Source organism: Pleuronectes platessa, chromosome 5, assembly GCF_947347685.1.
Source record: "Pleuronectes platessa chromosome 5, fPlePla1.1, whole genome shotgun sequence".
Lineage (NCBI taxonomy): Eukaryota > Metazoa > Chordata > Actinopteri > Pleuronectiformes > Pleuronectidae > Pleuronectes > Pleuronectes platessa.
The window spans coordinates 9,087,823-9,227,947 of NC_070630.1; the positions used below are offsets into that span (position 1 = coordinate 9,087,823).

The window sequence follows — 140,125 nt, forward strand, 5'->3', positions numbered from 1 at the left end:
CTTTAACAAATCAGCACTCTAGAGGTTGTAATGGCTTTGTCAGGGAACTATATAGTTAGACACATACATATTCAATTCACCAATTGTCATTTGGAGTAGACCTTGATATCCAATTTTATATTGTTCTTACAAATACGTCAGATTCCCAATTAAAATATGACAAAAAGGTTGAGCAGGAGGGCAAAACAATCGAACACACATTTAAGCTGCTTTCAGACATGAACAGAACTCCAGACATTTCCCTGAGATGTTCTGGAAGGGCTTCAAATGTCCATGGCTCTGGACATTATATCCAGGATGAAGAAGAGGTGGCACACACGTTGAATGCCCTGACAAAGACTTGGGAAGATGAGGAGATCCGAGAGCTTTTGGGCGATAAGGGCCAACGCAGGTGTCGATGTGTTGTAAACAAAACGTGATGTGATTCAATGCATCATGTTCTGCCTCCTGCATCTTCTACTCAGATAGCACCCTTCACCTCAATGCTCCGGACTTGTTCCTGTTGTTATGAACGCGTCTCAACCGGATACAGTCTCCTGCTACCCTCTTAATATGTGAAAGGCAAACTCTGGAAAATTTCCCCACCCAATTTCATTCACCCTGTAACTGGGAACAGTCCAGTGTCGAGTTACACCTTCAGAATGTTACATCACAGTTCAATCTCTAATAAGCTTGTTTTCAGCAGGTACATGTTTTTAGTTTAAAGCTTCAGTAAACCCTCCGCACACCAAGTGCCCAGCATCAAACAACAGATAGAGACAGTTAGCAGCTAGCTGTTGATCTGAGTGGATCGTTTAGCAGCTCCAGAGTCAGATATTTCCCTCAGGAGTTGGCGGAAAACAAAACAGAGCTAAAAAAACGAGGGAGGATTGGATTTGAGTTTATAGCATATTTCATTTATAGTCATGAGAAGTCGGCAAACGGGACTCCAAGTGAATCCTAATGTTTTTCCATACACTCACCCGTGGATGTCAACACAACCAGGCTCCTCAGGTGCTCAGTGATGTCATGAAACCTCGTGGGTCCAGTCACATGGGAGCATCTAGGGCATTGTGTGGTTCCACTCTGTGAAACATTCTGGGGTCTGTTTTGTTGTTTGGAATTCGCCAGGAGCTGTGAATGTTGTGCTGCTAAATATATGTCTCACAGTCACTAGAGTCAATATCACTATTCTCCCAAAAAAATCTCAAAATTGCATCTGGTGACATGTTCAACAAAGAGCTGGATTGTAAAGCGAAACGGACCGGTGAGGCCTCAGTGAATGAAAGTGAAAGTTCTCCTACATTTGGATCAAATCCTAACTAATCTTCACACCCAGACCGCAAATGGCACCAGGTGATTCAGCTGTAAAAAAATAAATAAAAAGGTATTCCTCTTTTATATTTGATTACTCTGTCGTCCGTTTGATATTCTTGACATGCCCTTTTCACTCCAATATACATCAGGAGATTGTATCTCACTTCGGCTGGTATCGTCACCTCCTGCTTTATAGATTAACTGGCAAACAGAATGTCAACCTGCTTTCACCACTGTGTTGTCAAAAAAAAAGAGAGAAAATAAAGAGCGAGAAAAAATCAGCAGCGAATGATAGCAGAGCGCAGACAAATTATTTCCGACAACTTCGCCTTTCAAATCCCTCCACGGCGGCGAGAGTTATAACTTTCTTAATTCTAATAGGAGCATTGCTATGACACGACTTATCTTTTGTTTAAGAGTTAATTTCACGGAACATTTGGGGCGTTGTGCGTCATTATGAGAAAGTGGCTGGAGACGAGTTCCCAAAATATGCACTGGCATATTTAAGGAGAGATAACAAGAATCCGCCATGTGTGTTTACTTTGCGTTGTTGTGCAAAGCATCAGCCTGCAGCAGGCGGCCTTTAAGTGCCGCCTATTCCAGTGACAACGAGCCGCCATTATGGCACACCAACAAATAGTTTGAGGCTTAGGTGAGAAATAAACAATACTGACAGCTGACAGATGCCTGAGTTGTAGCAGACCGGCCTACATCTTCATGAATAATTTCTCAGCCTTTCATGTTGTCAATAAATTATGATTTTTTTGTATTCACAACCAGGTAGTGTGGGGGAAAAACAGACTGCAGCAACCAGTGGCCTATAAGCTGCCAGCCTGGGTGGAATATGTCACACATCAACAGCTGCATTCAGAGCACAGGCAGAGAGAGAGGGTGAACGTTTCACCTTTAATACATCTGAACTCCTTTTCCCTTTAGCCTTCGGTGAAATTGATTCTCACTCACAGAAAAGATCCACAGCAGGCTTGGTTGGGTTCTTATCTTTTTCCTCCTCAATCGATCCTAGGGTTACTTGATTGAATGCTGTCAGTTGATCTCTCTGTTTGGTCGGAAGGTATGGAGGCAAAACTGGTTCGTAACCTGACAAATATATGTTATATATGTTAGACACGCATTTTAATGAAATTTTCCACATTTGTCTGTGTGACAATCCAGCAGGAAAATATCCACATAATACTAGTTGGCTTGTTAATGACACATCGGAAATAATTAAAATATGTGAGGATGAAAAGGAGTACACGTGCACGGAGGAGACACTTGGATCGACAACGTGCCTCGGGAGCTTTTGGTGATGAGGGCCAACGCCGGTGACGATTTGCAGTAAACAAAATCACACTGCTCTCCATGACAGAATTCATGCATCATGTCCCGCCTCCTGCATGCTGTAGCCAGGCACCACCCCTTGATTTAATGTTCTGGAACGCTTCCTGTTGTTGTGAATGCCTCTGATCTGGACAATCACCTGCTGCGTTCGTCAGAGGAGAAAGAGGCACTTTGGAAAACGTGTGAACATGGACATTTTCCAGAGTTCGTGCGTGAGAAAAGGTTTATAAGCATACAAGACAGGACATGTCACACATACTTAAAAAATGATTTTGTTTAATCCCTTGTACACATGAGCTGTGTGTAATTTTCTCCCATGTCTTACTGTTTGTTCTCTGTGTTTGGAAAGCGCCATTCTGCAAACACTGACTGCAGTCGCCTCTCTGTAGCATCCTTCCAACAGGTCTTAGGCCTGAGGGAATCAGGTCCTTTCACCGGGCACAATAGTTTCACAGGGAATTTGTCTCGGTAATTTTGTGCAGACATGCAAGACAATACAGGATTAACCGACTCGAGGCAGCGTGAGTAAAAGCCTCACACGTGATGACAAGACAAACTAAAAAGAGACTGAAGTGCAGTTAATACTCGAAACGATGGTGAAATGTGCATGAATAACAAGAGGACAAGTCAACAGGATGTTTATTGATGATTCATGGGATAAGTATTGTGAACTAGATGGCCCGAATGCAGTAGCTTCTTATCTGTGTTATTCAATAGATTTTTATGATTCTACACACAACATTTTGTTTGAATTGCCTGGTTCTGTCACTTTAGTGTTCCTTCATGTTCATTATCAAATTCTCAATGTGTTCAAAAACACATTTCTTGCAAATTAGGGGAACATTAAGTGCGGCTAACCACTTATTTTTTAATGATAGTATCTTCATGTAGTATCATAGCCCTCTCGTCACTGCCATCTATTGTTCTGGTCCCTCTCTTCACACTGCCACTGTTCTGCTATTAATAGATTTGACAACAGAATAATAAGGAGCCATGAAAGACCGAGAAAAGATACAAGGAAGCCGATGACAGTCAGTGGCCTTGAAGCATCCGTCAGTATAGCTGATGTAACACAAAGCCGAATGTATGCCTACACGCTTTCAACTGCATAGGACGCCAGACCTGACAAGAGGCAGCACGGAGGCTGAAAACAATTAAATCTGCTGCAATCAATATTTGTAATATTAACGACGTGAGTAGTGTATATTAACTGTGAGGTCGCTCAATGATAAATTCACAGAGAATCCTCAGCCCCGCTGCAGTTCCCCTCACAGTTTTCAGTTTCCGCTCAGCTCACAGTTTTAATGTGTGATCATTTAGCAGCTAAAGAGCCAGATATTTCCCTTAAGAACTGTTGGAGGCCAAAGCAGAGCTTAAAAGAGAGTGACTTACATTTGTAATGTTTCTCCGTACCTGTTGAATGTGTGATTAAGCAACAGTATGCTAAGACGTTTGCCGTGTTATGGATACTAATATGGCAGTTCTGTGTTTACAGCTTGTTGCACTTTACCTCCAAGTGCCCAATATATCAATTATTGCAAGTGTATCGATCCTGTGTAATAACATGCATGAGAAATTATACATTTTTCCCATCTGGCTTGTCATGACAAATTGGACATTAGTCACTCGTATCTGTCATTAGCTGTTGTACTGAACAGAACTGATCAAATACCATATATTGTACCCTTGCGTGCATGATTAATCTATTTCACACAGATGTGTTTTAAACATTCAGAAATAGAACGACCTGCCCATCATTTAGTTTCCTCATTTGTTTCACATTTGCTTTCAAAAAAGCAGTTGCTACTGACCAGCTCTGATACAAGCGAGGTATGGATACCACAAGGAACTCAAACAAAGAGATCTATTCCAGCTTTTCTTTCGTGTAAATGTGAGGATTAGTTTGGGAGGAGAAAGTTAGGCTGCACAGAGAACAATGAAATCAATAAAAAAAAGACTCCTCACAGAAAGAGAGGTAACTCTGCATCGACGGCCGGCGGCTCACACACTCAATCAGATTAACTAATGAAGCAATTATCGATCCAAAGTGGGGCTGCCGGCCGGCACAGGACTGGCCATTAAGTGGATCTTCCAATTCCCTGGCCAATGCCGAAAATGTCAGGGTCATTGTGTGCGCTGCTTGACACAGTTTACAGAAGCCCGATCTGTGGGAGACTCATCACTCGTCTGCCTTCCAGGAGCGGCTGTGAGGAAGCCGATATCTCCGCGGGATCGGGGAGAAATTAGATTTTTCACATAACCCGGTGAGGAGCCAAATTAACCTGGGCCATATTTGATGCTCCAACCGGGGTGAAGATGAAGGAATGCAAAAGAGATATGACGACTGCAGGGCCACAAATGAGTAGTATCCCGTTAAGTCTGTAACCTTTGCTCTACTGTCAATTCCAGTTATCGTTGTTGTTGTGCGCTTTCTGACAAAGATGAATTTGATTAACTTTATATTTGAAACACACCTATGATAATTAGTGTCGACCTACAGCGGGAGACAGTGTGAGGAACGGAAAAAAAGATTTCCTGTCAGCAGCGTCTCCGAGTGTCAAAAAGATGTACTTTCATTGCCTGAGTCCATAGCAACGGAAGGTTGTTTGTTTCCCTGCTCATAGCAGGCGCGGTGTCACCAGATGTCTCACAAGATGTCAAAATAGGGAATGCTCATTCTTTCATTAAATAAAAGACGGCAGGCGCTGGTACAGTTTCTCACTGTGACATGATATATTGTAATTTGTTATTCTGTGTGTAATCTCTTTCTCCAGTCTTGGGGACTGACTGAAAATGCTCTCTTGTGAATACAAAATCAACCTGAGCTTCAGCTGCTTTCTTTTCAGCAGAAAAGCCAAAGCATATCATATCGTCGTAGCACAACCAGCTCACAGGTTTATCACAGATTCTTTTGGTTATCTATATTTTGTGTTTTTATGTTGTCTTTTCTTCTTTTCTATGCATATTTTTTTTCAATATGTGATCTTTGACCTGCTGAAATCCCAATTCTGACTGAGGTGGTATTGTTTAGTAATTGAACCCCATGCTTCCAGGCTTGGTCATCAGGCGTTCTCATTCACTTTCACCCACACGCTAAAAAAGCAAATACTTCTTTTTTTCTCTCTCGGCGCACTGAGGTGGGAAAAATATTGCTTTGCGGTTAACTTCTAATCAAATTGCATTAGGTTTTCACAGCCTGTGCCCTCACTCCATTTGCACACACCATCACAGACCAACATGAATTTCACACCCAGGGTGAGGAATACTTACTTCTTTTGCCAAAAAGCTCAACACGTACTGTGCACATATGCAGACACACACATTTTTTGATCAGACAAGCATGACCATGCAGTTACAGCTTGCAGTGGTAAATCATTTTATTTTCAGCAAGTGTGGATGTAATGACCTTTTACATGCTCTGATGTTATTTTTATCCACTTCTGAAATGGACTCGCGGAAGTTGTCACTGTTATACCGGTGTTAGAGCGTGGTACTACAGAAACCCACCCCCACAATCTATTTTCCATTACACGAGAAACATGACTTGGAGCCACAACATACTTTGTCACTAAATCGAGACCCGAAAGTTAAAACAAGTAAAAGCTATCTCAGTACCAAAGCAGGCAAATTAATTCTAATTATTATCACAGTAATTACATAGATCATAATAATTGTGGTGTACCTTTTCAATATGCTCTTTGAAATAAGTTAAACGTAAGGATGCATGAGCAAGGACTTTAATAATAATTAAGTAAGGGTCTTATTATAACTACCCTTGGACCCACATCCTATAGGTTGTTTCATCATGAATCTTCTGACTTCTGCCTGCGAGGCACAAAGTGATGCGATGCTCTGTCATTTTTCAGTTTGAAACAGGTCTAAGATTGGGTATGATTGAAAGTATACCTCAGTATGCATGTTCCTGTCAGTGTATTTGAGAGGGCAAGATGGAGGCAGCAGAGGTGGAAAGTAACAAGTATTCAAGAACTGTGCTTAAGTACAATTTCGAGATTCTGGCAGACATCTAGTTTGACTTCATCTGAGATCGATATAATTCCTCCATGGAACGCCCTTCTCAATCCAAACCACTCAGGATATGAGAGCGGCCACTCCACTGTAACCGCTCTGTTATGTGTGACAGAAGCCCTATGGGCAGCTGGAGCTGCAGCTCAGGCCTCAGTTTTTGATCATAGCAGACCTATCGGCATCCTTTGATACAATGGACCACCTCAGCCTGCCATCTGTACTGTCCGATATGCCCATCTCAGGCAGGGGGCTTTCTTGGTTAGAATCTTATCTCACCGGATGCTACCGCAATGTTTCATGGCAAGGACAAACATCCCTATCCCATCCCTCACACATGGGGTGCCCCAGGGCTGAGTGGTGGGGCCCCTTCTCATTGCAATTTGAACTACTTCGTTGGGTCAAATTACCCGTTTGCATGGCATCTCATTTGACTCCTGTTTGACTTACACCCAACCTGTAATTCTCCTTGCATGACCCGACAGCCTTGACCAGAATCTCTGCTTGTTCTTCAGATGTATCTTCCAACCTAGGTCAATATAAACCGGAGTGTGATTTGATGACCAACCATGAATCTCTGGCCACAGTCGGGCCACTTTGCACTATACATCTTAGGAAAATCAGGCCTTACCTGACTGCTTATGATGAGCTCTGGGTAAATGCCATAGTTATCTGGCCTTGAGTAATGCATTGTCCTTCGACGTGCACAGTGAAGCCATTACAGAGGATCAGCCTAAAAGGACATGCACACTGTCAACAAGTCAAAACTGCTCTTGTTTGTGGTTCCCCGGGCTCCCAAACAGTATAAGAGCAGGGCGGTCCCACTCGATCTCCAAGAAACCGTTGAAGATTTATCTCATCTGCGAGCATCTCTTCTCCTAACACCCTAACTTGACCAACTAGCACTAGCTATAGACTTTGAAAACACTTCTTCACCTTATCTCCTACACATTCTCTTGCTGAACAATTCAAGGTCTCCTACTACTTAGGCTTAAGTGTCCTTCAGTTGTAAGTCGTTTTGGATAAAAGCATCTGCAGAATGTGTAAAAGTAATTTCAATTTGTAGTACTGTTTAGTTCTCTGAATGGCGCCTATATAACACGTTCCTTTCAGATGACTGATCGCTGTAATAAGCTCATAAAATGTCACCTTTTCCAATTAAAAAGATATGACAAATTGAAATGTCAAATCTTCAATACAATCAATTGGCCGATATGAAGAAATAAACATTCAAAAATTTCATTAAAATGTTTCTGTTTTGAATTGTTTAGATTACTCATGTATTATTGGTATTTTAACACAGTTTGGAGCTTTGATATAGGTCAGTTGATTGACAGAATATTTATCTGCAACTGATTTCATGTTAGCGGCTTCCAGCTCCTCAAATTTAAGGTTTTGCTGCTGCTCCGATTATCTCCCTTGAATCTTAATTCTTTCATATTTTGTATTCAGTGTGAAAATATGTGATATTTTTCTATTTTCTTACATTTCATTTCAGATCACTTCCTTTCTCCTCACATGTGCTCTTCCACTTCCAAAGCATTTGGCACTTGTTCCTGCTTGTTCCAGCCTTTCTGAATGAAACAAGTGTGATGGGTTTCCCCTGGCATGTGTGAGTGTGAGAAGTGTGTGCATGTGTGTGCATGTAGTGTGTGTTAGTGGGGGGGTTTTGGGGTGTTGGTGGTGAGAGATGAGAGTGGGGGAGAGAGGGAGAGAGAGAGAGAGAGAGAGAGAGAGAGAGAGAGAGAGAGAGAGAGAGAGACGAAGGGGAGTAGGAGGGGGGGGGGGGCGAATTGTGAGACGAGTTTAAAGAAAATGGGCGGGATGGGAGGGGGTGGGGGGTTCCTGTGTGTGTGTGTGTGTGTGTGTGTGTGTGGTTGCTTGTGTGTGTGTGTGTGTGTGTGTGTGTGTGCAGGAAGGGGGGGGGGGGGGGGGGGGGGCGGAGCTGCAGACACCACCCCCCGCCCTCGCTCCTCTCTGTGCCCCTCGCAATTACCTGTTTCACCAGAATTGACGCGAGCGCGAGTTGGAGCACATGCCACGTTGAGAGAAAACTGAACTGAACTGAATCTTTTTTGTTTCCTACACTCGCAAAGGACCGACTCCATTCCGAATCCAGCTCTCAAGTAGAAAGAGAGAGAAAGTCCAGCAGGTGACCAGCGAACCTTTCTGAAGACCAAACAGCAGCCGCCGAGGATCTGAGACACTCCGCGAGGATGCACTTGTTGTCCGCCAGCCGCGTGTGCGCCCTCCTCATCACCGCTCTGCTCCAACGAGGTAAGCACCGTCCTCAGCCCCCGGCCACCGGCCACCGGCCAGCGGTGCGCTCCCGGCCGCTGGAGCCGCGGGCACCCAGGGGGAGGGGGGGGGGGGGGGAAGTCCCATCTGTCGCACGCAGGTGCCTCCATAAAAAAAACTTCGTGCCGGGTTATGGCCACCTCTCTGCGGGAGAAGTGGAGCCGGCGCGTCGCTGTTTTTAACTTATAAGTTAGTGAGCTGAAATATATCGTTTCTACTGTGGGTTTATTTCAAATGTGTGTTTTTATTTTGGCTGAATCACATGAATAGAAATAGAAGCGTCCCTCCCTTTCCTACCCACCCAACCCCCCCCCCCCCCCGCACAAAACCATTAGTTCACGTTTGCCATCTCCTCTTATAAACGATATATTACACATTGCTCACTTTCCCTCCTTGTGTTAAATGATCAAAATCATCTAAACTGAGCGTTGATTCTAAAAAGAAAATCCTCTTAAAGAGAACAATATGTTTCTTATGAGTCCACCAAGCCTCCAAAGGGTTTATTGTTCTATATAATGTGATCAATCCTTGCTCATACCTCAAAAAAAGTGATTTTTCTGTTTATAAACTGCTTTTATGAGACATCAGATTTGGTCCATTGTGCTACCCCCCCCCCCCCCCCCCCCCCTCTCTCTTTTTACCCCTCACAAGATGGGAGAGGCAGTGAGGCATCATCACCCAGTCCTCACATGCGCTCATGCCATGATGTCATCATGATGCCCCTCTTTTTTGTATGTGCCCCCCCCCACACACTGTTAACGCAAGCTGTGGAGCAGAATGATGCTGCTGTGCACATCCTGTCTGATTTATTGTAATTATGGGCTGCCTGTTGGGTGGGGAAAGCGCTCCTGACGGGCTCCCTCTTGTAATTACACATTGGATGGGAGTCATTTTTTTGATGTGGGCAGTTGTAATGGTTCGTAGAAGTGAACGCTTCCAAGTTCCAGCAAAGACCTGTGGTTCCCTGGCTATGATGTGCACAGCAACTTGGCCCCAAGTACTGATTTAAAAATACACTTTGAAAAACAGACGGTGGCTGTCTGAAAAAGTTGAAACAAGAGCAAAGGAGGCTTTTTTCTTATTTTTTTGGGGGGGGTTCTTAATTCTGCTCTTTGTATTTGATGCAGACTAGACTCGAGCCTTTCTGTGGTTTTCCTTTTTGTCTGCTCCCCCTCAGGCCAACAGGTACCAGCGCCATGTGCTCACATCACTCAGCCAGGCCATTAAGCAAAGCTGCACCGGAGCTCAGAGCACTCCCTTGGATAGGAGAGGGGCGGAGAGGTTGATCCCACTGTACTCCCTTCCACCATGTCACACTACAGTGGCGCCTGTTGTTGTAAATTAACACCGTGCAGCACCTCTCAGTCAGGCGCAGGTGGTTTATTTGCGAGGAAACGAATGGCCCTTTTAAGGTGCCTTTTTACGCCGGCGTGCTGCTGCAGTGCCGTGTACTTGAGAGCAGGGGAGAGGGCAGTGTGTTGGTGTTGAGGTCCAGAGTTTATGGTTGCCCTCACTGCTGTTTGTTTAGCAGACATGCTGCCTGAGGTAATGGTCGGAACGTGTGCTCACAACAGATGGTCGGACAATGATGGACGAGAAGTGAACCGTGTGAGGTTGTTCTTGAGTTCCAAGAAATCACTAATATTCCTCGTTCTTTGCCAATTTTCCCCATTATGGAAAAAAAAAGAAATTCCGGACTGAAGGCTTTTTATTGAGTTTTAGATTTGCAATAAAAACTGCATTGATACTCGTAATAAAAACAGGCCTGTGTTTATTATATCTGAACAGATGAAAAAGCAACAGCCCCAGGGGCTCCAGTGTTAAAGGCTGAGCCGCGCGGCCACAACCAGAGAGAACAGAAAAACAGAGGCCTGAACTAGTCTAAGAACAAACAGTCTGGAAAAAAAGATGCCTCTGTTTTTTTGTTCACTCCCTTGTCTCCACCCTTCCCCCACCACCACCACCACCACCACCCACACACCGCCCCCCTCCTGAACAGACTCACGGCGCTCGGTGTCACAGCTGGTATTACTTGTCAAGCAAGTGGGGCTCTCCCTTTTGCTAATGGGCTAATCTCCCGCATGGGTCACCCAATTTCACCTGAGAGAGATTCACCCTCCTCTCTATCATCCTAAACTAGGTTACGTCCAGACTTGCCTCATTAATGCTGTGCGGCTAATGCACAGGAACAAGAAGGAGCCGCTGTAATTGTATGTTGTGGTGATCTTCAAGATTTTGTACAACTGGGTATTTGAGGGCTGGTGCGTGTCCAGTCTCGCTTGAAGCAGGTTTTTCCTCTTGATGTTTGAAGACTGCTGGTGGCTGTTACCTCTTTGAAGAGACATTTCTTTGTGACTTGCACAGTATTGTATCCCTTCATGCAAAATTCAGTTGCAGCCACGAGAAGTATGGCAACTCAACTGAAACATGGCTTTGAATGAAAATGCTGCATCTGTACAAAACTTTGTGCCGTCGCTTTAACACTTTCCCTCAAAGTGTTTGTGCGTTCATCAACTTTAGAAAAACGGCTAGTTTCGCAAACTGTCGAACGCAGTGGGGTTTTTTTTTGTACAAGGGTGAAAACACGAGGAAAGAGGAGAAGCTGCAGTCTTTAAATAATTAAGTTCAACCTCAAAACATATGTTATCTGACTGACAAGGTCTGAAACTGGTGAAATGAACAAACCATGTCCTAATCCACATAGCCCCCCCTGGCTTTTTACAACAGGAATGCCTGAAATGGCCTCAAAGGTGACATCGATGTGTGTCATTATCTTCTGGATGCTCAGCTCAAATTTTGCAGATCATAAAATCTCTGAAAAGGCTCCCTCGGTCCTTTGCGTTGAGCGAAACTATGAAGTGCTTTCTTCTCTAGTATTACACAGATTGTTTCCTTGTGTGTGTGAGAAACGACCTCGGTATTGGGCAGACAGAGAGACAGATGCCATCACTCAACCAGGAATCACATAGCGAGAGGGATGGAAGAAAGAAGCAGATGTTGGGCAAGGAGGATTAAGTTTGCATGTGCTCGTTTGTGTGCATTATCGGCTCCCAGGGCCTCGATTGGAATAACAAGTGAGCGGTAATGTGAGCAGACGGGCCGAGGTGCTGCTGATTGAACGGGAGAAAGGGGGACACTTTTGCCGGCTCCTTAGGCAAAGCGAACCCGCTCAGGCAGCCGAGGTTGTACTGTAAATTAAGTCAGCATTAGGGTGGGGCAGCCCAGTGTCACTTCCCATCAGGGGGTGCAGAATTCCTCCAAGTGCCCCTGGAAGCAGCAGCACTTTAAAGCCTAGATGTCAGCTTCAACTTTAATTAACTACTAACATCAGAATTATAGCTGTAAATTACAACTAAGGGGAAATAGAGAGATGGAACTTGTGGGTGATGTTAAGCGAGGATAAATAAATAACCTTGAGTGATGATAAAATTAAAACATGGCCATTACATAATCTGTTATGCAGCACAAAACGAGAAAAGATAGCGAGTAGTGCAAATCTAGCATTTGGGTAATTTCATACAAGAGTCGATCAGTAACCTGCTTCCCATCTTTACAGTTTCAAAAAAGACAGCAGGCCAATGCATCAGCTTGTCCCCAGAGACATGATGCTTATAACATATGCATATTTATACCATATGGTATGGTGCCTGAAATACACTAGACCTCAAATTAAATCTAGATTAATCAGTCGTCTGACAATATGCAAATAAGGAGCCAGAAGCACTCCATTAAACTGTAATTCTGATCAGTAACTGGGTTTAATATAGATATGCATTACTGGTTTCTTTCTTCTTTTGTCTGCCCTGCATCCATCTCACAGTGGGCTCACCATCCACCCACCCACTACCCCCACCCCTACGTACTCTTCCGGTTTCTCTCCACCCCCGGCAGATCTCTGAACAGGTGGAGGAGTGTTGTTTTTTAGGGCCGTGCAGGGGGGCAAGTGTCTCTTTATGGCTCCTGTTTGTTAGTGCAGTTGTTGTAAGAAAAGCTGTGTGTTCCCATCATTCACATTCAGCTAAATGATCTTTACCTTAACATTTGATTAAAACTTTTAAAAGAGGTTTGTTTGTTTGTTAAGCACCAAAGCAGTTTCTTCCAATGGACTCGCCAATGGACCGCACTCCTTCGATCTAAACTACCTTTAGATTGAATGTAGTGGGACAGCAGTGAAGAAATATGAGCCACCACAGGAACATGCTGAGTTTCCTCCATGTCGGAGGGAGCAATTCCTGTACTGCCGGCTCACTGAGTGGGGAGATGTATGAGTGGCCTCACCTTCAGAAAATGAAAAGGACCTGTATGGCAAAAGTAATCACTCTCAGGCAATGACTCAATGGGAAAATGGTCTTTTGTTTGGCTTTGACGGTTTTACACACAGAATTATCAGTAACATGGCAGCAATTGAATCTTAATTACACTTTAGTGATTGGCTTGTCCCAGTTTTGGACCAAGAGTGTGAGGTATGTTCAGTTTTTATAATCTCTGCTAAAACTAACCCTTCAGCTGTCCATTTAGTTTTTGTCTAATTTGCCCTGCAGGTTGAATTCAGCACTTTAATGACGTCTGGTGCAAGTTGTTCTGCAGTTTATTTAGACTGAGGTGAGACCATTTTAAAGCAGACGTAGGCTTTACACTGTGTTTCCAAACATCTCCCTCGCCTGTTTCTTACTTTCCTCATTTTGCACAGAGGTTCCTCGCTCCGCTGTGCAAAATAATGGTTTATTTGTTATCCAAGGGGGAGGGACCAGAGTGCTATTGTTTCAGCCATAAAGAAAGGCTTAACAACAGGAGAGAGAGATGACTGTGCTATGCAGTCGTGCTCCTTTCTTTATGCAGGAATACCCCCATTGAAATGCATGAAGGTATCCTTGGTTTTGGTGAAAGTCCAACGGCACTCTGAAATTCGGCAGCCCTTGTTTCAGGGACAAAAAAGTGAGGTTGTTTCTGCCTTTTGTCATTGACGCAGCCCCCGGCTTTCACTGCTCTCCTGCGGACTCCCGCCGACTACATTGTGAGGCCGGCTCCTTTTAAACAAATGAATGTATGATAGTGACTTCTTGCTCCTGCTCCTCTCTTTGTCATTAATATGGAACAGCACACGCCCCTTCGGAGGGGGCACGGAGGAGCTGCTGCCGGTCCCCTCACTTCACATGAGCAACTGGAGTGTTGGTGGGGGGGGGGCCTCGCTCCTCCATATGAAAAGCCCGTGGCCACACCCATATTTAACAAGGCCCGGATCTTTGTTCGAATCCTCCATTAGAGACATTGCTCTGTTTTAATGAATTCTCCCCCGTTAACTGTGATGGTAATCATTTCTCCCCAGAGAATATTTAAGGAAAAGCGTGAAGGGGTTACATGTGTATGGAAATCCATTGGTCCTTATGTCCCCTTTGTTTTTGTTAGTTACATTTAACTAACTTCTTTTTCTCATTATAATGTATCTCAAGGACAAAGCAGTAACACTGTTCACACCGCTGACAGCCGAGTGTCTCCGCATGGGAGCAGCAGCACCAGCAGGGGCTCCATCTGACCCTTATAGAGGGTCAGCAGTGAACCTCTGATATTTATGCCTTCACTCCCATAAAGTCATTATTTCTGCGCATTTATGAGAGTCAAGTGGCGAGACAGGAGGTGGCTATTGTATTAAACCTTTGTATTGACTTTGTCGGAGGCTCATAGTTGTCGGCCGGGGTTGACACAGCTTTTATGCAAGAGGGTGAACATTCATTTCCAGCCTCCGGCCACAACAACATGACACAGAGTTTTGTATTTCCCGTTCGTCTCTGAATCAGCCTCTGTTGCATCCGAATCCTTCGCAATACTGAGATGACGCTCTATTCATTCGGCAATTTTTCACTCTTGAAACGTTGCGCTGCTCCCTGTTATGTCTTGTGTTGGGAAATCAACAGAATGGTCCTGTGTCTCCGTTTGACCTCATCTTTCACATTCTTGCCATTTTTAAAGTTGTTTCCTTTGTGTTGTGCTGAAGTCCACCACTCCTCCTTCATGGGCTGCAGCAGCCGGTTGCAGTGCCTCGAGCTATCTTTGATTACATGCTGCTTTGGCTGAACTTGCACAAGACAGTAGTTCTCATTCAGGGAGACTCTCTTTTCACAGGGGATACCAAGAGTATATTTCTGATTGGAATTAAACGCCTGTCAGTCAGTTAGTGTCTAAATAAGAAACAGGATTGATGTTTCCATGGTGGTCCTCCTGCCTCTTAAGGTCATCTATGCTCTCGGGGCTACCCATTAACTTCTCCAGAAGTCTAAAACATGCTCTTGTAAAAACTAAATAGATCTAATTTTTAAATAACAACAGGTAGTTATTTTCTTACCATGTGAGTTATATATTTTAAGTACAAGTCTCCTTTACTTGATTTCAAACTGCTCTATGTATGAGATTCCTAATCAGGGGTTCATCTAAAGTTGCAAGTACGTGGAGAGACTGTGGAGCAGCCCAACTCATTTGAAAAAAGTCCGAAATTATTATTTAACATCTTCACAAATGTGTGCTGAGGAGGAAAATAATTATTCACATCTTATAACAAATTGGTTTGATGCTGCTCTGGGTGACTTGATGAATTGAATTTATTAATATATTTATAAAGAACCAGTAAGTAAAGAGCTACAACAACAGGCGGATGACACAGCTCACACCTCCCACTAACCTGAGTCAGGCTTAACACCCCACTGTCATGTGATAAAGCTACTAATGGATAAATGGTAGGGCTGGGAGATGAGGCAATAAATTATATCAAGACAAAACATTTAATGTAAGCAGATATCGATTAACTAGCACAGTAAATGTCACAAAATCATTATGTTTTTGGTTTAAAGAATAATTTTTGTTCCAGAGTGAAGGTTGAGGTTTTATACTCTTGCTTTCGATAAAAAATGTATTGATACATTTTGATTGTCCAGCCCTGATAACAGGTTTATGTGGAGGGAATTTGTATTTAATTCCCTGGTGAGGTAATAAACCATCAGACTGATCAATTCAATGATATCAAAGTATTTAATTAATGTATCAAGAAACAATTTACAGAGAATAGATTTGAACACAAACAGAGTCACTGACCCAACACTTGGCCAAGTTGGACAGAATCCTCAACACCACTGCAGGTATCAAGGGTCTGACAAAGGGCGAGGGGTGATGTGCCAGCTTTTATGCACGGCTCAAGGGTTCACGTCATCCTTCGATATCGTGCAGGCAGGATGTGTCCAGTGGTCAGACTTTGTCAGAGAAGGGGCAAAATGCCCTCCTCTCTCCTGAGTCTATAGACATTGGGCAGAACATCAAATAGTCACAAGGACATTTAGGCTCAAACTAACTAACGGGTCAATCCAACTGAACTTTGAGCATAGCTGTCAGGACAGGAGGATCTGTTACATTTCAGAAGAGGACAGTGGGATTCAATATTTTCCATGACAGTTTATATAATGAGAGAGGATATATTCTTAAAACAATAAGCACGTGATACAGCTAAAAGTAAATAGTTAAAATGAATGAATTAAAGGTGATAGAAATAGAAAAGCTGAAATATGTCGCTAAAAGCCAACACTTGAAATAGTTAATGAAATATTAGATATAGGGTTTTTTCATCAAACATGTAAAAAGTGTGAGTACTCTCTACTTTCTTGCTTAACACACACATTCTCCTCTTTAGTTACAAAAATCAATAAATCAATATCTCTCACTCCACTTTGAAAGCCAAAGACACTTTCAAGCCCCCGGTCCTTGGACGGGTACGATTTCCATCCTGGCCTCGGGGCATCTTCTTCCTAATGTGCAGCTTCATGGAAAAAAGTTTTTAAAAAACACATGATTAATTGAGAAGACATGTTATCTTCACTACAGATGAAACTGTTACTCAAATCTGTCTAGTTGCGAGCTGAACTTCACCAGCAGCAGCTGCACTGTTTCCTCAGAATCCACCTCAGTACTTATTCAAAGAAGTCAAGCGGTGGCTGCTTGCATGGTGATTACCGCCGCTAGCAGCAATGCTCTGGCTAATGCATGACTTGTGGATGTGTTAGATGTCTCCTGATAAGGCGCTCTGCTTGGCTGTTAAGTATTCCGCTGTCCCTCTGCCAGACTTCACGATGAGGGCGAAGAGATGCTTGTCTGGTAATTGGATGCAATACTTAATTTTCTAATAGGACGTCTTAGGTCAAGTAGCCCCGTGTTCCCGGGGAGAGTTTCTAGGCATTACACATCCCATTGATGCAATTTAAATAACGACTTTTGTTCTGACTTATCCACTTAGTACAAATAGTATGCCTTTTTTTTACTCCGGCTCCACTGCAGTGCGGTTGCATAAGGAAAATAGCAAACTCCCAGGCTGCCTGTCTACCTGATGCCCTTGTCACATCAAACTGTCTGGCCTATAGAGCGAGGACATTATTAAATGAACTTTGCGGTGTTTAATTTTGAGCTATGAAGATGCCATAACCCATTATGGTACCGTTCAGTCCCCCATTTACGCAAGTATTAGATACGGAGGAGAGGACACATCATTTCCTCATATAATGATTATGATTTCATTTGAATGTGCAGGGTCAAGCAGCAAAAAAATGTGACAGTGAAAAATGAGCAGTCATTTCCTCTAGTGAGTGTGAAGGCGGAGACTTTAAGGGTAAAGCTACCTGGATGTTTTGACTCTCTTTCTGAGGAAATCTCAGGATTACCTGACTCATTGTGGAGGGCTTGCCACAGCACGCTTATCTAAACACACCAACACACCAAACTAAGACAAGATCACAGTTTGCCACCATGAGGATATTTGTTCAGACTATAATGTCTCCCTGAGCGTTTTTTCTAATAATTAGACAACTTTGTTACCTTCCCGCTCAGGGTGGCATTTCTTCTCATATCATGCTTGGATGAACATATTTCCTTTTGCTCTCAGTAATGTTTTGTGTTTCTCTCATCTCATTTCATTATATCTATAAATATACATGTTGTTTTAAAAAAACTGGGAACACTGAGTGCAGGTGAGGAAATAGTTCTTTAGAGGTAATTCTTCCCTCCCTGGCTCTGTTTGCAGTCAGTATGTTTGTGAAATTTTGCTGAGAGCTTTTAATGAACCATAAAACAAGACTACGTTTTTTTTTACAGACTGAAACCTGAAATCAGCATATGGCAAACGGCATATTCAGATTGTACCCAGTCTCATCTGAGAAAGTCTGGACAGTGAAAAACCACAAGAAAAGCTATTTCTTACAAATCAGAACCAAACCACATTGGAAGTGCTTTGAAACGTGATTCCACTTCTGACACATCTGATTCTCTGCAGATGCCTCTCAGTCCAGATGCTCTGGCTGTTTGGATTTCAAACTGCTTTTGATGCACTGACAACGAGACTCGGGTCAAATCCAGTTTGACAGTAGCTTCTTAAGCAAACCGTCTATACAACAGCAAATCATACAGATAGGTCGGTGATATCTGGGCACACAAATCCAATCTAATCACAGCTCGCAGTGTGGACGGTCCTCAGCATCTGTTCTGAGAAACAAATCTGATTAAAGCCCTAAGGCTCACTTTTGCATATGGAAAGAGGTACGTCAGTTTCAGACAATGTCACCATCACTGGCTGCCCACACATTTCTGAGTCCTTTAAGTTGGCATGGTTTTTATGTACCTCTTGATAATGGACTTCTTAAGAAAGATGCAGAATCAGGCATGTTGTAAAGTCTGTCCTTGTGCCGAGGTAAAGTAACGTTAGCATCTCCCAAAGTTTCTCCTCCAAAAGTTTTGCCATTTTTGAAATGTCTTCCTCGTGTCCTATGGTCATCTCTGTTTGAGCTATTGGCTACACTGCCCCCCTCGAATTTTGAGGTACTGCTCCATCTTGTCCATTTTTAGACTAAATGCAGAGATACAGAATGAAAGGCTAACATGCTGCTTTTAAGTAAGTGCTCATGTTATTGAGTCTAACTTCAAAGCTTCCTTAGATATAGAACTATCAGTATAGGATAAGGAGCTTCTACCCACACTGCTTCCTGTTTCAGACCTTTCAACATAAGAGTATGTTGCAATATGTTGAAAGTCATCATGATAGCATCATATCTTACATCATCCTGTAGTTGCAAGGACTTTTCACTCTGGACCAAAGTAGTGGACCAACTTCCATCCGCGTCTGTAGGCAAACTGCAAACTTGGCCAAAACTTTAACCGCATTCCATATTTGCAGGTACAATTTCCAATATATGTATTTTTTACATTTTATTTTGGCAGCGGAGGTGCTACAAATCATCAGTGGTGTTTTGTTCTATTGCAATTTATAGCTTTCACCCTCAGGCCCCTGTTTTTCCTTTTGTCTGACCCTGCAGTAGAAGCAGCTCGTCGCTCCAAAAGACTGCGAACACCACACTGACTCATTTTGCTCGAAGCGGGAAAGTATGTGCAGAACATTCCTATGGAGGCTTTTACTCCTGAGCTCTTGAGGCCACATTGTAGATATGGTGTAGATATCTTTCTCCGGTGGAGGAGGCACTGGTGCATTTTTACTTATTGACAGGTTTCTGTGTGTGAAATGGGATGTTTTCTCAGCTGCTCACAGTCGGGTAGATCTGCAGGGCTTCTCCTACTCTTGTTATGCATGTACCACACATGACAAGAAGCAGAGAGGTGGGGGGGGGGGGGGGGGTAGAGATGTGCAGCACAGTGGTGGATGGTTAAAAGCACTTACCCTGATGTATGGCTTCTCCTCATGCCATGATGGAAGAAAGGAAAATGTAATAGCCACTACTAATGAAATTATTGGGCCTTACAGGACGTGTGCATCCAAGATGACAGTGACTCATGCCAAATTACATAAACCGAGAAGGGTTATCTCATCCTACAGAAACAAAAAGGCCTAATAAAAGAGTCAGAATGGGTTTATCGTGGCAGTTTTATTTGCCATGTTTCTTTGAGAAAGGGGGATGGGGGGGGGGGTAACACCATTAGTGACCTTGCTTTGGCAAAAGATAAAATGTCTTTTGTTTATGCTCACTTCACATTAGCAAATTCTTGCCATTTTATTGACTACACAGATTCATCATCCTGCAAAGCCAGCCTGGCACCGTTCGGTGGCGTTCACACCAGTTTTCAGACAAATCGTGTTCCAAATCTGAAAGTTGTGTGAGGACTCAGCTGGTGTGACAGTGCATGTTAATGTCCAACCTTTCACAGCACTCCATCAAAGCAGACTCTGGTCTGCGGGTATTATATGTAAAACCACACAGATTTGATGTTCAAGCAGGTAGTTAATCCTTTGTGTGTATTATCTGCATTCCTCGTATTCCTCCCGCCGCTCTCTGCTCTGCTCAGCCGGCCGAGGCTTTAGGACCCCCCCAGAGCCAGAACCTGAAGCAGGACACAATTCGAAACCGTCATGCCCTCCTAATACCAACCAGGCTGCTTGGCTTATTGGAATGGGAGGCACTGCCTGCTCTGTTTCTCAGTGAAGGGTTAGAAGGTCAGGTTTGTCATTATTAGTGCACAACAGCACACACAACTCTTTGCTCAACTAATGTGGAAGCATCAGCCGCGCTACTGCAATTACCAGATATGAGAGCTTCACAAGCCGTCATCTGCACAAAGGAAATATCTACATTTTCTGTTGTTTACAGCCTAACAAGGCATGTATTATTGACACTGGAAGGTTCTGCTGCGCATTGAATTCAGACAATGATAAAACTAATTGCACATATTTCCATTTATCATGCCTCATGCAGCATCTAATGAAGCACTTTAAGATCGATAGGTGGATGCTTTCTTGTTTACCCACATAGCAAATGTGATGGGCCCTGGGCTGATTCATCTCCCTCCTTCTCCACAGCTCTGGTCAGGGCTAGCTGTGTTGTGTGGGTCTGTTACCACCAGCTCTGCTGTGTGTGCGGACAAGGATCCGTTTACCTGGAACAGGGTGTGTTGTGACAGCAGGTTTGATTGGTATCCTCAGGCACCAACGGCAACTCTAATATGGTCAAACAGATAATATTATAGTAAACACACACTGCTCCCCCAGGACCAATGGGCCTCAAACGTTCAAAGGATTTCCTATAGAGGCTGTTTGGAGCGGGGGGCCGAGGCCGGGCGGAGCCGCTTTTACAGGAGACAGCTCCTGTGGTGCAAACAGTCAGTCAGACACTTAGACTGCCTGGTAGATAGAAATGCAGGTACTAGAACAAGAAGCGGAATACTATTGAGTAAATAGTGGAATCTGTATCTGCCAGCTCGGTCAATATTTCAAAAACTGAAAATTAATCAAATTCACCAAATGTCTACCAGTAGGAGGATGCTTTTAGTCTGATGGTGTTCTGGACCTTTCCACCTTGACCCTGCTGCAGGGCTCTCTCTGTTCTCATAAATATAAAACAATACACTCAGCGTAAGGGGTTTGTCATGCGTCTTGGCTGCAACTAAGAATTATTTCCATCTCTTCATATTTCTGAGTGGGAGATGCCCATCACATGTTCCTCAGAGCATGCGCCTGCTTCATCTGGAAAAACAGTCCAGAACCTTAAAGATATTCAATTTGCAATGATGTAAAACAGAAAGAAAAAAAACGTTTAGCAGACATTTCTTCTTGATTAATGAATTCACTAATCAATAGAGAGCTGACGCGATTAGCCAATTAATCGATCGGTGGAAAGTGAATCACTGACAGCTTTGGTAATCGATACAAGATTTCTGTATTTCTAAAGCAAAAATGTCAATCAGTCCATTTCAAGCTTCTTTTGGGGACTTGGTTCTTTTCTCTCTTTTTTTATATCACCGACTTCTGGGCAGGCACACATCACCGTGTTCTCCGAGGAGTTGTGATGGCACTATTTCACTATTTCCTGACATTTCACAGACCAGATAAAAATAAGTCATTTGATGAGTCAGAAATGAAAATAATCCTTAGATGCAGCCCTAATGTTGTGTAGGAGTGAGCAATGAGTGTTGGTTTGACTTCAACAAATGATTAGTTTTATTACAAAATAATGTTTTAATTGAAAAAATATCCTTTTAATAATGAAGCAATTCATTATTGTTGTCAAGACAGTGTCAGTAGTTCAAGGTAAAGTCTTTGAATGGTTTGCTTCCTCTCACTAACAGCCCAGAGATCTCCCATGTATAGTTATATAAACCAGACAAACATTACTCTTAAGATGGAAGCAGTATCCTGTTTGACATTTTCAGTTAAAGTGAATTAGCTGATAAAATGGTTTATCATTTCCGGAGCCTGTCCAATTTATTGCTTGGCCTCCAAAAAATCGGACGTAATCAGCCTTTCACTGACATATTGTTGTCGGCTTTCAAATTCATGGTTTCAGATACAATGTGGAACAATTCTTTATTAAAATGTCCAAAAACAACCTGATCTATATTCAATATTTTTTTAAATTGTGTACACACATTATCCAAAATTGTTCCAACAATGTTCAACCTCTGAGAAATCCCCAGTGACATTTCATTTTGTCACCTTTTAATTTCGTCTCCACTTCTGGGTTAAGTGTCGTATGACAAAAGCCACACTGTTAGCCAGTTAGCCAGTCAGCAGTTTTTTCCTTCCACTGGTCTTATTGTCACTTGTAATGGATCTCTATGATTCGTTGCCATTTCCTGCTTAACCTGAATAAAACTTAACACATGATCTCATCCATGTACGTGATTTCTGCCTGAGGTAGATTTTCATATGCAAAAGGTGGTGAAGACAACCACTCCCAGGATCCCACACTGCTCAAAATAGATTTTTTGTTGTTGTACTGAGTGACACAGTTACTAAGTATCATATTGTACTTTTAAATGTAAAATATCAAGAGTCAGTAATAATTCCCAATTTTCTGCCAATATACTGGTATTCGAAAAATAGTTTATCCCCCGATATCGGTATCACCATCATCTCCCCAAAAGCCCATAAGGGTCCGTCTTGATTATCATTATTATAGTGACTAATCACCTAATCAATAAATGATTGCAGTACCAGGCTGTCTCTCTTCCTGTTTCTTCTTCTTGGCAGATGTTAGTGCTGAGGACCTTTTAGGCTAATAATACCACTGACTACAAATGATGTTCAATCTATAATCCAGAGAGCAGACACTTACCCTAAAAGTCGGTGCTGCTCTAGTTGGCCGGGCTGCTCCAGGCGAGCGAGGCTGGCAGCTTTATGGCCTGTGTGCAAAAAAACCCACCTGATACCTCCTGTCTGATGTGATACCACTTGAAGAGACCCGGTGAAACGACGAGGTGCTTTGATGTCAGCGAGGTTGTTTTGAATGTGTCGGGAATATTTTAAAGCTGCCTATTAAGACATGGTGCTGAACGGGGAGAGGGGGGGGGGGGGGGGGGGGGTGTGAAAACACTTTAAGAACTTGAAGATTCTCGCTTTAAACACTTCAGTAATTCAAAGAGCACCGTATTAATTAGTAAGAAGCATTACTCAGTGTTGGAGGCTCCATCTGGGGTGTCACGCCATCTGTTGCACCTCTTTAACCCTTGCACTTATTTTTATTAGAGCGTAAACATTTATTTACTTCTCAGTTTGACTGCAGTTTCCCCTCTAGATGTTAATTGGGAGTTTACTTGGATGTGCTGAGACCCCAAAGACTCAGACCATGAATTTGAGCAGCAGACGGTGTTTTCAGGACATGTTTTGCCTCCTATGTTCTTTTCCATCACACACCCGCGGCGTATATGATGGATTCTTCATGTATCCATGAAAAAAAAAAAAAAAATCAAAGTCTGCCTTGCCACTTGTCCCTAAAACAACTGGCAAAGAAAGAACGGAGGAGAAACAATCTTTGTATTTAAGATTCAGCTCAACTTTAGCTCCCATGAATTACTCTTAGAAATGTTCGAGCAGCTGAAAGATTAGCAGCATTCATTTTAAAGCCCGCGCGATTAGAAACAAGAGTTGTTGCACGCGGACGCCGGCTCATCACAAGGCATGAGTGAGCAGGACAAATTCAATAAAACCCGTAGGATGCTCCAGTTTAATCAAGTCTGAAGGCTCCTTGGCCTACGAGAGCGTTATCACATTTAAATGACTCTGAAAGAATTAAATGTAAATGAGTGGTTTCCAATCACATTAGCAGAATTAAGACTTAATTGGCCTCAGCCTTGCCATCCTTTGCACAAAAGCTGCATTTACATTTAACTCATAAGCAAGTTTAATGGGAATCCTTTCTTGGGTCCTCTTTGGTATTGAATTACTTCATCCTTTCATAGATCAGGTTATATCAGGTTATATCTTGTTTATATATATTAAATGTATATAGATACAGATCCTCCATCCATTTCTGGGGGCTATTAAATGTGGAAAAGGGTTTGATTGACCTGTCTCGGCAAATGTTGACTTTGTTCGAGGGAGCTCTCAGTCAGAATGATGATGTATGATTATTTGCAAATCTCCACTCTAATTAACACAAGCTTTATCTGCACAGCAGCGGGATTCAAGTAGGCAAAGCCCAGTTTTTCCATTTTAATAGCTGGAAATTATTTGATAATGCTCGCGGGCTGTGTCTATTTTTTCAGGGAAATTACTTTGAAGGGAGGGAGGGCGAGCGTTGATCCCTTCCATGATGGGAGTTTTTAAATTTTTAATTCTTACCTGAGACACGTTGTTATCGTGACATAGCGGCAAACGTGAAGATCCATCAGCGTCCAATCATGTCCGGTACTTAGAGGGAATATTAAAAATCTGTTCATTCATAAGCAAGACACTTGAGTGAGGTAATGTCAGCTCTTCTGGCTGGAGACATTAGGCACAGCGTTGCATTAGGATGGGTTAATGGATAAGTGGGAAGTGGTGTGGCCGTGCTTTGTTAATGGCCTAATGCTGCCTATAATGGCCCACCGTTAATGGAGGCTGTTGTTGGATGTTTAGTGTCGGGGCCGAGAGTTCGCCTATGATCTGGCCCCAAGTCTACCCACAGGCATCTCGCAAACCACCGAGCCCCTTGGGTTGCCTGGCCTGCGCCCCTCAAATACATAATTCACTACATAATGGACATGATTTCTGAGTGCACTTATACGACCTGATCACTCCGGCAGGCTGCTGTCTTAAGAGCAGCGCGTCCCCTCACCCATGCAGCTCATCTGCTGACACAATTTATGACATTTTTTAAAGAGGGGTTTTTACGGACGGCTTGTGTGGTTGAGTGTACCGAGCAGAACGTTTCAAAGACTAATGATTATGCCATAGGATCAATTTCTAGAAACCCTTATGGCAAGTCATTTAGCGTGATAATCACCCTTCTTGTAATGTGCCCTTATTCATCCCATCTGTCTCACCCGGCAGAGACAAATGCAGCAGAATGAGTCTGGGATTCTGCTCGAGGTTTAACACCTCACTTCACAACTTTTATTTAATTCAACTTTTAATTGGAGAAGGATCTTTCTAAACGAGTGTAAAGTGGTGAGAGCTCAACGGTTTAGCAGGTCGGGGTGTTGAACACAAAACAGTTTGAATAAATGATCGAATTTCAAATATAAAGTGGCAATTTTCCTTAGATATTCTACATAGAAGTTTGTCTATTTTCCTTCATAATGGAGCAGATGTGTTTCTAAGCCTTGTGGTAACATTTATTCAAACTCCCTTTTATCTCCAGTAACCGATAACCCCCCACAGATATTAGTTTTCAGAGCTTTGATGAAACTCAGCAGAACACTTTAAGCTAAATCAATGCTGGATTGTCTGCTTTGATTACACTGTCAGCATCTTTAGAGCAAGACAGTCATTAAAAGCAACTTGAACATCATTTATTAAAAAGCATCCGTCAATGGTCGCCTTTCAAAATCGTATATTGAATTCCCTCGTTCATCAAAGGGAAAGATGCAAGAGGTCTTTGAATCCGTTGCGGTTTTTCTTGTATTCTGTAAGTCTTTATGTCGCTTATTATCCGGCTTCAAAGCTCGAATGATAGTCAATTAATAATGATGCAGAAATTTGGATTGTTTGGCTCAGAGTGTTCCTGGGTGTGAGAGAAAAACACATCTAATGACGAAGAGGTTTTAGAAGTCGGAGCAGAGGCGGCCCGAGTTCTTCTTATTACCTTGTGCGATGGTTCAGTAATGGACAACATGACATCATGTTGAGATATTTCCATTTCAGCCTCGGTGATGATTAATGGAAAGCTTTACTATCTGAAGCATCAGCGGGAAACATCCGTTATTGTTATGCCAGTCCCTCGGGTTGTCCTCACCTAAACTTAAAGTTCTGCTCAAACACAAGCGTTTGTTTGTGGGGTTTTTCGATTTATATGTTGCAAAATAAAATAAAGAAGCCTCTTCCAACTTTGGCAGCAAACTTTGTTGTCATGACATTGGCCACGGTCAGAAAAATAAGTTTTGTAGACCTTTTAAGAGTTCCATCAAACATCACAACGTTTTGTATCTTTGTGCAATCAGCCATTAATTACACAAGTGGCTTTAAAACAACCAAAGGCAGAATAAGTATTTTCCCACTTGAGCCCCCTCCCCTGTCTTTCTTTGTGTTCTACTCTCAATCCCCGATGAGAGGCGGAAGCAGCAACCTGATCCCCTAGCAGCAGGTCTGCACAAGTTCTGAGGACTCCACAGAACGAGTCGGAAATCAGAGAAAATGGAGCCAGCATTTTCAGTCACAAGGCAACAATGGGGACCCGACAGGTGGGACTGCAGGCTATGCATTAGCCCTGTTCCCGCCTGCTGTTGTCTCCGGGTGTCTGTTGACCACACACGATGCGGCAAATGAACATTGTTTTCCTCGCCTGAGGGGGACAGAGCTATCTATATGTCTCTTTAGAAAAACACTGTTATTTATTTCACACTGGAAGCTGCATTTCACTTCTAGCGAGACGGGAGCGTGAGGCAGGCTGGGCTATTCATTGCTCAGGTACACTGAAGTGTAAAGCTGTACGAATCGCTCCTTTGTGCCTTTGCATTCTTATATTTGATCAAACCCTCTTCCATACACATTAGACTTCTTGTCCTTAATGACAAGCAGGATTAACATGTGTTCCGTGATTGGCTGTTCTGTTTGCCAGGCATGAACGGTATTGTGTGGCGTGGAAGCACAGTGGTCCATAAACGTGTCCCTGCTGCCGGGTTGAAGGAGGGCAGCCATTATGCGTAATAGACTCACACTAATAATATTGTGTGTTGGATACTCTGCATAATTCTCTATTTGCTGTTATTCCTCCACCTTAGTGATGCACAGGCTTGTTATGCCCCAAGGTGACAAATATGCCTCTGCACAGTCCCGACTGTTAAAATGTGGGGACTTCTTTTTTTTACTCTCGTTTTTTAAGGTTGTCATGTGTTCGACAAAAAACAAGTCAATTATAGAGCTGGAACTAATTTTCAATTAGCGCATTAGTCAATCAGCAAAAGCAATGCAGCTGTTTTGATAATGGAATGGTACATAATTTAATATTCAAGGGAAAGATTCCAGATTCCTTCATGTGAATGAGTTTGCTTTTTCTTTTTAACTGAAGTAATTACTCACAGATAAATATAATCAGTCAATAATTATAACTGCCTGTTTTAATCTGCCCACATACTATAGACGTATCAATCATCAGGTTTTGGACCAATGACTCAAAATCAACTTAATCACAAATATGTTTTCGCCATTTAATACATTTTTCCGGCTTTAACGTAGATCCTAAAAATAATCTTGCGCTATTTCAATGAGGACAATAACTTTTTATTAGTCTGGATGTCGGCGGTGGATGAATTCATTCAAGGCTTGATGTCAGAGCGATGTTTATTTGTTGAAGGAGAAATGTGAAAATAGAAAATGTGTCTGCTGTACTTGAGACTAATTTCTCATTTTAATATTGTTTCATTTCATGGCCGTGCGTAGGTTTAGTGCTGTATAATGTCAGATTATATCACAGGCTCTTTTTCATCTTAAAACTAATAAATGTTTTAGACTCTGGGCTACGTTTCTCATGAAACTCGGAGATAAGAATCCACAGAGAGTGAATCGCTTATTAAAAACTAAAAAAGAAAGACTAGACCGGATCAACTCAGCTGGACTAGAGAAAGAGCCTGTGGGGATATAGCTTCAGAAAATGAAACCTTTGTCCAAAGTCTTTTTCTTTATAAATGGACCATCTTTTGAGATTGATTCCCACTAAAAGACCCTCACTCCACCCTGAAGGTCAGAAAGACCCAGGGCCATGTCTTTAGGGTGTTGGGTAACTTTCAGAGCCTGGAAACAGATGGTGTGACATAAAGCGAGGCTTGGAAAAAGACTCTGAATCTACACGTCACACACTCTGCGCACATCATTTTACATAAAGTGGCCTTTGTCAATACCATCGTGCTTCAACAGGCTCATGCTTTATATTCACATCTGAGAAATAGATTTGTATTGCGACTGAGAACGTCATCTTATGCTTCAGAAAAAACATATGTCAATATTTTTCGGCCTTTCAGAAACAATAGTGTTCTGATAAGAAGAGCGTTGTGGTCATTTAAGCATGTTTTCTCTTAAGGTGGAACATAAAAGAAGATACTCAGCACAAACACTTTCTATGATGGTTCATATTTTTCTACATCTTTTTGCTGATTTTGTCTTGAATTTCTTTCCTCTATCGCTGGATTAATTAAACACTCTGTTCCACTGGTCCTGTCGCTATAAGAAAAGAATGTCCGATAAACACTTAATTGTCCAGTTTCTCGAAGATAAGAGAACACCCACTGTTTCAAAGCTAAATTCACCATTAAACAACATTTTATTCTTGGGTCAATATGGTAACTGTTTGCTGCAACTCTAACCAATTTAGGAAAAGCAACCAAACTAGGGGACATGTGTCTGTATCTAATTTCATTGCAAAGAACCTAAAGGCTCATGATTCTAATGTCAACTCCATAGATACAAGAAGAAACTGAGTCAACAAAGTCCTAAGGATCCATTGTTTACGCAACAAGCAAAACATCCTGATGATTGAATTAATAGTTGCTGGCATATTTAATTCTGGACCGACTATGTAACCAACAGAAAGTCATGGTCATCCAAAGAGCCAGGCTGCTGAAGAAAGAAGCTTCACACAAAAGAAAAAATACTACCAGCACCGTCCTTTTTACTGGGACGTACAGAACACAACACAGCCCAGTTTGTGTTAGGGTCACTCAGTTATGGTATTAGTATTTTCTGTAGCCGGCTCTCGACAGCCTGGCAAATAAATACGAGCTGATGCACTTAGTTTTTTGCGATAAAGACTCTGACAGGCAATTACAGCCGGCAAGAAGAAAGTCTGCTACTTTCGGTTTGGAACGACGCTCCAGCGGTTCAGCCTGCAACACAAAGAGAAGCCGCGTGAAAGAGATGTCGTGCACGTGCGCTGTCAGTTATCCATCTGTGACATGACTGCACCTCTTCCATCGAGAGAGACAGATGGAGACGGTGAGGATGAGGCTGTGTATGACAAAAAAGAAAAAACCCCTGCTCAGTGAGTTGTGATGGAACACTTCCATTTTAAATACACCCGTGTGCTCATCATAGTCGCTAACAAACGAGCTGAGAGCGACAGAGCTGACAACCCAGCAGCCTGAGGAACTCGAATGTTACTAAAAAGCTACGAGGAAGCGTCGTGGACCCCGAGTCTGAGAAATATCCTGAAACCTTCCCACTCCTCCCCACGTGACAGCGGCCCCTCTGTACCGCTGGTCGTCGGCTAATGAGAGACCGAGCTTATTAAATCACTGATCTCTTCTCGTTTCACATACTCGATGTGGCAAATCAAAATTCAGCACTTGTTTAATTATTAAAGCGAAGACGAGGACGAGGAGCAGAATGTCACGGGAGGTTAGGTTCTCTTTGATTTCCCGCTTCTTAGGCAAGCAGCGATCACTGAAAGAATCTCGCCTTTCCTCAAGCATTATTGATCTAGCTGAAATGGTTCTGGCTGCCCTCCCTTTACCGCGGGAGCGAGGCTATTTGCCATCAAGTCTTTGTGGACATGCGCCATGGGATCTCCATTCACTGCACAATCCTCATTTTCAGCACTTAATAAGTTTCGGGCTCCGTTTTCTTTGGGACGTTGCAGCTGAAAGGCTCACACACACACACGAGCACACACACACACACACACACACACTCACACACACTGACACACACACAAATGGGAGGGCGGAAAGGGAGCAAACAGGGATAGAGGAGAATAGTGTGGGGAGGTAGCTGATTTCCCTGGTGAGCGTATATATCTGAGCTGTCGTCACCTGTCTCTTCTCGGGGAAGAGGCGCCTTAATCAGGAACATGAAAGTGTCTCCTGTGGTGCTGCCTCCTGTCTCTGTCACTCGCCCGGCTATTACTCTATTTACCATCGCCAGGGTATTAGCTAATTTCTTTTTGTGTCCAGAATAGTGACTCTAAAATAAATGCAGGAGAATTGACAAAAGAGCAGCCAGAGACTGGATTCGTTCAATGATTTGAAGCAGCACACATGTGAGCCCCTGTTCCAACAGCTTAAAAACACATGCAACCTTGTTTCATCAGCCGCATACTTTATGACTTTAACTCATTATTTTGAAACTAATAACGTGTCAGAGGTCGAGAATAACACGTCTATGTGGCGTCACAAATGCTGTGCAACGGTTTTTCCTCTGCATTATATGTGCAATTAGTGATGATGGTCATTCTTTTTCTATTTAGACTTTGTCTTTGTGTAGTTTTGACTAGTTTTATAATCTCAGTTATCAATTTGACCCAAATCATCAGTTGACCCAAATCATCATTATCCAGTGTGACATTCTCTGCTGCTTCCAGACGTTCACCGCGGACATTAATTTATTCCATTTTCCAGAGCACACACTCAACAATGTGGGAATCAAAACAATAAGAAACTTTTTAATTCAAACTAAACACAACAGGTTAAACTGGGGCCACTACTCACCTTCCCTTCATCATATAGACAACTGCTATAGAGGAGATCGTCTTTATATGCTTTGTGTGTGAGTGTGTGTGTGTGTGTGTCTGTGAGTGTGTGCGTGCATGCGTTTGTCAATGCCAAGTCACACTGCTCACCTACTTTAGTTACGAAGGATTACCTTATCTCGGTGAGCAGCAGGAGCTTTGTCTTCTCCAACTCAACATGTGCGCTGGGTTCTCATTGTGTAACTGTGTAATCTGTGCAGATAAAACCTTTCCCTTAATACGGACTCTTTTAAAGTTTTCTGAGGGGCTGAACCCGGCTTTATTTGAATATTCAAAAACGTCTATTTGAATTTGAAATGTAAGGAGTCTATTATACAGGAGGAGCGATAACCTCTCCGACACTGCAGTGCTTGCGCTGTAACCTGAATATAACTGACTCTTGTTATTAAACAACTGCAGGCTTCAGCAGGCAAGGTTGTGTAGCTCCCGCTCTCTCTCTTCAGGAGTTCTATACGTCATGTGGACCTGGTTGCCAACGCAAGGCTGAAAAAGATACAATAAGGATGTTTACTTGACCATTAGAGTTTTTTGGCAGCAACACGCGCAGGTGCAGCAACCCAATCAAGCTGGTGACAGATTATTTCTGGCAACCAAAATATCTGTTACAATGAAATGTAGGAGTTTATTATCAAATTTGACACATGCAAAGCATGTGGCCACGTCCTGCTCAGGGAGCTCATTAACTGCCTCCTCTTAATGGATTCACAATGTCTCCATGCACTTTCCTTTTTTCCTCTGTCTGTCTGTGCACCAGAAACGTCTGGCTGGGGCCCATTCAAGCATGAGAGTCAGTTTCATTAGATTTACATTAGAAAGACAAAACAAGGCAGGGTGGGATGGCTGCATCAGCATACTGTGTCTGCACCGGCAGACTGCATTTGCATTTCATGTGGATCGGGCAGATTTACGCCCATTTCAGCATGACTGTTAAAGGCAGAAGCAGATTCACAGTTTGGCAAATGTACCGCTCAGAGTCTTGGGCCGTTTTCAGATATGAAAGTTATGGACCAAGGTTCATGTCTGTTTTCACAGCGGTTATTTTGGTTCAGACTAAACTGAAAATTCTGAAGGTTTACGTCATTAGACGCGTGGGAAACAAACTATTTCATGAATACAGCCAAGAAAATGGGCAAATATATGAAGTTGTTGACTGTTTATACTCAGATTTTAACTAAAGAAAAGAACCCTGGGAGCCTTTAATCCTTTTAATTTACTCTACACTGCCAGATAAAGAGATTTCAGGTGTGACAAATCGTGGACAATGGGAGGCATCAATGCAGTAAATACTTTTAATCGCACTTCACTTGACAGGTGACAGAGCTTTCATCCGTGTGTTCGGTGAAGAACTGCTAAAACTGTCAGCAGTGGAGATGTACTGAGGTTTGTTTTGTCCCATGCTGTCACTATTAAATGTCGCTGAGCCTTATTTAAATGCAGGGACCGTAACTGGGGGGGTGAAGTGCTGTGGTAGCGCTGTGTGTTTCTCAAACAGTTGTTATTGGGAGGGTTACACTGATTTGATTCTCACTTAAGCAGCTCCTGTGTCACGGATGTAACAGAGCTGTAGGCAGTAATAATAGTCATCAACACAGATGCAGCTCACACATTTTTTTTCCAAAATCCTGCCTCTGTGCTTGTAATTCTCCAGGTTTTTACCGCATCCATCAATCCAGCTCATTTTATACGGCTGTCACATTGAATTAGGAAAACTGTTTAAGTACTACAAATACCTAAACAGTATTCGGTTCAGTATACCCAGCAACAGCCACCTTTTTTTTTTAATTCTTTTAGATTTTTGGTAAATAAGAAAGGACACTCAGAATGGATGCTCCAAAATAAATGCTCTATATTTTTGTCTTATCTTATCTTATCTTATCTTATCTTGTAAGACAAAGCAAGATCTTTGGATGTGAACTAACTGTTCTGGATCAACCAGGATACAAATGCTGCCATCGTGGTGCCAGAGTCTGAGCAGTAGCGATAAGGGGATTGAGCCACGGTATCGAGGACCTGTCGATGCATCTGCTCAACCAATCGCGAGTCAATCTCAGCTGTCAATCAGGCTGTTTCAGCCTGTTTTGAAAGCCTCAAATAACCCAAAACCCAACTTACTTTAATGGTCCCATAGATAGAGATTGAGAATTGTGTCTTTTTCACTAATTTGCTGAGAGTCGGATGAGAAGATCGATATCGCTCTCATATCTGTTGTTGCAGCACAAATATTGAAACTGGGTAAACAGCTCGCTGGGCTCTGGCCCAACCATATTAAATCACAACTAGAGACAAACAAGATAGAGAGTTTTAATTAGGAGCCTTAAGAGGAGCTAGCAGGCAAATTTGGACGGTGCCAGTTTTCATACTTTTTATATTCTCATCTAATTCTCTGCAAGAGAAATAAGTGTATTTACCGTAATGCGAAACTGTTCCTTTTAAGTGAAAGCATCAGCCACAGGGTAAAGGAGTCACGTCAGTAATAGCGACAACTTAAAAAAAAGCCATATTAAAACATACAGCTGCCTGCCCTGTATAATAACACTTTATCAAACTGTTCAGACTCTGTGTTGTCTCTGAGTCGACAGCTCGTAAAGATGAGTGACAAGCGCCAGAGTGTAAACTTCAGTGTCGGGATCAGTCGGCAGCAAACCGTGTTGACTCCAGGCAAAGTCTTTTTATGTGTTTGTGTCTTTAGTAAAAACACAAGACAAGTACATGACTACCTTATGAACTTGTTTAATTGTCTTGATGTGGAAATGACGATAGACGACAGGAAGTCTTAACATGTGGGAAACTACACACAGTCAGAGCAGGGAGCAGATCTCAGTGCAGGCTGCGAGCTGTGAAAACACTCCTTCAGTTGGAAGTCTGTCCCAGTGCACACAATGGTAACCATAGTAAAAGTATTTACTTTCATTCAAAGTGGATTCAAATGAGCATCACGCACAAAAAAAATGAATTAACAGCCCCATCTTTGCACGGCTCTGACAAAACCTTGAAAAGTCTGAAGACTGAGAGAGGAGAGCAAAAGTAACATGACCTTATAGTTTGCAGCTGTTTTGTAATTTCAGGTCTGAAAGCACACAGAATATCACAGCATCTCTATTGTGTTGTTCTTTTTCTGTAAATACACCAACAATGTTTTGTCGGCGATTCAACGCACAGAAAACCGGCCGACCACTCCTTTGTCCTCGTCCACTTTGCTGAGCCGCTGATGTGCCGCTATGGACTTTAGCTGTCGGATGCTCCACACGCCCACTCGTGCGTGCACCTCAGCCTGAACCCTGAGAGGCTGAAATGTGAATGTGAATGTGAATACCAAAGAACTGAGCAGCACCTCATTTTCAGTCGGACCGTGGCGGGCTCTCTCCCCCCCCCTGCAGCCCTCTGGCTCTCACCTCTCACAGCAGCCCATTGAGACACTTCTGCCGCCACCCTCCCCCCCGTCCCCATCCCCCCTCAGAAGCACTTTGTCTCCATGGCGATGTTTTCAATGAAATTTAGGCCAGGAACGGCTGTTTTCTTTACCAATGGGGAGCTGTAAAATTAGCCGAACTCTATAGAAACTGCAGCTCGCGGTGTTTTTAGGCGAGCACTAAGTGGTGCTGATAAACGTCGGACAAATATGTGCAGATGGAGCTGGGGGGGGGGGGGTACTTTGAAGCATTCAGAATAATAACTGTTTCCAATTTTCAGTCACAAACTTCCATGCTGTGTCGGAGCTGAAAAAAGTCATTGAAAAATGTGTCTTTGCTTTGCTCTTTTCTGCAGTCAGCGGTTTGGACACTGTTATCGGCCAGTTCGGGGAAACACTTGAAATCCCGTGCAACAATGGAGTCGTGAAAGCCGAGGACGTCTTCATCGCTAAATGGAAATACGTGAGTCAAAGCAGAGGTCAATGGATTCAAAGTGGTGAAGTCTGCCTGACACCCACTTATCGTGTCTGAACCACACCCAGTCTGAGTGCATGTGCTAGTGCATTAGAGCATGCATCTGTCCCTCCATATGACACTGGCCAGGGGGGAAGGGCGGGGGGTAAAACACTATTATTTTATTGGACCAGGAAACCGAGGCCACGTGTGACAGACATGTAACAAATGCACTCTTCTCTGCTTCCCAGGACAAAGGGGAGGGGCTTACAGGCGACCTGCTGGTCAAGCAGAAAGGCCAGAACACCTCAGTCATCGCCACTGACGGCTACAAGGACCGCGTGACCATGGCCGCAAACTGCAGCCTCCTGCTCTCCGAGGCCCGGCTCACCGACCAGGGCACCTTCACCTGCATGGTGGTGGCGAGTGCAAACATCCAAGAATACCCTGTGACCGTGGTGATCAACAGTGAGTGCAAGCCGATGCAAGCCTGAAATACCTTCCTCTGTTTGTATCGCTTTGTCGTGAATGTGGTGACTGACGAGAGCAGCGTGTCACTACGCCATCCTGCTCATTGGCACGATTTTTTAAATGTGTTTCAGAGACGCCAGCAGAACTGGAGATTTCCGACAAGGCTGAGGAACTGGAGATTGGCAAACTTACCAAGGTGGGGTTTCTAATGATAAACATTGCTTATACATACGTTATTTAAATCAGTAAATCATCAAGGGAAATCCCTCACTTGAGCTAAGGTAACTGGAGGCGTAGCAGAGACCATGTTACTACAGTAATGAGTTCTTTGAAGTGACTGTCATGAATTAGTAAAGAGCAGAACCCCCCCCCCACTGCAATTAAAATACCCAGAGGATCTGAGCGGCTTTAGAAATGCTTTGGGCATTTCATGGTCTGTTGCGCAGAAAACTCGTTCGTCGACAAATAGCAGCGAGGCTCTAGAAAAGCGCATTTGCTCCGACGTGTGGTCATTTAATAAGAGTTGTGGATTGGTGGTTGACTTTTTCCTCAATATTTATGCTTCCTGTGCAGGTTATTGCATTTCTCCTCAATTTGCGATTTCCTTTGTTCCACAGTTGGCAAAATGTGTCGCTCCCGATGCCAATCCAGCTGCAGACATTAAATGGTTAAAGAATAACAAACCCCTGGTGGCTGATGGGAAAGGTATGTACTTATCGACCTGTGGCATGTGCTGCAGTGCATCACAAAACATCTCCACAGTGAAGTTTGGGCCAATTTGACATTTATACACATCAAATACACAAATATTTGTATTACTCTGAGGCTACATACTTACTAATGTGTTTGTGTAATAATTCCTGTCCATACACGTAGCATTGACGTACACTGGGCATGAGCGTGCAGGTGTAAACAGGAAGCAGATTGTCTGCTCTGCAAATCTGTTTCCAGACCTGATCTGCAGAAAAAGTCAGGACCCAATAGTAAAAGTTGGACTGGCGGGAAAAGTCCCAGAAAATGTTGGGAGCAACTGACTCTGGACATTTGCGTTAATACATCTGGCCCCTCTGGGAAATTACAGGAAAATGTCTGGACTTCAGTGCATGTCTGAAAATATAAGCTTAAAGTATTTACAACATTTTGCCTTCACCACTTGTAGTTTAGTCCTGATTGACAACCAGGTCACGACGTCATTGTTTCAGAACATCTCAGATTTTTTGCCGTCGATACCACGAACACAGCACTGCAGTTTTCAAACTAAAGCGTTTTTCAAAGTTCTCTGTTTTAGAGGATAAGCAGCAATGATGGTGTCTTAAAACATATTATCTGTGGATGTGGCTCGACTAGGATGAATTTAGCTGCCATCGTCCACAGTGTAACTACAGTGGTTCGGGACTTACACCATTTTTTCTTTTCTGTCCAGGGATTTCCATCGAGGCGTCGGTGCTGGTCGACCCGGTTACTGGCCTCTCCACCACTTCCTCCGTGCTGGAGTTCTCGGCTGAAAAGGAAGACACGGACGCTGTGTTCACCTGCAGCACCGTGCACGTCACGGGTGAACTGGTGTCCTCTCCGGTGACCTTCACCATCACCTGTGAGTCTCAGACCTCCATTAACCACACACACACTGACTGACCTCGCTTTCTGTTTGCAGATGAGCGGCAGCGCTGAGCAGCTTTGACTCAAGACAAGAGCCTAAGAGCTGATAATGGATTTTTATTTTTAACTTGTGTTTCAAAAGACGTCAGTGCTTTTTACTGCACATTAGATCCAGCTGAGGTTTCACACATCATCTTTTGAAGGATTTCTTTAAGGATTAGTTTGACATTTTGGGAGAAACATGAAGTCAGCAAAAGGACTAACTCCCAATAAAACCAGAGCTCGTCACTTTTAAAGTTTGGTTTTTGTGTGGATTCAAAAAAAACAGAACCGTTCTTCTTGTTTCCTAATTTCCAGTTTTTATGCAAAGCTTAGTGCCTCTTGCAGCAGCTCCATATTTAACAGACAGGAAGGAAAGTGATATCGATCTTTTCGTCTAACTTTTACCAAGAAACTGACAGAAATAACCAAAAGCAACAAACTCGTGTCTCAAGATTGTCTATGACCTTGTGTATTTCGGTAGAGATCCACCTCCAGACAAGTTGTGCAGTCTTGCAGTACGTAGTGTTTCTCTGAATATCTTCCAGTTTGGTAAAAAACTGGAAAAGCTTGAGAAAGGTAGTTTTTTTCCACTGTTAGAAAATCAATCTACACTTTTACACCCCTTTCATTTGTTTAAGAATAATTTATTCTTGATTTTATCTGCTCCTTTTTATTTCCCTGTGGGAATCCCAAACAATTTATTAACACTTTTTTTTTATTGCACTTGTTAATATCCCAATTAAAAAATAATTGACAGAAGAGATTCAGTAGCTCTGTTTTCAATTTTGAGCTTGAATTATTAAATAGCTTTTTATTGACTCTAATGTGTCTTTGAGTACAGCTGCCAAATGTTATTTGTTTTGCAGTGAGTGACACAACTTTAAAAAATAGAGTGAAAACGTATTCACAGATCACACAGTGTCTCGCTGGGGTTTTCAGTCCTCAGCAGCTTCTGACCCACAACTTCCTAAACAAGAACCAAAAATATCTATAAATTGAAATCGAAGCCATGAGACAGGAACTTGTCATTTTGTTATTCTTGAGTTTCAAGTCAGACAACAGTAATGACACATTTTAATTCTGGCAGTTGAAAAAATGAGGTGTGAATTCTGTAACTCCGGTGGAATTCATGCTGAACGCAGCATTAAATATTAAAGTCACCTGCTCCGTGTGGCCTTTAAAGTGAACTTATCATTTTTCTTCGGAGAAATCTCACGAGTTGGTCTCAGACAGAGCGGAAACACTGAGCTTAGAGATGATCCCCTGCTCGAGTGCCTCGGAATATGAGTCTGTTTCAACAGTTTCCTCAGCTGGAGTTGGGAGTTGGTGAAAACTAACCACGAAACACCAAGATAGAGCTTCTCTGAGAGGTGCAGTTGGTCTCTGTGGTTTTTGTAGTCAGCTTTTGGGGCCACACTTTTTTACACCTGCCCGTCCTCATTTACACTCGAGTGTGGATGTTCAACCCAAAACCTCTGGGACCTGAAGGGGTTTGGACAACATTTTTTTTTACCCATGCCCAGAAAAACATTGGGCATGGTTCGGTTTTGGACACTAGAACCAGGATTACCTGTCACGTTTGGTTTGGTTAGTTTTCTCTCTGGCTCGGACAGAAAACTGTGGCCTGAGCTGCACTCGGACATGAACTCCAGAGAGTGTTATTTTCCTGGAGTTTGCCTTTCACATATGAAGAACGCAGCAGGAAACTGTCCATTTGCGTTCTCACATACAAGCCCAGGAATTAATTGCATGTCTTTCTCTTGTTTCCTGCTCAGACTCCACAGAGAACATCGTCCTCAAGGTGATTGCTCAGGACCCCCTCGTGGAAGGAGACAATGTGACTCTGAAGTGTATTGCAGATGGTAACCCGGCTCCGACCAGCTTTAACTTCCACCTTAAGGTACACGGGCTCATCAATATCTCATTGCAAAGAGAAATCCACTCTCCTCATGCCTCTGCAACATTGCATCTATAGATTAATGATGCTGCCTGTTTGGCATCCTTTACTAATCACCAACTGTTTGATCGCTTGTCTTTGAAGGGAGAAACGGTCAAAGTGGAAGATGCTGACACTTACACCATCACCAACGTCTCGCGTGACACCGCCGGTGAATACAAATGCTCCCTCGTGAACAACCCCTCGCTGGAAGCATCTGAGAACGTCACCGTCAACTGTAAGAAACTCAAATATAATATTTGAAATCGCTGCAATTACGCCACCCGGCAGCAGCCATGTCAGTGTGATTTTCTGTCTGTTATCTTCACTGTGAAAGTGGGAAGTGTTTCATGGAGAAAAGAAAAGTCCTAATATCCCTCTCTGCCAGCCTACCTGTCTTCCTGTGCTTCTCGGATAAAAGATGTTGTGTCAGTCGTGCTGCCTCTAATAAGCTGCATCTGCGGGGCTGTGCTGTTCACAATAGGAATGTTTTGACCCTTATCAAGCCTGTGAACCATCTTTTCAACCAGCCTCTTCTCTCTTTTTAGACCTAAACATCAATTTAAGCCCCTCTGGGAATATCGTCCTGAGCGCTGAAGAGGCCTTAAATCTAACACTCCAGATTGAAGCATCAGGAAAATCAATGGTGTCCTGGACAAAGGTAAAAAGCAGCTTTTGATACAACAAAGATCGAGCCAATGGAGGGAAGTTTGTGCTTGTTATCTGCAGCGCTGATATCATTCTCTTTCCATCCAGGATAATGTTAAACTGAACAAAGAGCCCAAGTTTACCAAGCTGACCTACTCTGACTCCGGCCTCTATGAGTGCAAGGTGAAGATGGGACACCTGAGCCAAAAAGCTTCCTTTGAGCTGCTTGTTAAAGGTAAGGATTGAAGCGCGGAAACTCTGGGATTATTTGCCAGGTTGCTTCGAGCTAGATGGGACCACTGACACCTCTCCCGTGTCCGTGCAGCAAATATAAAACTACAGCCAGCGGTGTCTGTCGTCTCATCCCAGCAAGAAACCAAAGAAGGACATATGCTAATCTAGAAAGGAACTCCGTAGAGCACGTACCTCCACCAAGGTCCAACAGCCCCTTTAAATTCAATGAAGCCGCAGCAAGTTTCATACGCTTATAGAAAACTCCATTTTATTTGAGATATTTTTAATCAAGAATTGATTTTCTATGAATTTTTCTCCGGGAAATCAGTAAAAATATTGAAAAACGTCCAATCTGGCATGTTCAAGAAAATTGAAGAAAATTGCTGATTCTGCTCCCTGATCCAGATCCGCACCAAAAAGTAATGGGTTCCTTCCCGACCTTCACCACATCCTATCACCAGGTTTCGTGGAAATCCATTCAGTTGTTTTCTTTTGTAACGAGCTTACAACTAACTAACAAAGGGCTAAAAACAATAACCACCTTGGCGGAGGTAAAGAGCTCTTTAATCAACGACATTTCCCGCTGGTTCTAGCCGTGTCCATGAATGCAACCATGACGAATCACTTTCTCATTCAGATGTATCTGAAGAGTTACGTCCCGTTGCAGGTGCTCCGGTGATCAGAGAGTTGACCAAGAAGCGCGGCGAAAACGGCCAGTACGAGGTCCTGATCTGTGAAGCTGAAGGTGCCCCGAAGCCGGCCGTGTCCTGGAGCATCAACGGCACCTCGGTATGCACACTCACGCAGTTACAGCACAAGCCCTTGTTCCCTGTCCTTCCACTCATAATTGTTCGGATGTCTGAAGGTCGTATTCATCAATGTTAGATAACTGCACATACATTTATTCATCACGACCAAGAGAAGATTTTATTTTTAATGTACATTCCACCTCTTCTGCCGTCGGCACACAGAAAAGTCTCCTCATTCTTTTGGCTTGAAGAGACCTTGAGGGGAAACACAGATTATTAACAGTAACACACACAGCAGTGCTTTGTTTGTTATGTAAATAATAAAAAAATCTGGCAGATGCTGTTTGATAACCAATGTGGATATTTACATCCTGGTTCTAGGCTCTGCTGGACCGAAATAATGAGTCACATGGGACGAGCCCTGAAAGAAGTGTGTGAAATGTGAAAGTGTTTATTTTAACCCCAAATCTTGCTTCTCCACCAAACTCGTCTGAGCAGTTTCTGTTCCTGAACCTAATCAAACTATGACTGAAAACTGAATTAAAGTTATAATCTGTACGAATTAGACCAATGTTAGATATGTTGTTTACCTGCTTACTGACCTTATCCAAAAGGGTTGAATTTTATTCAAGGTACCTTTCATGGGGCAAATTATAGAAAAACATAATTACAACAAAAAAAACTAGGGTAGCCAGTTAGCCAGCCAGAATTTGTATTCTCACTCTTCCACCAAGTTTCAAGAAGATAAAATGAGTAGTTAAAAGACAAACAAACTGAAATGAAAACATAACCTCCCTGTCGCTGCAAACTACTCTGTAGACAATTGATTCATTATTGTACTTATCTTGAAGGGATATTACTTACTAAATATCTACTATGGATCAAATCGAAAACAGGGTTTTATCCGATCGAGATCTCAAGGTTTCAAACTTTAAAGCTGAAATCTGTTTCTTTTACACTGGTTGACAACCCACTACAGCTTCAGAAGGTTGTCGTGGTTGTAGAACGCCTGCATTTAATTCGAACCAGCCTTTGCAAGACCTGGAAAATGCACCAGAATGTGAAGTTCCACGCAGCAGAGTAGCTGCACCACAGAACTTATCGTCACTCACATCTCAGACGGTTGCAACAGCCATGACAAGCAGATTATTTTTATTTTTTTTAATCGCAGCTTAAGGAGACAGAGTTTCCCCCGATGTGCTTGTTAACAGTTGAATGTAATGATTTATTGATTTAAAAAAGAAGATGCCAGCTTTAATAAGTGGCTTCTCTTCAGGTTCATCTAGAAACACACTTAGGGTTGATTTAAAGTTTTCAGATGATCATATTGTTCATATTGTTTGACTTAGTTCTTTTTTCATTTTATAGTGTCATTCATTATCTGATTAGTCAATGCTGGTTGGAGTAGAAGAATGTGTGTTGTCATTCTCAGCTCGAAAGAAGAAGAGTTTAAAACCACATCCTTCATTTAGCAAACATCTATCTTTAAACTTAATAGAAGTGATAATGTGACATTTATCGTTATAATCAATATCGACAGGTATGAACATTTTAACCCATATATAATTTTTGGCGGTATCACTCAGCCCTATAGTAGTAACAGCATCTGAAGTACACAGAACATATTGTTGTGGATTTCTCTCTGCGGCAGGTGAATAGAAAACCAATTTTTGCCTCATTTGGAACATTGGAATCCACTTTGTTGTTTTATTGTGAGCTATTTGGGCGTCTGCTTCATCAAACGACTTCTTAAAATTCACTTATCGAGTGTGAGGACGCCATGAACAGTTCCATTAACGACGATGACAAACCACCGAGATGATCATATAGTTGTTTAAATGTAATGGTATTGTTTTCCTCACAACCAACCCATGAATAACATCAGCAGAGATGTGGTGTGACTACACAGAGGCAGCCTGCTCGAGCCTGCTCCCCCTGGAGTTTGTGAGGAAGGAAAAAAAATAAAACAATTCCAGGTTTGCCCTGTATTGCAGAGTGACTGAATGCTCCCTGTCATGGGCACGGTGGTTTGCACTGTTAGTATTTTCCCCAGATATCACACATTTTCTAACTTATCTCCTCCAGACTTTTCTCTGTGATTTTGCCCCGGAGTAAGTTTCTTAATTCCGGCTGAGGTTCGGACTCAGTGTTTTTCACCAGACTGTCACAAGAGACAAAAAATGGTCGGTTTCTTTTTTTAAATGGACTTTTGCAGTGGTGGTGCACCTGTGTGTGCCCTGATAGCAGAGCCACTCAGTGACACACTGTGAATTACACCGACGGGATGAAAATGAACTTGAGGGCACACGGGACCCTTGTAATTCTTTTCAGCCCATTCAGTGTCTCACCTTAAAATTACAGCTGAACCCTGTGTAACAATTAATCAATGAAAACCTGAAGCACTGAACTGAAATGCATTTTGGAGAAAGCACATTTCTAACATCCCAGTCAAAGTAGATTTTTTTCATACTACCTTTGTATCCTCGGAACCCTGCTCGCTGAGAGAATAATGTATGACTTGATTACAGGCTCAGTAATGGTTATTTACAAAATTGCCACTTCCCCCTTGTTGTATATGTGGAGGATGTGAAAAGGGTGTTGGCAGTTTGTCTTTGTGTCTGGGGTTCTCCACTGAGACTCAAGTGTCTATAACCCAGAGGCACACATGCTGGGTCTTTGTCAAGGATGAGCCCGAGTCATTCATCGGAGCAACATCGCCTCCTAGTGCCGTAAATTATCCTTAACACCCCCCCCCCCCCCCCCCCCATTCTTGATGTGTGAGAGCTAACACTTGTGTTTATTTTATCTGTCTCTCTCTGCGCAGACCGAGGAGAGTCAATTCGTCAACGGAAAGATTACACACAAGATCACAGTTGTGCCCTCTGCAAATCTAACTGTGTCTTGCACAGTGATCAATGAGTTTGGCGCGGATACCAGGTCTATAAATGTGTCATCCTGTAAGTGTTTGCTCCTCTCGTCTCCCTCCGCTCTAAATTCCTCCTCAAACCTTCGTACATGTTTTCCTACTTTTCTCATTAATTCTCTATCTGCATGTCGATTATATTATTGAGCTGTTTTTATGGAAACTCGAACGATTTAGCAGGTATGTACTTAGGTGTAAACCCACCTAATTTTTTTTATCTGTGCACTTTGAGTTTTTTGTAGACTTAAAATTAACTATTTTATTTAATCGAGAAAACTTGTTGTCCTTCGATGAACTCCACCTTATTGACAGACAGGTCAACACAGATACAGATTTTTGTTATTTAGTTGTTACGAGAATACATTTTAAAAGATGATAAGAAAACTATCAGATACATGATGGGTAAATTAGAAGTAGTGATGTTCCGATACTGGTCCAGGGTGCACCCCAATGTCACCTGGGTTTTGCTCCAGCGACCCTTGGTATAGGTAATGGATGGATGATCTGATACCATTTTTTTCCCTCTTGAAACCAATTCTGATACTGCATCGCCCTATACCAAGTACCGATCTGATAGCTGTACATCCCACAATATAACAGCTGATGCTGTGTATGGAAGTGGCAGTACAGTGCATCTGCTGGTTTAAAAAATTGCAGTATCTGACGCTGGTATCGGTACCGGAACATCTCTAATTTGAGGATTTAAACAGATTTCTGATTTGTATATATTGTTGGTGGTTTGCCTCCTCAGTCACTGTGAACATCGTAACTCATCATCACTCTGTCACTGTCGAAATGTCCCGGATGCATGCACCTAGCACTTAGTGCACTCTGTTGTTTTCATCATCCTCCCTTTTCTTGCTTACTCATTCCTGGGTGTTTGGGACACTCCTCGCTCAGTGTGTGGCTGTGTTTGTGTGTGTATGTGGGTGTGGGTGTGTGTGTGTGTGTGTTAGGATGCTGGATTTAATCCTTTCTCTCTTTGAGGTACTTGCATGCAAACGTAGAATAGAAGTAGAGTAGTAATTTTCTTCCAGACATCAAGCCTGTTTTTGTTTTCTTTTGGTTGGACGTTAATTTGACTTTATATCTGATTTCAGTATTTGTGGAGGTGAGAATGGATAAACAAGGTAAGTCGTAGATGTCTTCTTGCTTGTAAGAAACGGTGGGAGGAGGGAGCGGCGGCTAAAGACCCCGGGGAATCAAATGTCCACTGAACGGAGGCTCTATAGCAAATATTTACCTTGAACATCACCTTGGACTGTGGTACTTGAAAACCCGATGTTTGGACAGTGTGCTCCTGTTAATAAAACACTTGTATGATGAAGGAGGAGGAAGAGGAATGGAGTTACCAGCATCCTGACTAATTGCCAGCATTGTCCATAATCCCACTGGCTGATGAAATGAGTCATAACCTAAGAATATCTGTCATTAACATTTAACTCAGTGAGTCATGACCATGTACCATGCCGATGTTTCCATTCATCAGCGCATTTATGGCACAAAATGGCTTTTTGGGGGGGGAGGGCTTCACATGAACCCAGGCTGGAGTTTTCGTGCAGAGTCGTGTCTGATGTTTCTCTTTCGTCGTTGTTTCAGATCAATCGGAGGACAGCGACCAAACCAAGTTGGTGGTCGGAGTCGTCGTCGGCCTCCTCGTCGCCACCCTCATCATCGGCCTGGCATACTTGGTGTACCTGAAGAAATCCAAGTAAGAAGTCAACAGTGAACCTCAATGCAAACGTTAATTCTCTTAATATTGACGCTAATCTTTATCGTATTCATGTATTCACAAATACACGTTTGTAATATTGCCCAATGCCAATCGTTTTCACTCCAGACTCCCTTAGTTATATTCACAACCTCCAATGTTTTCATAAAAAATGAGGCAACATTGCTAATTTCCCAGTTGTGTCCACTAATCAATAACAATTATACAGAAAAGGTTCATACTATATTTAATATCTTGTTAGTTTTGTTTAGAGGTGCTGAACAAATCAATGTGTATTTCTTGACTAGACTATTGTGATAAATGTTATATTGTGTATTTTGATGATGGCTAAAAGCTGCATGTACATATTAGTAGTATAAATGAAAGTATAGTCAAGCACACAGTATGAGTCCATCGAGACTGGTGATATTTAACTGACCTACTTGTGCTCCCAATCCAGTTATGATATATTAATGAAATAAACACATACACAGAGTTGGTTGAAGTTAGATGCATGGTGTATACCCACTCATCAGAAAGTACCCATCAAGTACACAGCAGACTAGCCATGTTAGTTTCAGTACATGCGCAGATAGCAATACTCCAATACCTGTCTGTTGTGTTTCATGTCATAATAGCACTGACATGTTGCTAAGTGAGCGTTAGAAGGTGCTGCCAGGATGGTTTTATTCCCCACTTGCTAATCAACCTTACATTTTCCAAATCAAGGGAATTGGCTCTTGATTGATCACGAACACAGACTCTCACTTGCTTATATAAGTGTACACAGCAGCAATACCAGTGCTAGTGTGTTGTCAGGGCACAATGTACAGATGAGTGTAATAGGAAGCATTGTCATCCTGTCGTGTTTTCTCGTGTAAACAGGCAGGGCAGCTGGAAGACCGGCGAGAAGGAGGACGGTTCCTCTGAGGAGGAGAAAAAGCTGGAGGAGAAAGTGGAGGAGAACAGCCAGAAAGCTGAGGTGTAGAGAAAGAGCAAACATCCTGTGGGAATGTGAAAGGTAGATAAAAAAACATCTCCATCCTCTTAGATAAATAGTCCAAAAAATTATTTAAAGTAATTATTGTTCAAATGAAATGGAAATTAACTTTAAATGTCTTCTTCTCTTTCCAGTGAGAACGTGGAACTTTTGCACATTTCACTTCACCTCTGTCTTTGGAAGGAAAAAATCGAAAAGAAAAACACACATGTACATTGGGATGATGATGGTTTGGATTTGGTTTCAGGGAGAATTTTACTCAACAGCATATCCAAACACCCCCACCCCTCCACTCCCTTAAAAAAACAAAAAAAGAAAAGAAAAGAAAAAAGAAATGAATGGAAACTGTATGTGATTATACATAACTCGTCTGCACTACTGATACATGTGTAAACTCGTCTACTATTAGGATTCATGTTTGTTAGAAAGGAACCTTTTGGGAAACTAAGAAAATTCAAATCTTTTTTGGTTTATTAGTCGATGCAAGGAAACTGACTTCTAGACCAGTTGCCTTTTGCTGTTGAGGACTTGTAGGCCGGCTTTACTCCACGTTTGACTCCCATTGGCCCTCGGAGACACAGCAGGGGGCCGAGGGGACCTCATCGCCACCGCTTCTTTTATTTTACGCCATCGAAGTCAAACGGCGTCTACCTTCAAATAAATCTGCTCAGTCATTTCCACCCAGGCGTTAATAAGGTCACGGAATTTGAGATGAAACTCCAGAAAGGGCTAAGGGTATATTCTTATACTCGGCATTAGTAATAGATGGTAATCTGATTTACATGCAGGAAGTAGGTGATGTGAGTTCTTTGGTGTTACATGATTTCTTGTTATTTGATTGTGTGTACGTTCATGGAGAGTAACCACGAGAGAAAAAATGGCGCAAGTCGTCATTCACGGCCGTCTCATTTTTGATTTTGTTCTTCAATCTATCGTTCATTCAACATCTCCACTGTATTTACACAAGCAGGTAGATTATTGAGAGAATGTACGAGCTTCATTCAACCCACTGGCTTTAGTTCCGCTGCACAGATTCTTTTTTTGTTATGTTGTTTTCACGTTTTCTCAAGAGAACGTCCTCGAGCCTGTAGTCGTGACCGGATATTTTAGTTGTATCCACCAAGGTTGTAAATGAATTCTTAATTTGTGCTCCTTCAGTTTTGAAAGTGTGCCTGTTCATTATTTAGCTAGGGCATCATTTTGTAATTCGAGGACACAGAGTGGACAGGATGTTCGTCTCAAAGTGGCCGTTATGGTATGTTTGCCTTCTTTTGAAAATCGACCTGTCGTTGCTTCAGTTTGTGACGTGCACTAGGGTTCATGTTTTCATGTTCAAATTTGTGTAGAATACGATGGAATACACACAGCTGTACTAGTCACATGTTTTTGGTCTTTAAACAGCATTTACTCAATCGGAAAATGTACCGAGGCCAGGATATAATCGTGAAGTATGTGCTTTTAATTATCTTTTTGCTATTTATATTGAACTAAATTGAATATCCTGGTAGGTAACTTCAGTATTTGTCCCATAACTCACATCTTGGATTGGAACCGTTGATGAATTGCTTGCAGACTCTACAAGAAGGTGGCCCAGTGTTCGGTTTAACAATAGATTCAGATTCAGCATGTTATGATCTCCGACCTCGATGCTGCTGTTTGTTGCCTACCTTGTGTAAAACCATCAAATTGGAAGAATGACCAAAGAAAGTGAACGTTGCCATGCAAGTATTGTAAATATCTGATGTTTGTTTTTTGTACTTTTGTTTAAAATAAAATGTACATTTGGAAAAGTTACGTCCCCTGAATGGTCACTATGTTCTGTCACTTTTCATCTTTTCAAATGTAAAGCAGCTGAATGTTTTTCCACTTGTGTTAACGCAGAGAGAGAGAACGTCTGGAATGATGCTGCAGATTCACTGTGATCACATCAGTAATTTTGCAAAACCATGAATATTTTGGAAAATATAGCAAAACAGAAGTATTGTTGTGAACATAAGAGGAATAGCAAATAGCTGAAAAACTTTTGCAATTCTGAAGGACAAAGAAAGTCGTTTCACTTTCTACAAACATAATAAACTCTAAGAAGGTTTATTACAATCTAACTTGCTTTTCACAATATGATATTATATAATTGGATTAATTCTGATACTTGATAATAACAATGAAATAATGGCAACTATGAAAAGAAATGTTTACATCTCTGGGGGAAAACTGATTTGATCCAAGATTCCTGTAAGAACTGATCTGAGTTTACGTCAATGGCAGAATCTAAAAAGACGTAAACACTCATCCACACATTCCTCTGTATTTACTGTTCCCTTAACAAGAATGTAGAAACCTGACTATTTAATCACTTTGAGGCTACAGAGAGAGATGGGGTTCTGTTGTCGATGTGACCAGGAACATGTGTATGAAATAAGTATGGTATTCAGATACAATTTAATGGTTCTTAACCTTCTATTTTCTGCTATAATAACTTTTGATACCACGACATATGGGAGCAAAATACACTTAAAACATTCCACAGCTCTATTTACATTCTTAAAGCTGAAAACAAATGAACAACATAAATAATGAGGAATTTCTTCAACATTAAAGTAGTAAATAATTTGTATTACCTCCCACAGGTGAGATATTAAATTGCTGCTTATAATATAACATAAATCTCACTGCGATTTTAATTTTGATACTTATACTTTTTAGTATTCTTCTTTTTATTACAATGTGAGCTGCTGCTTTCACTTCAGTAAAAGATCTGAGTACTTCTCTAACTTAAAATACCGAACGATTCCATGACAATATGTTTGGACTCTATGATCTTATACCTGGTGGGGGTGTCTCTGCAGAAGCTTGAACATTATGTCATTTTCTAGAACATGACAACCACAATATTCACTGAATAGCCCGATGCATTCATGAGCCATGAATACCATCAAGGACATGGTACACGTGATCTATTTAAAGCGACTATAATACAACCTAATGTACATTTACCTTTTCACATATTTCGCAGACAGTATTTGTTTGAATAAGGAATATGTGACCTATAAGGTCACTAAAAGGGGGCACTAGTGCGGCCATTCCTTTGACCTTGTGGTGGTAATAGCTGGATATGTATTTCCATCACAATCTCGAGATAAAATGAAGACTACAACTGAAGACATGCGTGTGCGCCCGATGCCAACCAAGTAAGCTTCTGCTGCCATCCGGTGGCCGAAGAGTATGTTGAAACCAGGGAGGATCTTTATTCTGGGCACAGAGACTGAACTCTCAAGTCACAAAGTTGGAACACACGACTAACAATGGAATGTTATTTTAACTCTGAGGTTGTGTGGATATGTTTAATTAAACCCTTAAAATGTTATAGAGACTGAAACAATGCTCGGAAAACATTTATTATTAAATATCTTTTCATGACAACACCAGTTTCACAAAATAAATGTCTAAGTTCTCATTAAAGTGAGTGAAATCCTGAATCTGACACTTTGACGGCTGTTTAATACAATAATGATAAATAACAACAACAAAAAAGATTATTATTTAGAAACAAAATAAATACACGGCAGTGGTGGCTCAGGGACTGGAGCAGGTCGTCCACTCAACAGAAGGTCAGTTACAAGATAATGAGCGTCACATCACCACTATGGTTGTATCATCAGTGTGTGAGTGTGTGTATGAATGTGTGCGTCAATGGGTAACTGGCACGTATGTATAAGATTAAACTCAATAAGATAGAAGCCTGTAGAAAGACAGAGCCGGCCAAAATCATAAATGAGCCTAAAAGTGTCCATATGTTCTTTGTCCTGCTGAAAAATAACATTTAATGAGGAGATATCTTGTTAATTCACTTTTTAGCACATAACTAAAGAGAAAGTATCTTAAAGTGAAGCATAAAGAACAGTTCAACTCAACTAGCCTTGCTTAACAGATTAAAGAAATAACCACCATAGATTTTGACTGTGGCGTGTATGGTCTTCTATTTGTCATGGTAGACTTTTTTTATATACGATAAACGTTTTATATATGGAGCATACTTTTTATATGCAGTCTATCGGTGCAGATGTTCCTGTCTTACAGCACTTTGGTCGACTCGGGAAGTTTTAGACTTGCTTGATAGACAAACTTGAGAGTCTGCAGTTTGTGCTGCTGTCGAACCGTAAGGGTATGTTATGATAAATATAATTAAGTAAAGTAATATATTATAAAGTGCCTTGCGATCGTGTATATTGTGATTTGATGCTGTACAAATAAAATTGAATTGAATGGAGTTGAATTGTTTTGACCATGTTGCTGATGTGCAAGTCGCTGGTGAGGGACATCGACCTGTTAACAATCACTCAGAAAAGGTTAATATATACCGTAATCCAATACATAGATTAAAGTGATCAGCTGATATGACAGCTCAAATCCCGTTGAAGAGTTTAGAGACTTCAATATGAAATGGAATGAAACGCTTAAATGACTTTGGTACATTTGTTGTAACTTGTAACTTGTAAACTATTATTTTAATCACATATTGATTAGAAGTTTTTACCACATAATAGTTTCTCTTCTTCTCCAAACTTGGAACATTAGGTGTGGCGGGATGCTGGTCGTGCATTTTTCCTGTTTCCCGTTGCTTTGTGTGCATTAGGCTCTCTGTGGTGAACGCAGACTGCCGTTGTAAACCACACATCCTGCATCAGATAGAGTGTTTGGTTTGGTTGGTAAATAAAAGCTATAATCGGCCAAATAGTAGCTCGAAGAGATAACAACATGAAAGTGACCATGAAAGCAAAAAACTCTTAAGTTAAAGGAGCTCATAAACCTTGAAACTTTGAAGACTCGTGTGAGAGAAATGGGAGCGGCTTCATACCGCACTTGTTCTTGTTTTGGTGGGAATCCGAGCTTTAGTCCTGTTGCCTTATCTTAAGGGAACAGGGAACTTATCTTATTTGATCTGTGTTATGTGACTTTTGTGTGTCTTGTGACTGTTGACATTTTTTGTATGCTGCTGTCTTGGCCAGGCTTCCCTTGGAAAAGAGGTCATTGTATCTCAACGGGACCGACCTGGTTAAATAAAGGCAAATAAATAAATAAAATAAAAAAGCATTAGTAGTATTGTGAAAATCTAACTTTTTAAACAAAAGTCTTGTGCTTCTCAGGGGATCTGGTGTCTTTGGTGCTGCTATTGTGAAATGTCAAATAGCAGAACATCTGTTCTTGTTAAAAGCTCAGGAGGTAATATATCAGTCCCAGATCATCGATGTACGTTGAAATATACCTTTTTGTCTTTGCTTAAAGTCGAATGACCAAAAAATGGACGTTATTAACTAACATATAGGGGAAAAAGGTGAAAAAGGTGAAAGTAAACAAATACTGTCTACGAAATATGTGAAAAGGTAAATATACAGTAGGTTGTATTATAGTATCTTTAAATAGATCATGTTTACCATGTCCTTGATGGTATTCATATTTCATGAATGCACCAGTCATCGGGCTATTCAGTGAATATTGTGGTTGTCATGTTCTACAAAATGACATAATGTTCAAGCTTCTGAAGAGACACCCCCACCAGGTATAAGATCATAGAGTCCAAAGATATTGTCATGGCATCATGCGGTATTTTAAGTTACAGAAGTACTCAGATCTTTTACTGAAGTGAAAGCAGCAACACATTGCAATTAAAAAAAAACTTTAAAAAAAGTATAAGTAAGTAAGTATCATTAATGTATTAATGAAAACTGGCATTAATACAATGCTTGTAAGTAGGATAGACAACTAAATACCTAATTCTTCTATTATGAGTTTTAATCATGAGTCAGTTTTTAATAAAAGTCTTCCTTCAATTCCTCTAAAATATGGCGACGCCTGCGAGCTAGTTCTGGCAGACAACTCGAGCTGCGCTGCGCCAATCATATTACATACATCATGTGACATACATCATGTGACATACCTCAATCTCCACAACCATCTATAATACACACCCACCTTATCAGGTGGTCTATTTAACCAGAGAGACATTTCCCATCAACCCCTCTTGCTCGCACTGCTGCTGCAGTATTGCTACCTGTTGCTTCAAACCCTCCACCACCCCAGCATCCACCTGTAGGCTCCAACGGGGGGTTACAAGTATTTGCTCATCACTCCCATCATTCCTGTGTAATCATATGGGGGAGTGATTAAGTTGGAGTCTAGACGCCAAACACTAAATCTGTTGTAATAAATATATTACATGATCGAAAACACAAAACCCTGTTTGTGGGAAAACACAAACGGTTCCCCTCGTGTCTGAGAGTTTCCCCAAATAGTCAAAGGACAACAGGTGAAGTGACATGTCTACAAGTGTGCGTGTGCTTGCATTTGTCTGTCTGTCTGCACTGTAAGCCCGGATAAGTAGAGTTTACTTAAAAAATTTGAGGAAATAGGTTGCCCTAAAAAATTATAGTAATAGAAAATATAAACTTGAGTGGATTTAACTTAAAAGCTTGAAAGGCTAGAATTGTAATTTTAAGTTCAATGCACTAAATGCCAAATTGATTTAACTTAAAAAACAGTTGTAGTCAGTAGTTTTATATACTTAAAATATTTGGGAAGATAGGCCTGAAAATGTTAAGTTGTGTGCATTGAAAAAATGAGTTGATTTAACTTTAAATCATTTGTAATATCAAATACTCTTCCTAATTACTCTACTTAGTTTTGTTAAGTTAAAGTGAGATTTTTTTTTCTTTTATAATTTGTTTAACTTAAATAAAAAATTAACTGACAAATGGAATTTTTTTCAGTTTTATTCATTTGAACATACAATAAAAAAGGTACACAATACCTTTTAAAATTTTCATTCAGAACTCAGATTAAAGTATGTAACATGTGGGAATAACGACTCGTGAGAGGCGTTCAGTGCGCACGCAGGGGTGCCGCAAAAAGAAGTACAACTACCGCCTTGGCGTAAATTAGCATATAAAAGTACTTCGATTTCTGGAAGAATTCTCACGCCAGCGGGTTAGAGTGCAAATATCAAAAAACAAGCACCGCAAATACCATCAAAACAGTGCTAATGCCATAACAGTGCAAAATGCCATAAAACTGTGCAAAACTGCAAACATGTATTCCTACATGTCTAATGCCATAACAGTGCAAAATGCCATAAAACTGTACAAAATGCCATAAAACTGTGCAAAACTGCAAACATGTATTCCTACATGTGTAAACTTTAAACATTTATATCTGCGTTACATTTACGTAGCAGAAAAAAACAGTTTCACAATGCAAGCTGATTTTTTAAAGTTTGGATTTTTGGTGTCAGCTCACTTCTTCCAAGGTCGAGCATTACCTGCTGAACAAATATGAAAGTGTTTTTCATATACTTCGGGTAATCGAGGTGCAGGGCATAGATTAGTCCAAAAAGAAGGCAGAAGGCCTGCGGTAGGTTCGCCAGGTCTTCCATCACCACGCTCCCTTCCAAGATGATCCCTACTTTGGATTGGTTGAGTTGAGTAGAATTTTCCTCATCCATGCAGAGGATTCCCACTGCAGTTTGACTGTAAAGTCCATTCTCATTTACATCCTAACAGAGCAAGAAACAAATAGACAAGCAGAGGACATAATTATGCAAACTATTATGAAAAGTGTTGCACAACATAAACAGCACAGACAGTAACTGATTTAACTGACTTCACACACCTTATGTGGTTTTTGCTGCTAGTCAGATCAGGCAAGTTTACCCACTTTCAGTCACAGTCGTGCTGAAAAGATGTCAAATACTGCTCACAGAAATTTACTCGAACTCCTTAACAACAAGCACACTCAGAACTCTTCACTTAAAAAGTCAAATATCGAAGGACTAATGGGACTTACATTTCTGAGAGCAGTTTTTCCACATCTTTTACGCATGATGGAGAATAAAAGCAGCGCTGCAAATTGTTTAGCCAAATTGTACAAAAGTCCAGGTCTGATGCCATTCAAATTATTTAAAAGATTTGTAGCAGTCTTCAACAATGGCTTAAAATAAAAAATAAACTATGCCTTAAAACAAATTAAGTTACTTACAGAGCAGTTCCTGAAGAATGCACTGGGATCATCCCCCAAGATTATCGGCAATCCCCGAAGAATGAGGCACCTTATGTGTGTTGGCTCATTGACCTGGAAGATAGTGGACGTAAAACACAACAATAAAACACAGTTTGTTAAGGATAGTAAAGTTTTTAGCATTTAATATCTGCATGGTCTGTTTTTCAGCACCTTACTGCAAATTTCCAGAACTGGAAAGTGCAGGACAAATATTAACAAATGTAGATGAAAGAAGAGTGATGAGAAAAAGGAAAGAATTGAAGAGCAAAGAAGAAAGAAGGAGAAGTAGGTGTAGACTGATTGGACATGTCAACTCACCTTTGTCTTATGGAGAAGGTCAGTCAAAATCTGGCCGGTGAGGCCCCTCTTTTTCCTAAAGAGGTCCATCAGGCTTGGAGAGAAACGGTCAAGTGCATCAAAGAAGTTCTCTCTGAGACCCTTCCCCACCACTCTGTTGAACTCACAAAAGACCTGAAACATATTTCAAAGCAAACAATGTATAAGCCCATGTTTGAATGGCCCCATCTGTGACCCTTTAGGGTGCCTTTTTTCACAACAAATTCTATGGGGTTTACCAGTGGAAACTCTCTGCGTACATAGGCTGCTCTCCTTTTAGCAGTTCCCAGGGGTCCATCTTTGGCACAAAAAGTAATTATGTTACTTTTTGACACAGCACTGGTAACCTCTCTCACAACTGTCCCATCAATGTCAGCAGAATACTTCTCTAGCACAGCCCTCACTCTGTTATGTAAAAGTGGTTCTGACAACTTATTGATTTGACAAAGCTGTTGTAATACTTCTTGCACAGCATTCTCTGATATGTGCAGAACAGATTGCATCTTTAACAGAAGAGATGCAAAGTTGTGCTCAAGCTGTTTTTCTAAGTCAGAAAGATCATCCTCACGGTCATTTTCACTCTCCTCTTCCAATTCATCCATATGATCAGCATCTGACATTTGGTCATGTGACACATCACTGTCATTGCTTCCATAATCACCAATGATTTCTGACTTGAACCTCTTCCAGTTTTGTTGCTTGTGTAATTTACACTTGTGTGCTTTGAAAGTCGAATACACACTGCTTTCAAACTTACAGTCTTTGTAAGGGCACCCAATTTTATGGTTCACCTTTAAGTGTGCATTATACAAGTGACTAAAGTAGACAGTCTCGGAGCAAGACTGAGCAAATCCACATGACAGACAACAAAACCTAACTGGTATGTCTTCACTTGGTTGCTGATCCAGAGGTTTGGTGTGAAAGCGAGATAAGTGCACTCTGAGTGCATTAAGAGATTTAAATGTACAAGGACAATCCTGATGTAAACAGGGAAATGGTTCTGTTCTTGCGTAACTTCCATGTTTTAACCTATAATGTCTAAATAGTTGAGTTCTCTTTTCACAGATCACAGGGCAATACTTGCACTTCCAAAGCATCACTTTTCCTGTGACATATCAAACAGTTACAGACAATGGATTTAAGTTTGACTGGTATTTCACAAATATAACTATTTCTATTTATACCAATTAGGTATTTTCAGACTGTTACTTTAAAATGGGTGACATTAAAGCCACATATGTCAGTGCTTGTTCAATGCTCCTTTCTGATCAGCACACCTACATTATGTAATGAATATGGCCGAGTCACATTAATTTATTGGTGCCTTTGTCAGGGGTATAAATGCCATTATCTATAGGGGGGAGGGGGACAGTGAAATAAAATAAGCTGAAAATGTGTACCTGACTGGTCTTCACTGCTCACAAACCGCCCCTTAAGTGAAAAATAAAAAAAGGATGTAGTTAATGCTTTCAAGTACTCACAAACACTGCATTTTTTTAAAAAACGTTGTCACTGATACAAGTTTGCATTGCTCATAGAGTAATTAATAAGTAAGTAATAGATGGAGAATGTCGGTGGACTGGTTAACATCTCACTGTAATTCAAACACATGCTTTCCACCATGTGACCTATCTCTAAAAAGGCTAACCAGTGTAGCAGGCAAGCTAAAATGTCGTCGCTAGTGTTAGCTTACTAGCACTCACCAGATTAAGTTAACCGCACCACAGCAGTTGCGCCGCCGTCTTCCTCTCTTCTCCGCTCGAACCACCGCTCCGTCCGGTTCGGCTCGCGTGCAAACAGACAAACGTCCCAAGTATGATACAAAAGCAGCACACGCATGTAGAGGTTCACCTTCTTCAGTGAGCGCGAAACGCACAGGTGGGAAGTTATCTTCTTCTTCGTTGTCGTTTTCGTCCATACAGGTGCATGTCGCCACCTATGACGCGGGGTGTGTAACGGCATGACTGTCACCTCAAAGTCATGAAACGGTTCGTGAGATATCTTACGTAGAGTTAAGATGGCGGAGATTGCTGTGGTCTTGTGTGTTTCAGTTTCAATATTTTCCTTCATGGTTAAAAAAAACTAACCGCTAATAGGTTTTCTAAGCCCTATTTTCACATCCCTAATCTCATACCGGAAGAACCACACAGAGAACTACAAATCTAATGGCGTTCGCATACGTGTGTGTGTGTTGTTTCCATCTTTTGTAGTTCTAATGTGTTTTCACTATTATGTGAGATTGCGACCGGGAACCTTGCATGCTTCTTTATGGTTTATTGGTGTGAGAAAAACTCCTGTTTAATCAGATTTAGTTTTTCTTACTAATAAAATGTTAAAAAATAGTTTTTTCAAGGTTTTGGCCCTACTCAGTGGCACCCCCCATAAGTTTGCAATGGGTTATGGTAGTGGAGTTCAAGACCTTTCAAAAACAGTTCATACCATGTCTGTTGCATATTTAGTTTCCATCCTGTAAGCCATCAAAACTGACTCAGGTGCAAGATTCAAAGGACATCCCTGAGGAGCAGGAGCCATCCACAATTTTCCCACTGACATAAAGTTACTCCCGAGGTCAAGACCTTTACGATGATGTCTTTTCTTTTGTTCTACAACAAAGTTTACATTTCATCTTGCTCCAAGCACAGGCCCTCTCAGGTGTACTTTCACAGACCCCATCGAGGTTCAAGCTGGATCAAATCCAATCTGTTTAAAGTGGTATTTAATGGCCAGATATGGTCAAAATATGTATGTTTGCTTTATACACAATCATGTGTTTCACTTTGGACCAAGTTAGAGACACCTTTGTTCATTAGCAACCCAATCACCGTGGTGCAACCCAATCACCGTGGTGCAGATTTCATTTGTATTTTTCATATTAGGGTTAGGGTTAGATGAATGTCCGCCGTGTTTTTTTTTTGTTTTTCACAAAGAGAGAGAAGCGCATAAGTCACGTGTCCCCAGCCTCCTGACTCACAATTATGTGGAATTCTAGTGCATTACTTTTACTAGCATGTTTTACAAAATTTTGATGAGACCAGCCTGAAGGAGGATATTAAACCTACCTGTATTTTGTTTAAATAATGCTCTCTGAACCTGTAACTGTTTATTTAACAGGAAATATCAACTTTTGTGAAATATAATGACATTACTTAAGGGGTGATACAATTTGGTGTGTCATTCATTTATCCACAAAACTCTTAATATTATCATTATTAATAAGTCATTAATAGTTCATATTTAATTTCAATTAGTAAGGTATTCTGAATACTGCAGCTTCTCCTTGATATAAAGATGTGTGGGCATGAAATAAAAAACTCAAGTTTTTACAACCAAAACTAAAAAAAAATTGTATATATCACTTAAAATGATCCATCAACTGCATTACTAACAGATGTAAGTATATTCTACTTCAAATTAGTAGAATAAACCTACATCTGATAGTTATGGTATCATACTTAAATTTTTTATGTACATTCAAATGAAATTTTCCAGCTCATTAGTTGTCCGGGCTTACAGTGTGTTTGTGTATGTGTGTGTGTGTGTGTGTGTGTGTGTGTGTGTGTGTGTGTGTGTGTGTGTGTGTGTGTGTGGTTTCCAGACTGCAGTCAATTCACGATGTAAGCAAGCTTTCATCCAAATTCTGAAGTCTAATAAACTCTTGTTAGGAGAATAGATGGGGGTATGGACGGACACATCAATCTAGATGTTGAAGGCTTAGCCAGTTAACTGAAGCAGAAATAGATTCTTGTGACTCACATTGAGCCAAAAGAGAAGAGGCCTCGGCATCACCTTTGACCCAGAACTAACTTAATCATCTCAGAACTAAAGCTGAAGTAGGGTCATATACATTGCAGATGCTATTTCCAGGAGGCCCAAAACCTGAAAACAAATATCCCAATCTGTTTTAGAAATATTTTACGGGGGTGTATATTATGTTATTTTATTGCGCTGGTATGGAAATTCCAATCACTCACATGAACAAATATGGAGAAGTTTTTAAAACCTGAGGGGAAATCTTGGGGGAGCAACAGACTGACAGGTACCATATGAGCAGACTGTCTGAGAAGTTCAGACGTGGTCCAAGATACAACCCACTCACTTTCAACACAGCTCCAGTTACTCCCTTCTGTCCAGAGACGTAAAAACCCCAATAATAGAACCAACATCTTTATATGGTAATAACTCATGTAAATAAAAAATGGTAGCTATAGGACGGTTGCAGTAATACATGGACCAGGTTATATGATTGATAAACAGAGGTATACTGTCTATTTATCTTTATAATAGTTATTGGTATAAAGTTATTTATATGCACTTGATTTTTATAATGGCTGTTGTGGGTGATTTTTTTCGTCGGCTATTTTTGTTTTTCAACAAATTGCTTCTCTGGGGACATTGAACATATAACAAATACCCTCCTATTTGGTTGATCCAAAACTTGCCATTGATGTAAGTTTGCTGGTGGATTGCACACTGGTTCAAGGAGAAGCTAACATGTCCCACACAGTTTTAAGACCAAATTAACTTGAAATCCATTTTAAAGACTGGCTTTTTAACAATATATGTCTTTGACTCATTTTGTTGCTTACTCATTGTATTGTGTTAGTGTTTTACTACCTTTCATATATTTCATTTCTTAATCAGTTTAGTCTGTTCTGTTGTTTTTGAAATGCATTTTATCTATTTTGTTGGTTTGTTTTAACAATATTAGATTTTGTTCACAGATTGTTTTACTGTTTATATTTGTGTTCTCAGTGTCATGTTTTAAACACTGAATAGCACCAACTTGTAGAAAGATACAAATAAAAAAACTTCGATGAAGTTTGATTGACTGAAGTGACTTTCCAACGAAAAGAAAGTGATTGTTGCTAGTATCCGTCCTTATGATATAAAAAAGAAGAGCTGTTCTACGACTTAAAATCCGGGTTGATTTAGTCTCCTTGCAAATCTTTTGGAGCAACAATGTCCTTCAATTTATTTACCAAGAATTTGGGAGTTCTCCTAAAGTGGGCGTATCGTGACATATATTTGTTCTACTCTCACAAATAGATCAGTGGAAACATTTGTGCATAGCATGAAACAAGACCAGAAGGCTTGTCAATGACTCTCTTCATCAGCTACTGAATGGTCTTCTGCTGACTTTTAAGACTGTGCCAGATGGGAGCACAAAAGCTGCAATTATCAATGCTGACCATGGTTCCATGGTAAATTTAGTTAGCATGAACTCTAATAATCCTCCAGTATTGGATTGAGCATTTTAACTCAATCCTCTTGCTAGAGACCGATAAAGTGAACAATGAAGCAAGAAACATAATTTAATTAGGAAATAAATGGAGGATGGACAACTCTTTGTATAAATATCACACTTTGTTTGGCAGCTTCAGATCTGAAAACAAAGTTAACATTTAATCAAAGCACTCTAAGCAGCCCTTTGTCTGTTCCTTGTCCAAGTCTGAACTCAACAGGCGTGTAACTGCAGCATTTACAGAAACGTATCATGTTGTCCCCAGCTGTTTGGAAGCAGAGACAATCATGAATGTGTTTTAAATCTAAAAAAAATCTGTTGCATTGAAGAGCAAAGGGAATGTACATTTTTATTTGATATTTATATATTTTAATGCCACTTAATGCTTTTAGTGTCACACTAGAGGATTGACTTTTAAACAAAAAATCTCCTTCCGTGGAGTTTTCTTATGAGCAAATCTGATAAATTGATAGTTTCAGCTGAGTCTCCTGTGAATGGAGGATATAACTGTCATTGCTGTTTGAGATGGAATAAGAAGGTGTTTTGAGAAACCAACAAAGTGATTATTGGCTGAAATTTTTGCACCGACACATTGTTTTTGTTGCTTGTAGCCAACTGGTTTAATTTGTTACCTTCAGCCTGGGTTACAAAACTAGAACTAACAACTTATTTAAACTTGTTTGTTTAAGTTAGCAGTACGTCTGTAATGTTTGTCCTTCTTTTCACACGTCACTACAGTATTTATTGTATGACAATGTGATCATTGGTACAGTTTTTTCAAACAGTTTCCACTAAATGATACCAAACATTTGTCCTTTGGGCTTAATACGACTCAGTTCACCAAGGCTTCAGATGTCTTGCTCCGAAACTGTTAGTCAGTTATCTGTGTTCACAAGTCAGACAAGTATTACAAGTGTGATGAGATGTATGAATGAGACTTGTCTGACCTGTGAGACGACCTGTGCCCTTAGTCATTAATTGTTTGTTTTTGTTTTATTTTAAACCGTTTTATAAGCAAGGAAATAATGGAAACTTGTTGTTGAACTAACTTTAATTTAAAATGTTCTCTCACTCATCCAGGATCAGAGCACACTTGTCATATTCTTACAATATAGAAAACAAGAAAATAACACAGTTCCTGAAGTTCTCACCAATGTGTTGCACTTGTAGGTTAGTTTTTTTTTCACCTTAGCTGTCAGTTCATCTTAAACCAGTTAGTTGGGTTTTAGCTCTAGAGACTGTGCAGCTCTCTACCATCATTTTAAACCACGGTCCAGTTCTTGTCTTCTCCTCTTCTGAGTAATTATTTCATGAACCCCTAATAGCAATAGCAACACACAGTTCTCACAGTTTTATCTTGATAGGTGTAGTAATATAGCTTTATTCAATATTGCCTTTGCCAGACAAAGGTTTTGTAAGAAATCAACAAAAGTTTAGGCCTGTGATTTGTTCACATTCAGTTTCAAGGCTTTATCTATCTACATATTGTTGGAGGTAAATTAATTAATCATTGGCCTGTTTTATATAAAATCTAAATGATATATTTTCAATGTGATTCATGTGTTTTTTTATTTATTTAACTGCCATTTATTTATGCAGCGAGTTGGGAAAGGTTAAGGCACACGATTTGCACCTTTCAATTTGTATAAAACGACTTACAACAATAATCAAACCTATCAATCTATAATATATACATATATATATATCCATCTATCCATTCATCCATTCATCTATTTATCGCTTAAAATATGAGATACTTTATTAGATTCTCTTTCAATCCCCCCTGACAGCAGAGTGGAAAACAGCAGAGAAACACACAGATCTCTTCTTCCCGGTCAGATCTGTGTGTTTGTCTCAAAGTCTGAGAGCTGAAGCCTGTGACTGTGTTTAAGAGCCCAGCTGAGCGGAGGTGAGGAGCAGCGCGTGGAGCTGGAGTCGCGTGTTGTCCTGCAACTCGGACCAGGGAGATTTTATTCGTCATTGGTACATCCGGGCACTTGGGCTTCTTTTTTTTTGATTGACAGTTGCCATGGCAACAAGCTAGAGCATCGCCATTTTGTCAGGAGGGTTTTTTTCCCCCAGCTCAGTCTTTTCAAATGTTCTCCCTTCCCGCCGGAATAACGCTGTCAGTGGATGTATATTTGACGTTTTTGGGTGTCGAGATGCGTCCAGTGGATCGGATTAGGAGGACCGAGAGGCCGACGTTTTAACCTAGCTGAAATAATTAGGCGGCGCCGCACTAACTCAGTTGTCCGTGTCTCTGGTCCACCGGGCCGGTTCACTGCGCAGGTTTGGACCGCGCGCCATTTTGTGAAAATTGACACAAAATTCCTAACCAAAATTATCAGAGGACACGGCTTCTGTTTCGCGTTGGAAATACTCGGCGCTCCACCGCGTTGTCGTGTTTATCGAAGCGGCCGACGCTAGATTCGCAACGACGACGTTAAATCGCAATTTGGCATAACGTTTATTTAGCGGTGGCTAGAATCGTTAGCTTCGGGCTAGCCAGAGAGGCTACAGCTAGCCCGGGCAGGTAGCTAATGTTAGCTGCGTTCATTTTATCAACTAGCTAGCCAGTTCGCTAGGGTTAGCTAGTAAGATATGCGTGCTAGTTAACGTTAGCATGGTGCTAGTCAACAGCTGATGGTAACGTTAGTTAAAGTTGCTTCGATCGCCGATGTTGTTCACCGCAGCTTGCAACATGAAACGCGTATTGAATCTGGCTGGTGAATTATTTTAGAGTTTGCCGGCCAGAGGACGGGCATTGGATTTAACGTTAACATTACTCGCTAACCGTGCAGGGAGGGGAGACGCTCAAGCTGGATAAGTTTCCTCATCATACAGGTTATTGGACTTTAAATGAAGATCGTGCCATCAGAGGTGAGCATCTGTAAACTGTTTTATTTGTTATTCGTCTGCTCATCGTCTCACAGCCCTTTCGCAGATGCACACTATATGTAACGCGAACGGTTATCCATGATGGACGCGACAGTGAAGTTGAGAATGGTAGCTGATGGTATGGCGGCTAGCTAACATTCTGTGGCGGCGCCGACTCCACTGAATCCAGCGGTAACATTTGCTTCCAGTCAGTAGGTCAACGGACTAATTTTGATGTTAGACGGGAGCTGATTTCCAGCTGGCGGTGGACTAAAGGGTACAGCGGATTGTGTGGGCTTTGGCGGAGAGTCATGCTGGCACGGCGTTAACGTTACAGCTAACGTTAACTCCGCGATATTAGACACTGTCATTGTAAGATTGAGGCAAATGTTGCGTGTTAGCTAACTGCTCCGTTGGAGTCACTGTCAGTACAACGTCTCATCGTATCAACATCATATGTGTAGTTTGGGTTTTAGATTTATACAGTACGGAAGCTTACCTAGCTAACCTGGCTAATGCCTGGTAGCTAATTCGGCTAACCTGGCTAATGGTTAACGTTGACTTGTTGACGAACCAGCTGAATGGGCCCCGCAACCCGCTGGCTGAACACAGCGTCACTAGCTAGCGTTAACGGTGGATTGGTGAGAGATGTGCTCGCTTGTCCCGCAGTTGTTCAGGGTAACGTTAACGACGACAACGCTAGCTAGTTAACGTTAGTCTGCTAACGGTAACGCGAGCCTGGATGCGATTGTCATTTATACGAGGGATTGGGAGCAAACGACACCGATATGTAGCAGGAGAGGACGCAGATTAATACTGAATATGGTTTCTAAATTCCAACCATGACGATATCTATCCCATCTGTAAGTACAGAGCTGCCCGGGCTCCATCGTTATAGAAGACCGTTAGGCTTTTAATTGTTTTGGTTTGGTTACATTTGATTCAGCCTCGGCATGGATCTAATCATTTGGGCGTGAGAAGATGACACACAGGCTCGTTACAGCGATCTTTAGCCATCACCTATGATATGATACGGCTACTAATAGCAAGCTAGCTGTCGTTATATTTACACCTAAATGGGCCCGTTGATGCCATGACGAGTCGAGCCAGGAAAGGAACTGTTCATGTGTCAGTACTGAAAATGAAGACTAATCAAACGTTTTAGGGGAGAGTACAAAGCTACAAGTCTACTTGCAAAATGGCTTTGTGCTTAAATAAAGCCTTAATTTTCCCATCAGGGTTAGTGATTCTTAAGATGTCACATTTTCGCTACAGTCATCTTAAGTTTTGTGTTAGTAAAATGGGCTCAAACCAAACTTTTTTTAGTTCTTTGTCAATTTGCATAATCTAGTACAATATTTTCAGTTGGGCCAGTTGGACTACCACATTTCCAAAAGTATATTTCAGCTCTTAAAGTTCATTGTTATATTAAATTCATTGGACACTCTGAGAGGAGATCCAGTGCTGTTAAGGCCAAAATATTTCAAAACATGTAATACATTGTCTGTGCCTCTCTTTCTGAACTATCTATCTTATCAGTTGCACCATAGATCTTTGGTGTTTTGATAATTAAATTGTCTGGGAATTTACTGCTTCTAATCAGTGATCCACAATCACCTTTTTCATTTTAGCATTATTTTTTTTAAACCCAAGAGTTCATACAATTACCCAAGTACACTCTTAAAAGTTTAGGGGTGTCCCCTGCTCTTCAGGGATCCTCTGTCCCTTCTTCTCAAAATAAGTTTAGCCACCATGAAGTTAAAACCCACCAAAGATGCACATTGATAATGATCTGTTTTTATTCTTTGTAGTGGGTTGTGGTTTGCTGCTGGACTCTCCTCCCAGGATGATATGAAATTTTACAGGAGACGATGCATCCAGGTTAGCAGCTATATATTAAGCCTTAACCCTATTGGGGGGAAAGCGGGGCTCTTAATAACTTCTTCTCATTCTCTTATTTTGCTGTAGTTAATTAGGCAGCTAAACTCAAACATCTTTCTCATCCCAAGGAGAGTAAAAGTCAAAGAATGTGAAATTAATACTATTTATATTAACTATTCAATATTTCCATTAATTCAGTTAAACTTTCTTATTTGATGACAGAGCTCAGTGATTAAAATTGGTTTGACATCATTCGCAGATCTAAGCTGAACAAGCATTAAAATAGACACACTAGTCATCATGACAAATCTGTCTGGTCATTTCAGTGCTTTGGATTTAATGTGTGTATAAAATACTATTTGAATAAATTCTTTAAGATTTACCTTATTTAACTGAAGTAGTTTTACTTTAACATTATGGCCGAGTCTATTTTTACAACATTGTATTTTATTTAAAAAATTAATATATAAATTGTAATTATTTATAAAAAATTCTAAATATATATATATTTATACATATATTTATATATATATATATATATATATATATACACGTGTGTGTTATATAATATAACGAAACGGTTAAGGTTCTTAAAATACAGCCCGTGCTTGTGCTCTATCACCTTACAGTTTCTCTTCTTTCTGTCAGTGGATGTGTATTTTCTCCTTTTCCAAAGCTGGGTCAGCTTTCTAACGCTCTCGGATGGAGTGCAGGTTTTGGGCTGTGCAGCTATTTTGCTGTCAGGCTCTTGTGTTGAAAGCACCGTCTAAGTGTGCCAAAGTTCAATTTTATTTCTTGTTTATTTCTTGTTTTCTCATTGGAAAATGGGAGCAGCTCTGCCCTGGCAACAAAAGTAGGCTATTTGCATACTGCGTTGTGATTGGTCTGTGCATTGATGGGCTTGCCAAATCACGCTGTATCTCTGTGGTGATAGGCTATGCTAATTAGGTGCTGTTGCTGGGATTCTGAATAGTGGTTACTGTGTAGCACTGGTGAATTGTGTTGTCTGGTGAGAGATGCTGATAGCTGAACATGCTATTTAATAATTTTTTGATTCCTTCTGGCTTAAAATGAAGGATGATTCACTGTACAGTGTGGAGATGCTTCATTTTCACCCCTTTTCACTGTTAAAGCTGCTGTTTTGCTCCTTTTTCTTCACAAAGGTTGATATATTACTGCTATATTTCATTTTGTGCTTGTCCTTTGATGCATTTTTATGATTTAACAGATTTAACAAAAGACACTATGCATTACCCTGACATTTTATCTTTACAATGAATTAATCCTTGTTCTTCATTTTAACATTTGGTGATCATGTCGGTTTTAAAGCCTTAGCTTGATCATTTCAACATAAATGTAAATATTACAAATGCATAATTTTCACTTTAAATATAATTCTCTTTGCAACATGAAATTGTTTTTGCTAAAAATTCTCACTGGTTAGAACAGATAAAAAGATCATATTCAATTTGTACAATAAGTGACATATCTTTTCCGGCTCTATTTTGAGGCCTTTATTGTGGAGGAAATACAGTAGTTTTAGATTAGGATTGTTACCTCTTTTCCTACTTTGTCTGTTGTGTTATATATACTGTTGAGTTAAGGATACAATTCACAGAAGTGTCATTTCTTCCAGGAGGAGAGACTTCAGCATGCAAACCTTCGTCCGTCCGGCTTGCGCCCTCTTTTTCTTTACACACTGCTGGTCTTCAGATGGCTGCTCCAATGCCCCATACGCACCAGCAGTACAGTGACCGCCACCAGCCAAGCACTGACCAATCTGTTGCGGTCTTACCGTACAGCGACCAGACACCACAGCTCACTGCCAATCAGGTACACTTACCGTACCCTGCTCCAGCTCTTTGAATTCTTTCAGTTTTAATGTGCGGTGACAGAATGAGAATGCAAATAATTGTGCTAGTATATTTAATTATGTCATAGAAGACTTAACCAAATCCTATTACTAATAAAAGGACTGTGCTTATTGTTTGTTTATAAAATGTTGTGCATCTCCCTTTTGGTACTTCAGAGGCACATGCCCCAGTGCTTTCGTGACCCAACTTCAGCTCCCCTGAGGAAGCTCTCCATTGACCTTATCAAAACATACAAACACATCAATGAGGTTAGTTTATTATCATTGTGTACATCTATCCATATCCTCTTTTCTTTTATTTTAAGAAATAAAGTAACTGTGAAACTTTGTAAATGAAAACCAATATGATTTCATGTGTGAACATATATATTGTTTTGTGTATTTATAGGTGTATTATGCAAAAAAGAAGCGGCGGCACCAAACGGGTCAGGGTGAAGACTCCAGTCACAAAAAAGAGAGGAAAGTCTTTAATGATGGCTATGACGATGATAACTATGACTACATCGTCAAGAATGGGGAGAAGTGGATGGACCGTTATGAGATTGATTCCTTGATAGGAAAAGGATCGTTTGGACAGGTACTTAATTCAAAATTACACACATGCACAACTTTGTTTGATTACATGTGACCGAGGAAGTTGTCTTTAATTGGAGGAACACATGATGGTTTATTTTTGTCTGAATCAATAACTGAAATATTCAATGCGTCTTACTGACAATTTTTCAATTGCACTTACAAGCAGAAGTGTTAATATCTATAGTTAACAAAGCAGTTTGAATCAAATTTTGGGAAACATAAAAAATTACTGTTTTCTTTGAATCTTTTAGGTTGTGAAAGCATATGACCGGGCAGAGCAGGAATGGGTTGCCATTAAGATCATCAAGAACAAGAAAGCTTTCCTCAATCAAGCCCAGATTGAAGTGCGCCTGCTAGAGCTCATGAACAAACATGATACTGAGATGAAATACTACATCGGTAATCCAATTTGATTTGATAAAAAATATTAAGGAAATTTAAAGGCTTTTCCTGTATCTCACTAACATGCGTACAATTTGATTTTCTGCAGTTCACCTAAAGCGTCACTTCATGTTTCGAAACCACCTCTGCCTCGTGTTTGAGATGCTTTCATATAACCTGTATGACCTGCTCCGAAATACCAACTTCCGTGGCGTCTCACTCAACCTCACCCGGAAGTTTGCCCAGCAGCTATGCACGGCGCTGCTCTTCCTGGCCACGCCTGAGCTCAGCATCATCCACTGTGACCTGAAGCCTGAGAACATCCTCCTCTGCAACCCCAAGCGGAGTGCCATCAAAATAGTGGACTTTGGCAGCTCATGCCAACTGGGACAAAGGGTAAGTTGCTGCATTTTTTTGTCCTCATCAACAAATAAATTGCTAAATGTCCCATAGATGTGTTTAGATGTTGCCTGTAAAGATCATGTATGTTTAACAGGGCAATTCAGAGTTTTTAAGCAAATGATGAGACTGAGTTTCTGTGCCTTCTTCTTTTTTCTTTTTTTTTTTAGATATACCAATATATCCAGAGTCGCTTCTACCGTTCCCCGGAAGTGCTGCTCGGAATGCCCTATGACCTGGCCATTGACATGTGGTCCTTGGGTTGCATCTTGGTAGAGATGCACACTGGAGAGCCTCTCTTCAGCGGAGCCAATGAGGTGAAAGGAACTGAAATGTTACAAAACAAATTGTTTGTTCTTTGTCACTCTTTTAATTCCAACTGCGGCTTTAAAATAAGATCATGTACACCTCCAAATTTGAGAAGTGAAGTTAAAAACATATCACACATCGAGTTGTCAACCCTTAACATTCGGTTGGACAATGTAGCTACTTGTCTTAAATTATCATAGAACATTTAAGGATGTTTAATTTCACGTGCTGGGTTTAAAACAGTTAAGTCAGTCTTATCTCAAGTTATAGGTTTACAATGTACATTTTTGCAGTTCTGCCTGATACGTACCTGTAGATGTAACTTGATTGATAACATTTTCCACAGGTGGACCAGATGAACAAAATAGTCGAGGTTCTTGGTATCCCACCTAATCACATAATGGACCTAGCCCCAAAAGCCAGGAAGTTCTTTGAGAAGCTTTCAGATGGTACATGGAGTGTAAAGAAGACCAAAGATGGCAAAAGGGTGAGTTCAGTTGTTTGCTTGGCCTTTAAACAAAATTTGTGCTTTATGATTATCGTTAAAACCAAGGTAGATTGTGACATGACATGGAGTAGTCTCAGATGAGTAAATCGCCTAATCTCCATGCACTTTGCCGTAACAGTATAAGCCTCCAGCCTCACGGAAGCTCCACTCCATCCTTGGTGTGGAGACAGGGGGTCCAGGTGGCCGGAGGGCAGGGGAGTCTGGCCATGCTGTTGCTGACTACTTGAAGTTCAAGGACCTGATCCTCCGGATGTTGGACTATGACCCCAAGAGCCGCATCCAGCCCTACTATGCCCTGCAGCACAGCTTCTTCAAGAAGACTGCGGATGAGGGGACCAATACAAGCAGCAGCGTGTCTACAAGTCCCGCATTAGAGCAGTCCCAGTCTTCAGGAACCACCTCCAGTACCTCCTCTAGTTCAGGTAACTCCCATCTAAAAACATTGGGCACCTGTTCCCTTGTCCTTAAATGTAGTTTTGATCTGTCAGTTCTTGTGGTCTAGGATAAAATGGGACATATATCATATTACATCAGTATGATTCTCTTTTCAGTGAGGGATGTTGACTCTTGTGGAACTTGGTATCAATGCTGTGAACTGAAGCAAATTATGAGCCAGAAAGAGAAACTTTCAGATGATTAAAATCTATTTCATTGTGAAACATTGAGTCATAAAATGTGTGTGTTTGATAAACATGAGCGAATCTTATTTCAACACTAGATACATTTAATGTGAAGTTGTTAAGGCTGCACTTTTGACACCTTGTTTAACCCTTAGGAGGATCATCTGGGACAAGTACCAGTGGCAGAGCAAGATCAGACCCTACCCATCACCACTTGCACAGTGGAGGACACTTCGGCACAGCCCTGCCGGCCATCGATGGTGACAGCCTCTGCCCACAGGTCAGTGAGTTCGATGGAGGGATCTGAATGGGATCTGATACTGAGTGGACATATTGTGATGGAAGTAAATGGATATTTGTAGTTTTATGAGAAGATGTACCTTTTATTGATCCTCAATACAGGAAATTTGCAAACGACACAGCAGCACAAGAAAGATTTACTCATTATTTAAGATTGTATTTTTTTCTTCAGAGCAAATCTAAAAGGCAAATGAATGTGTGCTTTAAAATGTTTGGTTTACTGTTGTAGGCAGATTCTTATACAAGACAGGATTAAAATTCTAAAACTGCAGTCTTGAAATGAAATGATATGAAGGGTGTGATTGTGTGTCAGTTGACAAACATGTCAACTTTTATTTCATTGTACTGGAATTAAGTCTATTTCAATGTTATATGGTAACAGTTGAGCATTACTGCCTCAAAGCTGGAAAAACTATGCAGCTGTATTCTACAACTGACTTTGTTATGTGCTTGACATTGACAGGCAAGACAGCCTTACCCACCCCCGCTGGTGTGGGGAGGTGGCATTGGACCAGAGTCGGTCACTGGAGAGACACACCCAGTCCAGGAAACCACCTTCCATGTTCCCCCTCAGCACCCTAAGGCCCTGCATCCCCACTCACATGCTCATCACCACCACGGGCCGATGATGGCTACGCGGCCACGCCCTCGCCACTACACCTCCCCGACACACAGCTCCTCAACACAGGACTCCATGGAAGTGGTTCATGGCCATCTGTCCATGACCTCCCTGTCTTCCTCTGCCTCCTCTTCCTCTACATCGTCCTCTTCCACTGGGAACCATGGCAACCAGGCCTACCAGCTCCGCCATTTGCCCACCGGAGCCCTTGACTTTGGTCAGAATGGTGGGCTGAGTATGGGGCTAGGTGCCTTCTCGAACCCACGGCAGGAGACTGGCATGGCCGCGCACCCTGCATTCTCCATGGGCACGAACACAGGGCCTGCCCACTACCTAGCGGAAGGCCACCTGGGCATGAGGCAGGGCATGGACCGGGAGGAGTCTCCAATGACTGGAGTGTGTGTGCAGCAGAGTTCTATGGCCAGCTCGTGACTGCACTGACATTTGGCTGTGTGTTCCCCCTGTGCGTCATTTTTAAGGTGGTGTTTTTTACTACAAGGTGTGTTGAGAACAAAAGCTGCTCACGTCAGAAGGGAGATATCACTGAACCGCTACTACAGAGAAAAATCTTTGTTAAAAAGTATATATGTAATTTTCATCAGTTTCTTTTGCAATCATTAGGCACAAAATAATACTGCGGAATAACCATAGTGAGATTGAGACATCCATCTTACCATTTCACCAGTTTCATGTAACCACCAAGTAATCACCATATGGTATTATGTGGCAAAATCTTCTAAGGAGCATTTCAGAGCGAAGTTTGAAGCTGTTTTGCAGGTAGCTGTGGGTGATGAAATGCTTGGCGTCCTTTTTTCGATTCAAAATGTGGACTGCCTGACATTACTGTTCCACTGGTTCTTAATTATTTTGCCCTTTTAAGTGAAAATTTCACGTAAAAGCTGCTTGTAAATCCTGTAGCTTGACAATGAGGGGAAGTGTTTGCGGTGATATTTCTTGTTGTTGGTCGGTATTGTGTAACTCTGTCGAAGGGAAGCATACGGCAGTGGAGTGGAATCCCTAAAGCGTGTGCTGGCCGGTCGGAGAGGAGAAACCCGCAGGTGGATACCGTCACCGACCGGGTCAAAGGAGAGGGAAGCACCACCCCTCAGGCCTAGAGGCCCCGTAGTCCTGCGAGCTGCGACCGGGCCCGGCACAGACGAGAGCAGCGATGGGCACAGGAGACGGAAGGATCCAGCCCAGGGAGAGGAAGACAGTCAGCGGCTGGTTCTAGATAACCCTTTGGCCTTATGACTCATGGACTTGGAGTGCGATGGAGCTGGACATTATCATTTGAATTAAGATGGCTTTTCTCTATTTTTCTCTCTAGACAGCCCTTAATTCTTTAAGGAAATTAAAACAACTTAGAAAAGGTAAATAAGAATGGTAATTTGAGGCCTTTCTCGACAAAGATTACTTCTTCAGCAGGGCCCCACATAACAGGGTCTTATGTACACAACAACCTCCTAAACATTACTTCCTTGAGAATCTTATTCACTGGTTAAGGATTTTGCAGTGGAAAGAACTATCTATTCCAGAGTCTACCCTTTTATGTTTTGTTATTTTCCCCTTTTGCATGTAGTTCCTCATCAGAACCACCTGCACAAGTCTCTCCATCCAAAACATGGAAACTGAAGAAAAAAATGAGTTAAGTGACTGCCTTTTTTCTCCTCAAATTATGCTGTGAATTTTACAAGAATTTATTTTCCCTTTGGATATGTTTTTATACCAAAGCAGTTGTTTTATAGCATATAGGTGTCTGTAACCAATAATGTAGCAGTTCACCACTTTGACGCAAAGTTTATCAAGATCTTATTTTAACGTCAATACAAACAGCTGCAATATTTTACTTTAGCAAAACTGGAGACCGTTGTTGAGACCGTTGGCTATTGTGTATTCTGGCCAGATTTGTTTGCAACGTTTTACCAAAACTGTTTCCATATTAATTGGTAGATTATTTTGGGAGTCTTTTAAAACTTGGTATGTTAGAGAATTTGGTAGTTACTCTGCAGGCTCCGGAGTAGCAAGATAGAAGCTGATGGTTTAAAAAAAAAAAAAAGGAGACTAATGCGTTCTATTTCTGTGTCGTCGTTTTTCTTTTGCCCCATCATACTATTTCAAAGGGTTTTGCTGCCTTTCATACATCATTTGGTCAACTTGGCTAGTTTCTGCCATGAAGCAAGACTTAATGTCATTGTCTTGGCAGTGTTAAGATAATTGTGGCAAATCAGTTTGTGTTGAATGGCATTGTTCTGATTTGGTAGGGCAGATCCCCATGATTGTTGTCCTATTCAAAGGGAAAGGGTGTCCATCAGCCCACAATCACATGCTTTGCCTAGGCAGACATGCATGTCCTCAAAACATTACAGTCAATATCCAGATTCTTTTTTTCTTTTTTTTTATATCAGGGAGTTTGAAGTGCTTTCTTTCTTCTGTTGCTCATTTTATCAGCTTTGAAAATTGGATAGAAAAAAACCTGCCCACAGCCACCATTCAAATTAAGGGCAGTCCACAGGTATTGCTGTTGTCATTTTAAAGGGGAAACCATCATAAGAAATCCTGCTTGGTATTTCCACTAACAAAATGTAAAGCTACCTATATTGAGATTGGGGTTTTATCTGGATGTCAAGGTTAATTGCAAATTTGCAATCATTTTTCATACCCCGCAGAATTTGAGACATTTAGAAATCGCCAGTGGTTTTATGACTGGCACTCATACTGGTACTAAACATTCCAAAAATAAAGACTGAAAAATAAAAAAAAATTGACTGCAGTGACTCGTAAGTGTGCGCCTATTTCAGATCATGCTGATTGACCTCTTATTTAGAGCAGTTGTCATGAAATGCAGCCCCTTTTTAATAGTTGAAATAGAATTTATGTATATATTTATATTTTTTTAATAAAGGAAGTATAGAACTCACTACCTTGCTCCTGCTGGTATGTTGATTATGTTTGTCAATTTGGTGACCATTCAGTGGGCAGGAACTCCTGTTTTCTTAGTGGCAAAACCTTGCCTTTTGGCAAAGGTACTTGACTACATCAGGACAACACTATGAGGTAGGGTTTGAATCAAACAGGGAAAGCTAGATCTTCAAACCTTAATAATTTTCACAGGGTATATTGTAAGTGCATGTACATCACAAACCTTACTTTTTGGTTATATGAGAAGCACATGGTTGAAAAAAGGTTCCATCTTTCATAAGCCTGTTCAGTTTGTGGGTTACACACAAACACGTATACTTGTTGACATATCTGAACACCCAACAGAAGTTGAAATCCTCTTATTTAATTTGGATTTATCCTTTTTTTTGTTTGTTTTCTTTTTCTTTCTTTTTTTTTGATTCCACATTTTTTCACTTTTTTTGTACATGCAACATGCACTATAGAATTGAACAGCATGGGGGAAAGGATAAGTCCATGTATCCACAGATTGTAAGATCTAGTCAAGACTTTGCTGTGTTTATGACAATGCCCTTTGTATTATATTAAGACAGTCTTATGTATGATATATAAAAAGAAGTTAATTGAATTGCTCTGCGTGTCTTTATTGTTCTGTTACGAATCCAATATAAACCCTTACCAGCTAAATACATCAGTTTTCAAAGATAGAGATTTGAAAACGTTAGAGGTTAATATACATCCCATAGTGTAGATTGAAAGTGGTTATTACTATGTTTAGGGTCGTCTAGGCTCGTTGGTCTAGGGGTATGATTCTCGCTTCGGGTGCGAGAGGTCCCGGGTTCAAATCCCGGACGAGCCCTCTTTATTTTACTTCCACTGACAGCATCGTTCTTTTTTTTTTTTTATGTGCATCTAAAATACATCAGTGTAACAAACAAAGAAAACGTGTATCGTCATTTTGAAAGGGATTGGACGTTCCCAGTGTTTCCTGTTGCAAAACCCTGTGATCTCTGTAACACAGATCCGACCTTACACCAGAGCTTTGTCCTTCAGAGCTTCACTCATACAAAACAGCGATGTACGTTAGATAATTTCAAAAGGTAAGGGCTCGTCCGGGATTTGAACCCGGGACCTCTCGCACCCTAAGCGAGAATCATACCCCTAGACCAACGAGCCGTGCTATTAGAGGGAAAAGACCCTGACTTTGTATTATGGCTGGAAAAAACAGTAGTTTTAGAACAGTAGTAGTTTCCCTGAGTCACAGTTAGCTTCTGTTTCATAATGGAAACACACGTGATATTATTTAGCCGCCGACTCCACTTTTTTTGCAGTGATATAAAAGGGGGTTAAAACTTCTCAATGATTTAAAAACCCCACCTTCATATTTGCAGCATTTTGACATGTGCTCAGAGTGAGGAAAGAGAAGCGGTCACATGTTTCTCTTCAGCGGAATAAAGAAGTTTACAAACCTGACGCTGTGTTTCAAACTGTGTTTCTCTTTGATAGTCTACAGCAGATTCGACAAAGTTTTATTAGATCGTGAGCGGATGTGGTCCAGTCCCCGTTACTGTTCGAATCTGTGACAAGGTTAAGCGGGAGGACCTGGTGGGTATTTCCCCAACGATTACTTATGGCTTCCTCTTTATTGTCGTGTTAACTTTAGACCAGATAACAACAGTTTGTTTTCATCTTCTCCATTTATATAAGTCCAGCGACGTTCAGACGTAATGACACTGTTACCTAGCTTGCTCCTGTAATGCAGTTATTTATCCTGTGGGTGGCAGCAGCGCGCCTACGAAGAGCCGCCTCCGCTATGTGTTTTGACGGTGAAGAAGAAAAGCAAGCAAGGGTCGTATGGACTAACCAATTGCTGCACCTCCTGCTTCTGCCTCGTCCAATCACATGCCCTCGAGGGCGGGACCTCATCCTGCACAACGATCAACTCCAAAATTCAACGGTGGTGTTGTGAGTCGTGAATCCGGTGATCACAGAGTTGTTTATGGAAACGAATCGAGCTCAGGTGCAGTGAGTGAAAGTTGCGTGTCTGTGTTCTAAGGAAAAACCACATGAGTCCACGAGTGTTCTTAAACGAAGCTTCCAGAGTCCGCAGATGACAGTACTCAGCTAACTCGGCTAAGCTAACCACCTAGCCCAAGCATCATGCCCAATTTTTGCGCGGCCCCGAACTGTACACGGAAGAGCACTCAGTCGGACTTGGCTTTTTTTCGGTTTCCACGGGATCCAGAGAGGTAAAGTTCATCATCTCGTCTAGTCATCATGGGTCCGTTTGTTTTTGCTTGGCCCGCTGTGTCGTTTTTATTCTTCTTTTGTTTGGTTTCATGTTTTAAATCATCACGTTTGATTCCTACAGCACCTTGTAACTTTTATTTTGAAAAGGTTCTTTATAAATCCAAATGACTTACTTATTCCTAGTATTCACTCAACCATTTATTTTTTCTTGTTAAGATTCTGCTAAACCTCCCAGCACCTAATGTAAAGTAATGGAGAGGCTCCAACTACTACAGATTATACAATCATAATTTAAATAATAATTCTAATCACTGCCCAAAATTTAAAAAATCTCAGTTTGTAATGATCTGTGACAGCGCCAAATCTTTTTAATTGGGATGTTTAAAAAAGCAAATGTTAAACACCAGTTAACCCCGTTGAAGTAAATTAAAATTCTTTACTGGTATTTAAGTATTTGTGCAAATTAATGTTTTATCTTGAGTGTTTATGTTGCATATCAAGGCTCAGCTTTTAAACCCTGTCAGAGTATTTAATTGCTGCTTCAGAGGTTACTCATTACGTTGTGTGGCCTACAACATGAACACTAATGTTACATCTTGGTAATGGACTCAGAAAATGTGTTCTGCACTTTACACTGCAGTTATGTAAGATTACAACCAAGTCTGTCAAGTTGGACACAAAGCAAGAAAGATATTTTTACGACAAACATTTAGTTCAGTCAATGCTTTCACAGTCGCTCTGATCACTCAAAAAGCTTGGTTTGCAAGTTGTAATTTCGAACTATGTTTGTCATTTGTCCAGTATGAATGTATTTGAGACAAAATCATAAGAAACTCTTTTAGACTCTACAACTTATTCGATACATTAACGTTTTTCTCAAATGTCACGTAAACCTGAGTCTCTCTTTTCCTTTTGCAGATGTCGAATCTGGGTAGAGAACTGCCGCAGGGCCGATCTCGAGGCGAAAACATCGGACCAGCTGAACAAGCACTACAGATTATGCGCCAAACACTTCGATCCAGCCATGGTCTGCAAAACTGTAAGTATCTGACCCGATCCGTAACCAATCAGCCTGGCAGCAGTTGTCCCCAAACTGGGACTAATGGGAGTTTATGGTTTTTCAGAGCCCCTATAGGACGGTACTGAAGGATACAGCCATCCCAACCATATTCGATTTGACGAGCCATCTCAAAAACCCTCACTCCAGACATCGCAAGCGGATTAAAGAGCTTGTGAGAACAATATTTACTAAGTCCACCTGTCGTGTTTGTTTTATATGTTCCTCTCAATCTTAACAGTTTGACAAACTGTTGTCTTTTTTGGTGAGTTGACTTACATTTTGAATTCCAGACTGAAGAAGACATAAGAAAGATTAAAGAAAGGAGATGTAAGTAAACAGGAAATGTTGTTTTGATCACTAAAATAACTGCGTGCTAATTTTAATGTGGTTTCTATTTACTTAAAATGATAACTGCAGCATTCTTGTGTTTCTTCATCCAGTGGCGTCCTCCACTGAGCAGCTTGTGTCCAAGAAAGATGCAGTTGAGGACAGCACGAGCACCACCGAGGAAGAACCTCAGCTGTCCACAGAGGAGAAGGAGTTCCGGGAATACCTGAGGTCCATGTTTGAGGTCGTGGTAATGTTGGCAAAACAGAGCATCCCGTTAGTGGCGGACCAGGCGACCGAACCCGAGCGCAAGTCCAGCAACCTGCAGGCCCTTCTAGATTACCGCATGAACGCCGGAGATGAAGCTTTGAAGAAGCGGTTCGAGGCGACGGCTGTGAACACAGACTACCTCTCGGCGACCCAGCAGAGTCAGCTGCTGGATGTGTGTGAGAACACGGTGAGAGAGGAGATGATAATGGAGGTGAGAGAGAGTCGCTTCTTCTCCCTAGTGACGGGCGACCTCGTCGAGTTCTCCAACGAGAGGCACCTTCCTCTGTTTCTACGCTTCGTGAATCAGCAGAACGTTCTTCGGGAGGAGTTTGTAGACTTTGTGCTGTTCGATGGAGACGAGGCCTCGCTGGTGGAGCGGCTGGAGGCCCAGCTGACCGAGCGGTGGGGGCTCAGCATGGAGGACTGCCGTGGTCAGGCCCACAAGGCCACAGGGAGTTCCACCACCAAGATGAAAGCTGTGGCGGTGTTGCTGATGGAGAAGTACCCCCTGCTTCTGAGCTTGCCGTGCTCCCACATGGCACTGAACATCCACCTGGCCAGCAGCCTGCCTTTTCCAAATGTGCAGGTGGTCATGGAGACTCTGAGGCGGGTTGATGCTTTCTTCAGACGGCCGCTCACTCAGGAGGAGCTCGAGATCGCTGTCTCCTCTCACTACCAGAAAAACGAGGACAAGGTCACTGCAGTGAAACAGGCTTGTGGCTCAGGCTGGACGCAGCAGCACAGTGCTTTTGACATATTCCTGGATCTGCTGCCGCCCCTGCTGCTGTGCATGGACAACATCCGGGACAATGATGATGGGAAGTTTGCCGGCAGCGTCACAACCGATGCGTATTCTATCACCGAAATTCTTTTCGACTTTGAGATCATCGTCACCATCGTCATCCTGAAGAATGTTCTCACGTTCACCAGAGCTTTTGGGAGGAATCTCCAAGGGGAAACACTGGATGTGTTCTTTGCTGCCAACAGTCTAACCGCCGTGCTGCATTCACTGAACGAGGTCAATGACAACATTGATGTCTACCATGAGTTCTGGTATGAGGAGGCCGTGAGCCTGGCCAATGTCATGGAGGTTCCAGTGAAGGTCCCGAGGCTGTTCCTCCGGAAGCAGCGCGTAGCCGACATGGACGAAATCCAAACAGAGTCGTATTTTAAGGAGTATGTGACCGTCCCTGTTATCCGTGGCATCATGCAGGAAGTGGAGGACATGTTCTGTGACACCAACCTCAAAGCTCTCAAGTGCCTGTCACTGGTCCCTGCTGTCATGGGCCAGATGAAGTTCAACACCACCGAGGAGAACTACGCAGATGTTTACCGCAACGACCTCCCCAACCCGGACACGCTACCGGCCGAGCTGCACTGCTGGAGGATCAAGTGGAAGCACCGGGGCAAAGAGGTGCGCCTGCCCACCACCATCCACGAGACCCTGCAGCTTCCGGACGTCAAGTTCTTTCCCAACGTGAACTCCTTCCTCAAGGTGCTCTCCACCTTACCTGTGCTGAAGCTGGAAGAAAACAAAAGCGACACGGCGAGCGAGCGGCTGCAGGCGTATCTGGACAGCATGCCCGCCAAGCAGTGGAACAGAAGTCTGGCAATGCTCAACGTCAACACGCACGTCAAACACGACCTGGACGTCATGGTAGACAAATACTGCAGACTCTATTCAGAGGATGACCCGGAAGCTGAGGAAGCGCCGGCTGAGGAGGCGCCGGCTGAGGAGGCGCCGGCTGAGGAAGCGCCGGCTGAGGAAGCTCCGGCTGAGGAAGCTCCGGCTGAGGAAGCTCCGGCTGAGGAGGCGCCGGCTGAGGAACCGGCAGCTGAAGAAGCGGCGACTGAGGCCGATTCTGTGATGGAATCATAATGACCTTAAATAATCTTTATCTGGGACAGAAATGAATGGCACTGATTTTTGCCATCAGTCTTTAAGATGTGGTGCTGTGATCGCTCTTGTGTGTTTTGCTGCATTTACACGTGAATATTTGTGTGGATTTAACATTAAATGTTTGAAGATCTGAGGTGTCCAAGAAATCCGTTGCTCTGATTGTATGTAGTGAAAACATTAGTGTGTTGAGAAGCATCTTAGCCTCATCTTGTAAATAATCAAATTTGTTAAGAGGGAAACATTAAAATATTTTCTACACGCCACCAAACATGATCTGTAAATATGACATTTTTGCATCTGTGTTGGGCTGTTATACTTCAGCCGCCTCTCTTATAATACTGTGATCGTCATGAATAATATTTTGTAGCTCATTCACACTCAGCCTTTCTTTATTGTGTGTTTTTAAATCAAACCACCTGATGATCACAAGCAGCCCTGTTGATCTACAGGACAGTGCTTCTTTTCTTCCAGTGACTGTGAGGCAGGAGGAGCACAAGAGGGAGCAGTTCCACCGCCATCAGCTCAATGGGCTCCAGCCGGAAGCCATTTATATTTTCTTGTAAGCATAGTGTGACACATCTTTGTTCGTTATGTAGCCCAGTATCTTGAGATGTATTTTCACAGAAACCGCTCCAAAAAATCTGGTGATATGTTGTAAAGTTAAACAATTCTCTGGTGTTGTATTAAAAAATGTGACACATGTTTGATCCAGTTTCATGTTTTAAATGTTTGTGGTGATGTTTGTTTTTTCTGCCTCTTGAAATATTCACAGACAAGCCTAATTCAGTTTGGTTTAATAAAATAAATAAAAAACATTTAAACACATTTAAGTCAGATTTGTGCCAAAAATGTTCCTTCTCATTTTATTTTCTCATAATTTGGTTAATCTCTTGTTTTTCTCCCAGGTGCATGCAAACTTTAATTTTATTTATCTCTAAACAACCACATTGCAAACACAAATTTAAACTATCTCTGCAAACATTTCATTCTTGCACGGTGATACATGCACACGAGGAGGTTTATGTCATTTATTTTGCTTTTGTGCTGCGTTATCGGCCATTTCCTCCTCATGGAGCAGCACGAGGCCTCGGCCACATCCTCTGTACCAGGCTCGGCTGACATCGTGTGACATGGCAGGGGTTAAACCGTGTCTCCTCCCTCTCGGCCGGCAAGACGGTGACGAGCTCAGGTGACAGTTCACCGTGCACACTCAGTGCGGAGCCCGGGCATCACACAAATGTGGGTGGGGTCGCCTCGATGCGCAACCAGACGGCAATGTGCGCTCCACGGCAAAGCGCAAAGTGCGTCTAAACTTGAGCAAAGAGCCAGCAGCCTGCAGGAGGAGAGACGAGGGGGCTCAAGTGGGCAAAAGATTCACTCCCTTCAGCAGAGAATTACATAAAAAGCTGAGAGGAGGATAACACCCTGACTGGACAGAAAACTGCGAGGCCACAGAGTGACACGTGCACGAGTCTTCCGAGACGTGAGTAGGACGTTTATTCATCCTTAGATTTAGAGGGGTTGTTTTTTTGGGTCTGTGCGTCTTTCTCCTGTCAGCCTCCATCATGGCATGGCCGTGCATTACGCGTGCCTGCTGCATCAACCGCTTCTGGACGGAGCTGGACAAAGGGGACATCTCGGTGCCTCTGGTTTTCAGCAAATACTCGGATGTGCAGCACATGCCCCATCACCCGCAGCCGAAACAGAGGGCGGGCGCCATCGCCATAGAAACGCAGTCTCATCCCGGCGAGCAGGAGGCTGGGAAGGCGCCGCCCGCTGCCGGTGCCGCAGCGGGCAAAGATGGCTCTTCTTCGTCCGTCATGCGCCAAGACTTCAAGGCGTGGAGCGTGCGCCCCGAGCCCAGCTGCAAGCCCCGGAACGAGTACCACCCGTCCGCGACCCCCTTCAACAACGTGACCCAGTACCAGAAGGATTACAAACCGTGGCCTATAGCGAAGAAGCACGACCACCCCTGGATCCCCAAACCCAGCCCCACCGCTGCAGCCGCCGCCGCCACGGAGCGCAGCGTGGGGAGCGCAAAGCCGGAGCCTGCCGCCGAGGCCGAGAGCGGCGTGGAGAAGAGCGAGATCGAGGAGAAGCTGCAGGAGAAGGAGTCAAAGGACGCGGCGATGAGGAGCGCGAGGAGGGAGAAGTCGGCCGAGAGGAAGCCTGCGGAGAAGTCCGAGGCAGAGGTGTGTGCGGAGGTGAGCGCGGAGCAGAGGAAAGGCCGCGCAGCTGCAGACGCTCTCAACAGGCAGATCAAGGAGGTGATGTCCACCTCCAGCAGCTACAGGTGAGTGACGCGGAGACCCATGGTTATGTGTGTCTGTGGGGGGGCAAATATGTACTTAACTCCAATCATGTCTGGATCTATTATCAAGTGTCCCCAGTAACACAACATCTCTGAAAACATTCCACCAGCAGCAGCAGGCGCCACTGGTCAGACAGCATACACACACACACACACCATCATCAGGATGCTAGGGGTTGCACGGCCTCGTGTTACGACCCCACATTGATTTACAAAGCAAAGCGATATCCCCACATATAAACGTATCACTATTGATTTTTGTCTTCAGCTTTTTCCCCTCTATGAAGTCCCTGTGGCCCTGAAGGCCCTGAATGAGATCTAACATGGTTTCTCTGCTCAGGCTTCCTCCTCCAAATTCAATTAAGGATGCAGGATGCACACAAGTCAAGAGGAAGAGCTGCTGCCTCATCCTGCTCCCCTTAAAAATTAACATGTGCTGTTGCTTTAATTTTCATTGTCAAATAGAAACTTTTCCCGATGACATTTAATTAAGAAATATGATGGAAGATGACTTTATTTGTCTTGTATTGACAAGTGCAACAAAGCAATAAAACAGAGCGTAATCTGGCTACATAAATATTAAATTGTTGTGTTAATAAACAGAAGCATTCGTACAGAGGATGGACACCGACGTAAAGAATACGAAACGTAACAGACGACGTAACATTTTTGAGGCCATGCGATCTTTATCTCTGAACTAGAATGACTCATTGAAAATTTCACTCCATGGAGACGGCCTCTGTTTGCAGGAAATAATGAGTCTAACAAAACACAATTCAACATAGCATCATTTATAAAACACACAAATATTTAAAGTTACTTCACAAAATACCTATAGGTAGGATTTGACTGAAAACGAGCACTGAATCAACTCTTAATTGATCTAAATACTAGAATGTGTAATTAAACAAGTCTGGACTCCAGCTTTTATTGACTCTACCAGTCCCAGAGGACGTGTTAAAAAAAAAAAAAGGTGGTACCACGTCAGTGCTTCCAGAGCTTAGGTAGTAAATCCAAACCTCAAATTGTAAATCAATAGCCGAGTATGATCCTGTCGTTTTCAGTGTTTCACCTGCGGCAGAGATGATGAGACATTGTAAATCCTGAAACCATAAGGAAGTGATTCATATTCACCACATGTCTTAATGGACTACAGGGCATATTAAAAACTGCAGCTCACGGTTTGTTTATATGTTTTTACATTAAAAAGTATTCAACGTTCGGCCAAATTCCCCATTGTGGAATTAATACAGGATTATCTTATCTTATCTTATCTTATCTTATCTTAATGTGGGCACATGCTAATTTGGCACCTGTCCAGGGTTGACCCCGCCTCCCGCCCAATGTCAGCTGAAAGGATAAGTGGTAGATGACAGATTGACAGGCCGATATGTCAATCACAATCCATACAGAGCAAAATGCCTTCATATTGATTGATGCACCCGTTTTAAACTCGCTATTTTGTTAGCATGAATAATTTAACATAATTGGCTATAATTAGTAAGTTGAATGTCGTATAATATGCTGTACATCTCTGATTACATTTCAATGAGGCATAATGAAGAACTGAGAATTTGATTCTTTTTCTTTCAGTAAACTTCATACCTCTGGGTTTTGTGCTCTTATTTTTTAGGTTAATGAAAATAAGTTGCAGCCCATAAACCTTTACGTTTGCTATTTTTTTCTTCAATTGATTCCAGGACTGAGTTCAAGGCCTACAAGGATGTGAAACCAGTGAAGGCCATCAAAGCTGCTTCTCAGTACAAGCCCCCCGTGGTGGAGACCAGTCGGGAGACCAGCTACAGTGCCACGTACAAGGGGGAGCAGGTGAAGGCTCAGCCCACTGACAACAAGCTGCTGGAGCGCAGGAGGATACGCAGCTTGTACAACGAGCCCAGCAAGGAGCCGGCCAAGGTGAGGGCATGTGGCCACACAGCTCCCAGGCTGTTCCTGCAGCTCTGGGAGATACTGCTGCCTTTTTAATTCAGAGTTATGTCTCCTTTAAGTACTGACACAAAGTAAGTGCCTCCCTAATAGTCATGTCTAAAACTTTATTAGCCCTGCTATATCCCAGGTTTAGAATTTGGTGATTAACACGCTGTCCGTGGGGTTTTACTCTGCTTCATGCTTTAGATTTTATTTCACACTCCATCAGAGTCACGCCCCAGAATAATGATCGGTCTTATTAAACGCCAACTAAAATCACTTAAAATCAATTTAGAAAATTATTTTAAAAACTTCTCAGCCTGTGTAAGTTTTAACTAAACAAACAATAAATAGGTCATTCTGCAGCTTGCTCTTACTAGTACTGAAAATGTTTTACCCATTAGATTTAATGTTGCATATCCAACATTAAAGTAGGTTTTTATTTGAAAATCTGTTTTCTATTTCCTAATAATTTCTTGAAACTTTCCTGGAAATAATTGTGTAGGTTGGTTTTAATTGCAGAGGAAATAAACAGAAAGTTGAGACACCGTTATATTAGCTAGTTTGACAAGTTCCATTAAAGAAATTACTCAATTAAAACCCAGTGAATATTATTACTCATTTATTTATCACTGAAATTGAATTATTCATTATTTTGCATTTATGCTGAATAGTATTTTTGTGTGTTGACACATGACACTTCTTGCATTTGTGTAGCTGACATCCTGTCAACTGATTAAAAGCCTCAATATTAGAATAAAAATTACTTTGAGTGTGTGAACCGGGCATTCTCCTGTTCCCTGTAATTAGAACCTAATCATATTTTTCTTTCCAGGAAACATCTCAGATTATCTGTTGTTAAATTTCAAGTCCCAGACCCGTATATATAATATACTACCATAGATATGTCTCTACGTGCATGTTCATAGTTCAGACTTTAAATCATGTGTCAGCAGCAGTGTGTTCATATGGCCACTCCCTCTCTCACTCTCGTAGGACTTCTCAGAGACTCAGAGCAACTCTGTTGTAAACCTGCTGTAGTCAGGTGTGTTTTCTGTTTCTTCTAGAAGGCATGGAGGCCGACCTCAAACTGATCAGACACACACACACACACACACCCACACTCACCAGTATGAGTTATTAGCCACATCGTCACTGATTGCCCACCTCTCAGCCTGCACCACCCACTATTCTTTGTGGAGCTCAGTAGTTTAAACAACTGACAAAAGGTATATGCAAGAGGGTGGATGGATAAAATGAAAACATGTAACAGAGAAGAAAACCTGGATTTATTGCATCATTTGACGCCAACGAGACAAAAAACCTCTACAAGTCCATTTATTTCCATTTAAACAAATCTGTGTTGATCAGGGCTCTATTTCAGTGGCTGTGTTTGGTGCAGATTACATCAGTCAAAGTAGAATTGTGTTCAGCAGTTTTTCAAAATCTGCCCCCAACTGGTTCACCGTGAATTCATCTGCTTACAGGTGGGTGGAGGGGCAGTTGTATTCGTCGTGCAGTTTATTTTTGATTCCAGGCTTTGGCAACACTTGTTTGCAGATGATGTTGTCCTCTTTGCTTTTAATGTCAGATTTCTGTAGCTGCAGTTTCTAGAAACTATGTTGGTCCCTACGCACCAACTACTTTGCACCACCAGTAGCTCAGTCATGGAAAAAGAGCCCTTCATTTATTCTGTAAGAAGCGATTCGCGCACATTCATTTATCTCTTAGGATTTAGAACACTTTGAGGTTTATTTACTCAGCAAAAGTTGAGCATGTATGCAACTCATTTGCTGCACATCAGCTCATTTATACATCAACAGATCATTTGGAAGCTTCTTCAGAAGTGTTTTTACTGTTGTGGAAACTCTTTCTTGCTTATGGTCCCATTCATCTCTGCACACACACATTTTTTCTTATCACTGAGATAATTTGAACTAGTGATTCTCCGGTTGCAAACCTGCCTGTCAAACAAATGGGATTTGCCGTCACTATCATCGGTCAAATTTTAGCAAAATATGAATGTATTATATAACAGGTAAAAGACTAACAACATATACTAATATGAACCATCTACTTTCTTTAAACGCTGGAAAACTGCACGAGCCACTGTTCTATAAAAGGAAAAGCACAAATACACCTTTTGTGCTTTGTTTTTAATTTCTTTTATCTCCATCGCACAAACCACATAATGCAAATATCACCTTTACCATGTAGTGTCATTTGCCTGAAGGTATGTATTGCATGCTAAAATAGAACTTGGACATAGAGGCAATTAAACATTTTAAGGAATAGTTAGACATTTAAAAAAATGTGCATATTTGCTTTCTTGGTAAGAAGCTTGATTATTGAATATAAAACTTCAATCACTTTTAGCTGTGGTCACAAGTAGGTTAACATGGCCCCATGTTAAAACTGAGCTAAGCTTATCAGCTGCTGGGTTTAGCTTAATGAGAGGAGTATCGATCTCCTCGTCTAGTTCTCACCAGGAAAGCAAATACGTTTTTTTTGCAGAAATGTCGAAAGACCGATGAATTGTTTTGGAGACGGAGCTTAATCTCAGCCCTGCACCTCTCTGCTCGTTCCAGGCCGACAAACCAGCGTCTCGTACCAAACCAAAAAAGACACCGACAACGACAACAGCGAAGATGGTGAAAAAGGCCAAGGAGAAGCAGATTGCTGGATCCCAGTCCGCCAAGAAGAAACCGTCCGTGGGCGCCGCTGAACCCAAACCGGAGGGCGTGGTCACAAAGAAGAGCAAAGAGATCAGCAACAGACTGGCTGAAGCGAAGCAGTAAAGAGTCACATGTCACCACCTCGATGTGCTTCAACAGAAGGTCGCCTGACGCGTCTCGGCCAATCTCTTCCCTTTGGTTTTTACCTTCTGACCTGTTGTTTCTGCTGTCCTGTCACTTATTGTTCAACTTTGAATGGGCACTGACGTCGAGCTTTTAGAATAATGCAAATGATTTCACTGTAATGTGTGCGTGCGTGCGTGTCTGCGCGTGCGTGTGTGTTGGTGCACAGAACCGCTTTATATTAATTGAGCACATGATTTGCACATTGTTTATATGAGTTGAGTTTGGCATCTATAAGAAGAGCCATCTGTACACACGTCACATGTGTATAAAAGGGCATTTCTACCTTTGTCTGAATGGATGATAAATTGAGATCCATATTAAAAATGATTGTAGAAAATGTCGAGGGGGAGGTTTCTCTCCGAGACGGAATCCGATGAGAGGTTTCGTTAAAAATGCAAAAAGCTGTTTTTACGGTTGCGTTCCCAGTGACAGTGCCTCCGCTGTATGGTCCTGGTTTTCATTTCATTGTTCTGGGTGATATCTGGTTTCCTCAGTTTGGTTGCTAAGAAACCAAATGACCAGTAATATAATTGCTAGAGCCTGCATGCAAGAGCCCCGTGTTTTGGTTGAGTAGCAACACTTTTAGCAGACGATACTGTACGTCACAGTCACATCCCAGCTTGTAAATTGAGCCATCGAAGATAAATGTGTAGGGGCAAGACCTGTTCAGATATAATGCATGAGTAGTAATAGACTGATCACATCAAGGGGTGCATACAGTAGGTCACATCATAGTCTCGTGGCTATGGAAGCTATAAAGTAAACACACCAGCAATATGGTTTCACCCACAAACATATTTCTTGCAAATTAAATGCAGATCCACTCCTTTAATCTAATAGGAAATACTGCAGTTTCCACAGTGACTCAGTATTTCCTGGCTTTGTACTCCATCTTCTCCTCTGAGCTGCGACGCTGTTACCGTGTTAACTAAGAAAAAAAAAACAAGAAGATGCTCATGGGCTTTAAAAGAACCTGTTGTATTTACTTGATAAGATCTCTCCAGGTGTTGAAGGACAAGGAACGGGCCAGGACTTGAAGTTCAGCTCCTCAAACTGCTGCTGTCTGAAAAATGCGCAAAAATCCCATCTGTTCATTGTGAGCGTGACAATGACGTGTTTTTACTGAAATGTCATCACACCCCGTCCCTCTGTTCTCTGCAAACGCAAGTCAGTCGACTGAGGCCAACATGGCTGCAGTGTGCCAGGGCCCAGTCACACCACTACAGCCACCGTGAGCCTGCTTCCAGTTTTAGCTTCAGTGAGTGAATACGAGTGTGCGTGTCTGCGTGTGCGTGTGCAAGCGAGACTTTTCGGTGTATGACCTCTACAGCCTGCTGCCTGCTAGCATCAAGTGTGACCCCCACCACAAGAAGTGCTGCTGTGCACTCCCAACACCCTGGTGCTATATCTCTCATCGTATGCTGTCCGGCTCAGACTGCGCGTGGCGTCAGGCCCGAGTGAAATGACGATGTGACGATGTCATGCTGCTGCAGACATGTTGTGATGTTGTGCTCATATTCTCAGCTTGTTCTGAATGAACTCCAAATAAAATGACGATACAGAATCCCGCCTCTTGACTTCTTGCCTCCCTCGTCTTCGTCACTGAATAACAGCATTCTACTTTCACAGCCACCATCTCACAAAATGACTGTGGCGAATTGCAGAAATGTTGAAAATGTGAGAATGATATGATATGATATTTGTTTGATGCAACATGCTTTGAATGCTGCAGTAATAGGGAGTAATTTACTTATCTCACCTTAAAACTACTCTTTATAATCTTCTATATCCTTTTCGAATTAAAAATATATCAAGGCATGACATTAATAGCAATGTTACGGTTAAATCATTAATTATAAGCTGATACATATCTTACAATGTAGTATTGTGGTTAAATGGGATTTATAAACCTTTTAGAGGTGTTATCTGTTATTAATCAATCAAACATTTTCTTTATCTCTTTATGGCTGCTTTTGTCTCTGATCAACCGTCACCCGTCCAGATACAGTATAGAAGCAAACATGAACTACTCTTAAAGTGCAAAATCATTCTCTCTGTGATAGTGTTATTAGTTATTATAAAAATTAGAAGGTATAGGAATTTTTGAATAAAAAATTAAAAAAATTAAATAAGACCTCACAAACGGTTGAGAGGTGCCTAAAATAATTTTCCAGCACTGATTTTTCTTTCTACTTCTCCCCACGACCAGTTAGGGGTCTGAAGTCCTTTACAAAGGAAGATGGGTGTGTCCTGCAGATGTTGTAATCCTCAAAACCGTTGTCAGGGTGCATTTCCTAAAGTGAGAAGTCATCAGTGTTTTGTTCTGTACATTTTTAACAGTTCAGACATTAGTCAGGAGATGAAGAATGTCCTCATATTTAATCTAAATTCGAAGAAATGAAACATCATTTAATTGTTTCTCATTTCATCCACTGGCTTTGGGAAGCTGGTGGTCATTTTCCTGTGAATCAGTCATCCTGACATAAACGTGCATGAATAATTCAGTTGTTATGGGCCCTTATGTTTCCAGAGCAGCATGAAATATTAAATATAGGAGATCAGCGATGGCACTGGAGCTGCCCGAGCTCTGTCCCTCCTCCTCAAGGCTCGTCTGGCTGGTTTCCGTCTCACCCATATGGCTCATTATGTTACTTAGAAATCAGCTTTCATACAGTCGTCTCGATTTGTAGGAAATATACTGCAATAGATTATTTTGATGTTTAACACATGTTTGAAGATAAGATAAGATAAGATAAGATAAGATAAGAAAATATAAGATAAGATAACATATGACAATCCACAGTGGGGAGATGGGTTGTGTTAAAGCAGCAAAGGTCAAATCTAAACTAGAAACTAAAAACAGGAACACCAGTTAAAGTAATAATATATATGGGAAATATAAAAAGTAGAAACAATATATACAATAGAAAGAGTAATACAGAATGAGCGGGATTGTACATATTTTTACTTTATTATTACGTATTGCACATCCATTTAAAGTTAACAATTAATGAGCAATTAAAAATAAGTTAAACCTGCTACAGTCTTCAATATAACCATTTTTACTATGAATATTAATATCATTTAGCTTGTGGCTCCGGTGCAGTAGGGGGCAGTGTAGGTTTTTGCTCTTGGATCTTTCTTTTTTTTCACAACAGTGGAAGAGGAAAAAACAACTTCCGGTTTGGCGGCTAGGAGGAAATAAACAAACGAGTGGATGCTGAAGAAGAAGAAGAAGAAGAAGAGTAACTGACACAGAGCCGCTGCTCCTTCGTAAGAAACTTTAACTTCACACGTCACACGTGTTGCAGTCAGTGACTTTACATGTTGTTCATCAAAACATCATCAAAGTTTGTCATAGGACATTAGTAGAAAGTGTGTGTTGCGATTACCCTGTAAACTGGAATCAGCGTTAGCTTCTCTGCTAGCATAACTATTCACTTTGTTAATACACAAATGGTTAGCTGGAGCTAGCTTGTGGTTCCTAACGTAAAGAGTATTTTTTAAATGTTTTCCATGTAAATTAAACTTTCATTCAGTGAACCTGTGCTCCCAGTTGAATGGAGGATTTATCTTGATGTGTCTTTAAGGAAATAGACAAGATACAATAATAAATACAGGTTTAATATCTGTAGATGCACAGTGTGTGTTGTCATTTTACAAATGCAAAACACCAGAAGTGTGTTGGGTTCTTGTTAAGAATCTAATATCCAGTTGTCGTGTGAAAACCTGACAGCTGATGGGACCAGTGGTCTTAAGGGAAGTTCAGGGAGGAACCTGATGGGAAGAGACAGAACTCTGGGTGAAGAAGCTGATGAGGTGGTTGCTTAAATGGCCATTGAATCTCAGAAGACTCTAACCTAATAAACATTATTGATAGTTGGTGCCGTTGTGGATCCTGGCAGAGTTTGACAATCCCTCCCAGCCGGTTCTTGCAGTGACTTTATAAAAGATCAATAAAAGAGTGATCCGTCAACATGAAATCTCCTCAACCGTAGTCTATCAAAAGTCACTTTATCGGCTGCAATGTTGTCAAAGTGTTGTGTTTGCTTTCCCTGTCCATTTCTCTGGGGATCAGGTCCGCCGTGATGACAACCAAGAGGCTGGACCCCTTTGAGGTGACGTGTGAGTGGGCGTCCTGCAACTTCAGGGGCTGCACCATGGAGGAGCTGAGCGACCACATGTCGTTGCACATGAAGGATTTCCTGGGAGACAGCGACGCCCTGGAGGAGCTGGGTGAGTGAGGAGGGAATGGATTTGCACACGGTAAACACACACATATGGGAAACCACAGTGCACACGACAAGCCTGCATATATGTCATTTGTAATCACGATCGAGATTAAGTATTAAATTTAGCCGGGTAACAATAAATGTATATTTTATTTGAGTCACACTAATCTACACAAACACATGTTTTTTGACTATTGTTACTCACTGTATCACTTGATGTCAAGTCCCCTGTGTATTAAACAGTCTTGTCGTCAGTGGAGTCATTTCCCAATTATTTCTGTATAGATGAGTATGCCTGTCTCTGGAAAGGATGTGAATTCCTATCGATGGGTAGTCCCACGGAGCTGGAGGTCCACGCTTACTTTCACAACTACCACGGGAAGCTCAAGTTCGTGGGCTCCCAGCTGCTCCAGTCCCGTCCCGACCTGCCCAGCTGCAACCAGGGTTTACACAGCAACAACCTGGTTCCTGAAGGATCAGAAGGATACGTCTGCCAGTGGGAGAACTGTGATGTGGGTATTTGTGGTTCAACTTAATCATTGATCAACAAGTGAGTTTTGTCACCATTATAATCATAGAATTTACATTTTTCTTCTCGGTACAGTGTTCATTCAACAACCCTGAGTGGTTCTACCGACATGTGGACAATCACATCCAAAGTGCCGAGTTGCAGTCGTTCTCACAACAACAGCAGGCTCTCTTCTGCCACTGGGCAGGTAGGACTGAGCAGGCAGAGGTCAAACCGATGTCTATCAGCTCCGACGTTTGTGTGACGTGCGTTTCTTCTCTCTGCGAACAGGCTGCGACGCTTTCTTCAAGATCCGGTACCGACTGCGGGAACACATGCGGAGCCACACTCAGGAGAGAGTTGTCGCCTGTCCCACGTGCGGCAGCATGTTCTCCAGCAACACCAAGCTGTTCGACCACCTCCACCGGCAGGCCGAGCCAATGGGTGAGAGACACGTGTGGATCTGTCAAACTTTCCCAGGATGCAGATGTTCTGAAAGTTTAATGCTTTTTATTGTTCTTGTTCACACAGATTCGCTTGTTTGTGAACATTGTGGCAAAGCTTTTTCCAGCGAGAGACTTTTGAGGGATCACGTTCGTCAGCATGGTAACAACTTTCCACACTTGTATTATTATATAGTTGTTACATTGCAGTTCCTAGGATTTGGTCGACCCTGATTACTATAGGATATTTAAAATGTTCTAGATTGTCCATGTGTTTTAACTGTAGCATTTTGTCCTGGAAACATAAGCATTATAATTTCAAGTCCTGATTGGATTGTTCCTCTACAAGTTTTACAAAGATGTCCAAATTACACTTAAACATTGAAGGAGGTTGTTTTTCATAATTCCTTCTTAGACTTGTAAACAACATTTCACAAAACAATCTAACCTCAAGGTTCATTCAGTAGCTGTTATGAGACTTTCGATCATGAGTCTCATACAGAATCGACATGGGACTTTAAATCAACATTAATTTGCAGGATTTTAGCGTGACAGTATTTGATTTAATCCAAATTTTTCATTTCAACTCATATTTCCGTAATGACATGTTAATACTCTAAAAGTCTGACCTGTTGTTCAAATGATAAATTAAGTATGTTTTGTTAAATTGCTATTTAAATAGAATTTAACAATGAATCACTAATTATCCAAGTTGTTAATCAACCATTATATGTTACAGATACATTTAACACCTTTGTTGTTTTCTGTTTGTTTCTTCTACTCTCAGTGAATCAGGTCAAGTGTCCCTTCTGTGACATGACCTGCACGACCTTGGCAGCTCTGAAGATCCACATCCGCTTCCGTCACTGTGACGAGCGGCCGTTCCCGTGTGACTTCTGCGACAAAAGGTAGAACTTTGAAAACGCAGATTAGACGTTCTGTTTGGTGAAAATCCGGCTTTTGGGTATACTTTTGTCAATTTGTGTGAACAGCCTCCTCTATATTGTGTTGTCTTATATATATATATATATATATAAAAAGTAGTTCTGTCAAGATTGAGCTAATTCAACAAAGCAACCTTTACTTCTGTAAATAACAGTGGTCTCTCATTATTTATTTTAAGTGAGTGTATTTAATTTTAACTTAGTAATTAATTCTTTATTTTTTTGATTTTCATGTTTGTTAAAGGTCTCTGGTATATTTTTATCTTATTTACAGAAAAAAATCTAAAATGTTAAATAGCACATTGGAGCTGTTGTCAGTTTGGAATCTTTTAAAAAGTGGAAATGTTTGTTATTCTGATGTAGCCTTTGAGTCTAGTAGTTTCTAAGCAGATATACTTAAATACGTTTTTTTAGCCGTGTCCGTGTTGGACTCACAATCATAAAACAATGTTTTTCCTTTTTCTTCATTTTTCAAACAGATTCAAGAACCAACAAGATCTCCAGAAGCACACCGAGGTCCACAACGAGGGGACGGTGTACCGCTGCACGGTCGAGGGTTGTGATTATACTTGTCTCACGTTTCAAACCATGGCTCACCACTTGAAGAGAGCACACGAGGTCTGTCAGCACCAACATGAAACACCCAGTAAAGCTCAGTATTGTACAATGTTAAGTCCCATGTATCATTAACTAAGATGAACCTCTGTTACTGACATGATGATTGTTTGAAACAACAGGTCGGGGGGATGTCCAAGTACAAGTGTCACATTTGTGATAAGGTCTTCTCGTGGTGTTACACTCTCACACTTCACCTCCGTAAAAAGCACGAGCTGAAATGGCCGTCTGGACATTCACGCTTTAGGTGAGTCACAGCAGCGTATTGGTGTTGTAGTGACTGGAGCTTATTATGCACAGTGCGTTAGGATAACGTATGTTAGGATTTTAGTTTGTGTAGTTTTTGTCCGATCTCTCTTTAACTAATGTAAAGACATTTTGTTTCCTCCACAGATACAGGAAGGATGTAGACGGCTTCTTGAAACTAAACATGGTGCGATTTGAGACTGTGGAGGTGACGAAGGAGATTATGAAGAACATGGCCAAAAAACCTCAGAGCCTCCGGAAAAATCTACGGACGAGGATTCGGACCAAGAGGGCCGCGGCGATGCCAGAGAGCGGCCGCAGCTCGCCGGCAGGTTCCTCCTCGCCCTCCTCCAGCTCCTCGTCCTCGTACTCGTCGGAGGAGGACACCTCGGCTCAGCCCAGCCCCAGAGGCAGCGAGTCCCCCCTCTACTGTGTGATGAGCACCATCCCTCACATCGAGGACGAGCCCGGAGGATTCTCTCAGGAGGACTGTGATGCCGGCGGGACGTCCGGAGCCGTCAAGGCCTTGACCGAGGTCGCCAGGGGCCTCGGCATGGACGTGGTGTGATCGCCCCACTTTGGATGGTGTGAAATCAAACCACGTCATTATAGATTTGGCTGTGAAGCTATCAGTCATCACTGGAACTGATATGTGTGTGATGTGACGTTGAGATGGTTCTTCTCACCGCAGGTTTTTAGTGGAACACAGTTTCACTGTAGCAGCTCTTATTAACTCTACTGCCTCACTACGCTTTGTGACGTCTTGTGTGTTAAACAAGCCGACAGAGTTATCATGAATGAGTGAACAGCACTGCTAAGCTTCTTCTGTGAGCTGTTCACACAGCAGCCTCCGTTTGTTGTGAATTATTCCCTGATGTTGAACATGAGTATTTCAGAGGATCTTATTTTTTGTAGCCTTTTAATGTTGCATAATTTTATTGATATACATTTTAAATACATTTTTGACACAAACGCAACATTTACATGTGTTTTTTGTTTTACTCCTGTAGCCCTGTATTCAGATGAGAGAGATTTACACATATTTTAAAAACCTTATCTTCCTCCCAAATATGAGCATTGATTCCACCTGGATGTTCCGTGTTTTGCTGAATATATGAAGGCCTTATCTTTATAACTTTATATATAAATATAACTTGAAAAATGTAAAAACCCATTCATCTGAATTTATTTGATCATTTAACCAATTTAGCGATGAAACAAATTGTGTCCGAATGAACAAGAAGCTGCCGAAATGAATCTAAAGAACTTCTTACAATCCAGTGAGCTTTATTAGGAACCTTGATCGGCTTCTTAAAGCTGCTTAAAGAGCGTCTCCTCAAGTATTATTTAAAAGCTTCCAGTGACCAGGGTATTCAGCAGACACAATGTATAAAGACGAGTGGTTGTTGTTATGGGAGAAGCTGCTCTCCTCCTTCCTCCTCAGAGTGCAGACTCTGCGCCCCATGTGCCAGAAAGCCAGAGCGAGGGCACGGCCGTGTGTGGAGGCGGAGGCGACGGCTTTGGTGACGGGTCCCATCCTCTGACGTACGCAGCCTCCTGCCTCCTCAGAACCAGAGGCACAAACAGAGATGGAGCAAAGAAACCGGGTAAATGTTCCTTGTGCCTCTGAGCCACGACAGGTATCCCGGAGTGGAGGGCCTTTCTGCCGGTGATGTCCCAGCTTGGCTCCCATGATGCCGTTGGGCAGGGATGCATTGCCACCCCTGGATATGGGGCGAGACCTCCGGGCGAGCTGGCAACATTAAATCTGCTGCTCTCAGGGTACAACACAGACAAGTCACTGAAGTTGATGTGTTGCACAGGTGCAGCGCAGGAGGACGGATGTGTGTGGGTCACACTGAACGCAGACTGATTGCTGTGCCACGTCTTAGCATAAGGAAACTGGTTGTCCACAATATCCTGCTTCACCCTTTTCCCTTTAGTGAAGCCGTGGCCCTCGAGCCGCCTCTTCCTGTCATGTGAGCCGCGCCTGCCGCCGCGTTCAGGGGTCGCCGCTCGATCCCAAGATTCGTCTCCAGGCGGTGAATCCTTTGTGGTGTCAGATTGTTGGCTCCTGTGTTTGTCGTCATCGAGCTTCTCTTTCCACTGCAGGTGCACGAGCTGCTCCAGCTTCTTTCTCTTGGACGCCGGTGAAGATGTGGTGATTCTTGTGTCACACGTGTCACCAGTGTTTCTGTCCGCTGACTGTTCACATGCAGAGGCTGAAAAGGACAGAAACAGATCAGGTTTAATAAAAATCAACTTGTTAACGAGACGTTTTCTGCTCATTTTAATGTTCATGTTTTTTGTTTTGTTATTACTTTACAAGGTTTGATTCTGAAAACACAAATGTTTGTTATTATGATGTCACAAGGGGCTGTGTCATGTCCCCTCCTTCCACCTTGTTTCATGCTAATCTGTCAATACAATTTAGTTTAATTATGCAAACTCACAAATAAACCAACAATCAAATGGACGGGAATAGAAACAACTTTCTTGGATGTAATGTGTTGATTCCCCTGATTCAACATTGAGAGTGTTCTTCCTTCAGTCATGTTTCACCCCTCCACAAAATGTTATAAAAATATGTTTGGTATATTTTGCATAATCCTGCTTAGAATCAAACACACAAACCAACAACATGTACAGATGTAAAGACAATACATTGAGGTAAAAATCTATATAACATGAAAACAGGTATTTATTGCGTCACAGACTTGACCCACCTGAGTTTGTATGTGTGTGTGAAAGCTGCTGCTCGGCCTCTGGTGGACTGTCGGCAGACGCACTCTCAGGTGTCGGCTCTCGATGGAGACCGTTGAGCTTTTGCTGCATTTTCTGTTAAATAATGCATTTTAATCACATATTTATTTCAAACTAGATGTGGAATTAGATACAAATCTAAACCAACTCACAATAAAAAATAGATCTTCACTAAAATATGTTAGAAAATAGTGGGAAAAAGTTTTCTACAAATATAAACTGAATGTAATATGTGTAGCTCAGTAAAGCTGAGTTTAGAAATGTTGGCTATTGACTGTAACAAACATAATGGCCAAAAAAATGTAAGAAATACTTTTTGTGACCCTAATATTAATTTGTTTACTGGAAACCTTTTATTTATTATTATTTATTATTAGATCGGTTTAAAATAAAAATGAACTTTAAATATATTTTCCAAATTGCCCTTCTTAAATTTCAGACACACGTAAAAGGGGCTCGTTCATGTCACACAGCTCAATGCATTTCAATTATTACCTGGAGTTGTTTGTGGTAATAAATCTTCCATGCGATGCAAACGTGCAGCGCACCCCATCTCCCTCGTTTCTGCAAAACATCCAGAAACAGATTTTAGTTTCATCAGTCAGACTTGAGCTTTAAAACAGAAGTAAGATACAAGTTTCTCTTTATTCATCTTTGTTTTAATGTCTGTCTCTTGTTTGAGTTTGGTGCATCGTGGACTCACTGTCCTGCAGGACGTCTGTGTTGCTGTGTGAAAGGCAGCGGCTGGAGCGAGAGGAGGCATCATGGTCCCTCTGCTGTGATTCAACTGGAGCAAGAGATGTAAGATGATGACTTGACTTTATTCTCATGGCGGTGATATAGAAATCTCTATAATGATGACGTACAATGAGAAATATCCTTCAATGTGTTTCTGTTCTCAATGAAAATCACCTACATGTCTGTGCTGCACAGCTGGAACATGTGGGACGGTGGGGGGCTGGTGCAGGATGGGGGGGAAGGCGCAGAGCTGATGAGTGTGTTGATGCATGTGTTGATGGTGATGAACCAGGCTGTGAGTGCACGGAGCAGACTGCTGGGAGAAAAGCAGGTGTGCTGTTCAGACCATGATACAGCGCAGTATAGAAAATATGCAGAATTATCTATTAGCACTTCCTCTTTGCAACGTATCCACCGGTTTACTGACACCTCTCCCTGGATCACTGTGACACTGAAGACAACTTTAAAATGTAATGATTCTCAGGCAGGTTCTGGAGTCATGAGGATAACGTTTTTCTTTCTGTGACTTGGTGATGATGTCAGAAAGTAACAATTTTGCTGAATTTAAAAACTTGTGCATCTTGCTTGTGTGTTTTGATGAGTCTGAGTTATGGCTCTGAGGATGAGTGACATGTCGGAGGCCCAATCACATGACCAGACCTCCTGCAACTTTCTGTCACATCACAGATAAAAACACTCTGCTTTAGAGGAAACTCTCATTTTTAAAAGGATGTTGCAACTTTTACAAAGTAGCAGAAAAGTCATCAGATGCTGAAATCAACACGAGAGTGTGGTCGTTCATACCCGACTGTGGAATGTGTTCTGAGCTGGGATCAGTGGGTTTGCTCCTGCCATCAATGGGACCGACCGCAGTCCTAATGGAGTCCAAACACGCGGCCGTGAAGTGGTAACATGAAGTCCTCTTTGCTCAGGAGAAAGTTATGGGAGCGGCCATCGATCGCAGGGACGTTCAAATTGTCCTTCACGTCCTCTTCCTCCAGATTAGGGGTCGACCTTCAGAACACAAGCAGCGTGAATCAGGGAACATGCACAGGATTGTAAGAACAGCCCTGATTCACCGATATAGATTAGCATCTTATACATTGTGTAACATAATGTATGATTAAACCTTTCAGGCCGTTTGCCTTGCAAAATCGCATTCAAATTGAAATGCCAGTATCTTGTTAGAATGCATTACAGCCAGTAATCCCATTAGAGGCATTCAGTGTGCCAATCCTTTTAATTAACTTAAGATCCATCCGTTCCAAGGACACATGATTAGTAATGCTGTTAGTGAATGGGGAGCTCTGAGATGTGCAGCGTAATCTGCATTGGATGTACAACTAGACACAGAGGAAGACACACATGGTTTATTATTAGTGTGTTGTTTGTGTATTTAGGTTTTGTTGGAGCAATAAAACCGCATTTAGGAAATGAACCAAAGGTTCACTGGAAAAACTAGAAATATTTAATGAGACTTCTGATCTGCACAAATTAAAAAGCTAAACATTAAATTTCTCTTTTGCAGATTTGTGAGCATCAGAAAAGAAAGAACCTCCAACCATTTCAACAGGGGTTTTATTTTCATTTAATTTTCACAACAAAAACTTTTCAAACTCTTTCTAGTTTCAACTTTTTAAATGTCAGGATTCACTGTTTTTCTTTGTTTTCATACAAAGTCAGTTAGATATTGATGTTTAGATATTAAGACTTTGTAAGACCTGAACTCAAAACTCTTTTTGGAAGAAGAAATTGGAAGAAGCATTCTGTTTTATTAACTGATGAATAATCTGCAAATGAAAGAGAAAAGAAAGTAAGCATTTGTTGCAGCTTTTATAAATGTTCTCATATTTTTGCCAGCAAGCTGCTTTCTGTTGTTCCTGTAAATAAAAACCTAAATTTGAATAAAATGATAAAATATGATGATGGTGAATGATGAATCTACGCATCTGTCAATTCAATAATTTGGTTTCTCCAGCATGATATTTTATTATAAGACTGTCGAATCAGATTGTATTTTGATTCACAGTTTATGTCTCTTTTTCCTTTTCACTGAAATGAGAGAATAGAGTTGATATCAATCGTTTCTCTCTCTCTCCATCCTGAGTCCTTGTGTTTGTGTCAATGCCCCTTTAACCTCTTGGCTGCAGGACTCTGATCCCTCCCTTCTCATACAGACGAGATTAGCTGGAGGTTACACATCCTATATGTTCTCTGAATTTCCTCCATGTCAGCGTGCTGCAGAAATCTCTTAATCTCATAAAGGATCTGTTTGTTAGGGAGCACAAACATTGAGTGAGCATTCATCTGTGTCATCTGAGGGCAAGAGAGAGAGAGAGCGAAAAGAGAGAGTGAGAGCTGTGGTGTGATGCTCAGCGACAGAACATCTACAACATCCACACAGCTATTATCCATAGAAACCTCTGCTCTGTTTTTCTATTACAATAAAAAAAAAGTTAAATACAGTTAATATTTTTATATATTTCTTATTTGTTTTTTTTATTCTATTTGTGAAGCAACGTTGTTTTAAGAGGTGCTTTATAAGTAGATATATCATTGTAATTATTTTACATTTCAGTTTTTTTGTTCTAATGTATTTTTAATACTTCAATATCTTTGGGTTTTAGACAGTTGATAAGACAGAATGAAACTTTAACAGACGTCACCTTAAGATCTGGAAACCTGTGATCGAAACTTCCCACTGTTATCTAAAACTTTATAGACATTATTTGATAATGAAAATATGTGTTACTTAAAAACACTGATTGTGTATTACAATTCAATAGATACTCTGCTCATAATATCTATTGAATTGCCGAATGTTCTTCTAGTTTGATAGATAATGGAAATCAATATTTAGCTTTTTGAATATCTGTTTCAAAGTAACACCCAGTCAGGAGCCTCGTGAGCATAATGAAAATCCTCATTGTGGGAAACTTTAAGAGAAACTTTGCTCATTTACCTGTTGCAGTAAAATTCAAGATTAAAGATTCGAGAGATCTTTTTAAATCCTGTATTAAAGTGAGAGTATAAATTATTATATATGTTTCTTACCTGTTTGTGGTTTATTCTCCAGTGAATCAATCTCAGCTCATCAAGCCCTCCTCACACGTCCGTCCTCCTCCCGTCTGATCAGCAGTGTTCATTCTCTCTGTGAACAGGAGAGTGGATCCTGCTCAGCCTGAACAGGGACATCAGCTGCACAGGGACCACCTGTCTGCCGTCCCCTGGTCAATTAGTCAGTGTTACTTACCAACACCCGGAAAGATCATTAACTACTCCTAACTCCTAATGGCTTAAACAAATCCCATCAGTCACCCTAAACCCTCCTGATTGAGTTTATAGAGGGAGTGTTTACAGTGGGTGGCAGCGGGGGGGGGGGGTTCCCAGAGACACACACTGAAAATCTGATGAGCAAGTTAATAAATAATGACCATCGTGTCCCTGTGAAATGTGCATTTACATATGTGGCATCTGAGGCAAACCCCTGCTGATGAATCTAAACTATATCTACGATTAATTTAGTTTTTTGTTCATTGGTTTATTCGTATTGCATTTTTAAGGTATTTGATGTTTTATGGTATTTTTACATGAGTGATTTGACCTCTGAATTTCAAACCTTCTACATTTTATAATAGTAATAAAAATGACTTTATTTGCATAGCACTTTTCTAAACAAGGTTACAAATTGCTTCTCAAAAATCCATGGCAAAACAGGGATGAACTCAAATAAAAGGTAGTTCATTCAGTTCAGTTATTAATGATTATTGGTGATAATTGCCTGTGACCCTCACAGGGAGAGGCAGTAGAGCTAATGATGGATGGATGACTCGATGAAGCACAGATGACACTGATCACAGTCGATCTGAGAAACTCCGTCTGCTGGTTCCAGACACTTCAACTCCCACTATAGCAGCGTGAGGCTATTTATTGGTTTCCCCTAATCGAATGTTTCTAAATAGATTCTTCAAATTGCTGGATGTGGCCCGATGCACGCTCTCCTGATTGGCCCCAGACAAACTGGGCTGCCCTTCAATTGGATCCAATTAAGGAGAATGTAAGACGCTGATTGGATGAGGCTTTGGGACGACATGTTCTCCTTGATTAGCTAATTCCATTCTCACTAACCCTCCCAATCCAGTTAGTATGGATAGGGTTAAAGCTGAAGCTCCATCCACACAAGCCATTAGAGCCACTACCCCTCTAGAACTCACTATACACTCATGTGATGACAGACTCTTACTGTAGAGCAGCTTCATTAGAACAGTGCTGCAGAAAACTCATTTAATTTATTCAATTACTTAAATCTACTTATAAAATAAATGAAGGTGCTGCAGCCACAAAAAAGTGAGGTAAGCTGTGGGAAAGTTTTAAAATCTTTATGAATACATTTTGATTATAATTTACTTAAATATTATAGGTACCAAAAGTAGCAGTACTAATTTTAGAATATTTCAGATTCTGAAAATGTTTACTTCTACTTTTATTAATTAACTTTTTTTATTAATATACTCATTCCTTTATTGTTGCCGATGGTAAAGTTGAAGCTAATTTGACTGATTTTATACTCGGCTGGGCACTGCTTGTGAATATCCCCCTGGGGTACATATAGTAGTATTTCAACTAAACCGTTTTGGATTATTTTATTTTATAATCAAGCTTTTTTTCATGTGATATTTAATGCTTTTATCTGTATTTTTATTCTGATTGTAAGTTTTATTTTGTTAGTTGTAAAACACTTGGTTACTTGTATTGAAAAGTGATATATGAATACATTATTAATACAGAATTGAGACAAGAACAGTTGAACAAAAGATGCTTCCAAGTTGCGATAAAGGAAGTTTAGGATCAAAACATCCGAGCTTGAGCCAGGTTCAATTTTTCGGTAGGTAGAATGGGCTGTCCGCTAACCAGAAGGTTATAGGTTTGAAGCCAATCCATTTCCAAAACTGTCCATGGGCAAGACAGTAAACCCTGAACTGTGTGTTTTGACGTGTGATGGAAAAACTCTTTGTGTGTTTGGTGAATACTGTAAAAATCTGTGGGTAAACGAACCTGAAATAAAGTCCATAAAAACCAAGATGATATAATGTAGACGCACTTTAATTCTAAAACAGAAGCTGCACCATCAGTAGCGGCACACAATTATATGTACACATATACACTCACACACAATTACCTAAATCTGTTATATAAAATATATAATCTGACAATGTACCTTTTAATTCCTCTTCAGAGCTCATTGAGTTACTGTGCGAGAGACTCTGGAGCTGAAGCAGACAGAGAGGTAAAGTCTCATCCACTCGTCGGTTGGGATGCAAATGCCCAGGCCAGCGTTTACTTCATTTTTACAGCATGTCAATAAAAAGGTCTGTACCCTTTGAAAAAATAATATTCTAAAAGCAATCTACAGCAAATTCACTTGAACAGGTTTGTCTGTGTTGTAATTGAGAAAATTACACTTTTGAAACCAATTCCTTTACAGTGAGATGTACACACCCTCTAGGATTTGTAATATATAAAAGATATTAAGCATTAAAAATTCCACATTTAAAAACTTACAATAAATAATATATGCAGGCATTTCATTAAGATAAAATTTATAGATTGCAATCTACAGTCATTAAAAAGACAATTTATTCTCCTTTATGAAACGTCCCTTAATCTTCCAAAATGCTAAAATGGATTCTTGGCATCTGATTGATTGGTTGATTGGAGACTTCCAGTCAGTCAGTGTTGTTTAAGATACATCAGGGAGGAAGAAGAAGAGGAGGAGAAGAAGAGACGCTTCCTCCGTAATTTGCCCTGATGGAGTGTGAGGTCCTTTGAGTGTCGAGGATCCACAGTTCGATCTGATCTCAGCGGTTTGATCTCGTTTAGAGTTCAGAGCATGTTCATGATAAAGTTGTACATCTGGTTGAGCACCACAAAGTGAACAGGCAGACAGGAGCGGCGGTCCTGGGTCGCAGGGTCGCACGTCAGCCAGGAGAGGGCGTTGTACTGCTCTAGAACAAATCTGAAGGCAGACACAGGAGGGCAGTGTTACGACATTGTACTTATTGGAAAAACACAGTTCTCACAGACTCTTGTTGTGTGAGCAGCTACCTGAGCACATCAGAGGTGTGGTTGGAGTCCAGCGGGTGGGAGTGTTTACTGTGCAGGAGTTCGTCTGATTGGACCGAAGACACATGCAGGTGGAGAGAGGCCTGGGAGACAGCGACAAGGAGACAAATTAAATCACAACCCTTCAATTAATTTATTGCATCATTTCCGGTCTTGGTCTCAGAGAGGCAGACTTGAAGTCCATGGGTTTTGACCATTGGTCCGACAAGATAATTTGCACAATCTCATTTGGCTTTCAGAAACTTTAACTGGCATTATTCGGATGGTTCTGAAACACTGAAAGTGATCTTAAGACCAAAACAAACTTAACAGTTTTTCCACACTTTGGAACATATTTGAGATATATATATATATATATATATATATATATATATATATACACAAGTGCCACTGTACCTTGAGGAAGAGTGGGCACTGGTTCTGGGCTTGAGGGCAGGCTGACCAGAACCAGTCAGGCAGTGGTCCAGCCTTTGCTGTGGAGACGAAGTAGCCCAGAGCCATCGGCTGCTGCAGGATGTTCAGAGCCTCCTCATGGGACTCCATACGATCCGCACTCTGACCCTGCAAGACGACATCAAGGGATGAAACAACAGAACAACTTGTTTTCTACAGGACAGGCTTTAGACTTAAATAGTCAATTCTATGTGATTTGCTGTTTCTGTTGTACTGGTCTCTTTTTATAAGCAAGAATAACAACTGAGCGACAAAAGTTACGACAGCAGCCCAAAATGATTTATCCATCCTCCAGAAGCAGGAGGGAGCGCAACGTGTCAATGTCACAGCAAAATCATTAAGTATCTCGGTCGATGATGGGAGAATAAAAACAACAAGTGACACAATATTTACGATTTTTCTTCTTTGTCAATTTGAGGGTAAACAAACCTAAACTTGACATTAGGGCAAATAATCTATCTAACTGACCTTGCTTCCATCTCCCCCCTGGTGGTAGTGGGAGCCAGGAGAGTGAACGGGGGAGGTAGTGGGGGAGTTGGGCAGGATGTTGATGAGGTCGGGATCCACCATGTCGTTGTCAAACAGGTCAAAGATTCCCATTCCATCCGATCCATCTGCAAAGAGCAAACAAGCATCCTTCAACATTCACCATTCTTTACTTCTGATGCGTTTCTTCCGAAGCCTCGTCAGCGGCCAAACTCACCAGGATTTATGGGATTGAAGTTGATGTCGATGGGCTCTGCAGTGTTAGTGTTGACCTGCACCATGGCCGAGGTGGGGAACACCAGGATGTGTGTGCAGGATGTGTCCTGAGGAGTGCTCAGCTGCGATGTTTGCATGTTCAGCGTGGTGCTGCGACCGAACACTGAACCCGTCGAGACAGAGTCTGCAGAGAGACGGCGGAGAAGAGACGATTGTGACTCACAAACTCAACGTCAGTTCGCATTCTCAATGAACTTATTTCTATTTTATTTTTACCTGGCATGATGACAAAGGAACCCTGGGGCTCCATGGCAACCAGACAGGCGCTAAGGATGCTGGGAGTGTCAGCGGCAGAGATACCACACATCCTACATGTCTCCTTCAGACGCTTACTGAGGGATTGTAAGTTCCTTCTGCTCAGCAGAATACTCCAGTCTGAAACACGAACAAGAGGAGAGCACATTAGTTTTTGATCGTATACGTCCTTGTGAACTGCACACTCAGAAAACAGCAATATGTGTGTGTGTGTGTGTGTGTGTGTGTGTGTGTGAGTGTGTGTGTACCTCTCAGTTCGCCGTGTCCCATCCTCCCAAGCCGTCCAATGACCACCCTCCATGGCAGTGATGTCACCTGCACCAGGCCAAGACACCACTCCCACAGCTTCTGCAAACCCAGTCGTCTGGCTGAGCCCTTTTTCCTGCGAGCCCTGCAGAGACAACACACGTGGTTAGAAAAAAAGGCACAATCCTGTGGCACTGGTGCATCTCTTTTTGGTGAGTGGGTGCATGTACCTGTTGGGAACATCGATACTAATGATGCAGGTCTCCAGCAGCTCTCCGTGCTGATCGGTGCAGGAGGCCAGCAGCCAGCGCTGGTCATGAGACAGACAGTAGCCGACAAACAGGACGTTGTACTTCTGGGACGCTTCGCCAAAAGTCTCCCCGAGCTCCGTCTGCTTGTCTTTCACTGGAGCCAGGATGAAGGGCGGCGTATACAGACGCAGACACTCGGGCCGCTGCACAATGGAAAATACATGTTTAAAAGCGAGACAACAGAGGACCAGACAACACAATTTTAAAACTTTGTTGTCAGCGACTTCCACCAGGCCATAGATGCAGCAGTTACCTCTGGGTCTTTCAGAGCCATGTCAATAGCGAGACCGGGGCCGAAGCCCGTCAGAGCCTTGAAGTTGGTGGAGTTGGGCAGAGGCCGCCGACACTGTGTGAACACGGAGAAGGCCAGAGACTTCAGGAGCTGGCCGTAGAGGTGGCGCTCGCCGCTGTGCACCGGCTGCAGGAGATACTCGCAGGGAACGATCTGAGAAGAATTAAAACACAACAGTGAGAAAACATTGAATGCACTTTTCTGCACCAAAACTTTACTTTTTATGCATGTAACTTTTTCACTCTTCGATTTTAGTAATTTTATCTCTTCTGCTAGTCAAAATATGCCAACTTTGTTTTTCAGTTTGTTTCTTTTTGAAATGTAAATGGCATAAAATTATATATTAAATATTTGTGAAGTTTAGAGCAATGTCAAGGGAAGTTCACCATTAAAGTCTGAGTTAATTTCCCAATTTTCTCATTTGGTCCATCTGGGGTTCACTGAGAATATTCAGCCTCTTGTGGTACCTAAGATTTTTTACAATATAGTTTTTTCTCCATCAGTGAATAAAGTGCTCTCTAAATAGAGAACATAACCATGTGACATAGAAAGTACAACTGCTTGTGGAAAATCTGAAAACTGCTTGGAATTTACATATATTAGATTTTTTTTAAAGCTGCATTTTTATAATTAATTTAACCCATATTAGAATATGTTTAAACCAAACATTTACTATCATATATATTATATTCAATGCAATTCAAGTAACTTTTAGCAATTAAAGCAAAATCCTGATCTGTTGGCTGCCTCACTGGTGGATAAGGCCATTCTCAGTGTCTGCCCTGGCTTCACTGAGGACTCCACCACTGAAACCATTAGCACATTCACACTTCTTTTGTTTCAGAAGTCCCCCTGGCATGTTGATGCAATAGTGTGTCACTATATCGCAGGTGTAGCTGTTACCACCTCCATTCGAGTCTGTTAATGAGTCCCCTGCTCCTTCTCACCTCCCTGTGTGCCTCCTGGTAAACTGCTCTATTGTTGCTAAAGAGAGGTGATTAGTTTAAACTACAGATGACAACCATCAGCGCTCAGCAGCAGAATTACTGTGTGAACTTCACCCGGTCATCTCAGGTTACTGTCACACACCATTTCTTTCATCCCTTCCCAAAATATTAGACAAATTAACAAAATGAGAATCCTTAAACCTCTTAGAGCCGTACCTGTACTGAGACAGCGTTTCTGATCTGAGCCGGCAGGAACTGGAGCATCTCCATGTAACAACGCAGCAGGCCCAGTGTGTAGGTGCTGGAGTGGACCTCTCTGTCTGCGTCCTCGTAACTAAAGGGGTCGACGATGTACACCACGATGGCAGGCGGGTAAGACACAGCGTGGGACTCTCCGTCCGTGGGCTTGCCCACTTTGTCTCTGTCCATTGTGCTGTGAAGAAAATATATAATCTTTAGTCAAAATGTTGAAAATGTTCACATCACTTTAATGACCATATGTTAACAGGGCCAGTTGTCATGACTGCAGGGCATGTCCAAAAATCTGAAATCTCTAAATAGTAAGATAAAACTCACAGCTGGTGGAGCTGAGAAATGTGTTTTTGGAGCTTTTAGGATTGATTTTATGATAAATGTGTTTCAAGCAGAAGAGAATGTGATGCTTCTAGAGCTGTAAAGGTCAATTGATAAAAGATCAGCAGAAAATGTATCGCTAAAGTCTATTTTTAATCAAAATGTAAAACAATTCCAAAAGAATTCCAGCTTGTTATTTCTAGACAAATCGGATAATTAGATTTAACCGCATTTAAAATCATATTTAGCTGCGCCCCAGGTCGCTTTTACTTGAATCCTGAGTACAATTAATACACTATGAATACACTATGAATACACCAATACAATACACTATTAGGAAGTGGGATTCACTTCAGACAAACTTCTTGTGTGAAGGTCAAATTTACCAGCGGTTTGTATAGTGTCCAAAATAATGTCAGATATATCTATACATCTTTAACTAGATTAAAAAAATATTGATTAACACATATGGTCAGTGAGTAAATATCAAAACATGTTAAACCACATGGACGTGTGTGTGTGTGTGTGTGTGTGCTGCTGAGAGTGGTATGAATTCAGTAAAACCACAAATCAATAACGTTTAAATCAAGTCGTCAATTGATAACAATCTACTAACATGTTTCCTACACGTTAAAACTTAACACTCATATTACAAGCTGATCACCATCCCAACAGTAGATATAACCCCAGATATAGTCCTACCTCTCTAAGGTCTCAGCGGACATTTGAGGCTGATTGGCTGAGGTTCCATTTTCTGCCTGCCCCACGGCACCCTGTTGGTTGGCCTGGGGTCCGTTCTGAGACGTGCCGCCCTGCAAGCCTGTTGTCCCAAACGGCGTGTAAGAGCTTGGCTTGGCCGGTGCCATTCCACTGATGGGCTGGGAGCCTGAGGAGGTGGAGGAAGGGGTGCTGTTGACCTGGGCGGGCTGGGCAGGCTGGGCAGGCTGGGCAGAGCTGGTGCTGGAGCTGGTAGTGTTGGTGTTCTGGGGTCCTGAGGAGGTGCTGGAAGAGCTGGGGGTCTGGGGGGGGATGACCACGGTGGGGCAGCGCTGGGACAATAGAGAACTATCCAAAGACTGCTCTGACAAGTACGGGGCTGAAAGAGGTCATGAAGGTAAAAAGAAAACAATCAATTGCTGTCTCACAATCTATAAAAGACATTACTAACTTTTTTTAAGATTGTGATCAATCATGTTACCTAGATCATAGCGGCACACTTGAGCAAAGCATTTGAGCTTATTAAAGGCTTCATTGTTTGCGTCTCTCGTAGACATCTTAAGGAACCAATCACTGAGGGGCTGCTCTGCCATGCTCCGGCTTTCTGTGGTGCCGACCTTCAAAACGCCCTCAGGGTGACTCTTACAGATGGGCCTGTGTTGCCCAAGCTGGCATGCCTGTCGGGAGAAAATGAAATGAATGTGTAAATGAAACGGAGCAAATCCTTTCTTCAGAGGGAAAAACTGTTTCTGTGGACAAGTCAGAACAAGAGGGATGAGTTTTAGGATGCGCCAGGTGCTTACCTCATACATAGTACTCAGATCTTTGAAGAAGGACTTGGCTCCGCGGAGCAGAGCCTCGTTCTCCGGGCAAATGACGACATATCCCACATCTCTCTGGGAGCCAAAAGGATCCAGGAGGAGCTTCTCCCAGTAAGGCAAGCCGAACGGAGACAGCACAACAAAGTCGTACTCATAACCGACCAAAAAGGTCGGGATGGGCAGAGGCTCAGGAGACTCATCTGTGCCTGTGGGGAAGAAGAGGACAAGGTTCCTCACTGAATATTTGGTTGTTTTAAAAGACAAACGGTACAATGAAAAAAAAAAGATAACACTTAAGTACAAACGCTTTCCACTCACCATATGATCCTCTCCCGGCCATTTTGTGGAACTGTTGCCAGGTGAGTGGTCCCTGAACACCCCAGGAGCGAACGCTTCTCTTCTTCTGGATGGTGTCCTGCAGCACAGGCTGGAGGGACAGTAACACCCGCAGGACGTCCTGAGAGAAGAGCTTGCTCATATCCGCGGCTATAAAAGGAAAAACCAAAAGAGATAAGTTTTAAATTCATGTTGTTTGAAGTTGAATAGAATAGATGAGGGAAAACTTACATTTGCATTTTGGCCACTGATGAAGACAGGTGCTTTTCACTAGTGCTTCATCGACTTTTCCTCCTGACATATTGTCCATGAACTGTCTGCCATGCTCAAGTGCCATGTAGCAGTCGTTATAACAGTCTCTCTCTTCGACCCTCAGGAATGAACTGGGCGCTGAGGTCGGCTTGGGGTACTCCACACCGGAAATTGGGGCGAATGGATTGGTGCACTGGTCCTGCAGCAGCAGGATTAGCTCATCTGGAGGCTTCTCCTTCAGACTGCCGGCCTTGTGCGTGGCGGAAGCTCGGAGCTCTTCAAAGGACCGCTCTGTGTCGCGACTCGCATCAGAGCCCCGTCCCACCACGTCCAATTCGTCCTCCAGGAAGAGCCCGGCTGACTGTCCAAAGCGCCGATTGGTGACTGCACTGAAGCCACAAGTGCAGGGGTACTGGGCCTCGCCGTTGTCCTTGAGGTAAACTCCCACATCCGCCCCCCGGATGTTCATGTTGCAAACGCATACGCAGCAACTGTCGAAGTTGCAGTCCTTGTAGAGGTTCATGACCGACTCGGAGAGGATGAGGGTGACATAGAGGCTGTGGGCCTCTGGGATGGATGGTACAGTGGCCGGCTCAACTGAGCTGAGCGGTCGGCAGGTGGAGGGTGTCGAGGCCGGGGAGTAAAGGTCAGAGTTGTCGTACTTGAGAGAGCCCTGCACGCTGGACGGGCCGCGGGGCGTCCGTGGAGTCCGTGGCGTGCGAGGGGTGGGCACGGAGAAGCGAGGCGTGGCTGGAGAGGGCAGGATGCCTGTGCCGCTGTTACTGGGAGGAGCACTGGTGGACATGAAGGGCGTGTGGGTCTGAGGGGTGTATGTCTGACTGTAGTCTGGCTCCACACTGGGCACGTTACTGTAACAGAGAGATAAACAGGGATTTCAGATTCCGTACAAATTTGGGGAATTTCAAAAATATTCACCATTTTATTCTGCGTATTGTCATATAACTTATTGAGTATTACAAATGTTTCTGAGCTTTACCTGTCTTTGGTGAGGAGATTGACGTTTGTCACTGGGGGTATGAGCTCCATTTTGCCCATTGTCCAGCTGCGAGTGTAAACACAGTCTTCTGGCAGTTTGATGGGCAACATACACTGGCTGGGTAGGGTCTTCAGTGGGGCGTACATGGAACAGCCAATGAGCGCCTGACTCGTTTCCGGCTTGTACACAAAGGAAAAGTCCTGAAAGCACAGACGGGTCTTAGTCTTAATCTTTATAATGTTAAACAATGAAAACACAACGGATGCAATCAAGTTTCCCACTTGCTTCTCACGCAGGTGTGGGATGCGTCCTACCTTTATTTCACATGGCTTTGGGCTGCAGAATCCCTCCTCCACCTCCATCTTGAAGTGACTGTTGAGCTGGCTGCCGTCCAACATGGTTGCCCCTGCTTCCAGACTATCCTTGCTCCCGGAGTTCATGGGGGAGTAACCCTGCTGCTCCAGGGAAGGCGGCGTTGGAAACATCTTGTGCAGATCCGCTGAGCCTAGGGAAACAAGACATTGTTACTTCTCCTGAAACACCAAGTGTATAAAATAACCATGTACGACTCAACAATTGATTCTTAGTTTTCATACTTATGCAAGACAGGGGGTCCAACATGGCAGTTTTAGGATCTTTACAGCCAAACTTGTCCTCTGCTCCAGCTCCAGCTCTTTTGAATCCAGGCTATGCAGACAGGGGAAAAGGTATACTCAGTTTTCTATTTCAGTGTTTCAATCAGTTTTTTCCAGGAGCACAATATCAGAAAACAGAAAATGTGGGTACAGCTTTTGGACAGGCAGATGCACTTACCGCCAGCTCGTCTTCATCTGAATTGAAGATTTTATCCAGGTCGCTGTAGGACACGGCCAAGTCATTCTCATGGATGAGGCTGATCGAGGCTAAGGGTTTGCTGCCTGGCGGACCCTGACCATCTGCAATGCAAAATAAATGAGGAGGCATTTAAAAAGGGTCAGAAATCCATTTTTTAAATTAAAATCACATTTCAACATGTAATTGAAAAACAGACAGAAGGAAATATTTCTCACCATCTCCCGAAGATCCACCTCCATCGTCCCCCTGGGTCATAAAAAGGAAAACAAAAATTATGAAAACAGGGAAACCATTATTTCACAGAGTATATGCATGAAATGCATATGTGTAAATTAACATCAGCCTGATGAAGAGTTAAGGAAACTCTAATAACTGATAGTTTGATATTTGCTGATGTCAACAGATGTTGGTAAGAGTGCCATCAAAGTGATGTAAAAATTATAACTTCTTGTTTTCCTGCAATCACACACATGCTGATCACCCCAGGTTCACCCTGCTACTAAGAGGACAGTGAAGAAAAGGACGTCAACCCAGCATTCAACCCTGGAACACACCTTGTTTTTCTTGTTGCCATCTCTCTCAGCTCCAGCCTTGTCCTTTTTCTCGTTGAAGGTGAACTCCTCGTCTCCCTCAACAAAGGCGTAAGGGTCTGGCTCATCACTGTGCTCTTCGTCCCCCCTGGCGGGAGCAAGGTGGCTATTTCTTCGCTGGGCGTAAGTCTTGATCAGCTCTTCGGAAACCTTCAGCTGCTGCGTGGTGCCAGACATCAACCTGCATGGAGAGAAATTGTGCAGTGATGCTCAGATAGGAGGAAGCAGGCTGATTTCATAAACAGCCACAATAATTTGAATGCATGTGAGGAGGAGTGATCAAGTACTTACTCAGTTACAGAAACTACATTTTCCGTTCCTCCACCTCTCCAAGATTCCTCTCGTATTTTATCCACAGGTAGCTGGGGTGTCAGGAAGTTGGAGGCCTTCTTCCTGGGTAGGTTGAAATACTTCCAGGGGTTGTGGGTAGAGTCTTCGTTGGGGTTAATGGCTGAACCTATGAAAACAGTGGGTTCCAAGGTTTCGTTGTATGCTGGGGGGAAAGGCAGGGGCATAGTCATTGTCTCCAGCTGAGGCTCCTCAGAGGAGCCCTTCTGTGGAAGCAGACACGGCTCAACTGACGGCGGGTAGAACGGTTGGTGGATGGGCGTGGACGAGCTCTTTATGCCACCCGGAGTCATGTCACCTTCGCCGTGATCGCATGGATGTGGGCTTAGAGGCGGGGGAGGTGGGGATCCAACATGGTCTGCAGGAGGGCCGTGTGTGTGCAGCGTTGGGGCTTTGGAGGGCGCCGTGTCCACGTGGTGCAGACTGGGGTATGAGCCCTCCTCCTGCGATCTTAGACACAGCCTCTGGTTCTGTGGCTCCATGGACTGCTCATCGCTCACGAAGTTGCGGTGGTGGAACGGCGTCTGCGGCCTCCTCTGCTGCTTCTCCCCCTTCTCCAGCTTCTCGCCCAGCTTGTGCTTGGGCGCCGGTTGAGCGGGCTGGCCTGATGATGGCGGGTGTCCTGAGGTGCTGTTGGAGCGCTGTTTCTGATTCTTATGTCTGTGACGAACAACAAAGAATGATTACGAGATGTTATCTTTAACTTAGAAAAGAAAAACACAAAAGGTGAATGCATTCCATTCCACATACCTGGAGCAGTTGCAATGCGGCCTGTGAGTTGACTCCACAAAATCCCAGAGTCCATTTTTGTCTAACTCCTCCTCACAGGACCCATTTGTCAAGGTAGTAAACTTCCTCCTGATAAAGAAGAGCAGATTGTGATTTTATCGATCAGGCATGGAGGCAACACTTTGTCCGTCAAAACAAACTTTGAGGAAGAGATGAGGACAAACTTACTTGTTCCCTGTGCGGTTTATGCTATATTCCTGCCACACAGACTCCACCATCTGGCTGGCCAGTCGACGAGGGATTTTACCCCCATGAAGAGTGTTGTTAGAGCAGTAGCCATCGGACGCAGAGGACAACTTGAGCCACCTCTGGGCAGGCTGATAATCTATGAAGCAAGACAGGACAAACAAATTCTGTCTCTCTCCAAAAGAAAATGTCAATACATGCTCAGGTGTTTAATTCTGGTCCACGTGCAGCTCCAGTTCTTACCAGTCTGAGCCTCCTCTGGCGATGTTGGAGGAGTCAGAGTGACAGAGGACATGGCAGGATCTCTGTGAGCAGCCTGGCCCTGCTGAGCACCACACAGGCTTCCTGAGGTGTTGGCCGAGCCCTGAGGGACCACAGCGGGGAGGTCCGACAGGGGGAGAAGCACCAGGCAGGAAGGGTAAACCATCCTCACCCCCGCTGGAACCAAACACATTCATTTATTCCCAAAACAGCGTGTGAGGCGCACAGAAATAAAGCATTTCTAAAACCATTACTGAATCAATCATAAATCATCAACGTCAAATCTCCACCTGGTTTGGTTCTGGCTAACTCAGATTTTACTGTATAAACTGTATATTTAATGTCATGTGCAACTGGATTACATAGAACATGGTTATTTGATTGTTTAGACCAGTGTCCAGCAGCAAAAATGTTGAAAGCTTTATTTAATAATTCTTTCCACACCACTCTTATACTTAGTCATAATAATTCATCATAATTGTTGGCAAAACAAGGGAAAACAATTACAATACATTTTCATTAAACCTGTCAACTTCTATCGATCTTCATGATAAAGGGCTGGGGATATTATACAAGCTTTTGCCCCTTGAGAAAAACGAATTATGCGCTCCTTCTCAAAAAGTCTAGAAAACTAAGAATATCCTTCAAGATTTGACAATTAAATCAATCTAATCACAAAATTATTGATTGCATTCATTCACCGCTCGCCACATTAATAAAATATCACGAGGCCTTACCAACAAGAACCTCCACGGCCGCCAGGGAATCGTCCTCCCATTCCGTATCCTCCATCTTCTCTTCCTGGGCCTCCTTGGGACTGGTGCTGATGGGATAAAACTGCCTCCACTCCTCAATGAGTTTCTGCGTGGGGTGGTCTGACATCTTAAAAGCCTGGCCGGTGAGGGTCCCATTTAAGCCATATGGGCTCAGGATGACTGGAGGGCAGAGAGGAATCAGTACTTATGTAGGATAATAAACCCACCAGTTAATTTATCAAGATAAAGACCAGTTCAGTGTAAAACAACTGCAGATCTAGTGATCCTACCTTGCAAGGGGCTGGAGCTCTGCTGGGCGAGGCTGAGATGATCCTCGCTCAGCCACTGAAGAGGCTGATGTTGAGCGATCTCCACACTCGTGCACACGTTGCTGTCTCCGTGTACGAAGAAGGTGAATGCACAAGATAGGTGCTCGCTGCAAGGTGAGTCAAAGATAAAAAAAAAGAAGAGGGATCGTAGTGTTAAGAGGGATTAGTCCACTGGTGCTACCACATCATTATGTCAAAAAGAAAACCCCCAAAAAACAATACCACTAATCAGATGGTGCAGAGAACAAAAACACAGGCAAAGAAATATGGTGCAAAAATAAACCTTAGGGATATTTAGAAACCACGAAATGTTAAAACAATACCCATCTTTATTTTCTAGCTACTTCTGTGAGAGCAGGCTGCTAAACGCACTAAAATAGTGCTTGTTGACATGGTTGCTGTAAAACCACAGTGCACACTCAGCATTTTCCAAAGACTGCCCTGTTTACCAGCCAGAGAGCGCAGGCGACAGTGAGACCGCCAGACTCCTCTGTTAGAGGTGCTGCCTCAACACTCACTTGTAGACATTTGTATGTAAAAACAGAAGCCAAACACCAGTGAGCCATAAAATACACTCCTGTTCTGTGCAACAATAGTTTAAGATACATGTAGCTGCTAGAACTCGCATGAGCCGTCGACCAAGCTGCCAGAATGACCTCTGCATCAAACACAAGTTAGGTCTGAGACACGCTGCCACACAGCAGAGACTCAAATTAGCTTGTCTTGGAACTCCAGGATTCCCCAGACAGGCGGGGGGGGGAATGTGCCTCCGGCCTTATGTTCAACAGGTAGGTAAGGAAATGCAGTGGTGCAGAAGTCCACTCTGAACCAAACAGAACTTTGTGCGCTGTTTAGGGTTAACCTGTAGCTTGCACTTCTGCGGTAACAGCACAGAGGTACAGACATTAAAACTCTATCCTCAACGTGTTGCTCTATTGACATAGACAAGATTAAACTGTTGTTCAACGTGCTGGCAGACTATCACCAACATTTCATATGCGAGCCCAGATGAAAGATATGTCATTCCGATAATGTGACTAGAAAGCTGTGATCATTCCAGGAATCTCAATTCTCTGAGCACTGCAGGATCTCTGTGACTCAAAGCAACATGGATCCAGTTGTAACTGACCTCAGTGAAGCTACGATGCATAAAAACGTTATTTATAAATCAGAGCAGCAGATGCTGTATCACACTCAACTGTCTAGCGTCATGTTTACACTGCTTAAGGAAAGCCATGTGTATTTATTCACGGCATATTCCTATAAGTAGATGATGTTTCATTCCCAGAAACTGCTGTCGGCCTATTACAGTGTCGTTAAAAACAATACAGCTGCGAGCAACATTTCTCAAGTTAAGTCCCAAATGGGAACTTTAATCATTAAAGTGCCACAAACTATTATGGGAACTTTACAGCACAACTTTCAACACAATAAGAACATCTGGCCTCCGCGGCTCACGTACAACCCATCCGACCTTAACGCGTCTCCATCAAGGTCTGTTTGATGGTTCTGTCCAAAGTGCTGCGTTTCAAACACTGCTCCCAGCCAATGTCACAGTACATCCAACTCTTTAAACATAGAAACTACTGTAACAGCACAACGTCCACATGCTGCACATGTAGACCAACACTCCAGTATTAAGCACTGGCTAATGCTCAGCCCTTCAGCGCAGCAAGTACATTTCAAGACATCTTGTTCTACCGCTTTATTTATCTTCTGCAACTGGGCTGCTTTTTCCCGCACCACAAAAAGAAACTGCCTTGAAGAATAATGGAGGTACCAGAGAAAAAGGGTCTCTTGGACCGCACGGTGCATGTGTGCTGGAAAGGACCTTCAGCTGACCAAGTTGACAACACTGCCGTCACTTATTAAACTTATCAAGTCTTTTCTGGCTCCTGGATATATTATCTGATTTCCCAGCAACATAACAGCATTAAAACCATCAGTCCCTCTCAGCAGCAGAGTATTGAGATTCACTAACAGCATTAAACATTTTTTATATACATATAATCACAGAGTTCAAATCTGTTGACGAGCGAAATAAAAATGTGTGCAGCGCCACATCAGGTCTCGACCTGGTACCGGTAAATCTCACAGATGTGAACAGAACATACCTCAGACAGAAACAAGCGACCTGACTATTCGGTAAGTGTAGGGGGTTTGAGAATTTACGGCATTTAACTCCGCCTTCTGCCATTAGGAAGCAGGGACGTACCTTTTATTAATGGTCTTCTCCTCCTTCTGGTACGGCTTAACGAACCACTTCCCGATGCGAACAAAGCCTCTGTTCATGAGACAGCGCTCCAGCAGGTTGTGGATGGCTTTGAACAGGAGCGTTCGACACTCGTAGGACAGGCCACTCTCCCACTCGCCATCCTCCTCACCTGTAAGCAAGAGACACAGTCAAACATCTTGATGCCGTTTAATAAAATGGCATCATATTAAATGTGTACAGCGGTGTGCGTGATGGGGGAAATTAGACTGCCGGTTTTTCAAAGCACAACAACAGAAGTGACCAGTTGGAACAGATATAAAAAAAAAAACTTCAATATTTTTCTTATTGCTTAGTTTTGTAATAAAACATTTCAGCTCTTTTGGTGGTCAAGTTTGGTCAACAATGTTTTCTCGAGTCGTAATTCATATTGACTAAATGTGCGTTTCCAACTCTGCGAATCAGCTGAGATTTGTGCAGATTTTGCTCTGTGTTGTCTCAGAGTAACACTTGACCTTCCCTTAGGCTACTTCTACCCTGATATGCTTTAGCTTTAAATCAGTGCCCTAGATTGAGAACGATCTCAGTCCAGCAAGCGTTGCCTAAATGCTTCCACGTATTGCATCTACAACTGGTTGTCAACGATTGTGTCATTTTGCCAAAAGGTCACGTGACTGGAGCATGACTAATAAAGGGAAGGATACATTGTGACGGATTATCAGGAAGCAAATGCAAGTATCTGAATCAAGTGATTCAAAAAGTCAGTCAATTTCTGTCTGTTCATTTTAAATCACAAGCCTGGGTGTTAATTATACTTGAAAGGGGCCCGACGGCATTTCCAGAAGTCGCCGCAGTAAGCGTGGATAACAGGTGTAAATCTAGCCCAAGTGCGGTTTTCTTAAAACTGAAACATACGAGTGTGGATGGAGGGGGAGACTGGGGACAGAAGACCTGGTCAGAGTGGCAGCTGTCAGGGGGATCTTGCTGACAGACATGATTATAAACAAACTGGGGTGAGGCCTTCTTCCTAAAATCAAGACAGTGTCATGTGACTCTGACGCAAGACAGCATGTCTTAAAGCTACTGTACACACCTGTATCTGTGGCCGAGAGCCAGTTTGGCAGACATGACCTATTATTATTATCATACTTTATATCATTTAAGTTGCGTAACCGATCCTTGCCGCAGCTTAGAAGAGGTTCGCAGTGTCATCAAAAACACCAACGAAGTTTTTACGAATGGACCCATTTTGCCCGACAACCCATCAGTTATAGAAAGGCTTTGTGAATAACCACTACACTCTTGAATATAAGTTTCTTAACATTCAAAATAAAAGTGCCAATTCCAAAGCACTGAGCAAACTACTTAGGCCCTGTCCCAATTCACCCCTTAGCCCTAATACTTGGATCTACCCTTTCGATTTGCGCATCGCTGGTAAGGAGTAATGTTGTCCCATTTCTCCATGTGATTTAAGGGTAGTGGCCATTAAGCCTTTCGAACACCCCTTCAACCTTAGTGTATTCATGGCTACCTAGAAACTAAGGGGTAGACGGAAATTGTCGAGTATGAAATCTTGCAAAATTACCATGAAAACAATTTAAAAGCTAATGGAACCTCATACTGTGAATCGCCGTGATGAGTGTTTCAAGGGAAATTGCTTTTCACTCTGTCAAAGCAAGCATGTAAACAGACTGACTGAGCATAATGTTTGTTACTCCCATGTCCCTTATATGAACTTTGAAAAATTAAGGGAATATTTCCTCGCCTTACCTCTTGTGGCTCTGTTTGGAGGGGGACACTACATAACACTTCATTCAAGGGACAAGGGAGTGGAATTGGGACAGGGCCTTTTGATTATGTGAGAATTCATCATTTAGGGTTTGTTCAATTTTTTTAGGGTTTCCCAATTTGTTGCCCTTTCTCCTCATGGGTGAAATATATTGTAGACAGTGCAGAGAACGTGGAGTTGTTAAAACCACTCACTTGAGAGCTCATTGTGGATAAGCTCGGCGAAACTGGGGTCATCCCCCCACCAGAAAAGCCAGAGCTCTCTGCGACCCGGGGTGTGGTGTCTCCTCCACACACTCAGCACATCCGCAGCCAAGCATCGGCTGAAACTACACAGGATCGGGTCCTCCTCGGTCACGGGGAAAAGGATGGGCGAAGAGGTGGGCCCTTGCCACACAAAACGCCTCCATTTTATTCCGGTCAAATCAGCCTGAAGAGAGGGGGACCAACAATGTGAGAATGAGCACACAACATAGTCATACAGCATTTAGCCAATCATCTGTTGTTGACAGCATAACTCAGTGAAAGTGTTCCTTCCCTTACACACACACTCTAAAAACACAGACACACACACACAGCTTTTCCTGTCATGCATTAAATCACTTCCAATGAAGAAAGCTGAAAACTGGGGGTTGATGACTTCTGGAAAGTTTTGCAATACTTTTTAGATGTGACACCACAGTCCTGCCTGAACACATCACTGTCATCCAGCAATTTACTCAGCAGTTACAGACACCTAATGAGTCACTGCAAGTCAGTCTAGGATCACGTCACTTTGTGTAATTAAAAACAGAGGGACTTAATTCCGGATATGTGCATTAATTACAAATGTAGAGCTATTCCCTAAAAGGGGTGAGATGAGCTGTGCACAGGCTGTGTATAATTGTGCCTGTTGGCCTGACCTGTTACCACCATGTAACTAACGCTGATGCTAGCTGGCTATCGGGTGTAATCAATGCACTGTAAACACATGATCCTGACATATTCGCGTGCAGCTCCTCAGTAAGAAAACCCTGCATTGTGCGTCTCGTGTTATGGAAGTTAGCTGGATCGCGATCGTGCACGTCGCAGGCCCCGATGCCTTCACGCCAATCTGCAACTGACGTTACAAAGCTTGTTGCCTGATTAGCCAAAATGGCTTTCTGGCCTCTCGGCGTCGGAGCTAACGCTAGCTAGCTGCGGGGAGCATAGGGGGACTCACCAGGCAGAAGAGGTTGGAGTGGCAGTCCTCCAAACTGGCCCCGTTTGGTACAAAGCACGAACTCATCCTTTCACTGCGGGGCTGCAACGTTAAAGTCCATTGTCTCAATCACCATCGAGGGGGCGACAGCCGATCTCGTCCACTCGCTGGCGAGGCGACGCTCAGTTGTTCCGCTGAGGCGCTGAGGAACTTGCTAGCTTACGCCGAGCTATCGCTAGTCAAACAGACAACTTCTGCCCGGCGCTAGCCACCGCTAGCCCCGGGGGGCTACGATAACGTTAGACGGGCAGCCTGGCAGCGTCAACTGTAAGCGATTAGCTGCTGGATTCATAAATCCTATTTGAAATGTATTGTCTAGTCTGGTTAGCCGCAAGCTTGGCTGCTACGTTACCCTCACATCACGCAGCTTACATGACCTGGTTTCACCAACGCTGATTCAAACACCACAGAAGTTCTGTGTCAAATAAAGAAAAAAATACGAGCTGGAAAACTTATTCAAAGAAAAAAAAAAAACTTCACCCCCCCCCTAGAAAAGCTTAGTCCCTGGTGTGCTAATGCTAATGGCAGCTAGCCGATCTGAAACAATTTCAAAGCAAAGGAACTCTCCCCTCCCCCTGATCTCTCCTAGCCTGCTAGCGCACAAGCTAACATACCAGAGCTCCAGCGCTAGCCTGTTAGCCACATAAAACAATTAGCTACGCCGCCCTCCCTTTTCACCAAAACCACCGTAACGCTCCGTCATAGTGAAACTGCTCTTTTAAAAAAGCGGACGAAAAGCCGAGTTGACGAGGCTACTCATCGGCTACTCCCCTCCGCCTGATCCATGGCTCCTGCAGATTTCCATTATTTCAGTTCATGGATTGAATTCTTTAATGGCGGCCGGGAGGACAACTCTGCCTCTCACCTCCCATTGGCCAATTTGCGGTAATGGGGGCGTCATCCAGCCTCAAGTAGCTCCATGACTTCACAGTTTACAAGATGAAAGCTGCGGCGCATCTGTCACACAAGTCAGCGCTCAGACATGTCTGTTACTGGACATGTTGCACCGGGCGACATCTGCTGCGTGTGGCCCCGCTGCGGGAAAGTGAGGAGACACACACGCGGGCGGATCCTCGGAACCGAACACACACCTTGATGCACGTTGAATCGAATTATTATGAATGAGAATATAATTTAAAGGGCAGTTCTATTGTTTGATTGCGCCCCTTTTGTTCTGCGCATTGAATTGCGCCGCAGATCCGAAGTTATCTAGGTCAAGTTGTGCAGACAAAGATGTGTACGTCACTGTTCCCAGAGGTGTTTATTAAGGATAATGTGGCTGTCGGCTGCAACGTGCACGAGCAACTTTTATCCTCCACGTGTTCAAAGTGTAAATTACGGAACTTTACAACTTTTGCATCCAAATCGCATAGCGCACATGGATGTGATTTTTTTGGATGTGCTTTACATTGTGTATTTATTCATCATCATCATCATCACAATGCAATCAGTCCTGTCATGTCCACAGCAGACCACAGGGCGGAGACTCCACACAGGCAAGCGATCCTGCCGCCGAGTGGGCGGAGCGACGGCCGGATGCCGTCGAGAGAAAATGTCAACAACATGCCGGCGACTTCCAGAGAGACAGAGACCGAGGCTTCCGCTGCAGGGGCGGACAGACAGAGACAGCGAGGAGACCAGGAATCTCACAACGTCGTGTCTGTCCTATCACAGCTCGCAGATGATCATTTGACTCTTGTGCGGGTGAGAGCCTCCACCGACCTGCAGCTGACTGGTGATGCATGAGCATGGATGTGCAAATATCATCATGGACACACAGAACATGCAGCCACCTGCAGCTACAGCTAATCTAAAAGTGTTATTTGTTAAGAAATGTCACAAATGTTGGTTAATGGAGCTTTAGATCACCAGTAATCCACTTTATTGATCTGATATCCTGTCAGACATCACCAGTTGACACCAGTGGGTTTATACCCCCATGTGTTTCTCATTGCCAGTGTGCTTGAGCCTCCATAGAACTGCAGCTGACTGGTGATGCGTGAGGTGCAAATATATTCTCTCACATACAGAACCTGCCGCCACCTGCGTCTATATCTAGTTTATCAGTCGCAGATTCATCTGTAAAACAAATGTCACAAATGTGGGTTAATGGAGCTTTTTTTAATCTCCAATAATCCAGTTTATTGATCTGATAATGTGTCAAGCATCACCAGTTGACCCCGATATGTTTGTAACCCTGGGTCTGTATGTCCTCAGAGTCACTGGCCCTGAGCATCCATTGAACTTACTGACTGGTGATGCATGAGCGTGGATGTGCTTATATATGGACATTTAGAACCTGGTGGCACCTGCATCTACATCCAATTAATCCATCTCAGATTTGTTTGGATAAGCCCTCCTCATTGATCTGATATCCTGTAAGGCATCACATTTTGACCCCTGTGGGTTTGTACCCTGTGTCAGTGTTCAGCTAAGTTAATGACGTCACTGTACTCCTGTCGGTCCACTGCCCTTTACTGCTCTCTTGTCTCTAACACAGAACATAAGCACTGGGCTGGCGATTGCTGGTGTTCTGATAATTGCAAGGAGCATCAAACTGGTAAGAGGGAAAGACACACACTGTTTGAATAAACGACAAACTGACACAGGTTAGGTGCACACTTTTCATTTAATGCATTTGATGTTGCCTATTCAATAATAAAAACTAGAATGTCACTCAGTATCCTGTCACCTTATGAAACCAGATTTAAATATTCACTAGATACAGATTTATATTTAGATCGGCACCAAATTGCCCACAATCATAAATATCATAAAAAATCTACATTCCTGAATTATTCTCTGAGAAATCAATGAATATGTTGAAAAAAGTTAAAAACATGCATCCTGGAAGCCCGGGAAATTTAGATTATTCTTTTCCAGTCAAGGAAACAATCTGGAATTTGAAGACAAAATGACCTTGAAATATTCTTTATTGTCCTGAAAATGTTACTTTGCAAACTATTTAAACTTCAATGCACATTTTTTTAATTAATAAACTAAACTAAAACACCACACCACACACCAAATAATAGCTTACCTATTTTATTTCAGGTTAGATTTAGACACTAAACACTAGACACTACTCCTTTCTGCAGATTTAACAGAAAAAGGCTCTTTCCATTCACCAGTTTGATGTTAAACAATAAAATGTTCCCACATGAAACCCAAGAGTCATGAAACGTATCCACTCGTTCCACCTCCTCAGATCACCAAATTTCAAGCTGCGTCTGAGATCCCGGCTCTTTTCATCGAGAGGAACGTCCGCCTTCGTGGGAGAGTTCACTCCGTCACAGAGAAAGGACTTGAAGTGGAGCACGTCCCGATTCATCTGCCAATCCTCTCAACACTACTTAACAAACACAAGGGTAAAGCGGGGCATTGTTTTAAAGAAATCACAAGGTCATTTGTATAGATAAAGTTAAAAACCAGTGCTTTATTTATGATATGGTTCTGTCTATTTACTGGAGTCTGTCCTTCACTAGAACAACTTGCTAGCAGTCTGAGTCTGAGTAAAATGTCACCTTTTGCTTCTCTCATCAGTTCCATAGTGTAATAACCTAACCTTTTCATCTAGTTACATGAAAAATGTCATCGTGACATTTTTCTTTACTTTGTAAAGTCGGCCTCCGATGCATTTTATCATCTTGTCCTCAGCAAGAGTTGCAGGTAAGCCTGTTAGCTGTCATATTGACTCATAGTACTCACTGAGCAATAAAATCAGGAGGCTTCATACTGAGTGCTCCATCAGCAACTTCAGTGTGAAGGACTCACATGCAACGGACCAGCGTCATCCAGCAATTTAAAATATTACCCTTTGTCCTACTTGACCTACAACATCTCACATCTGTTCTCCTCAGCATTTTCTGTGATTTACTTATGTTCTCAATCAATCATGATTAGAGTAAGCCTGACACTTTACATCTAAATTCTTAATTCAGTGTATATATATAAAATGTATTAGATGCATTATTTAAATGAGAATTTTGTAGAAAATTTGACTATTCTATTGCAAACTCCCCAAAAAATTCTGGACCCAATTTTTATGGAATTTTCCTTTGAAGAACAAAGCAGGAAATTGTCCAGACCAGACGTGTTCGCAACAGCAGGCGGCGGTGTCTCTAGAGTGCACTTAGGAGGCAGAACATGTTGTATAGATTCATCTGCAAAGTACAAAGCATTTTTGTTTTCGACCCCAGCGTGTATGGCTCATTTTTTCATCAGGAGATATTTGTGTTCCTTTTGTTTTTTTCCAGTGTATTGTTCTTCGCATATTATAAACGTCATCAAGACACCCACTTACTCACTTGGGATTTTCCAGACCTTTTCCTGCTTCATTCTCACATGGGCTCACTTACATTTTCTGGACATTTCACTTGGGGGAGCTGGCAGGAAAACCGTCTTGTACATGTATACTTTACTTTCATAAATAAAACAACAAAACATGACTATTAAACAATTATATTTCTTCATTGAAATATTAACTAAAATAAATTTATTTTAGTGTCATACACAGTGTTTATAAGGCCATTTTGGGGAGATGAAACTCCACGTGTCACTTAGAATATAACCAATGTTATTTGTGACACATATGGTCTCTGATTCTTTTCTGTCCTCTCCAGGTGTGTCCAGGTCTCGATTGATGGTGCGTCTTGCCGGAGTGGAGCTGACACCAGAGGGGAGGGACTGGCTGCAGAAGAACCTGGCCCCCGCCCAAACAGTCTGGCTAAAACTGATCAGCCGTGAGGACGACACACTGCACTGCTTGGTTTCTCAAAGCAGGGTGAGGCCTCCATAAACTCAGACAAAGAATTGTCAGTTTGTGAGTCATAATTGAGTCTGATGAGTTTTTTTTCCTGAATGTCTCCTGTTGTCCAGCAGGGGTCGTTATGGAGCTACTGTGTGAACGAAGAGGTCCTGAAGCTCGGCCTTGCTCGCAGGGGGCCCATCGCAGTCCGGCCTGACTCTCCTCTCCACTGGCGTCTCCACAAACGGCTGCACAGGGCAGAGGTCAAGGCTGAGAGGAAGGGGCGGGGGCTTTGGAAGGAGGACAGCCGATGGGAGAGGGCGTCCAAGGCTGTGGGGGACAGTGCTTTACTCAGACTGATGAGGTGGATATTCAAAAGGACATGACTGATTGATCCAGGGCAGAATGGAAAAACAGTCAATTGTGTCTCAAGGTCTGATGTCATCAAAATGTGACGTCAGTCTATTTATTGACTCATATAACGGAGTTCCTGTTCTGTTCGTAAAGTGTAAAAAGGGAGTTCAGGCAGCTTTGTTTGGGAAGATCTACTCGGCTGTCCTGTGGGATAGATGCACTTTTAAGGCAATGAAAGATATATTAATTTGCCTGATATCACAAAGTTGATTTCTTTTGACTGTCATCATTTTCATTTAAAAAATGTTATTTGAAACCCTTTCTCACATCCTGGTGCTAATCCCTCAGCTTTCACCTCACCCTATTAACCCACAACTCAGCACAGCCCCCACAAGATGGGGGCTGGGTATGTTAATTGTTCAAAATGGAGAGAGGGTGGGGGGTGCAGGGGTCCACTTGTCCGTCCCTGAAATCACTGTTGCTATAGAAACACCCAATGTGAAATACAAAGGGGCCGGACTCTATATTGGCCGACCCAAACCCCACGGGAGCCTTACATGCAGGGTGTGTGGTGGGGTCTTTAAGTGCCAATGAAGAGGCTCCTTGTGTGTGTAATGTGACCAGTATTTAAGCACTTGGAATGTGACCAAACCTGTAAGAGGCCTTGGATATTGAAGCACTATGTGTAAAGCAGTGAGATAAATAAAGATGTGTTCCTCTACACCTGGTGAAGATCAAGCCCCTGAGCAAATTTCCTGTGTGTCTCGGATTATGCTCATGTGATTGTATATTTCATTCACGGCCCAAATTACACCTTGTGTTTTTTTTTCCTGTGCACTGTGGTTTTTGTATTCCTGCTTCATCCAAGCAAGGCGAAGGAGGAGGTCCTGCAAACGAGGCCAGACTGTGATGTGTGTCCTGTGGGGTGCAGGCTCGACGGGGGTCCCGGTGCAGGGAGAGGTAGCACCGAGGCAGCCAGTCCAATGGGCACAAGGAGATTAGTGCAGAGGGGAGGAGGGTCACAGGGGGTAGAAGGGGATTTTGGTTCTGAGCACAAAAGCAAGAGAGGAGGAGTCACGGTGGAGGGGAAAGGGGGTGAAGGAAGGGGGGGTGATGAATCAGCTAGTCTCCCTTTTGTTGTGCAAATGTCACCAGTGACTGTTACTGCCCAAGCGGGCTCCTGATTGGTGGGCTGGGTTTAAATTGTAAGGTGCATTTCAGCTCTGGTGGCTGTTGCAGCCAGACTTTGAACTGTCAGTGAGGGAGGAGTGGGAGGGAAACCACGGCTGAGACAGACAACAGGGGGGGAGGCCGGCTGAAGCTTCTTAAACCAGTGGTCACAGGGAAGTTACACTGGTCAATGAGGTGGTGCAGTTGATTTAGTGGATTTTATATGAGCTAGAGTAACTACATCCGTTTTTCTAAACGAACTGAACAGATTTTTCTTCTGATCTGCACCAGCTTGCACACACAGTCATTTCAAGATCCATGAATTGTTTTCTGAAAAATCCATAAAAAAGCTTAAAAACCCTGATGTTGGTGAAAAAAGTTAAAGTGAAAGTGACCTGGATCTGCATCAGAATCTTCTGCTGCTTCCCTCCACCACGTGTCGTGGTAATCTGTCCAATCGTTTTTTTGCCTTATCTTGTTTACAAACCAACAAAGAAACGAAGGTGTAAAGATGACCTCATTGAGATAGAGGTAATAACTAATACAGGTCATAGATGGACAAAAGGTATGGATTTGGATGGTTGGGTGTGTATATGGTGTGACGTGCATGTAAATTTATAGAAATAAGAAAAATCGAAAATACAGTTTTAGACTTTGATAACATAAATTTATTGAAACTCACCATACACAATGCAATTAACTAAACTCAACCAAATTAATAAAATCGTTTAAATTAAATCCAAGCATCCTGGTTTATACATACAGTTTGTCCAGATTTAATCTTGAAGTAACTGTTAAGGAGAAAAAGTATACGTTCTATGTTTAGATAAAACAAATTTGGACTTCAAGTGAGGATTAAGAATTAATCATCATCTCTACTAAATGATGGCTTAATATTTGTCCTATGTTTTAATGTCAAATATAGTACAATTAACATTTCACCCAAATGAGTGGAAGAACAATAGGATGTAATTACATTGCTGAAAGGGTAATGAGGATTTACAGCTTCAAAAGTTCCTCAGCTTTGATTTATTTTAATTACTCTTACTTCTATTGTCTTATTATTCTTATTGTCACTCTGAATTTGAATAGTGGACTGAATGATCATGTCTTTAGTCTCCTATGGAGCAACAGCCCACTCCGGGATCCAGTCCAGGCTTTGCCAGACACTGGCCACACATCAGGAGCAGTCATTTGAATAGCCCGTGTGCTGGTTGTAGTGGTGGCTACTTGCACTTGCCCACACCAGTGAAGTTGCTGGTCCCTTTGCTCTCTGACACCAAACCACTGGGACTATTTTACACTTTACTGCTTCTTCTACTTTGACTCATCTACACTCATTGTCATGGAGTTTACGAGTGTGAAGGAAAACTGCTGTGGTCAGAGTGGGAAGATCCTGTGAGGAGGCTGACAACGTGGGTTCACCATCTGAAACTGAAGGGACAGAAGTAAGTGAATTCATCATCACTTATTTTAATAATAAGAGAGTAGCTTTAAAGTTTTTAATTCATGTAATGAGGTACTTTTATTGACTTGTCTGCACACAGTCAGCTGTCACTTTAAATGCACTGTTGGTAGGTCAGTGTGTACAGTATCCATGCATTTGTTCACTTGCTAAACCTGTGTGCCTGGACACTCAGGCTCAGTAATACTGCCACACAGGAAATGTCGCTTCTTATCTTTACTGCCCCACCTCATTCATCAATTTCCATTGTTTGATTTATTCCTGCTTCATTCTGACAAACCCTATTCCCCTGAGCCGATTGGATCCCTTGTTTGTTTTTGTCATGCACTTTGGTTCGGGCTGGTTTGCTTCCAGAGTTGATTATAGATCGGTGTGACTGAAATATAAACTAAATACTTTTCCTCCTGCTTGCAACTCACTCCTTTCCCCCGGTGTGTTTTAGCAGCAGAGACTTGCAGCAGGGCAGCATAACAAAGGCCTTTATTGCACTCAGCCGGTTGCCATCTCAGAGAGAAAGAGCTGGGGGCACTCCCCCATCACAGAGGGTCCTTGGGGGATTTTTTCTGATTTGATTTGAGTGGGTTGTCTGTAGTAGGCCGGGGTGTGAAAGACAAAGAGATTTAAAGAGACAGAAAGCTGGTGTATACACTCACTGAGATGCACCTCTAAGTAATTATCCATGCCTGCTGCCGTGTGATAAACCTCAATGTGTGTTGTCAACACCAAACATATGGAGCATCTTTGTCAGTTTGTGTGTAAATGGATACAGCCGCCTGCGCCCCGCGTCCAAATACATTCGCTTTTAAATCTGCAGTTAACTCGTGTTTCTTCAGCCATTTGTTTTATCTGCTGTCACAATAAAGAGTCACTGGGAGGCTGTTCCATCACACACCCACATGCGCTGTAGCTGCTGTGTGTGTGTGTGTGGAGGAATGCATCAGCCGTAAAGTGACTCCCTTGTTATAATGTGACTTGGAGTATTGTGAGCAGTGTATCAGCTTGCTGGTGTAGGTTTGTCAGAGTGGAAACACGACTCTTTGTGGGTGCTGTGATCTCTCATGAATAATTGAAGTTGCTTGTTGGAAAAAAAAAGGGAGGACAGAGGAGGAACAGTTTGGAATTGAATAAACCAAACCCTGAAGGCTTATATGAAGGAGCACGACTGAAATATAAAAGCAGAGGGTGGCTTTTCTTTCTTGCACAATATTCGGAAATGAACAAGCTGTCACTAGTTTATACGATGGGAACGATGGGAAACCGTGTTCATCACTTTTTACCAAACTTCTCTCATTGCAGAAAATGAACAGCTAACCTCTTGTCCACGAGGACACTGATCAGGATATGCAGGGAATGTGAGTATTAAAACTTTAGAGAGTAAAAGTAAAGGATAGGAACAGGAGGGAGGGTCAGGGGGAGTCTCTGCTTGAAATAGATCTGAGGCTTTGACTTATGACTTTACCCATCCCTCAATTCCACGGTAAAGCGAGACGACTCCTCCATACGCGTTCTACCTCACACACGTGCATGCACCGAAGTTTAAATAAGATTTAGCCCCTTAAGATTTTAAAAAGAAGAACATGGCATGTATTTCACACGCTGGAGACAGAGACAGAAAAATTGGCAAATGTTTGACCATTGTTTACAGTGTGCAACACTAAAGAAGTTTATTATTGTGCATAGTAAAACTGTGTTTCACTTTCAAACATCATTAGCACAGTATATCAGCCTTACATATTGATGCTGACCCCTTTGGTTTCACCGACTTTTTGTTTTTACAACCCCATAAATTGACTGTCGACATGCTCAGATAGTGTCACTGTCCATCCTGCGCCTGTGTAACCCAACGCTGACCCCTCACTAACCTCAATGCCTCAAGCTTCACTCTGTCTCCTTATCAGGTCAAAAGCTCAAACACTACTGTTTGGTTCCATCTTCTCAAATGTGAAGACAATGGATCGATGATGAAACTCTTAGTTACAGCCCTCATGGCTGATGATGTTCCACTCAGGTAATATTAAGCCTTGAGAAAAACATGATTAATTATTAAGCATTAAGTATAAAAAATAGGAACCTCAGACTGGTAAACAAACGGACAATGAATAGATAATCCAGTTTCATTAATTATTAGAAGGAATACAAACTGTATTAAATCACTACAAGTATTTAACATGACCATGACCCCACAAATGTATTCATCTTATTTCCCATGTTAGGCGGCACGTTGGAAGGGTGGTTATCCCTGTTACATCACAGAAAGAGGGTTCGAATCCCAGCCAGTCTGTGTGGACTTTGCCCGTTCTCCCCATGTTTGTGTTCTCCGGCTTCCTCCTATAGCCCCAAGACTGTTGGGTTGATTGGAGACTCTAAATTGTCCTTAGGTGTAAACGTGAGACTGTCATGACCTGTGATAGGCTGACAGTGCTGAGTCAGGCTCTAGCCCAATGTCGGCTGCGATTGGCTCCAGCTCCCCCTGCGACCCTCAACAGGATAAGTGGTATCGAAAATGGATGTGGCCACACTTTTGTTTATGAGTGAGTTAGGGAGCACTCGTTCGGTACCGTGAAGCCATCTGTCTAGCCATCTGCATACCAAGACTGTTTACTCTCTGCTCCGATAACTGCTTAACAGGCAATTTCAAGCTACTCATTGACTCTCTAGAACAGCTAGGGGCTTTAAAGGCTGAGTGCCATTAGGATCCCAAGCCTTCCCAATTGATTCCCAGTGAAGAGAGTAACATACAGTGTGCTGTGTATGAGCCTGCTCCACAGTTTTCTGAAGCACTTCTATCCAAGTGCAATAATAGATTTAAGGAAGGTATCGTGGTTACATGTATACACCACTCTTTCTATAGAAAAAACGCTACTCCACTTCCTCCCACTCTACAGAAATGAAGCCAAAGTATCCCAGTCATGCCTACTTGCGCATGACTGGGATATTTTGGCACAGTGGATGGAGCCGTGGTGGCAAGTTGTCGCAGATACACACACTTGACCAGTGAGTCAGCTGTCAATTATGGTTTTTCACATCTGGTCTTTAACAACTTCAAACCAAACTTACCAGAGAATTTAGCAGCTGGACATACATGAATGTGATGAGAACTACTGAAAATGACAGAAACCATCTTTGAGAAAGATTTATTCAATGTGTACTTTGACTTTTAGTCGGACCCATGTCCCATCTATTAACATGGAGGAGAAGTAATTTATAACCTATGCTTCAGTTAGCCACCAGGCGGCGACTGAGAGGCTTTGGCATCACTATTGGGAGCCGTCATGTAGTCTATCTTTATTTTCAGTCTGTGGTAAACACACAGCAATAAACACACACACTCACAGACATGAAATATCTATATATTCGCACGATAAAGTCTTAGAGTCTTTATAAACACATCATGAAAATCCCTACAGTCATGGTAACTGTACTGTGATGGAACTGAACCCACTGAGACACATTATGCAGATGTCTTTATTATTCCCATGGCTGATAATCACCCAGCTGGTCACATCAAATAAAATAGAGCAGCCATTGTGTGTCTCATTATTTATGTCCAAGTAGAGTGCTGTCTGGCATGTGTCAGAATGGAGCGACAGATGCTGCTCTCTTTGTGTGCGTGTGCTGAGCAGGCCCTTGTTAGAGATGCTTTTATGCCACTATACACGATCATTGTAGTTTATTATAAATGCTGTTTTATGGTCATAGGTTTGTTCATCATCTCTATCAGTGATCACGCCAGCTTTAAAAGTTTCTCTTGGATGTTTGGTTAGTGAGACTTTATTGGTATTAGCTTCCAAGCAAATACTCAACAATACCACACAACCCTGAACAAGCACATAAATATCATTAGTTTTTATTACTCAATTAGCCCAATCTACTTTAAATTATAGAAAACAACAGAAATCCTTTAACTAGAGCAAAACTGTGATTTATCTGTAGCGGAACTGAATCCTTTAGACAAGACACAGATGTTATCACTCAGGTCATAAACAAGAGATAAAGACTGATCGTCAAATCGTAAGTGACAGCACTCTATTGTATAAGGATATCAGAGTTTGCAAGGAGGTTAAGATAAGACGTATACATATAATATATAAGTGTTCTTTATTTTAAAATAACATATATAATAATATTATGTACTATACAAGTGCTCTTCATTAAATTGGAGGCGTATAATACTTGTATTTGTCCTATAGTTCCGGAAAATACTGTAGTCCTGCTAACTTAAAGGACTGAAAAGCTTTCTGAAGTCATTATTTCTTCTAAAACATATACCTGCACTGCACAGAGATCTTGGATCTGTTGTATTCTTTGTTATAACAGATACAAAATGTTTGTACCACACATTTCAAGATGCAGGACAGAGAGGGAAAGTGGAAACACTAAATCTCTGCGTTCACATGCTTCACATTGTTTTACTTGAGCGTGATTTGAATATCTACGACAACTTGGGGGCATCCTCGGCCTACTTCCTGTCGCCCTGAGACAGAGTGGCTCATCAGGCAGTTTGGCGGTGAGACAAGATTTGTTTTTAAGCTGCGCTCTCTTCCAGCCGTCTGACAGGGAGGCACAGACTGCTGTCCCCGGAGGTTTGGCCACTCCTGCAGATGAAAGGGCTACTAGTGTTACACGCAGTCAGAGTTAGAGTAGCGCTACTAACCTGCACATCATGAACATGGCAGACACACAGAAACAAATCTCTCATGTGCCGATGAGACACATGCTTGAGCAATCATCAGTTTCATGACGTTTTCATACAATCAAATAACTAATAAAGACCTTAGTGAAACATTGCAGCAGGGGGATAAAGGAATTTCCCCAAAATGACAGATGGGTTTATGAGCCATACTGCAGCCGATTGAGATACTTTGTCTTCACTTTTGGGGTGCTGCCATGTCAATCCCATCTTTATATACAGTCTGCAGTGTGGCTTGATTTTAATGGAATGAGAAAGATGTGTCAAATATCTCATATAATGCACTTTCTTGAGAATAATGTAAAATCATTCTTTCAATTTGATAACATAAGGGTAGTCGATTTTGGCAAAAACTTCTGATAAACACCAATAATTGATAAGGGCTTGTTTCTTTCTAAAAATCTGAAGTTATTTTTGTGACATTGTCATAATTACAAACAAAAAAGTAAAATGAGATGCGGCGACACTAAGCCTGTGTTATTTTGCTGCCTATCTCTGCTCACCCTCATATTCTGGTGACTTCTTGACTTCAGTGTTCATGGTGGATTCCTGTAATTTAGCTGTATCACAACCTGACGTTCCAAAGCTGCCCTAACAATACCCCCAGTCACCCCCCTCTGCTCGGCTCCCATCTCTAATTTGGACTCTGTTGTGAAATCAAACAGTAATTTAGAAAAACATCATTCTATAATTAAGCTGTAAGCCACAAGGGACTGTGCTCTACTGCGAGTTCAGAGCAGCTCCCAGGCCTCGAGGGCACCGGGTGAAGCTGAGTTAAATTGACTGTGAAGAAAAGCCTCAGATTGAGTGTATGTGTGGTTTTACAGGTTTAGACCCTTCCACAACACAGATGTTTTACTTTAGAGCAGAATTTATGATAAACAGTAAGTTGTGTTTTGTTCTCAACCAAAGCAGCAGGTTGTACTTCAGCTGAAATATCCGCTCTTAGTTTTGCAGGATATTTCATAAACGTTTTATTTTTTCAAAAGTTAGCTTCATGCAACAACTCGGTCAACATGTTGTTCCTCCATCCTGAACACCCCCACCCTCTGATAGGACCAGAATCGTTGAACATAGCCGAATTATAACAAATATATTGGACCCTCTTCCTAATTTTTACAATAACTGTAGGGAAAATATTGTGTTTTTTTTACCCTTTCTTCCTCCGCCTCACATTAGCCTCGCTGCTTTATAATACGTTAACTGACTTCCTCCTCTGCTCCAGGGAATAATTATTATGGCTGCTAGAGCTCACCCAGCAATAAAAGGTTACTATGGGTCTTAATAAGGTGCAGCACACATAACCTGTGGGGTCTTTTCTTTTTTACAAGAGGTCAGTTTACTGGAGGGCTGCGGCTCGGTTGGTAGAGCGGGATGTCCAACATTCTTTAGGTTGGTAGTTTGATCCCTGGCTCCTTGTGTCTACATGTTGAAGTGCCGTTTGGCAAGACACTGAACCCCAAGTCAAACCTGATGTGTAGGGAATCGTCTTGCATGGCATCACCGTTGGTCCATCAGCGCATGTGTGTGAAAGAAACAAAATTATGAAGTACTATGTAAACTGCTGTGGTAAAAAGTTGCTGGATAACCATCGCCCAAAGGAAACCTAATAGTCCTCATGTAAACTGAATCTGAGATTGTTTTCATTGTAAAATCCCTTCTAAGTACCCTTTTGAGTTCTGTAGCATGAACCCTGATTCATCATGAGACTGGTGTCATGTTAACAGATCATGGTCTGTCATAGGCACCACACACATCACATGCTTCTGTGTTATAAAGTGAGTTGGTGCTCTCACCTCAGAGGTACTTGACCCATGAGCTCGACGGGTTGGACCAGACGGTCACCTCTCCTCACATTAGCCGGCACCAGACACCATAACTGTTCCAGAGGCTCTGAGCCTGTCCAGATCTATACATCTCCGCTGTGTGTGTGTGTGTGTGTGTGTGTGTGTGTGTGTGTGTGTGTGTGTGTGTGTGTGTGTGTGTGTGTGTGTGTGTGTGTGTGTGTGTGTGTGTGTGTGTGTGTGTGTGTGTGTGTGTGTGTGTGTGTGTTAGAGACATGGAGGGAGAAAGTGTCTGTAGTCGGAAACAATAAATCACACTGAGACCGACGAGCAACAGGTGGGGAAACACTAGACGGGGAAACTGGCTGTCAGGGAGGCAGGAATGAAAAGTGATCAGGAGGAAGTGGTGGAAAATTGGGAATCCGGGAATAATGGTGAGGAGAATCAGAGAAGATAAATGGGAAACACATGTTGTGGAGAAAGAGATGAAGAAATTCCAAGGGCACAAAAAGGTTGACAAGGAGAAGTGGCTGGATAAATGGGACCAGACACTTTGATTCATTTAATTCATTAGAGGCTGAATGTTGGTCTTGTATTGCAGGTCAAGTACATCTGGGATACTTAAGTCACAATCTGTGAAGTTGGTAATTTAAAATCCCCCTTGACTTTAACATTTTGAAGTAACTCTTAAAATATGTCTTGCATAATCTATCTAGCAATATGTGTCCTTTTTGTTTATGAAAAAAATGTATATTGTAAATCTTTAATCAGTCCTGAAATATTGTCTCTAATGTAATGAAAATCAATGGTGAGAAATTGTTTTCCATGACTAACACAGTTAATATTTACAAGTTTAATTAAATGAAGGCAGAAAATGGTCTTTGAAAAAATGTCCCAATCTTTTGTCTTATAACCTTTTCATGTCATTTATGAGTTGACAACTATTTATATGCATATACGTCTGCACTGTCATAGTATGCTATGTAAACGTAATACAATTCTCTCTTTCTTGGGTCCAGCTGTTTGCCGTCCACCTCTCACCATGAGCGCCTGGGTGGTGAACAAAAAAGGAGAGCCACAATACCGCCGGCACTTCCTCACAGACAACAGCATCTTCCATGGTAAGTGTCAGACACACACACAACACACACACATACACAACACACAAACACACACACTGGAATAATGCTGTATACAGGACAGCAGATAATGCTGCACGGTCTCATACAGATAACTGTATGTCATGGGAATGAACAGTAGAGGGAGCCTTATCTCCACTAATGTTCCTGATGGCAAACAGCACAATGAGCTAAAGTGTTCAATGACATTTGATTATGTAAAACATGAATCCTAGTGTGACACGAGTGAAAACCCTCTAGAAATTCATTAAAGGTGGATGCTGTATCTTTAGTTAGTGTAAATATAAGACATCTTTTTATCCTCAGGCTGCATCACATGACATAAATTTCTATTCATACACATTAGTATTGATACAGTGGAGCCAAACATGTACAAGTTAAAAAAGAGAAGTGTGTGCTTGTATGTTTGCATCAACTGAATCACCCTGACAAGTAATGCATCTACATACCAGTTTATGCCTGTGAGTTATATCAAATTCACTATTTGATAAACCGCAGCAAATCGTGCATTTTCCCTTTTCATCCTCCTCCAAGCTGAATTCAGATGCAGTTTTATTACAGCATCGTATGGATCTTGGTTTATGGGTTTAGAGGCGGTGAGGCTGCACACTGACACATCTTTGATGGAGCTATCTGCCTCTGTGGCTGTCACACCTACAGCACACAGACCACTTAAAGCAACAAACTGACTAAGTACAGCGTGATCCCACATCCCATCCCTGCAGCAGCTTGACAGATTCAGCCCTCGTCCGTGGATGATGAATTGACCCGATTGATGCAGAGAGTAAACACAAGTGTGTGTCTGTTTCCCCCTCGGCCATTCTTAGAAATAAGGATATTATTCCATTTATGGGGATTTCACCCATTTTTCTAAATGCATTTTCAAGCCAAATGCTTGTGTCTTCCACAGTCTATGGTCAATTAATGCCATTTTAGTGGCAATCGTAAAGATTTCAGTTGAGCCAGACAATAATGACAATAATCAGATTTTATGCTGCATGAGTCTGCGTACAGCAGAGTAAAGTGAAAGGAGTTGGTTAGCTTGCTGAGAAGTTGGAGGTGTGGATCATGTCGCCTGCAGCTCTTTATCTCACAGCTCACTGTGGCTGCTCCTTCCTGTCCACGACTCTCTGGAGCATTTCAAAAATGATCCACTGTCAAGAAAAGGCAAACTAGAATAGCTCTCAGTAGAGCACATATCTCCACCTACAGTCACCTTCAATTCGATAAAGCTTATAAAGACATTTTCTATTTATATTTACAGCCACTTAATGCAGCAGTTTTTCCGGAACCTTTAATTATTTAGCAGTAAAAGAGAGATACTGCTTTGGGTATGACTCAGTTCAAAACAGTTTTACTGCAGATTTTTTGGTGATAACAATATACACAGTCTTGGTTCAGTTACTGCAGAATATGGAAACTAAATCTCATCACAAAGAAAGTAAAAGATAGAAAGAGACGGCACAACAAAATAACAAAGGAGAATACGCAGACAAGAGAGAGAAGAGCACGATATGACAGCAAATGCAGGCTCCTATAAATCATTGGATCAAATTAGTAATGTCTGAGTTGTGTAACAGAAGTTGTCTAATGTGCTCTAATGCGATTGGGGATCTCATTGCAGATTGTTGTTTATGAAAACAAACTGATCTCTGATCATATTTAGTCGCTAAGATGGGACCGGAGGAGTGCAAATGCTGTGGAGGGTTTGTTTTTGGAGTAAAGCAGTGAGTGCTGGGTGTGTGTTATTGTTTTTGGATCTGAAAAAAAAGAAATGAAGGCTATATTATTTGTATAGCTGCAGTGGTGAGTCCAGGAGGGAAGTTTGTAATGAATCTTATGAGCTCTGATGTATAGACACGATATTGGTTATTGATTCCTTTCGTAGTGAGGGAATCAAAAAGAAGACTGTAAGAAATAGTTGAGGGAATGAACATGCAAGTGAAAACAGTGGTGAGCTATGATCGGATCCTACAGTTACAGTTTCTGTTTGAGCTCATTATGAAAATGATTTGAATACAAGACAATAATATAACACTACAATATATACATATTACAATACTTTCATTACTGGGTCATAAGCTTAATCACCAATTACCTCATTTGGCAATTAATAGCGACTTAACACACATTTGTAACCCAAAATCTCTTAGATTTTCAAAGGAAAAGCCAATTTATCATGTCGCGGAAATACATTTTCTCAAAGGACCATTAAAGTGAGCTCACAGAGGATCTGTCTGCCCCTTCTAATCCATTTCTAACAAGATAACATATTCTGATACTTATCTATATCCTACTATTGTTATGCACGAGCTGTCATGAAGTTTTTTCCCAAAAGGATAATGGGGAAAGAAGAAGAGAACAAATTGTCTGGGAGTAAACTATCAGTTTCAGAATCGCTGATCTCTGCCTGTGTTTGTTGCTTCACGTCTCCGACAGTTTGCCCTTTCTTGTCACTCAGAACCATTTTGAAAACACAAGCCCTCAATTCTTTCCTCGATTATTTTTCCACATGGCTTTGCTCCACTCTGCCTCTTTCCTTTCCTCCAGTTGTTTCTATTTTTTTCTTTTTCCTCCAGTTGTTTCCAGTCTGTTGTGAATGACAGAGTAGCTTGTGGTTTTTATTTGGCCAAGGCACATAAATCAGTGGGAGAGGTTGAAGGTGTGTGAGGGTCTGTGTCTGTGATCAGGCAGATGTGGATGAAGAGAGATTTACACTTAAATCAAAGTGACTATTCACTGGAAAGCTTCAGGCACACACACACACACACACACACACACACACACACACACACACACACACACACACACACACACACACACACACACACACACACACACACACACACACACACACACACACACACACACAAACACACGCACACGCACACACCAACACTGATGGTTATTCTGGTGTTCAGACATGTAGTTTTGCTTCTCCAGACAGCACTAATCGATTTGGTGACCTCTGCCTCCAAGTGTTTGTGTATGTATGTGTGTGTGTGTGCGTACGTGCGTGCATGCTTGGTCACTCTATAATTGTCTCCAGCAGATTAAATGACTTTAATGTGGAACAATGATCATGCGTAATCTGCGAGCGGTGGTGTAACCAAACTTTCATTAGGGGAGTGACTCAATTAGGACAAAACATAATTTATAGGAAAAATAACTATAGATTATTATATCACTTGTTTCTCTTAGGAACAGTTGTGAGGCTATAAATACTGAGGGATTCACTCACTCGGAGAGAGGGAGAGACCGAGAGCGTAAAGTGGGTCATAGAAGGAGTCATCCCTGCGCAATGGTGCCTTTCCCCCATTCAGGATATACTCAGATGAACAGCAGTCCAAAATCAGACCCACGTACAGATGTGGCACATGCTCAGTTTGCTGGCGAATCCAAACCGTCGCCAAACAGCTGCACCAGACTGTCGGGTAAAAGCTGGTGAAATGGCCAACTCTGCGGGATAAGCCACCGCTCTGCGCGCTATCATCCAGCCTCGCTCATTTCCCTCCGCCGGTCTTAAGCGCCTGCTCATTAACAACCACTCTCCCTCGGTCCATCGAGCGTGAGAGAAATCAGCTTAAGGTTTCCCCACATGTGTTGCGTCTGGTGTGAGGACACGAGGCGCGCCGAGCCCGCGGATGTGAAGGGGTCTTGGTGGGTTTTCTGATTCCACTCCGCAGCCTTCACTGTCAGGGAGGCAGGTGCCGAGGAGCAGCTCGTCTCCGCGTTAGTTTTTTTTTTTTGGACATAAGAAAAGTGACACTTGAGGACGATGGCGCGCTTCGTGTGAACGTCCAATTATCATGGAGAAATGGACTGTTCGGGCTTGTATGATGGCATTTGAACCGCTAGAAAAACAGTGATGTCTAAAGCGCATGGATGGATCGTGTGAGACCAACAGTTCCAGTCCTAAATGGCAGAACTTGAAGTTTGCAGGAATCTCAGTTTGGAGAAGGGTAAGTGATCGGTTTCAAGCTTCTGCTCGTTTTCATTATTTCGTTTTTCCTTCCCGCATGTCTCGTCTTGAGAGAAATATTCTGTGTGGTGCACGCTTTCCTGTAGATGCCAACACGAGCCTTTCATTGTACACAAGGCTCAAGCTCATGCGTAATTTCCCCTTTGCACTTATGTGTTGGGGAAATTGAATCACCCACGCTGCTGAAAACACTTCAGAAACGAATCTTAATGGAGGGTTGTCAATCTGCATTAGCAATCATCTCTGTTTATCGAAATAATGGGCACAAAACGTCAGGATTAATTACATAACGTTTATGTGGATTTGTATCTGGATGACACATTTTCTCAGTTCCTATGAGAGTGTTTCATGAGGAGCGGCTGTAGCAGCGAGAAACTGGCCCTGGTGCTGAAAACCCCCTTTGTACTGGTCACCTGGGGGTAGAGGAGCCTCCTAATGGGTTGATTTGACAGGACTCAGCCCCTCAGTCCTTATATCACATAGGTACACGCTGTTTTCACACATCCTTGAAAACCCAGCCTCTTCTGCAGTGTTCTGGGAAACCTAACCATCCCTGAGATGTTTATGGCTTTTGTCACTGCAGCAGCTTGGTGAGAAGATGCCCGAGAGACTGACGGAGCGAATAGCGTTCAGTAACAGAGGTGGACTGGATTGTCATTGGCATCAGCAGGAATGGGAGATTCTTGATCCCAGGCAGGACATGTTGAGCACCACACAATGTGACAGAGCTTTGGGTCGAGCTTTGATGGCCAAATTGAAGCCCTGGCTGTCCCTGGGCTGTTACAGCGACCCCCTTTGCTCTGTGCCGCACACTGTCACAAAACAGGTCTCATCCCCGGCACTTGAAAAGCAGGATGTGTCAAGCTGTCAGTCTTCCCCCCTGCAGCGCCCGGGTTTGTGTGTGTTTCTTTCTCTGAGAGCGTTTGGGTGCAAAGAGGAGGGCTCCAGAAAGCCTCATTGGACAAGGGGGTTGTACGTCTTTATTCATTTTGTCAACACTTGCGATAAGACAGGTTGCATGGCACCATGAGCCCTCACTGAGAAAGAAAGAGAGGGGAAATGTTGGAGAGAGTGAGGTGAGGAGGAGCATGCATGGCTGCTAATCTCCTCCACATGGAGGGAATGGCTTTTCCATGTTAAAATGCATTTTTCCACATTTGCCTCTCCTGTATTGATGATGATGAATCTCAGTATGCTCTCTCTGTCTCATAACCCCCGTCTCAGCCTCCTCCTTACTGTTGCTCGAGGGTAGAAAATCAGTGAACAGACAACAAGGGAGAGAACACATACTTATCCGCTCAGCTGTTTTTTTCTATACTATTTCGTCTATATTATTTTCAATCTCCTCTCCTCAGGGCTTTGTTTAAAACCACAGACCTGTAGTGGCACTGACCGAAATGTTTCTGTTGCTCGGAATATTGAAAACTGTCAAGTGTCAATAGCTGATGTTGAATATCCGATCAGAGTTCCCGATTTACATCAAAATGTTTTTTCCCATTTTAGTTTTTCAGATTTCTCAAATTAAGGTTTTGTTTATCTGCTAATTTAAATATTAAAAATCCTTAACCTTGCTTGTCCTCTTGAGTGTCTGAAGAAAAATCGGTGTCTAATCTATCACTGTGCCCACTTGCTCCGGAGGCACCACCATTTGCATTTACATATAATTTCACAGATGACAAATTACTGTATGTGATCGCATGTTGACTCAGCTGCCGGTACAATCACATTAGTTCTTGCGTCAAGCATGAGAATTTTATCAGCTTATAAAACCTTTCAGGATTCTTTAGGCTGCCGTTGTTGCAAAGCTGCTGGTGGGTAGAGTGTAAGTGTATTTAGCACAATGTTTACCTGCACCTATGCAAATTATCCACAACTCTTGCCTTTTATTTAATATCTCTCCGTCCACTTATCAGATAATAAGCTATAGACGCTCAGGAATAGTGGGTTGCACTTTTTCTGGAGTTTTCCCGACAGAATACAGAGGAGTTCACAACAAGGGGAAACGTTCAGGTGAGGGGTAGCACCTGGGTACAGCATGCAGAAGGCATGACATGACATATGAATAAGGCTTTGTAA

At 42.2% G+C, this 140,125-nt stretch overlaps 7 protein-coding genes and 2 non-coding genes across 11 annotated transcripts; 7 read left to right on the top strand and 2 right to left on the bottom strand.

The window, feature by feature from the left end:
• The first annotated feature begins 8,634 nt into the window (after positions 1 to 8,634).
• LOC128440413 (CD166 antigen homolog A) lies at positions 8,635 to 47,833 on the top strand. Its single transcript, XM_053423110.1, has 16 exons — positions 8,635 to 8,937; positions 34,629 to 34,735; positions 34,978 to 35,194; positions 35,329 to 35,393; positions 35,815 to 35,902; positions 36,621 to 36,791; positions 38,614 to 38,738; positions 38,880 to 39,012; positions 39,323 to 39,435; positions 39,531 to 39,657; positions 40,324 to 40,445; positions 43,230 to 43,362; positions 44,429 to 44,458; positions 44,928 to 45,039; positions 45,925 to 46,060; positions 46,174 to 47,833. The coding sequence occupies exons 1-15, from the start codon at positions 8,877 to 8,879 to the stop codon at positions 46,025 to 46,027; spliced, it is 1,707 nt and encodes a 568-aa protein (XP_053279085.1). The 5' UTR covers positions 8,635 to 8,876; the 3' UTR covers positions 46,028 to 46,060; positions 46,174 to 47,833.
• Positions 47,834 to 61,698: 13,865 nt separating this feature from the next.
• dyrk1ab (dual-specificity tyrosine-(Y)-phosphorylation regulated kinase 1A, b) lies at positions 61,699 to 73,535 on the top strand. Of its 3 annotated transcripts, XM_053423717.1 has the most exons (13): positions 61,699 to 61,791; positions 62,468 to 62,546; positions 64,355 to 64,424; positions 66,061 to 66,257; positions 66,454 to 66,546; positions 66,686 to 66,874; positions 67,125 to 67,272; positions 67,364 to 67,650; positions 67,824 to 67,970; positions 68,309 to 68,449; positions 68,589 to 68,892; positions 69,246 to 69,370; positions 69,854 to 73,535. In XM_053423717.1, exons 3-13 carry the CDS (start codon positions 64,415 to 64,417, stop codon positions 70,439 to 70,441), a joined length of 2,229 nt encoding a protein of 742 aa, XP_053279692.1. In that variant the 5' UTR covers positions 61,699 to 61,791; positions 62,468 to 62,546; positions 64,355 to 64,414; the 3' UTR covers positions 70,442 to 73,535. The 3 variants fall into 3 exon arrangements, with proteins under 3 accessions (XP_053279692.1, XP_053279694.1, XP_053279693.1); XM_053423719.1 differs by lacking the exon at positions 64,355 to 64,424 and having other exon boundaries at positions 61,749 to 61,791; XM_053423718.1 differs by lacking the exons at positions 61,699 to 61,791; positions 62,468 to 62,546 and adding an exon at positions 62,769 to 63,406.
• A 159-nt stretch (positions 73,536 to 73,694) lies between these two features.
• On the top strand, positions 73,695 to 73,766 carry trnap-cgg (transfer RNA proline (anticodon CGG)). Its single transcript has one exon. It is a non-coding gene; the product is annotated as a tRNA-Pro (tRNA).
• Positions 73,767 to 74,011: 245 nt separating this feature from the next.
• trnap-agg (transfer RNA proline (anticodon AGG)) lies at positions 74,012 to 74,083 on the bottom strand. Its single transcript has one exon. It is a non-coding gene; the product is annotated as a tRNA-Pro (tRNA).
• A 702-nt stretch (positions 74,084 to 74,785) lies between these two features.
• thap12b (THAP domain containing 12b) lies at positions 74,786 to 78,693 on the top strand. The gene is made up of 5 exons (XM_053423312.1): positions 74,786 to 75,156; positions 76,076 to 76,196; positions 76,282 to 76,389; positions 76,508 to 76,544; positions 76,658 to 78,693. Exons 1-5 carry the CDS (start codon positions 75,068 to 75,070, stop codon positions 78,691 to 78,693), a joined length of 2,391 nt encoding a protein of 796 aa, XP_053279287.1. The 5' UTR covers positions 74,786 to 75,067.
• Positions 78,694 to 80,005: 1,312 nt separating this feature from the next.
• map6b (microtubule-associated protein 6b) lies at positions 80,006 to 87,319 on the top strand. The gene is made up of 3 exons (XM_053423325.1): positions 80,006 to 81,007; positions 82,726 to 82,939; positions 85,540 to 87,319. The coding sequence occupies exons 1-3, from the start codon at positions 80,280 to 80,282 to the stop codon at positions 85,747 to 85,749; spliced, it is 1,152 nt and encodes a 383-aa protein (XP_053279300.1). The 5' UTR covers positions 80,006 to 80,279; the 3' UTR covers positions 85,750 to 87,319.
• Positions 87,320 to 88,994: 1,675 nt separating this feature from the next.
• zgc:112083 (uncharacterized protein LOC550461 homolog) lies at positions 88,995 to 94,405 on the top strand. The gene is made up of 10 exons (XM_053422636.1): positions 88,995 to 89,085; positions 89,891 to 90,048; positions 90,330 to 90,556; positions 90,649 to 90,760; positions 90,844 to 90,996; positions 91,084 to 91,158; positions 91,783 to 91,903; positions 92,419 to 92,557; positions 92,677 to 92,801; positions 92,948 to 94,405. The coding sequence occupies exons 2-10, from the start codon at positions 89,901 to 89,903 to the stop codon at positions 93,366 to 93,368; spliced, it is 1,521 nt and encodes a 506-aa protein (XP_053278611.1). The 5' UTR covers positions 88,995 to 89,085; positions 89,891 to 89,900; the 3' UTR covers positions 93,369 to 94,405.
• A 6,981-nt stretch (positions 94,406 to 101,386) lies between these two features.
• LOC128440155 (mediator of RNA polymerase II transcription subunit 13-like) lies at positions 101,387 to 119,732 on the bottom strand. Its single transcript, XM_053422777.1, has 30 exons — positions 118,680 to 119,732; positions 117,674 to 117,908; positions 115,694 to 115,862; positions 113,440 to 113,585; positions 113,132 to 113,329; positions 112,377 to 112,571; positions 112,116 to 112,272; positions 111,909 to 112,016; positions 111,102 to 111,818; positions 110,775 to 110,991; positions 110,436 to 110,466; positions 110,200 to 110,321; positions 109,983 to 110,073; positions 109,701 to 109,891; positions 109,387 to 109,586; positions 108,369 to 109,258; positions 108,120 to 108,287; positions 107,784 to 108,007; positions 107,462 to 107,657; positions 106,966 to 107,359; positions 105,907 to 106,123; positions 104,705 to 104,896; positions 104,371 to 104,594; positions 104,143 to 104,285; positions 103,856 to 104,014; positions 103,581 to 103,763; positions 103,346 to 103,491; positions 102,821 to 102,985; positions 102,407 to 102,507; positions 101,387 to 102,317 (listed from the first exon to the last, which is right to left on the bottom strand). The coding sequence occupies exons 1-30, from the start codon at positions 118,743 to 118,745 to the stop codon at positions 102,185 to 102,187; spliced, it is 6,378 nt and encodes a 2,125-aa protein (XP_053278752.1). The 5' UTR covers positions 118,746 to 119,732; the 3' UTR covers positions 101,387 to 102,184.
• Positions 119,733 to 120,255: 523 nt separating this feature from the next.
• c18h3orf33 (c18h3orf33 homolog (H. sapiens)) lies at positions 120,256 to 124,557 on the top strand. The gene is made up of 5 exons (XM_053422658.1): positions 120,256 to 120,422; positions 121,219 to 121,278; positions 121,927 to 122,086; positions 123,341 to 123,501; positions 123,597 to 124,557. The coding sequence occupies exons 1-5, from the start codon at positions 120,282 to 120,284 to the stop codon at positions 123,849 to 123,851; spliced, it is 777 nt and encodes a 258-aa protein (XP_053278633.1). The 5' UTR covers positions 120,256 to 120,281; the 3' UTR covers positions 123,852 to 124,557.
• Positions 124,558 to 140,125: the final 15,568 nt, after the last annotated feature.

Excerpts from the sequence above, each read along its gene's own strand:
- thap12b (XM_053423312.1), top strand. The coding sequence starts at position 75,068 with ATGCCCAATTTTTGCGCGGCCCCGAACTGTACACGGAAGAGCACTCAG. Across the intron at positions 75,157-76,075 it reads TTTCCACGGGATCCAGAGAG|ATGTCGAATCTGGGTAGAGA; the intron begins GTAAAGTTCATC and ends TTCCTTTTGCAG. Across the intron at positions 76,545-76,657 it reads AAAGATTAAAGAAAGGAGAT|TGGCGTCCTCCACTGAGCAG; the intron begins GTAAGTAAACAG and ends TTCTTCATCCAG.
- LOC128440413 (XM_053423110.1), top strand. The coding sequence starts at position 8,877 with ATGCACTTGTTGTCCGCCAGCCGCGTGTGCGCCCTCCTCATCACCGCT. Across the intron at positions 38,739-38,879 it reads GCTTTAACTTCCACCTTAAG|GGAGAAACGGTCAAAGTGGA; the intron begins GTACACGGGCTC and ends TTGTCTTTGAAG. Across the intron at positions 39,013-39,322 it reads TGAGAACGTCACCGTCAACT|ACCTAAACATCAATTTAAGC; the intron begins GTAAGAAACTCA and ends CTCTCTTTTTAG.
- zgc:112083 (XM_053422636.1), top strand. The coding sequence starts at position 89,901 with ATGACAACCAAGAGGCTGGACCCCTTTGAGGTGACGTGTGAGTGGGCG. Across the intron at positions 90,049-90,329 it reads CGACGCCCTGGAGGAGCTGG|ATGAGTATGCCTGTCTCTGG; the intron begins GTGAGTGAGGAG and ends ATTTCTGTATAG. Across the intron at positions 90,997-91,083 it reads CCGGCAGGCCGAGCCAATGG|ATTCGCTTGTTTGTGAACAT; the intron begins GTGAGAGACACG and ends TTGTTCACACAG.
- LOC128440155 (XM_053422777.1), bottom strand. The coding sequence starts at position 118,745 with ATGAGTTCGTGCTTTGTACCAAACGGGGCCAGTTTGGAGGACTGCCAC. Across the intron at positions 109,892-109,982 it reads GGACCCCCTGTCTTGCATAA|GCTCAGCGGATCTGCACAAG; the intron begins GTATGAAAACTA and ends TTGTTTCCCTAG. Across the intron at positions 104,595-104,704 it reads TGGCTCTGAAAGACCCAGAG|CGGCCCGAGTGTCTGCGTCT; the intron begins GTAACTGCTGCA and ends TCCATTGTGCAG.
- c18h3orf33 (XM_053422658.1), top strand. The coding sequence starts at position 120,282 with ATGCCGGCGACTTCCAGAGAGACAGAGACCGAGGCTTCCGCTGCAGGG. Across the intron at positions 120,423-121,218 it reads ATCATTTGACTCTTGTGCGG|AACATAAGCACTGGGCTGGC; the intron begins GTGAGAGCCTCC and ends TCTCTAACACAG. Across the intron at positions 123,502-123,596 it reads GCTTGGTTTCTCAAAGCAGG|CAGGGGTCGTTATGGAGCTA; the intron begins GTGAGGCCTCCA and ends CCTGTTGTCCAG.
- dyrk1ab (XM_053423717.1), top strand. Across the intron at positions 66,547-66,685 it reads CATACAAACACATCAATGAG|GTGTATTATGCAAAAAAGAA; the intron begins GTTAGTTTATTA and ends GTGTATTTATAG. Across the intron at positions 68,450-68,588 it reads AGACCAAAGATGGCAAAAGG|TATAAGCCTCCAGCCTCACG; the intron begins GTGAGTTCAGTT and ends TTGCCGTAACAG.
- map6b (XM_053423325.1), top strand. The coding sequence starts at position 80,280 with ATGGCATGGCCGTGCATTACGCGTGCCTGCTGCATCAACCGCTTCTGG. Across the intron at positions 81,008-82,725 it reads TCCACCTCCAGCAGCTACAG|GACTGAGTTCAAGGCCTACA; the intron begins GTGAGTGACGCG and ends AATTGATTCCAG. Across the intron at positions 82,940-85,539 it reads CCAGCAAGGAGCCGGCCAAG|GCCGACAAACCAGCGTCTCG; the intron begins GTGAGGGCATGT and ends TGCTCGTTCCAG.